Source organism: Gordionus sp. m RMFG-2023, chromosome 2 (assembly GCF_954871325.1).
Source record: "Gordionus sp. m RMFG-2023 chromosome 2, tfGorSpeb1-WG-v2, whole genome shotgun sequence".
Taxonomy (NCBI): domain Eukaryota; kingdom Metazoa; phylum Nematomorpha; class Gordioida; order Chordodea; family Parachordodidae; genus Gordionus; species Gordionus sp. m RMFG-2023.
Genome location: NC_088776.1, coordinates 63813498 through 63957676, shown reverse-complemented (window position 1 = coordinate 63957676; position 144179 = coordinate 63813498). Strand labels below are relative to the sequence as shown.

At 29.3% G+C, this 144179-nt stretch overlaps 5 protein-coding genes and 2 long non-coding RNA genes across 8 annotated transcripts; 4 read left to right on the top strand and 3 right to left on the bottom strand.

Moving 5' to 3' along the window:
* The first annotated feature begins 522 nt into the window (after positions 1–522).
* Positions 523–5330, top strand: LOC135925492 (uncharacterized). Its single transcript, XM_065460852.1, has 12 exons — positions 523–625; positions 672–833; positions 875–917; positions 968–1025; positions 1069–1146; positions 1213–1313; positions 1665–1724; positions 1920–1977; positions 2897–3229; positions 3780–3897; positions 4346–4523; positions 4804–5330. Exons 1-12 carry the CDS (start codon positions 622–624, stop codon positions 5009–5011), a joined length of 1401 nt encoding a protein of 466 aa, XP_065316924.1. The 5' UTR covers positions 523–621; the 3' UTR covers positions 5012–5330.
* LOC135925493 (uncharacterized) lies at positions 4301–15704 on the bottom strand. Of its 2 annotated transcripts, XR_010571655.1 has the most exons (4): positions 15614–15704; positions 15413–15503; positions 4687–5032; positions 4301–4578 (listed from the first exon to the last, which is right to left on the bottom strand). It is a non-coding gene; the product is annotated as an uncharacterized LOC135925493 (long non-coding RNA). The 2 variants fall into 2 exon arrangements; XR_010571654.1 differs by having other exon boundaries at positions 4301–5032.
* A 34821-nt stretch (positions 15705–50525) lies between these two features.
* LOC135924546 (uncharacterized) lies at positions 50526–64236 on the bottom strand. The gene is made up of 8 exons (XM_065459608.1): positions 64118–64236; positions 59711–59899; positions 58513–58577; positions 57211–57435; positions 55886–56005; positions 55028–55537; positions 53924–54027; positions 50526–50831 (listed from the first exon to the last, which is right to left on the bottom strand). The coding sequence occupies exons 1-8, from the start codon at positions 64234–64236 to the stop codon at positions 50526–50528; spliced, it is 1638 nt and encodes a 545-aa protein (XP_065315680.1).
* An 815-nt stretch (positions 64237–65051) lies between these two features.
* Positions 65052–86316, top strand: LOC135924545 (SUMO-activating enzyme subunit 2-like). The gene is made up of 22 exons (XM_065459607.1): positions 65052–65190; positions 65233–65316; positions 65362–65432; positions 65477–65541; positions 65606–65706; positions 65883–66007; positions 66860–66912; positions 68086–68246; positions 73406–73524; positions 73766–73890; positions 74037–74191; positions 74795–74888; positions 75749–75861; positions 76729–76836; positions 77016–77066; positions 78426–78453; positions 79884–80271; positions 80613–80793; positions 82652–82748; positions 83395–83521; positions 83909–83991; positions 85798–86316. The coding sequence occupies exons 1-22, from the start codon at positions 65074–65076 to the stop codon at positions 86220–86222; spliced, it is 2871 nt and encodes a 956-aa protein (XP_065315679.1). The 5' UTR covers positions 65052–65073; the 3' UTR covers positions 86223–86316.
* A 15622-nt stretch (positions 86317–101938) lies between these two features.
* LOC135925047 (uncharacterized) lies at positions 101939–104563 on the top strand. The gene is made up of 3 exons (XR_010571504.1): positions 101939–102022; positions 103667–103764; positions 104464–104563. It is a non-coding gene; the product is annotated as an uncharacterized LOC135925047 (long non-coding RNA).
* A 4102-nt stretch (positions 104564–108665) lies between these two features.
* LOC135923910 (uncharacterized) lies at positions 108666–129689 on the top strand. The gene is made up of 5 exons (XM_065458916.1): positions 108666–108951; positions 126351–126565; positions 127313–127448; positions 128335–128451; positions 129447–129689. Exons 1-5 carry the CDS (start codon positions 108810–108812, stop codon positions 129572–129574), a joined length of 738 nt encoding a protein of 245 aa, XP_065314988.1. The 5' UTR covers positions 108666–108809; the 3' UTR covers positions 129575–129689.
* A 3694-nt stretch (positions 129690–133383) lies between these two features.
* On the bottom strand, positions 133384–140722 carry LOC135923318 (ubiquitin carboxyl-terminal hydrolase 10-A-like). The gene is made up of 11 exons (XM_065458001.1): positions 140671–140722; positions 140505–140621; positions 140400–140460; positions 139780–140118; positions 138797–139150; positions 138355–138503; positions 138001–138216; positions 137370–137495; positions 136208–136300; positions 135564–135708; positions 133384–134249 (listed from the first exon to the last, which is right to left on the bottom strand). The coding sequence occupies exons 1-11, from the start codon at positions 140683–140685 to the stop codon at positions 133747–133749; spliced, it is 2118 nt and encodes a 705-aa protein (XP_065314073.1). The 5' UTR covers positions 140686–140722; the 3' UTR covers positions 133384–133746.
* Between the last annotated feature and the right edge of the window lie 3457 nt (positions 140723–144179).

The window sequence follows — 144179 nt, the reverse complement described above, 5'->3', positions numbered from 1 at the left end:
AATGACTATTGCTTATATCCTGGTAATAATCTTTTGCACATAGATTCTAACTTTTAAGTTCTTTTAGTTCCTGTAAAATGATAAATTTTAATAATAATTTATTCATTAATTCATTGATCTACAATTCAATTTATAAATCCTAGCATTTTGAAAGACTCTCTTGATTTATTCTCTACATTTATATTACCTTTAGTATATATATATGTAGAATTTATTTTAAAAAGCATGTGTAAACCAAATATAAAAGTGTTGTATACTCAAATAATGGATTTTGTCAGGCCTGTTTTTGTTTGAAATAAATATATTTGAAATTTATTTAATAATAAAATAATATTTTAATTCATCAAATATAATCAATTTTGTTAGTATAAAGTTATATTTTTTTTGAAATTATTTCTTCGATCTTATCAAGAAAATTGACGCGATAAATGCAATTTGTTAGTTTGGTTTACTAAACGAATTAATATTTAAGAATAATTTAGAATTTAGAAAAATTTAATATAAAATATTATAATTCCCGACATTCTATCTGTCAAAAATAAACATGTGTCATTATCGTGTGAAAAATCAATATGTCAGATCTGATAGGTATATTTGCTTAACAATGCTATATTTACATTAATGGGTATGGTTGATTTTTTTTTATTTATGGTCTTTAATATTTATGCTAGGTTCTTTGCCACGAGAGGAATATGGTTTAAAAAAATATTCAAGCGCGCATATGAATCCTAATATATTTGACAACCCCTTAGAAGATGATGTAAGCCCTAAGAAGTCTTATCTTAAAGATAAGTTTGATAAGTTCAAAGATATGGATTATGAACTTACTGAAGGTATAGACATTCATTATAATATATTAATATGTTAAATTTAGATCAAAATGAACAAATTAAGGCGACAATCACTACATTTACATGGTTTATACTTATATATTATTTCTAGAGTTCTATAATAATTTATCCCATAGCCTATTTTTAGACCAGTTACTATCGCAACCATTTATAACCATAAGTACCCAATGTCAAGTAATTTATATATTTATTAAAACTATACATTTTTTTTTAAAAGTTACATTTAGATTCTAAAAAATACCATATTAATCCAATAACTCTCATGACTCCAACAATAAATATAATAAAAACCCAAGTATATTTTTTATACACAACAGATATGGCAAATTATTTATAATGTATTATGATATGATTTTATCAGGGAATGTTCTGTTTATGGAAAGGGTTAACAACTACACTCATTGTAAATGGCTTATCAACAGTCACGGAGAATTTTTTGAGTGACATATTGCAATATCCAAAGTTTATTTAAAATCTATATTTGATTTGTTTTGTTTAATAATTTTTCTTTATTTTTTTTTCTCATACTAATTATTTTAAAATCTACAATATTTTATTGATAAAAGTTATAAATATAAGCACAAACACACTTTTCAGAAAATCATGACATACCTGAAATAATTATACTTTTGAAGTTAGTAAACTTAAAAATAAAAGGAAAAAGAAGTATAAAAAACAAACAAAGAGAATAAAAAAATTATTAAAATGAAGAGAATAATATAATTAAAGACTTTAAAATAAAGAATGAAAAACTTGAATCCAAATATTCCTTAATATTTAATATTTTTAATAATAATATTTTATTTTTTTTAGAGATGTGAATTTTACAAAATCTTCATCCAAAGAAATATGCCAACATTTTATTTTAAAATGGTAAAAAGATTTCAATGCTATATGTAATTCTTTTTATATAATTATTTGTTTTCATTTCTGAAGAGAAGGGTTTTATTTATTTATTTATTATAATTTCTTTCGCATCTTATTTAGTTTTATTTTTTAAAATGTTTTTATTTTATTTCATTTTTTTTTAAATTCAAGTAAAAAATAAATAAATTAAAAACAAAAAAGCTTGACCTACAGTCTGATGTGCCCATTCTACATTGCTAATTTGATTCAAATAGTGCAGGTTTATGATAAGATAAATAATATTAACAATTCCTTGCAATCCTATGAATGAACACCAACCTTATTGGTTGGAAGTGCTTAGAAAAGCATAAAATATAAAAAGCATAATTTAGAGTTTTTGATTTGAAATTATACTTCAATTTTTTTTTGAATATTAATTTTGTTTTAAAAAAGTTTAAAAATTAATTTAAAACCTTTACAATTTTTGATAGTCTTCAATAATTGATTAAGTTAGATAGAACCAGAAAAATATTGAAATAATCACATCAAAATACTTTAATTTGCTAGTGCCTAAAAGTGTATAGTATTTGGGGAATTTTTTTAACCGATAGATTTGAGCAGTGTTGTTAAACAGCTCGTTTAGAGCCGATTTTTAATAGCGGCTATATCGATATTTTAGCCATAAAAATATTGACTAAGCCTTCAGATTTTGATCATGTATGTATAGTAGACCTTTGTTCCTTCTATGAGCAAAATCTTCATGGATTGCGTAATATTCTTCTGGATGTAGTATCGAGGTTGCCGTTTTATAAAATTAACAACACTAGGTTTGAGTTTTATGAAAATATAATTTAACTTCTTTCTATATTAATGCTCAATCGATTTTCCTTGCCTAAAAAATAATTAAAATAATAAAAAAATAACATTTTCCATAAAATTTTATATTAAATATACATATAAAGAAAGAATTTATATTTATCTTTTTACAAATTATAAATGCCTTTTTTTTTTGCTATAACATTTACTACCTTACGCGGTATCGCCGCTAATTTAAAAGTTGGCGCATGGTGTAGCGGTGTACAGGTCTTACTATAATTTCGGGTTCTTACATATCAATGCTAATTGTGTTTTAATTTTTTATTTTCCATTATATTATATTTCATTTCATTTCATTTTTTTCCTCGTTTTTTTTTATGCAGAGTTCTATCATAACCCTTGACGAACCCTCTTCTTCCTCATCCTCCATCTATTCCATAATTCCCCGAAACGTTGTCGATTTATTTCGTGATGCGTTTCACATTACTAAATCCGCCATCCTCGGGACCACACTTTTTGGGCGTTCTGTCGCCGAACCTTTGGCAAAACGTTCATCCGGCGGTGCCATGAGTTGGATTTACGACGATAAATCGAACAGAGTTGGGGCGCTATTTCTTGCCCTAATTTCGGCTTTCATAATTCGGTACATAGCTGAACGGCTTTGCGAAGCCTTGGCTGGAAAGGTGGCCAATAGGATGGTTGTTAAAAATATTAAAGTTTGAATTACAAATTATTCGCATTTTATTATTTTTTTAAACTTATATTTATGCGATGCGGTAATTTCGTTGGCGACTTGAAATAAGGGGGGGGGGATAAATAGAACTGCATCAATATTTTTATGGATATTGAGTTACCTGAGATGCGAATATCTAGGATGGAAAAAGATTGACACCTATCAATCCATAACATTCAGGAATGTTAGTAAAACTATTATAAAAAAAATCCGTGCAGGGCCTGAAAATACAAAACCAGGGCCAGGCCTAACTTTTTAAAAATAAAATCAGTGCCGGGCCATGCAAATGGTACCCCTGCAAATCTCCGATAATTATAAAATAATGAAGTCTGGGTGACCAATTTTTCGCGCGCAATGAAATTGTTATTGACAAGATAAGGAAAGAGTGGAGGGACTAAATAATATAAAAAGTTAAGAATTTTGGTAGCGGCCATTGGATCAGCCTGACTGATATATAAATTATTCGATTGAGAATTTGTTAATCGGTTTGTTTTTTTGGAGGCTTATGAGTAAAAAAATGCAATTTTTATCAGAAAAGTTACAAGAAAAGAAAGAGATTTGATAATCGAAAATACAATCATACTTCCGATTTTGAAGATGAAGAGGAGTTGACAGGGGATGGCTTCATTAAAGTCCCATCCAAACATTCAGGTTCAACTTATTTCTTTCCCTTTCTTTCTTTCTTTCTTTCTTTCTTTCTTTCTTTCTTTCTTTCTTTCTTTCTTTCTTTCTTTCTTTCTTTCTTTCTTTCTTTCTTTCTTTCTTTCTTTCTTTCTTTCTTTCTTTCTTTCTTTCTTTCTTTCTTTCTTTCTTTCTTTCTTTCTTTCTTTCTTTCTTTCTTTCTTTCTTTCTTTCTTTCTTTCTTTTTTCTTTCTTTCTTTCTTTCTTTCTTTCTTTTTTTCTTTCTTTCTTTTTTTCTTTATTTATTTTTTTCTTTCTTTTTTTCTTTCTTTCTATCTTTATTTATTTCTTTCTTTTTTTCTTCTTTATTTATTTCTTTCTTTCTTTCGAAGGAATAATTAAATTTAAAAAGAAAATTAAGAAGGGGGGAAAATTAAAAAATTAGTTTTATACTTTCGTACACCTTATAATGATAAAGGCATCGATACTCGGCGTTGTTACGTCACAGCTTTAACTTGTAAGCTGTGGGGTAGAATGGGCGCATCTTTTGTCTGTTATCCTTTATATTGCGTTACTAATCTCGTCCTTCTGCGCATGCTCGGGAGAACTCTGCCTCGTAAAATATTGCTAATCGATGATATGGACTCGGGACTTAGGTTTATTTATTTATATTTCACTTATATTTGACGGCAAGAGTTAAAATGTCAGAACCTTGAATTTAAACAAAAATCGGCTATAGACTACGAATCGTTATTTTTCTTTATTTATAACAACGAACCATGATTCGATGATTTCATTAAATTGAAAATAAATATTTACCGATTTCCCAACCCACGGGTCGGTTCGGACCGAGTTTTTCGGACCGAATATTACGACTAACCCCTTTTCTAATTTTCAAATCGTCTCTTTTTTTTTTCTTCTATAAATAAAATTAAGGATAGTTCCTATTTCTCACCATTTTGCCCCGGTCTCAACTTATTCATCCGGGATTAATATTAACATGGGTATTCATCAACCGATCAAGATACTGGGAATGACCGAACTTTTTAAAGGTTTCGGATGCTTGGCATATCACGCCATCGTTCGGATAGGATTAATAAAGATTGCTGAAATCATCATCAAGTCACCGCTTATGAATAATTGAGTTGGTTATCCGATTTTCTTCCTGAATGTTAAAAAAAAATTAGAATTATTATTTGATTCGTTTTTAATTTTAAACGACATATCAATACGCTACGCGCCATTACAGGAATTCTAATGTAACATAATTATATTGCGATATTTTTTTTTTTTATTAGTTAATTTTTATCCTGGTTGACGAATTATTTTTGAATAATTATTGTATTTAATAAATTGTTTTTTTTTCTTCTATAATTTACTACATAATAAATGTATTATATTTTATTATATATATTTAGTTTGTTTATTTATTTATTATTATAATAAAATCTCCTTGAGTTGAACCGACGACTTATTATGATTATCTTTTATTATAATATATATTCGCTTTATTAAAAGATCATTCTAACCCTTCGGTTCGGTTCGGATATTAAAAAATTTAACTATCAAATTTTTTTAAACCCCCTTTTTAAAAAATATATATTCACCCTACCCCTTCTCTCCCCATATCCGGGCTGGTTAGCTACTGTATCTCTAACCATTTAGTAATCGCTCGTGCTGACTAGATTCGGGAAAAGAGTTCACAGCTGGAATTGAACAACCGACCCTACATTTAACTTGATGGTAATATTCTATTTAGAAGAGTTTTTTTTTTAAATTGGTTTAAAATCTAAAATGTCCCCCAATATATTTGAGGCGGTGCTATGTGCTGTTATTTTAGCTTTGTTACCGAAATTTAGTTAAAACCTTTTTTTTTACAAATATAGTAACTCTAACTACGTATAGTTCTAACATAACCCTACACTAACCACTAAGCCACGAGCTCGATATCAGGCCTGAAATTGGGCCTTATATTAGATAATAACTAATGATACTTATTGGCTAAGTTACTTTAGTTAATACTTGCGTTACATCTCAAACAGATACAAATTATATATAGTCATAGATATACATATTTTTTTTTTTATGAAAGTTCAGGAACTCATCCAAAATATAAAGGAAACTCTACTTTTACCGAAACCGATAAAGGAAAAAAAATGTTATTTTTTGAAAGGGCCACTTCATGGATAAGAATATCAATTAGACATGGGTTTGGGCAATCAAAATTCCGCACACTCGATGAGTCACTAAGAATCACGCCTTGAGCGTTAATGAATTTTGTTTTTGAACCGTGATTGGATGACACCATTTTCCAAAAAAAAATACCGGTCCCCCCTTTTGTCTACCCCTGACTAAATGTTCTATTCTATCACTTCTAACATTCTTTAAAGAACTCTTCCCTAATTCATTAGCAGACCCCCCCCCCCCCCACACCCCTGGTTGAAGAATTCTTTTCATATTTGCAGATAAAATATAATTGCAAAGTTCATTATAAAAAAATAATCCAAATATAAGGTACATTTGATATTGTTTCAAAAGAAAATGTAGGGAGATTGTGGAATTAAATTATTTGTATTCCAATTTATAAGCATTGATTTGGTTTTGGATTATCTGTTTTATCAATATAAACTCTTTCTCCTCAAGCTTAATGGTTGTCTTAGATTGTAATTGTGTATCACTTCACTAGTATATCATATTCATTTCCACTATTCTCTCCTCACTTTGTCTATATTATCAGGAGGTTCAAGTTAAAATGATACTTCTTGATAATCTCAATATTAACTACAATGACAAGTGATAAATTAAATATGTTATATTAAATAATTGTGATTTCTTATTTAGAAATTTAATAGTATTTTAAAATTTAAACTTTTTATAAAAATAAAATATTGTAAAAAAAAATAATTAATACGATTTTTATACATTACTTCTCACCTGGCCAGGGTTGAACGCTACTTTTAAAAGTAGCGCGCTATCGCTATCGTTTTCAAATGAGTAGCGCGCTATTAGCTACTTTTTACGCTATTTTGATTCTTTTTTAAAAATATTTTTTACCTAACTTTATTTCCACAAATAAAATATTGGTATAAAAACATGACTATAATTTGTTACATATATATATACAATTTATTTATTATTGCACTTTAATAATAATAACATTTCGGTACTGTCATCCCCTAGTCTGCGATGATCATAAAGTATAAGCTTTGTCATACTAAATAATCGTTCAGCACTAGCACTTGAGGGCCACGCAGTATTAAATTTAATAAATACACTTTTTATATGAAATAAATAATCAAAAATATTTAAATGAGTATCTTTAGATTTAAAAAAAGCATCTAGAGGTTCAATAATATTATTATTTATTTCAAAAAAATCGTCTATGGTAGGCCGCGGTTTCGATCTTGCTATAGTATTAGTATCGTGGTTAGGCATGGCATTGTTTAACGTTACCATCAGCCTATCAAGTTGCCCTTTAGATTCAGTCAAATTAATATATGGCCAATTTAACTTGAAACTAGGATGAACGATAGCAGCTATTACATTTTCATCATCATACAGGACTGGAAATATAATTTATATAAAGCGATTGTATATTATAAAAAAAAGAAGAAAAATTTAATTTTCAAAATTTAAATTTATCTGAGATTTAGATTCATTCATAAAATATTAAATTAGTATTAAAATATGGTAAATAAAGATTTTAAAAATATAATTATTATACACAAGGTTATTAATAATATATTAATTTCGAATTTTATATTAATACTATATATTAATATTATAGAAAGGATAATCTATAATTTTCTCATTTTCCAAAGAAATTTCGCCATCTTCAACAATCTCACACTTTTAATAACTAGATTTATAATGCTAACTAGATTTATAATGTATATTTTTAAATATAAATTTCAAAATTAAATTAAATAAAAGGATTATAATTTTAGATTTATTGAAAAATATTTATTTTTAATTTATTTTGTAAAATAGAAAGTAGCGAAGTAGCGTCTACTTTCTAGATTAGTAGTGAGATACCGCTATCACTATATTCTAAAAAAAATAGCCCGCTAAACCTACCGCTATTGAAAAAAGTAGCGCGCTATTTTAACAACACTGGCATGCATACATAACAGAGTTGTTAAAAGATACTTTTTAAATGAATCTAGATACAGAAACATCGTCTAAAAATTTATCTAGTTACATATACAGCTCCTAAAAAGTTATCTTGATACAGATACAATTTAAAATGTATCTATGTACAGATACATTTTTTATTATACTCTTAGATAAGGTTTGAATAAACCAAAATTAGGATTCTATTGTGAAAATTCATGAAATCATCTAAAAAATTTATTGACTCGATGCATATATCAAAATATAACTAAAATAATGATTTTTAGATATTAATATTAAATATGATTAATATAAATAATTATTATATATCATTAATAAAATCATATAATATATGATTATAAATAATTATTAGATTTCAGTAACAACCACTGTCTGTGGGCAAATTATATTTTTTTGTGGAGCTAATGTTTTGATCATATTTATAAATGATTTTCAACAATTGAAAATGGCTGAATGCTATCTATAATAAAATCATTTATTAAATCATCTAAAGGGGTTTGGGTTAAAGTCTGAGGTCTCTTGGGAAAAAATATTGGATGATGAGCCTAGTCCAATCTTTTCTTTAATAGATTTTTGCTCCTTCCCCTTTTTTATTTGGAGTAAGAGTGTTTGATGTTTTCTCTTAAAATTTAAAATTAAAATTGTAAACATTTATTTAGTATCTATACCCTTAAATGTTTTACAATTTTGCAAGTTGAGGTAATGCTAATTAAAATTTGCATATTTTTTGGTAGACATAGCAAACATTTTACAAACAGAGATTTGTTTTCTTTATTTTGAGATATTATTTTAAAATATAGTCCATAAATTGGCCATGGAATAATGTCTTCATTTTCGTCATCAATATTAATTCAATATTAATCTTAAAAATTAATATAAAATAATTAATATATTAGAATAAAATAAAATGCAAATTCCATTGCAATTAAAAATGGCTAATTCCTTGAGATGGATTATAATATCAGAATTTGCTTGTTATTGATAACTCGGACCAGTGGCGTAGCTACGGGGGTGGTTTTCGGGTTTGGACCCCTCCCAGAGCAAAAATTTATTTTTAGATTATACGTTCAAAAGACTTATAAGTGGTGACTTTATATCAAATAAATACCAATAATATTTATATTTTTCTGGTTTTGATGTTTGTGGAAGGATATCAAATTACTATTGAAATTATTCTGGATAGTATTATTATAAAGTCATTGAGAATAATCTACTAAATTATAAAACAAATTATTGATGCATTTAAAAAATAATTTATTATATATTATCGAAGATATGGTTATGATTTGTAAGATAAACCCGGCCGAAGGCCGGGCAAAAGGGCCAAAGGCCCGTTAAGGAGGTCTGGGGGCGAAGCCCCCGAGGCTTTTATATGTATGGACCCCATCTAAGGAAAATTCCTAGCTACGCCACTGACTCGGACATATTAATTAATATTTATATATTCTTTTTTATATATAAGCTTTAATATTTTACATATATATATATAATTTTTTAATATATATATTAATATTGTTTTTTGCTCACATGAAATAAAATAAATTTTACATTCAAGTATTTTTATTTATAATATTAAAAAGCGTTAAATAGAAGTATATCAAAATGTATCTTAAAAGTATCTAAAAAAAGAAGATACCTCTAAAATAATATATAGATACAGATACAGATACTTTAATCAAAAATCTATCTAGATACAGATACCACATTTTTATATCTAGATACTTGTATCCTAGATACTTTAACAACTCTGATACAAAATAATGATTTGATTAAATATATTAAAAAGCGCCATCATTAGGAGGAATATATATTGTATATTATATTTTTAATATAAATATTTCTAAAAATATTCATTTTAACATTAGCACAACACAATGCCAATATTATAAATAAAATAGTTGATTTATGTGAAGATATTATTTTGCCGCTATTAAATTTTCCTATCGATAGTAATTTATATATTTTAGATTTGATTTGTTTTAAATCTATTTATTTTTATAATAATAAAAGATATCCCATTCTATTCCTAGTGTCTTGAAAAATGTAAAATATGTATAAATAAAGCTATTCAAAATTTATTTAGAATTTTTATTAAAATATGTAAATTTATATAAATATATAATATTAAGGTAGGATAAACAAATAAATACATATATTTACTAGTACTGTAAATTAGTGATCTGCATCGGGCATAATTTTTCAAACCCGGCCCGGCCCGGATTTATTTAAATATAGAAATTAATTTTTGTGATTACTCAAAATAAAGGACATATGTTATATGGCATATAGTTTCTATGAATAAAATCAAATATTTTTTATTTAAAAAAAATTTGCTCAAAATTTATATCAATCATTTATCATATCATTTGATCAAGAACCAAGAATTATAAAATGCTTTCTATGTCTTATTCGAAATTAATTGAAGAACGTCCATAAATGTCAATTATATATCAACAGATGCAACAGATATTATTTTGGCAAAAATTATATTCGAAAAATAATTGTACCGCAATTTAAAGATAATAGATATTTTAAATATTTTAATTTAAAACCATATAAATAATCCAAATATTTATTCACTTTTTTACACATCGGTACACTGGACGTAAACCTATAAACATAAAAAAATTAAATTCATACAATTAATTTAGACGCCATTTTTAATCGGGTCTTTTTCCCTTCTTGGACCATGTTTCACCAGCCAATAAAATAATTTTATTAAAAATTGCTTGCGCCATAATAAAAAATATTGTTTAAATCACCTAACTGACCAATTCTAAAATGACTCTCTCTTGTAAAGTTTCTAAACTAAAGAATTGGTTTCAATATTTAAGTTTAGGTTCAACTTAGGTCTATTTTTTTAGGTTAAAAGCTTGGCTTGGAATTGGGCTAAAGTTATGCGACATAACAACACTAATAAAAAAACCTTAACTTATATAACATATCATACTCTTAAAATATTGGTTAATTTTCATGGTCCGTTAAAATATTTTGTATTAGACATCAAACTTAAATTTTTTTTCAGGAAATTAGCAAGTAAAAGGTTTGTCAGCCCCAGGCCAACTGGGATTTCCAGTGAACGCTTAATTATTTTTTTATAGCCGATCATCGCTTGCACAGAGAAAAGACGAGTATAACTAAATAATCAAAAAAATATTATATTCCATCTCTAATTTAAAAAAAAACTAATTTTAAAGTCAATTTTATGTAATTGCAAATATATGTTGATTATGATAAATTCGCCTAACTCTTCCAGAGTACATTAAAATTTCGTTATTCATCTTACATTTGGATTCTGGGATTAATGTCCTATTATATATATATTTTGCCCATAAACTGTTATTAGAATTTTGACCAGCTACTATTATATGAGTTTGCATTATTATTGTGAGTTTGAGTTCCAAACCATATCAAATCTTATATTGATAAAATATTCCTGACCCCACCAAGACCTAGACCAGCCCACTAAAATGAAAATTATTATTACAATCAAAATGCATTTGATAATCTTAATTCTTATTTATTACAATGAAAATTCTTCAGTGCTGTACTGAGGATAAATAAAATGGGTTATATTAAATAATTGTGAAATCAAATAATATTTTAAAATTTAAACTTTTTATTTAAAATGAGACAATATCGTGAAAATTTTTAAAGATAATTAATAAATCTCTAAACAATATTGGTTATCAAATATTTTTAACACCATTTTTATTTGTAATATATTTTTTATTCTATTTATTAATGTAAATCAATAAATTATTTATAAAAAATTACGATAAATTTATAAAGCGCCATCATTAGGAAAAATATTTATTGTAAATTTAGGATTTAAATGAATTTTTTTTTAAAAAATAATTATCCTAACATTATTATGTATATCAATATTGAATTTCTCTTAGATAAATATAGACTTACTTATTTTTAGGCGTTTCGTTTTAAGCCTATTTAGCAAGAAAAATATTGACTAATTCTGTAATTGATAATAGATATCTATACCTTTATATAATCTATGAGAAAAATTGCTCTCATAATATTCTACTTAATAAAATAGTGAATAATTAACGCCTGAAAAAAAGTAAGCGCTTTATAACATGGTTCAAAGTTAATCCCAGTATTAATTTTAATGTGTAATTTTTCTCAAGTGTTCAAAATTCTAAATCTTAATATCAAAAACTATTTTAGTTATCAATTTAAAATCAAAAAATATTAAAACACTAATATTCTCCAGTATTCATAAAAAACAACAGCCTGAAACAAGAACACTAAGCTCAAAACATCTTAAATATTTGATACATTTATAGTTTAAATATTTTTATTTAAATTATATATATTTATTAATGTACAAAAAATTTAATTTAACAATATATATAGATATAAAAATTATGTATAAAATTTATTATTCATGATATTGATATCCCATGAATTTAAACATAAACACTGTTTAAGTGTTTCGGAGGCCATGCGATTTCTTTTCTTTGTTACGGTGTCCACCCCTCTTGAGAAGACACGCTCGCTCTCAACGGATGTACTTTGCTGCGACAAAAAATCTTTAGCCATCATGCAAAAGTACGGAAAACGCTCAGAATTACAGTATGACTTAAAAAAACTCGACTTAACACTACATTTTTGAAAAATATGGCTCGCCTAAGTTACTAAATTATATTTAAAAAAATTCATATTTTATATTAAAAAAATGCATCCGGAATCGCAAATACTTATAAAAAAAATTTATTGTTTTATTAGTTTAAAAATTCCATATGGAAGTGAAGTGACTATTTAAATTCTAAAATTAAAAAAGATATTTTATTTTACTTGGCGTGGTGCCAGCTAGACGGCAAATTTGTTGAGATTTTTTCTTTTCTTCATTGTTAGGGATATGATTAATAATCATTTTTTTTAACTTTCCAAAAATTTTTTATTATTTTTGAGGGTAGCCAAATTAAATTTTAATTTTTTTTTTATTCATTTTTTGTTTTTAAAATTATAATTTAATTTTAAAGAGTAACATAAATTTTATTAATAAAAGTTGTCCAATTTTCAGGATTAGTCAATATTTTTCTTGCTAAATAGGGTTAAAACGAGAGATTTTAAATAATAAATGCATATACAAATTATTAAGATATATCTATAATTAATTCTAGCATCTTATTTTAAATTAATATTTAGAAATCTACACAATCTATTTTCCAATATAATTTAAAATGTCATCGATAGAGATTGATATAAAAGATATGGGTGCAGATAATATATACAAAGTTAATTCTCTGTACAATGATATGTAATTTCCTCATGAGATATCGCATAAAATTTATTCTCGAAAAAAAAAACAAGGTATAAATATCATTGTAAGATGTGCCAAGTAAATTTTATCCTAACTAGTAACTTCAAAGAGGAAATATTTTAATATCCTCAAACTTAAAAATATAATATGAATAAAACATAGGAGTTTATGTGATAGTTGATTTTCTAACCCAGTCTATGACAATAACATATTTAAGAATTTTATTATAAATTAAAATTACAAGAAATATATTACCATCTCATTTTATCACTTAAAAATTATTATGTACCTAACTACTCGTGTATATAATAACCATTTTTTGTCCCTTATTTATGATACATCCTCACTGATATTTTAATTTAATATGTTTAGGATATATATTTTAGCTATTTGCTTTAAAAAAATTGAAAAAAGTTCAAAAATAGCGATTATGACAATTGTCACCTATCTATGATACATCCTCACTGAATTTTAAATTTAACATGTTTAGAATATATATTTTTAGCTATTTCCTTTAAAAAAATTGAAAAAAGTTCAAAAATAAAGATTATGACAATTGTCACCTATCTATGATACATCCTCACTGAATTTTTAATTTAACATGTTTAGAATATATATTTTTAGCTATTTCCTTTAAAAAAATTAAAAAAGGTTCAAAAATAACGAATATGACAATTGTCACCTATCTATGATACATCCTCACTGAATTTTTAATTTAACATGTTTAGAATATTAATTTTTAGCTATTTCCTTTAAAAAAATTTGAAAAAGTTCAAAAATAGCGATTATGACAATTGTCACCTATCTATGATACATCCTCACTGAATTTTAAATTTAACATGTTTAGAATATATATTTTTAGCTATTTCCTTTAAAAAAATTGAAAAAAGTTCAAAAATAACGATTATGACAATTGTCACCTATCTATGATACATCCTCACTGAATTTTTAATTTAACATGTTCAGAATATATATTTTTAGCAATTTGCTTTAAAAAAACTCAAAAAAGTTCAAAAATGGCGATTATGACAATTGTCACTTATCTATGGTACATCTTCACTGAAATTTTGATTTAACATGTCTACAATATATATTTTTATCTATTTCATTTAAAAAAGTTCAAAAATAACCATTATAACAAATGGCTCTTTTCTATGGTACATCTTTACTTAAAAATTTTAAAAAATAACTATGATGGAATAGTTAATCCAGAGCGTTATAATTTAAAGAAGCTTTAAGAAACTTTCCCGCCTATTATATTAATATCTACTAAATGTTATTTGACTTTTGGTCGAAAAAAATGATCTAGATATTTGGTTAGGTGAAAAAAAGCAACCCTAACTTTAAGGCGTCTTTAAAAAAAACGATCCATATTTTGGGTCGGATTGAATAAAACGACCCGATGTTTGAGTCTGAGTCAGAAAAACGACCCAAACTTTGAGTTGGAGTTGAAAAATACGACCCAAACTTCAAGTTGGAGTCGAAAAATACGACCCTAACTTCAAGTTTGAGTCGAAAAATACGACCCAAACTTCAAGTTTGAGTCGAAAAATACGACCCAAACTTCAAGTTTGAGTCGAAAAATACGACCCAAATTTCAAGTTTGAGTCGAAAAATACAACCCAAATTTTGAGTCGGAGTCGTAAAAAACGACCCATATTTTGGGTCGAGGTCGTTTTTTTCGGCTTGGACTTGGGTCGAAGTCGAAAAAAACGACCCATATTTTGGGTCGAAGTCGTTTTTTTCGGCTTGAACTCGGGTCGAAGTCAAAAAAAACGACCCAAACATTGAGTCGGAGTCGAATAAAACGACCCGAGCTTTGGGTCGGGGTCGCGACTCGCGGCGAACAACACTAATTTTACCCTAAAAAAATCTAAATAAAACTTTAGCCATAATCTATAAAATATCATTACGAACTATAATTTGAAAGGAAAAATATTAAAAGTTAACGATTTTTAACAATTAAATACAAATAGCCAAAGCCTTAAATAATTGACTCCTAAACCTAATATATTTTAGTGAGGTTAAATATTTTCTAAGAATTATATTAAAATCTATTTTTTAAATTATGCCTGTAAATTATATTTAATATAATTTAAAATATATTTGAAAAATTATTAATTCTACCTTGGATCAACATTATATAACATCAATGTTTGTATGTATTATGTGGTTTCTATTTCCTTTTCCATGTAATAGTTAAAGTACATATCATCACCTAAAAAATTTCAAAATTAAATATAATGTATAATGTTATGGACTTATCCTGTTCCCAGGTTTAGTGAAAATTAAAGAAAGCAATATTTATAAAATAAACGAATTGAATACCTAGTCTCTTTGATACTATGCAAAATATTATGACCAGCTCAGATTTTTTATTTTGGCTCGGCATAAATTCATATCATTTTTTGAACCGGATCTGCTCTGCACTATTTAATTAAATGTAAATTTTTTTTAAAGTCAAATTCCTTCGAGGATTTGAGGTTTCAAATATAAAACGAAAGTTAAATAAATATATTTTTGAAATTCTTTTAAAAAAAATATTTTATAAATTTCAAAAAAAAATAATAACAACTGTTGACTATAAATTGAAAAAGGCCTAATCGATCGATATTTAAAAAAGCAGTCGCCAAGCAATTTCTATGTTGCATTGATCTGGTGCTTCGCTTAGCTTTGAACCTATTAAGTAAGGTCATATGTTGAATGCCAACTTCGTTTTAATCTAATTTTATATTTATACAAAGTTGAATTTAGGAAAAAAGTAACAAGCTTTCTATAATATCTTATTTCTAACAAATGAAATGTTTTTTTTAAAAAACAAGTGACACAAACTATGTTAATAAATTATATTTGCAAAAATATATTTTTTATATTTATATTGGAAAATATCCGAAAGCTAGCCAATTGAATTTTTTAATGTTTTTGACACATCCTTTATATTTTATAATTTAATAAATTAGATTTTAATTAAAGAAAGAAAGAAATAAAGAAAGAAAGAAAGAAAGAAAGAAAGAAAGAAAGAAAGAAAGAAAGAAAGAAAATATTGAGGTGACAAGTCCACTCAGATTTAAAAATTTAACCTAACTGAACGGGGTATTCAAATATATAGTTGATCGCCAAATTTAAGACTTTTAAGGAATCGCAAGATTTTGTAAAGGCGTTATCTAAGATTTTGTTAGTTCTATCCCCTAGTCGAAAGTCTTTAATTTTATAGAAGAAGTTTGCCGTCCTTTAGGCTACTCTTAGCTCTCTGAAACATTCTTCTGATATTGATTCAGTTATTTTATATGATTTATCAGAGGTAGCTTTTACCTTCTTTAGGACCAGGGATCATCGATGAAAAACTTTTACTTTTCTTTTTCTTGTCATTTAGAGTTTTTTTCATATTCGTTCTTGGTTTTCTAATCTGTAATAATAGTACTAGATATCAGACTCATGTTTCTAGGGCCATTCATCAGTGATATTGGTTTTGTTCCCTAAGAAGAGATTTTAAGGAGTTGGGCTTAGTACCGTCTTGACTAACTTTTTCGTGTCTTTCATCTCGAGCTAGCTGATTCAAAATTTCAGAAAAATTTAAACTTTTTACTTGCTAATTTTCTGAAAAAAAGAAGAAAGAAATTTAAGTTTGAGGTCTTAATACAAAATATTTTAACGGACCATGAAAATTAACCAATATTTTAAAAGCTAGATATGTTAGATAATTTAATGTTTTTTTATTAGTGTTGCTATGTGGCATAACTTTAGCCAAATTCCAATGCTTAGCCAAGCTTTTAACCTAAAAAATGACTGAAATCTCTAAGTTGAACCTAAACTTAAATATTGAAACCAATTCTTTAGTTTAAAAACGTAAAAAAAATTTTTTTTTGATATGGGTATCTTTTAATATCGTTTGACCATAAGTCTTCATTCTTGGTCTTGATGGGTATAACTATTTCTGGGGGGATAGAGGTGTGGTGGAAAAAAACTTTTCATTTCAATATGAATTTTTGAATACGCCAATTGTGGCCAATCAATACATGGCCAGACAATATTCACTTCTCTGTTTATTATTAAACGCCTTTATATGTCTATGAATAAAATTTATAAAGTCTAATTTTTTTGTGTGAATAATGCTAAATGTCTAAGGATAATATTTATATAAAATATCAGTAATCTTCAATTAGATGTGGGTTTGAGCATTCAAAATCACCGACACTCGATGAGTAACTTAGGGTCACGCCTTGTGGGTTAATGAATTTTGTTTTTGAACAGTGATTGAATGACACTATTTACAAAAAATTATCGTCCCCACTTTTGTCTCTACTGACTTAAATGTTCTATTCTATTTACATAACATTCTTTGAAGATCTCTACTCTAATTCATTAGACAGACCTCCCCTTCCTCCCGGTTGAAGAATTCTTTTCATATTCTAGATAAAATAAAATTGCAAAGTTCATATAAAAAAAATCCAAATATAAGATACATTCAAAATTGTTTCAAAATAAAATATAGGGATATCGTGGAATTAAATTATTTGTATTCCAATTGATAAGCATTGATTTGCTTTTGGATGATTATATCATCTGTTTTATCAATATAAACTCTTTCACCTCAAGCTTAATGGTTGTCTTAGATTAATTGTGAATCACTTCACTAGTAAATCATATTCATTTCCACTATTCTCCTCACTTTATCTACATTATCATGAGGTTAAAATTAAAATGATGCTTCTTATGATAATCTCAATAACTAACAATGACAAGCGATAAATTAAATAAGTTATATTAAATAATTGTGATTTCTTATTTATAAATTTAATAGTATTTTAAAATTTAAACTTTTTATAAAAATAAAATATAGTTAAAAAATTAAAATTTTTTCATCTAGTATGGATAACAAAAACAATTAAAATAATTATTTTAATTAAATTTTTAAAGGCGCCATCTATAGGAGGGATATATATTGTATATTATATTTTTAATATAAATATTTCTAAAAATATTCATTTTAACATTAGCACAACACAATGCCAATATTATAAATAAAATAGTTTATTCATGTGAAGATATTATTTTGCCACTATTAAATTTTTCCTATCGATAGTAATTATTTAAAATTTGATTTGTATTATTTTGTTAATCTATTTATTTTTATATAATAAAAGTAGTGTCTTGAAAAATGTAAAATATATATAAATAAAGCTATTCAAAATTTATTTAGAATTTTTATTAAAATATGTAAAATAATATAAATAAATAATATTAAGGTAGAAGGATAAACAAATAAATACATATATTTACTATTGCTGTAAATTAGTGATCTGTATCGGGCCTTATTTTTCAAACCCGGCCCAGCCCGAATTTATTTAAATATAGAAATTAATTTTTGTAATTTCTCAAAATAAAAGACATATGTTATATGGCATCTAGTTTCTGTGAATAAAATCAAATATTTTTATTTTAAAAAAATTTGCTCAAAATTTATATCAATCAATTATCCGATCATTTGATCAAGAACCAAGAATTATAAAATGCTTTTTATGTCTTATTCGAAATTAATTTGAAGAACGTCCATAAATGTCAATTATATATCAACAGATGCAACAGATATTATTTTGGCAAAAATTATATTCGAAAAATAATTGTACCGCAATTTAAATATAATAGACACTTTAAATAATTAAATTTTAAACCATATAAATGATTCAAATATTTATTCACTTTTTTATAGATCGGTACACTGGACTTAAACCAGTAAACATAAAAAAGGATCTCTAAGGACCTATACAATTCTTACAATTTCTTTAGACGCCATTTTTAATTGGGTATCTTGCCCTTTTTGGACCATCTTTCACCAGCCAGTAAAGTAAGTTTATTATAAATTGCATAGGCCATAATAAAAAATATTGTTGTTAAATCACCTAACTGACCAATTCCAAAATGACTCTATCTTGTAAAGTTTTTAACCTAAAGAATTGTTTTCATTATTTAAGTTTAGGTTCAACTTGGAGATTTCAGTCTATTTTTTAGGTTAAAAGCTTGGCTAAACATTACTGAAATTGGGCAAAAGTTATGCGACATAACAACACCAAAAAAACAATAAATTATCTAGTATATCTAGTTTTTAAAATATTTATTAATTTTCATGGTCCGATAAAATATTTTGTATTAAGGCATCAACTTAAATTTTTCTTTTTTTTCAGAATATTCTAGTAAAAATTTTATCAGCCCCAGGCCAGTTCGGTTTTCAGTGAATGATTAATTTTTTTATAGCCGATAATCGTTTGTCCAGAGAAAAGACGAATATAACTAAATAAAATAAGATTATTATAGTATTTTTCAATTTAAAATTAAAATTTTTATGGACGTGAACGAAATTTTGTCTTTATAGGTTGGGTTAAGAAAAATTGAGAATCGGACGTAAATATATATAATGCCAGCTTTGAATGAATAACAAATTATGGCTATTCATCTCTATTACCAATCTCTAATTAAAAAAAAATAATACTAATTTTAAGTTTAATTTTATGTTTGCCCAATTGAAATTTCATATATTTCGTTTAATAACTTAATCCGGGCTCTTTCATAATTCATTAAAATTTCGATTTTCCATCTTTGAAGTATGTATTCTTTGGATTCTAGGAATAAATAGTCCTATTATGTATATATTTAGTCCATAAAGTGTTAGCAGAATCTTGAAAGGCTACTAATCTATTAGCTTGCATTATTATTCTGGGAGTTTGAGTTCCAAACCATATCAAATCTTATGTTGAAAAAATATTCCTACCCCCCCTTCCCCACTCCTTGGACCTAGACTAGCCCACTAAAATGATAATTATTATTACCAAAATGCATTTTTAAAATTTTTTTCAAGATTTGATAATCTTAATTCTTTTATTAATAAAATGACAATTCTTCAATGCTGTTCTGTACTGGATCTATAAAATGGGTTATATTAAATAATTGTGAAATCGATTAATATTTTAAAATGTAAACTTTTTTATTTAAAATGAGACAATATAGTAAAATTTTTTAAAGATAATTAATAAATGTCTAAACAATATTAGCTATCAAATATTTTTAATGGATATTTTATTTGTGATATATTTTATAGTTAATAATATAAACCAATTAATTATTTATAAAAATTAAGATAAATCTGAATTTTTATTGTTTATTATAATTTTAATAGAATTTTTTAAAAAAAATAATTATTCTAACATCATTGTGTATGTCAATAAAATAAATCAAAACAAATTTAGTAATTTATTTGAACAAATTATTTTTTCTAAATTATTATTTATAAAAGTAAATATATTTCATTTATATAATATATATAATGATTCATATAAAAATTTAGTATATATAAATAATAAAAATGAATAATATGAAATTTAACACAATAACATAATTTGTGGTTTCCTTTATTCATAACTATTAGTTATAAAATAATAAATAAATTTTTAATTTTCGATCATAGATACTTTATTTGAATAGTATCTGACAGAACGCTCCTTTTTAAAAGTAACTCCAGCTCAGCTCCCGCTCCAAGTAATAGAGTGCCACTCCATAACCGCTTCTTTGATTTTCATTTTCATTTACACAAAACAAAATCATATCTGGCATTACAATATAATTAAAATAATTATTTTAGTTTGTGATATTTTTTTTATATCTTTTTATTAACATTATGTTAATTTTTTTAAAAAAAATGTAATACATTTTTAAAAAGGGTTTCGTTAAATCCATGGATTAGCACAGATAGTTATCCGTTACCGAGGATAGAGCAATTATTGGCAAAGCTAGAAGGAGCAACGATTTTTTCGAAGATTGATTTTTCTAACGCTTATCTACAGATTAAAGTGAACGAGAACACGAGTAAGATGTTGACAATTACGACGCATAGAGGATTATTTGCAGTTTATCGCTTACCATTCGGTTTGAAAGTTTCGGCTGCGATATTTCAGAGAACCATGACTTCTCTATTTCAAGGATTGAAAGGAATTATGTATTATTTAGATGATGTTTTAATATCAGGTAGAACCGAAGAAGAACACAATTCTAGATTAGATAAGGTGTTAGATATAATATTAGAGATTGGTTTAAAAGCTAATATGATGAAAAGCGTTATCGGAGTAAGTGAAATAAAGTACTTGGGACATTTTATAAAAGGAAACGTAATTACTTCAGATTGCCAAGAATTTAGACAAGATAGTAACCATGAGAGCACCAAATAATAAGTCTGAATTACAGTCGTTTTTTAGGAGCTACAAATTATTACAATCCTTTTATTCAAGATTTTGCTGAAATTGCTACACCATTATATAGTCTATTAAAGAAAAATAAAAGGTTTGAGTGGGGAGTAGCACAGGAAGAAAGTTTTGAAAAATTGAAAATAAAGTTGGTAGAGAAACCTATTTTGAATTGTTTTAATGAGGAATTAGATATTGTTTTAGCAGTGGACGCATCTAATGAAGGTATAGGAGGAGCTTTATTACAAGTAGTTGATGATGTAGAAAGGCCGATTTTATTCGTGTAAAGACAATTTAATAAGGCTGAAAGAATTTATTCAACTATAGAAAGGGAAGCCTTAGCAGTCAAGTTTGGTTTAACCAAATGTAGAGAGTATTTGTTAGGCCAAAGATTTTTGTTATATACTGATCACAAACCGCTGGTAGGGCTTTTTAAAAGAGATAATAAGGAGTTGATGATGTCACCAAGGTTACAGACAGAAATGGCTTATGTTGTTAGGGAATTTTGATTTCGAAATAAGATTCATAGCGGGTAAACAAAATTGTTTACCAGATATATTATCGAGTTTGTGTAATAAGGACTTGGAAGATAAGGATTTAGAGCCAATAATAAATAGTTTAGAATATAGTGTAGAAGAGGAACTAAATAGTAATGTGATAAGAGCTTTAAAGGTAGACACAAGAGAAAGGCAGATAACTTTAGAGCTAATAGACAAGATTTCCCAGCAGGATGAAGAATTAATGAGAATTAGAGCCTGTTTGAAGGGAGATAAAGAATGGGAAGGTAGAGACCAGGCCTTTAAAAACAGTAGAAGTGAATTGAATATAGAAGACAATTGTTTAATGAGAGGATATCGTTTAGTGATACCAAGTAGGTTAAGGAAAGATATGTTAGCAGCCGTACATACAGGACATCAGGGCATAGAAAGAATGAAGAATAAGGCAAGGGAATACATCTGGTGGCCCAGAATGAATAATGAAATTGAAGAATAAGCTAAGAGTTGTGAAACATGTAATAAGTGTGCGAATGTACCTGCAAAGGTTAGGGGAGACAAATGGCCAGAGACAGATGTACCATGTGAAAGAGTACACGTAGATTTTTTAGAATATGAAAGGAAGAAGTATTTTATAATGGTAGATGCGGGTTCAAAATGGATAGATTGTCAACGGGTATTTGGTCTGTCGATGAAAGTAGCATTGAATAAGGTAAAAGATTTCGTAAGTAAATATGGATTAACGAAGACCTTAGTATCAGATGGTGGTCCAGCATTTATAGGCAGAGCATTTGACAAATTTTGTGATAGATGGAAGATTGAGCATTTATTAGCACCACCACATTACCCAAGAAGTAATGGACAAGCGGAGAGAATGGTGAAGGAAAATGGTGGTTATTACTATTAGCGTACAACAATACCAAGAGAAGCAAAGGATAATCACCAGAAAAAATAATTTTAGGTAGAAAAACTAGAACTGAATTAGATTTTCTGAAAGAAACAATAGAACAGAAAGAAGTTATAATTAATGATAGATTTAAAATCGGAAGCCTAGTATGTATACTACTTTTTGATTGCCCAGTTAAATGGGGAAAAGGTATAGTGAAGAAGAATATAGGAAGAAAGAAGGTTGAGGTAGAAATTGAAGGAAGAGTAGGACTAGTTTCGAGGCATATTAAACAAAACCTAGGTGTATAGGTTAGGAATATAAGACGGTATGAATCGATTAAATTGCTTTGATTTGGGAATGCTGACATAATTTATTTGTTTTTTAACAAGTCTGCGAGAGTTATGAGAATCATGATGTGATGATAGACTTAACTGATTTGTTTTCGTAACAAGTCTGTGAGAGTTATGATAATCATAATGTTGACGTGTGATGTACACAATTGGTGGAATAAGTCGGCTGAAGGGATGAACAATTTGATATTACATCTCACATAAGGTAAGAGAGAATGAGAGAGGTATAAGTTAGTACGAGAATAATTATGAGTATTTAGAATTAGGAAGTAGGTGAATTACATGAGATAAATAAATGATGATATATAGTATATATTTAGTTTAATTCCGTTATAGATGGCTTCTTATGTTCGAGTGGGCAACTTTATTATTAAGTTAGAAATTAGGATGGTTGTTTGATCGGCAGAATCTAGAAGATGGGCTGAAGCAGCCAGAGAAGAGACGCAAATCAGGTATGGAATATGACGGTAGACAGACCCGCAAGCTGGTCCTACGATCGAAGAAGAGAACGGGATTGGGGAACAGGAAGAAGAATGTCGTGTTGGTATTGTGGGGGAGATCACATTTTACGGAGGTGTCCCACGATTAGCGTAGACAATAACATATTAGCAGTACAGGAGGAGGAACCGATGGGAGGACAAGGTGGCAGTTTATGAGTGGTAGAATCAAGTCGAAGTGAAAAGGTGTTAAAGTTATGAAGTTTTTTTGAATAGAAAAGAATTTTTTTTATTTTTATGATTTGAAATATTAAAATGTGAGACGAATATTAAAATTATTGTTAACGAATTTGATATGTATTGAGAATATTATTGTTAATTTTAATTTTGCATATAAAAATTTTTTTTGAATATTAAAAATTTTTTTTTGCGAATATTTAATCTGTTAACATATATAAAATCCCGAATTTGTGAATCGATAATAATTGATATAATTTTTTTCTTATTGAATAAATTTGGAACTACATAGTTTGGATTACTAAAATTGGATTACTAAAATTGGATTAGTAAAATTGGATTACTAAAGTATTAATTTATAATTAAGACATTAATATCTTTCTATTCATACCAAAAACTTCGAAATTTAACGCTATCAATAATATTGGGAATAGTATTTCTAATATTTTAATAAGGGCCCATTCTTGGGCATCGAAACTTAATTTATTCTCAAATAATTGGGCAAAATAACTTTATATTAGGTGATCACATGTTATTACGTATTCATAAGACAGATAGAACTAATATCTGTCCTAAAAATTTAGGGTGAACAAAATAAAATATGGGTAGAAACGTGTGCTGGAAGAATTTCAACAAAATTTATTGCCTCTAATCTTTTAAGTTCCCAACAAAGATATATCAATCATAGATAATTTAAGTTATTTTTATATTATAACCACATATACTCCACAAATTAATTGATGTATATAAAATATATTAATTTTTTTATTTAAACTGCTAAAAATATTTAGGCTTCCCTGTGACAAACTATGGGAAAACATCGTTATGCAATTGGAAAATGAGCTACAATATATGATTTATTTATAATTCGGATTTTTTTAAAAATATATATTCAGGTGAATATAAAATATCTCTAAAAAATGGAATTTTCTGGTGCCAGCAAGACGGCAAAAAAAGGAAGCTAAAATATAATTTAAAAGTTTTTTAAAAAAAAATCCCACATGATACCGTATCCCAATACGACATATATATAAACATATAAAAACATTACAATTTATATATTTCATTAACTCCATTAAAAAACAACTTGTTGTTTGAATTTCTATCCAGGAATCATTTATAGAATAGACTTACTTTAAAGATAGCATAGATCATACGTAGGACAAAAGAAGCATAGTTTTAATTAGGATTGGAATTGAAACCCTTTTGAAAAAATTTCCAGAACCTCCTTAACCATATTTTCTAACAAAATTTTACAACTAATTAATATGAATTTTAATCTTAAAAATGTAATGTTACTCTCCAAAGTTTATTATAAGAAATAATATCCTATACTACCCAATCCATTATCTAATAAATGTTATTCGAAACTGAACTGAACCGAATTACAAAGAGAATTTTAAAAAGAATAAACGTAAAGCTGAGTCGTGGCCATCCGCATATAATTTGCCTGTTGTAGATGACTGATTTTGGGGTCGAATATTTGTCTCCCTAACATGGTAGAAGATGTAAAAGAATGGCGGTACACCGAAAAGGGATCGTAGAATGGAATTGACGTAGCACCAATGGAAGCGTTTACCGGTATTCTGGGAGTTTCGTATCGCGTTTCTTACATTAACGAGAACGAAAGCATCTCAAAATGTTAATCATCATTAACCTATTATCAAATTCGTAATACAAAAAAAAAATCAGCCATTTATGTGTGACACAGGAAGTTACAGATCTGGACTGTGAAAAACCGATTTCTGAGGATTGTGGTAATGGTCGTCCAGGTTTTAAGGCTAAGATAGGTTTATAGGGTTTTCTAGGGTTAAAGTATCGTCAAATCTGTTTCAAGGGGTAATGTATTTTTTAAATAAAATCATTTAATATAACTTTTTATTACCTTTTTTCTTTCTTTATAGATTATTGTTTCCGTTTATCCATTTCCGGTAAAATTTATGCCCGGGGTATCCTTGACCGGGGCAATCATGTACCGAGATTTTTTGTCTATTTAAAATAGAATTTAAATAAAGTCGATTAAAGTGATTTTTTAACATGAAGAATTATCAAAATATCTGGCAAATTTGGTAATGAATAGGAATATTTGAAATTTGAAGATCCCTCCACAAGGTAAATATGAAAAATTTAAAAATGTAGGTTTTTTTTTTAAATTTTAAAATTTAATTTTTTCCTGTTCCAACTATAATTATATGCCGCAAAATCCAATCCAGCAACAATTTATTATCGAGATATATATATATAATTTATTTATTAAATTTTGAAATTTAAACTTTCCTATTTTTGAAAAAATATTTTGGGCGAACCCTTATATCATGTTTACCTAGAGGGTTATAACCTGCCCCTGCCTTAAATGTTTTCGAAAACATCACTATTTGTTTTAAACAAACAAGTTAATCATAAATTAGACACTTTTTTGAACTCAATTTTAAATATAATGTAAACAGAACTAAAATAGATAGTATATATATATATATATAATATATTATATAAAAATATGAAAAGGTTAAATTTAGATAACATCGTCTCCCTATATTTTTAAAATCGTTAATATTTTTGTAGTTGAAATTTTAAAATGTACCTTGCTTTATTCAAAGATTATTTCGCGTTCTTATTGCTTATTTTAAAAATTCCTCTTCAAAGTAATTAATATTTATATTTAATTTTTTGCTATTTATGATAATATGGTGAATTCCATGACAAATTTAACCAAAAATTTATAATTTTCCCACCCCTTGCCACTTCAGAATTTTTTAAAAAAATATGTAAAAAGGTTTGCATTTAGCCTCCAACTCCAAACCAAAGGCTGAGTTATTTAATAGAGAGTGTTGCGTAAATTTTTCTTAGATCTTTGGATATAATTAAAGCTAAAAGTCTAATGGAAGGCCTTTAAAGTTATAATAATATTAAATATTTTATATATATATAATTTTTCGAGTGTAAAAACCGGAAATAGAAAACAGGAAACGAAAATTTTAAAATTAAAATTGGCATATTTTTTTTTCTCTCAAATTTTTTTTAATACATATATATATATATGTATATAGGATTAGTTAATTAATAAGTGTGCACATTTTCAAGGTTGGGTCGAGCTCAGGTTTAAGGAGACATGACATTTTAATATTCTATCGCCAATATTCTTTTATTTTGACAATCATCGTAATATAAGCTAGTGATCTGTATCGGATCTAATTTTTCAAGCCAGGTCCGGCCAGAAACCGAAATTTTTTAAAAAATTTACCGGCCCGACTCGAATTTTTTTAAAAAATTTACCGGCCCGACTCGAATTTTTTTAAAAAAATATTAGGCCCGACCCAACCCGGCCCGACCCGACCCGGCCCGACCCGACCCGGCCTAAGTCAAAAGCTATCAAATATACTTTTTGTGTTAAATGTTTAAAAAGAAGAGTTATCTAGGATCTTGGGAAATTTTTGTTTGGGGGAGGTTAGATAGTCTTGGCTAATTTATTGAATGAATTGAAATTTCTTTCCACTTAAAAATAATAACTAAAATACCCAGGGATGGACGTATTTCTTCAAAAATATGTAATTAATTCCTAATTACAATTACTAATTCCTTTTTTCCAAAAATCTGTGATTAGTTATTGATTACAGGTAATTGTGTGTGACTTCCTAGAGTATATTACTCTAATCACAATTATTATTTTTTTTCTATACTAAAAATTAATAATTTAAATTGGGATTTGATTGAGAATTCGTGTAGTAGCATTACAATATAAATTATAATATATCTTTTTAGGGTCTTACTCGTTTTCAAATATAAAATATAATAATGTCATAATGAACATTTTGTATATAAATTATTATAAAAATTATATTAATGTTAAGAAAATACAATCAAATTATCAGATGTTATACAGGCATAAAATACTTGAAACTTTTTCTATTCGGAAATGGGTTTAGTCTTTTTGTAACAAGATAACTTTTCCATATTCACTTCATCCATTGGCGAATAAATTCCAGCGATATTTGCTTTACATAAATAATTAAATAAATTGTGGGGTGTTTAATTTGTGAATTGTGAAATAATAAAAACCATGATATACTTGTTTAAAAGATATAATATACTTAGAAAACTAAATGCATGATTTTAAAATGTTCAAATAATTTTTAAATAGGTATACTAAAAAATTGCGGTGTACCATATGGGCTGACACGGCATTTAACGAATTATAGGTATATTACATTTAATATATATATATTATATTTGTAATACAATAAATTTAATAAGTACATATCATAAAATAATTAAAATGTATATTTTATGACAAGAGTTACTTGAAGAGGGGCATAGTCCTTTTTTTTTAACTTATAACCCGGGTTTCGAACCGTTAAGTATAGTGATTCGGTTTTTCCGGTTATTTTTGAAGATCGGTTCAGTTCGGTTTAGAATTTGTCTAATCTCCGTTAAACTGAGTTTCCTAAAGTAACAAACAATGAAGATGCTGACCATTTAATAAAAAAGATATCACAAATTTCGCTATATTTAGCTTTGGATTTATTCATCATCGTTATTGAATCATTTGTATGCGCGCCATTTATAAGTATTTGCTTTACATCCGCAATATTTCGCATTAGCTTTTCAACAATGGCTACCCTCTTTGAACCCAAAATCTGTATAATTTAACAAATGATGGTGCATTTATGTTCATGGACCAATCATTAAACAGGTGCCCTCATTCAAATTTTCGTCTCACTCCCAGGACCCTAACCCTCTTCTCAGGCTATTCACAGGACCTCCTTCAAATCTGGCTTCAAATAGCTCCTTCTCAGACCTATTTCTCAATACCAAAAAAAAACCTATATCACATAAAAGAATTTACAAAGGCGCTAGGTTATAAGTCGCTAATTCTCTTTCTGATTTGCATTTCCTTGTTACTGCAAAACTTTAACAGTGAGACGGAATAGCTTAGATTCCTATTCGGTTATAACACTTTCAGGCTACCTGTCAAATCCCCAAGAATTTCTTTAACCCAACAAAGATGCCGCCTGCAGCGTTTCTACCCATCTCCAAGAGTTCAGGGGATCCCATAATTTTTTTAACAAAAAAAAACTTCTCCCATTTATCTTGCTTATTACAAAGGAAATCGACGGTTTAAATTTAAAGATAATCTCAAATTAGGCACTCATGATTCACTAGCTGACTACTCAGATGATATCTACTTAAAACTCTTTTCAAAACATTCCTCTTCCACTGCACCACCAGTCATTCAACAACCTTATTCTCATTATGTTCCTACACTTTAGAAGAGATTAAGATAATCCTTTCTTTCCACCTAGATTCTGCTCATGACCTTGATGGGATCAGACCATATTCCTCAGGATACAACTTCTTCATTGATCAGTTCACAAACATTCATCCTTATTAAAACCACAAACTTGTGCAACGGTCTCGCCTTCTTACCCCATTTTAATTACATTGGAATTTTTGCTAATTCTTACAACTAAGATCTCACACCTGCAAGCTCACTGCCGATCCTCGTGAAGGTTTCTTCCTCAGACAGAGGCTGCCATAGCTATCTTTAAAGCGAATCATCTAAACTTTAATGACAGTCTTTTCTCCACGAACGCTAGAACTACACTTCCTTCCTTATTCTTCTCATTTTTACATTAAATTTCAACTATTTATATATATTTTTTTTAAATATTTAAACATAAGGCATATAAATATATTATAAAATATATAATGGCTCAAAAACATGTATAATATAGAATAATAATAATAAAACTGATTTTAACTGACACGTCCCTTACACCCTAATAACCACCGTTATAATCCCCTACTAAGTTTCAAATTAGTAGTATATGTTAAATTTTGATTAGAAAATTATAAGCTTAAGATGCTAAAAATATAATATTTTGTTAAATTAAACATAACGCTCCAAAAAAAAAGCCGGACCGATGTAAACGTTCATTTGGAATACAACCATATTCGCAATTCCTACGAAGTGAAGGTACAGCTTTTGTCCACGAATTGGCACAAGAATGGGTCATCTTATTACGATCACATTGATTTTTTCGAAAACAAGAAGATTGTCGGCATTTTGAAGGAGATAAAGAATTTCACTGTTCAATTGGATGGAGAAGTATGAATTAACATTTTGAAAAATCAGAGGGAGTAGTTTAAAAATAATCATAAAATAATTAAAGATATCGATTTTAAACTTTTTTTTTAAAAAAAATAAATAAATAAATGCGCCAGATAGAAATTCGAATCATCGCTCGTATGTACAGGTGTCGTATCAAGATGATTGACATCGAAAACTGCGATTTTATATCCTTCACGTTGTCGGACTACGTAAGCGCGTTATTTAGTTTTTTAACGATTGTTTTTCTTTTCTTTTTTTTTGTCGCCATTAGTGTTGTTAAGAGGATCGGTTTTAGCCGACTCTTAAAAAACGCCTAACTCGATATCTAAAACCGGAGAAAATATAGCTTGAGCCTATAGATTTTCGCCTCTAATTGATGTCCAAGTCTTCGCGCCGCCTGTGAGCAAAAATCTTGAAGCTCGCCTAATATTTTTTCCCGATAAAATATCGAGTTAGCCGGTTTTTTGATAAATCGGTTAAAATCGAGTCGTTTGACAACACTAATCGCCAAATACTACTTTCTTTTTTTTTTTTTAAAAAAAGCCGTATAGCTTAGTTCAAACTAAGAATGGTCTAAAAATAAAGATCCAGGGGGTTGTATGGATGGACATGTATGGTTATCTCATGCTGGGGCTAAATTGTGCCGAACCAACATTCTTCAATTTTAACCAAATTAATCAAATTAGGGTGCACAAAACGATGGATTGTAATTCATAAAAAAAAACCCATTATTCTACAAATATTATTTATATATATAACACTTTATGTTTATTAATTTAATTACCAATAAAGTTTATTTTTTTTTTAGGATATAATATCATTGGTATATAATAATACTTTATATTAACATTATACATTGTTCCCGAAAGCAAACAAATCAAGATTTTGTATATATATATATTATTATATTATGAGCATGATTTTAAGCGCAGATTTAGTATCTAGCATGGAGAGAGTCTAAATTGAGCCATTTGCGTCCCTGTACGTTATCATAACTTTAACATCTGTTGAGTATCTATCCCTAACATTTTTTATACATGCGAACTTTAGCCTAAGATCTAATTGATTTTTTTTTTAAAAAAAACGCCATTTTCTATTTTATACTCATTTTCCATTTTTTGACTTCCGGTATATTGGCGCTCAATATATATTTTTTTCCCCTAAATTTTTTATACGATATACTAAAGAGTTATTATTAAAGCAGTATAGAACATCTTTCACCCCTGAGCGATGATAAAATTTTAAATTTTATATATTTTTATTACTTACCTTATTCATCCATAAGATTTGGAATCTTAAGGATCAGACCAAAAGTCTTGTTGATATGTTAGCGGCAATATGTTCTAAGCCGATTAGTAAATAGATTTAGTTTCCTTACAAAAATTTGTCAAAAATTTGTCAGAAATTTATAAGGTAGTAGATATTTCTACACGTGATATGGAATACATTTTTTTTTTTGGCAAGATAATATTCCAGATTAAATATTAAAATACGAATGTTATAACAATATTTATACTATCTATCCAAACCAAGTTACCATTTAAAGCCCAAGAGTGATGACTGTCATTTGCAGTTAAAATAAATGAATAAACTCCCTTCCATCCTTCTCCAAGACATGGACCAGCCAGCTTCGAGTAATAATTAAACATTTTTGGTTTAAAATTTACATTTTTTGATTATCCTCATTAACCCTATCTGGAGCATATGGAAAAGAATTTAAATATATCTTCTTTTTTTTAAAAAATTATTATTCTCTTAAATATAATATATTAATCGCACTACAAGAAAAGTCTTAGCCCTGTCGGCACTAATTCTGTTAAAAAAAAGCCAGATCTGAGTCGTCAAGATTTTAACCGAAAGAATATTCAGCGAAGCTTCGAATATTTGGCAAAAATAGAGGACCAAACCTCACTGGCATCTATAATCGAAATCTCCAGGACTTAGAGCCAATATACATGTTGGTTGCAATCTTAATCGGGGGTTTTAGCGCACTTCATTCCCTTGTCTTATACAGGAACCAGAAGGATTAGCTTGTTAAGCTACTAAAGTATATTTGCTATCCGTACTAACACATGTAATCCCTATCTTAAACTACGGGTATTAGACTCATGAGTTACTGATAAAACATATGAGAATATTGGAGGCATTTCTTTGTAATATACTCATCGTCCAATCTTAACATGTATATTGCTCAATGACATTGAAACCTGCGTTTCCAGTTAGGGAACTAACATTATGGATATACGATAAGAGAATGTCTCAATCAAACGATTGTAAACCTATATAGAATAGAATAATACACCACTTTCAGGCTATCTAGCTGGACTAGATTAGAGTTCAAAATAGAAATCAGATAAATATTTAGCAACGGTAATAATAATAATAATAATGATAGGGAACAAATGAAGGACAAAATAATTTATTTTTTTCCGAGTAAAAGATACATTGGAAGTAACTCTTCATACCATAATTGTAACTATGCAGATCTCTGTCATTTAAAATGTTACTTGAAATTTTTATTTTCTCGATATTTTTGTCTTTATTTTTTAATAGCGTTATAAATAATTTTTTTTTGTATATTATATATTACGAAAATTTTTTTTCTCACCTATAGTATGTGAAAAAATTGAATAATCTAATCGTAAAAAAAATGACAAAACATAATCATGTTTATCTCGAAATTATTTGGGGTTAAATTTTTAATTTCGAAAAAAAACATGTTTTTTTGAACTTTTTTTTTCTTTATAAATGATTATTTTTAAATATACACAAATACCAAAAAAAATTATTTGTTTTTTTAAAAAAACAACAGATTATAAAGAATATTATAAAAATAATATATATAAAAAACATTAAAAAGAACTTAAAAAATATATATATACACCACCCTAGAGATAGATTAGATTTAAAAATGATGTAGTACATTGTGCAAAAATTTATTGTTATATGTACTAGTTTTTGTTTTAATGTGTCTCTTTCTTTCTTTCTTTCTTTCTTTCTTTCTTTCTTTCTTTCTTTCTTTCTTTCTTTCTTTCTTTCTTTCTTTCTTTCTTTCTTTCTTTCTTTCTTTCTTTCTTTCTTTCTTTCTTTCTTTCTTTCTTGTCTAATATGTTAGCATGTTTTTTTCAACTTTGAATCAATTTTTGAGCGCGTTTTTTTTAAAAAAAAACAAATTTAAAAACAGATTTTACCGGAAATGTATGTATTCCATCATCTTTGGAATATACCTACTAGTGTTGTTAAAGTAACTAGTTACTTTAATGCTAAAAAAGAATTAACTGTAACGAATTATATTTTAAAAATTGTAACTTGTAACTGTAACTAGTTATATTTTTTATCAATATAACTGCCAAAAGTAACTAGTCACTTTTAAAAATATGTATGTTTTACCCCATAAGTTTCAGACAATTTTGCCATGAAAAAACCTTTGAACTTAAACAATAATTTATATTTAGATTTTCCATAAAAATTTTGTTTATATATAAATTATAAATAACTTTAAAAAAGGTTAATAATAGCAAAATTGTCTACAATTCGTAAGATAGGGTGATTCCAAAACTCTGATGGAATGTAATTTCCAGAAGAATCACATATATTGACACTTTAACATCTATAAAAGATAATAAATGTTACTATTAAAATTTGCATTAGGTTATGCAAAACTGAGTAATTTGCGATTGTAAAATGATAATTTATGGAAATTGTAAAATCAATTGATTACCTTTATAATATTGGGGAACAAATAAGTTTATATATGTATATTTTTATTTTTAAAAAAAACTGAGTGTATTTAAATATCAGAGTTACTTTATTAGATACATTCAGTGTTGTTAAAGAGTCCGATTTATGCTTGAATAGAAGTTCCAAGTATTTCTACCAGCTATGAAGCAACATCTTTAGACTCAGGATAATGTTATTTTTGGGTATAATCTTAATTTCGCCTTTCAAACAAAAAAGAATATAAAATATATATTTACAAAAGAATAATTGAGAAAGAACACGTCGTTCAAAAATAATAGAAAATATTCTGGGATGATTTCTAAAGGGGGAAAATAAAAATACACTTTCCTAAATTTAATCGGGGTTCGGTTTTAGCTAATAATAAACATCATTTCCTATTTGTTCATCCCAAGCTGGATAATGAAAAGATATCATGTTTCTAAAGGAAATAATGCGTGTTAAACCCTTAGGGAAGTGTTAAAAATTACAGAAACTAGATCTAACAACTGTTTTTTTTTTAAATTTCTATAGTGGAACGAACTGATATAGATTTGTTAATACAAACCAGAAACCTTTGATTTTGTCATTTAAGTAGGAAAGGGAAGAAGAATTTTTTAAAAACATGCCTATTTTTTTGGAAGCCTCAGAAATTTTCTTGTCAAATATAGGGATTGATGGGGTAAAATTTGACACATGTCGATTTTTTTTTGGAAGTTTCAGAAATTTTCTTGTCAAATATGGGGATTGATGGGGTAAAATTTGACATATGTCGATTTTTTTTTGGAAATCTCAGAAATTTCCTTGTCAAATATAGGGATTGATGGGGTAAAATTTGACATATGTCGATTTTTATTTTGAAAGTCTCAGAAATTTCCTTGTCAAATATAGGGATTGATGGTATAAAATTTGAATATTTATTCCAATTTTGTTTAAGCAAATTGGTCCCACTATTTTAGCTAGCTAATTGTTGTGGGATTGGGAATATAACCTTTTAATGGTTAGCCTAGAGATTAAGTTTTCTCTTCAAAATGTCTATAGTCATTGATTCATTTTCTGCGAAATCAATCTCTCCTTCCTTCCTTTCCTTTCCTTCCTTCCTTCCTTCCTTCCTTCCTTCCTTCCTTCCTTCCTTCCTTCCTTCCTTCCTTCCTTCCTTCCTTCCTTCCTTCCTTCCTTCCTTCCTTCCTTCCTTCCTTCCTTCCTTCCTTCCTTCCTTCCTTCCTTCCTTCCTTCCTTCCTTCCTTCCTTCCTTCCTTCCTTCCTTCCTTCCTTCCTTCCTTCCTTCCTTCCTTCCTTCCTTCCTTCCTTCCTTCCTTCCTTCCTTCCTTCCTTCCTTCCTTCCTTCCTTCTTTCCCTCTTTTACTTTTCCCACTAATTTCGGGATCCATAAATATTCCATTTTTTGCAAATAGGTTTAATTTCTACGCTTGAGTCAAATTCAAAAACGTTCGAGATTATTTTGGGAAATGACCTTATTAATATAATTAAATATAGATTTTCTTCATTTTGATGTTTTATAATATTATTTCTAATTGTAATTGTAATTGTAATTGTAATTATTTAGATAGTTCTTTAAACTTTTATACCATATTTTACATATTTTATTACTGTAAAAGTTGAGAGTGTTAGTATGTTATGTTATATATTTTTTTGAGCAGGTCTTTTTAAACTTCAGAAAATTCTAACCAGAAATATATTCCAGCATGTGTAAGAATATTTAGAATATGCTATTAATTTATTTTTTGAACTACTTTTAAAACCTATATTCATTTCTTTAAATATATTTTTGTTTTATACATTTTATAAATGTAAAAGGTTTATTTGGGGTGAATATATATTTGAAGCTAATCTTTTACAAAAAAATTATCATATAAAAGTTTTAATTTCTATTTAATTGGCTATTTTATATTTATTATTCTTAATAAAAGTTTTTTCCCGACTTGTGAATCGTAGGCATAGCCGGAAGTGGAAGCAATGCCTGCTTTGGTAAATATCATCATCAAGCTAATAACATCTCCACTCCCCCCCCCTACACACCTTCATGTGCCACTCCCCTCATCTATGTATATACAACATATCAAACAAAAGCTAATAACAATGTTTTGTTTAAAAAAATAATGAATGAATTTATAATTCGAAATTTTTTAATATGACATGGCCAAAGGCTTTCAATTATGTGATCCTTAAAGATGCACAATAAAAAATGTATGGGGAAAATAAAAATTTAATTTAGCGGTTGCTTTCCCCCCTCCGCTAACAAAATCCTGGTTATGACGCCTTATGCAGGCGCTTGTCGGAAAAAATCCCGTTTTTAATTTGTATTAAGTTTCTTTAAAATTCGAACTGTTAAACTTTTTAAGAAAGAAAAACCTCGAGGCCGACCCGGTTTCGCCGGTTTTTAGCCAGCTAAAATCCGGTTTCATCGGTTTTTTAGCCGGCTAAAAATCGGCTTAAACTGTTAAAAATTATTAATAATAATTGAGTAAAATATTATTTTAAAAAAAATACACAAAAATTTTATTTTTCCTTTATTTATACCTTTGGAGACTTACTTACGTATTTCACAATAATTTACATAAATTGATTTTGAAAAAAAAAGTAAGATCCTTCCCTGAAGGACTTTCAATTCCAATTTATTTTACTTCTTGCGATTTTGAAAAAAAATTAAGATTTTGACTATTTTTATCTCTTCTCTCTCGCATAACAACCTTTAAGGGAATTTTTATCAAAATATTGATCAAATTGTCTCCTAAATTGATAATTACGATATAAGGAATAATAATTTGATATCATGTTTCATGCCTTTAAAACAAACATTATCTCTCTTAAAATTCGAATATTTTGATTAAATTTTAAAGAGCAAATATTGTATTTAAAATTATTAAATTTATGATTAAAATTATGATTAATATCTAAATAGCATACAACTATTTTAGATAGGATAGTCATTTTTTTAGAAAAAAATATTTGACCCTGGAGGAACGTAAAAAAATTTACATTCCTATAGGGTGAGGATGAAGCTAATAAATTAAAATAATTTTATTCATTTATTTCTTATAAAATCTATTAAGTTTTATATTTTATTTCTTTCAGAAAGACAAACAATTGTGTCTGATTATTTTTAAGATATCGTGAGATATCATCATTTAAAAAAATTTTGTCATTTAATATTTTTTTATATATATGTTAATATTTTGCTATTTTTCAATTTTATAATTTTTAAAAAAAATATAAGAAAAATTCCATTCGAAAACGAAAATTGAGGAGAGAAAGAAAAAAAATTTTATTAGCATTGGGTAAGTATAAATTTTTTTGTAAATTTTTGTATCTATATATATATTTTTTGTTTGTTTTTGGTTTGATTTTAGGTATAGTGTTGTTAAACACGGCACTCATTATTTCTTCCTGAATTAAATACCAGGCAGGCCTGAAGATTTTGCTAATAGAAGGAACAAAGGTTCTAGACAAGACATATACTATCGGAATCTCGAGTCTTTAAGGCCGCATTCATAGTGGGTCCGATCCGACACGATTTAACAGCTGATCGATTTTTAAAATATGTTTATGAGATCACGTGATAATAACCTAAGAAATATCGGTTTTAATAAAAGAAATATTGATTCTCATAAACCGGTTTTAAAAACCGACCAGCTGTTAAATCGTGTCGGATCGGACCCACTAGAAATGCGGCCTCCGGCTAAAATATTGAGTTAGCCGTCAACACTAATTTTTGGGAAATATCATAAAATATTTTTATAAACTTAATTTAACTTTTCATGGAACTATCACCCACAAATTTATGACTTTTAAAATAAAATAAAATATGCGATTTAGATTTTAGGTTTGTTTTATATAATTTATTATAATTCCACAAAATCCGGGTACCGGCCCGGGTCGGATAGAACCGGGCCGGTGCGCTAAATATAGTTTACGATCAATTTAGAAACATGCGGTTTTACAAATGTCTTATTTTTTTTTTAAAAAGCTTATAATTAAGCTAAATTTCTTTTAGTGACAGATATTACGAGGCAGTGAGAAAAAAAAATTAACGGGTCCGGGCTTAAAAAACCTCTTCAAAAAATTCCCATGGAGCGGTTCGGACCGGGCCACCGCTGCATAGAATTACAAATGCATATATTTAGACCAGAGCCATACCAATTGTCAACGGTTGGATTCCAATTCTTAGCAATGGATCTTTGATCTAGTCCGATCTTTTCAATTCTGTGACAGTTATATAAAAAAAAATTTTTAAACTGCCCGAAATATTTCATAGTTTATATTCATTTAATAAGGGTTTTTTTTTTTTTTAAATGGCAATATCATTTTAGGCAGAAATGTATTGGGGATATATAAATTTTAGGGTGATATCTTTTTCGTTAGGGTTAGGTTGTTGTTGAGACGGAAAAAAAACAACTTTTCGTTATAATATATATATTTTTTAAAAAATGTATCGTGATACTTTTAAATCAGCTGAGCATTAACCAATGGCAAATAATAATTTTGGATTAAGTGAAAATGGTAGTGTTTTAGATTAACACTCTATTGCCCGGGACTATAACAAAATTTATCCATTTTATTTAATTATTATTCGATACATAGATTTCAAGTTTAAGAAGAGATACTAATTTTTTGAATGGTGAGATCTGAATATTTGGAAAGGGTCAACATTGCTCCTTTAATTCTGGTAATTTTAGCCGTCCTAACGTCTGGTTTCATTTTCCAGGTAAATTTTCTTTTCTTTCTATAGTAATAATTTATATTTTAATGGTCTTTTATCCAAAATTTTATATTATCAGTTTTTTATATTGTTTTGAGGCTAGAAAATTAACATAATGGAAAAAATCTATATATATTAACTTTTTTGTTTGTAATAATAATTCATTACAAGTGACTTTTACCGATATATAAATAACCATTATTTTATTATAGTTTAAAATAAATATCTAAAATTCTTGTCTAATTGATCCTTTAAAAAAAAACCTAACACTTACTTTCTTTCTATAGCAAAACTTTATATATATTATCTTGTTTTAAATATTGTTTTGAGGCTAGAAAATTAACATTATAAATGGGAAATTTTTTTAATATATGTATTATATTAAGCTTTTTTGTTTGAAAATAATATTAAAATGTTCATCATTATATATCAGAGTTGTTAAAAGATACTTTTTAAAATGGATCTGGATACAGATACATCGTCTAAAATAATATCTAGATACAGATATTTTAATCAAAAATCTATCTAGATACAGATACCAAATTTTTATATCTAGATACAGGATCTAGATCCTTTAACAACTCTACTATATATATACAATTAAACTTTTATCCGAAAATATACAGAATAATAATAAATATTGTATGATTTTGTTGTATAACACATTTCCATAAAGTGAGAAAAATATTTCTTTATATGGTTTTAAGTAAATTTCCGTACAATAAAAGTTTTGAAACTTTAATGTAGACCTAACATCAAAAAAAGTTATGAAAATTTTTTGTTAAAATATGGAAAAAGTTTTAATATATTTAATAAAATTAAACGTATTATTTCTAATACGATTTTTTATGGTATATAGCCGTTATTATTACCAAAAACAATTCGTTTATATTCGATTGAAGTACTGTGTTGTCTATTTTTTTTCTTCCGACCAATCACATAAAGGGCCATCGTAAATATTCAGGGGATAGCTTCCAATTTGCTAACGATAAAACTGAACCAACGGATAAATTATTTAGATCATGGGCATATCTTTGCATTGAGCTGATCATCAATTGGTCAGTTCAAGCCATATTTTAGCCAATTCCATTTTTTTTCTGCAAGAGAAATAGGAATCAAAGTTTGGTTGCCCGCGAATATTTCGAATATTGAAATCGGTTTGTAGTGTCTGTTTGGACATCTAAGGGAATTCGATGGGATAAAGTGTATAACGATGGTATCTTATTTTCTATCTCAGATAACCCCCCCCCCCCCACCGGTTGGGAATATTAAGTTTAATTTAGATGTATCTAAAATTATGTATAAAAAGTTAGTTAAATAAATCCAAATATATATTTAACAAACCTGAAAAAACTGGTGAGAGATTGAAAATACTTAAGTGATAGTAAAATTTGACATTTTTATATTTAAAAAAAATAAATTGAAAATATAAGTTTTTAATAAAAAAATTAAATTTCTTTACTATTAATTTTAAAAATTAAAATTGTCGCAAAATTTATTAAAGAATTATTAGAAGTTTTACTTTAAATTATAATATAAAAAAAAAATTATCCGACAGTTTTTTTAAAATAATAATGTTTCTTTCTCAACATTTCTTTCCGTCAAGTTTTTTTTTAAAAAGTTTTTTTTTAAAAAAGAGATTTTTCAACAAGTTTTTATTTTTAACGATAATTATGGAGTGTAAAAAATAATTAAATTGTAATGTTTTTTAACAAATAATATTATTACAGTACAGTAGATCCATTTAAGAATTAAAAAATATTTATTTATATAATAAAATAATGGTTGTTGTCACAATTTATTTTATTTTATTTTATTTTATTTTATCTTTCTTTCTTTCTTTCTTTCTTTCTTTCTTTCTTTCTTTCTTTCTTTCTTTCTTTCTTTCTTTCTTTCTTTCTTTCTTTCTTTCTTTCTTTCTTTCTTTCTTTCTTTCTTTCTTCCTTTCTTTCTTTCTTTCTTCCTTTCTTTCCTTCTTTTCTTTTATTTTCTTTTCTTTACATTTATTTTTCTTTTCATTTCTTTTTTTGTTAAAATTCTCAAAAAAATAATAAAAAGATATATGGAGAAAAAGTTTCTAATGGAATGCCAAGTATAAATACATTATTTTTACATAGTTATTATATTGCCAGATTTTACTAGTATAATTTGGGTTATCTAATTGAGCCATTTATGTTTAATATATATATTATCACTAAAAATGTCTTTTTTAACCTAAATCTCATAAAAATAGACTGAACATATATATTGAACAAAACAATAAATTATCTAAGTGAAAATAAATAAAATATATATATGGTTCAATAGTTGCCCACCTACCATTGGTTAATATTCTAAAAAATTTAGGAAATCTGATTGTGAGACAAAAATGACATCAAAATTTTGGGGATAGAGAGAATGGAATAATTAATAAAAAGAATGAAATGTAAAAAAAATTAAATAAATAGAAATGAATGAATTAATAAAAAGAAATGAAATATAAAAATTTTACGCCTAATAACATTTTTTTGGGAGGGTAAACTAAAAAAAAATAACTCGAACATATTTCAGAGACCGGTAGGCCCAGCCCTAAGCCCGACCTTACCCGGTTACACGGGCCGAGTCGGACCTGAGAATTTTTTCGAAAAAAAAATATTCGGGCCGAGCCGTACAAATGGTAACCTCTGCTGGTCTCTGACATATTATAAGAAGTTCTCGGAAAGATATTTTAACAAAATTGTACCTATATTTTTTTTTGTGTAATTTATATTAAATAGATGAAACGGCGACTTCGGCCAAGCCAACCAAAGTGACTTGGGTTAATTGGATCTTAGATACAAATTCAACAGTTAAGGATCTACTTATTACAAGTAAACTCATATCCGGATATGGCAATGTGGAAAAACTGTTCTCCCATTCCAATCTGCCACCTAAGATTCCCCCCCCCCCCCATCATATGATTTATAATTAAGGAAATATTGTTTTTGTTTATTTCTTTATTTCATTTTGTTTGTGACTCTTCAGAAAATTCGGACTTGATTATGGGACTGGGGTATTTTAAGAATATTCTCTATAAATATGTAGGTATACTTTCAAGAACAAGGAAAGCTCCACTCATAAAATTTAGCATTTGGAGGATTAGGACTGTTAATGGGGAATTGAGGGATATATAATATACCTAATTTTTAATTTTTAAAACTATAAATAATATTTGTAATAATAGATGGAACGACCACGGCATCAGCCAATCTTTCGCGGGTAACTTTGGCTAGTCTTGTCATAGATACCATCACACCTACCTCAGATAATCTACTTGCTAGTAATTGAAAAACAATAATTAGTTATATTTTCTGTTAATCTACCATTAATTCCTTAAATATTATGAAAGTTTGGAAAAATTACTCCAACTATTGGCACTTGAATATATAAATATTTTGAATTTTTCTATAATAATCGATAAAATTCTGATTTTTCTTATACTTTATACTAATTTAAACTTGTATTTTCATTTTTAAATTTAGCTAAATTGTACAATCATCACCATTGCAGTGAGTATCATTCATTTATTATGTTAACATTAGAATCAGCATTTATCGTATCATATCATATATTAACATTTTTTATATATCGTAGAACTTAGAAGTTTTTTTGTAGTGATCAATGATCATTCTAATAAGATAAGCACTTATTTTCGGATCCTTGGGCGTCATCTCCTAAATTCTAATTTTTTTAAGGGAGTCTAGTCAAAATTAGCCCCCCTTTCAAGTGAAGATATTTAGCTTCCCCTTAGCAATCTTTACCCTGCTGTTTCCTCCACTTCATTACTCACATACCCCCAGTAAATCTTATCATTATTTATAATTTTGAACAATATTTCGGTCCAACAATTCCTTCATTAGATTCTCAGCTGCTAGATTCAGTGGATTTTAGGACATCTAATTTGCGATGATTTTCCTCTTAAATTAAAATTCCTTGAATTTTCTTTTATTAATGATATCATGAAATAATATGTAATCCTATATTTACGATAATCCACTAGATTTAAGAAAAAAAATAATAATTGGCAGGATGAGAATGAGATTTTTATATCATCGCCAAAATTTCCAATATTTATTATTCCTTACATATAAACATAATTTATATTATAGACGTAACATTTATAAACGCCACTTATATGATCTGCGTAAACGGTAAGTTATTATAATATAAATTTGCGTTCGCTTATCCTTTGGGAGTTATAAAAGACAGGGTATTTCATGATGCCTTTCATATAAAGGGCCCAATAGTTTTTAAAAAATTGTAATTTAAATGTATTTTACCTATTTTGATCAGTAGTAGAAATTTTTGGGCATTTATTCTTAGCATTCCTGCTGCTTTATCGGAACCAACTTCCTCTGACAATTTTTTTGTGCTCCGAATAAAGTTAGCATATTGAGTTTAATAAACAATAGAAACAATAATGATTGTTAAAAATATAAAAATTTCATTAATAATTTTATTTTATTTTTTTTACTATAGTAAAGTATAAATACTCTACAGATACTAAGTTGACCTGATATCGAAGAATTTCGATACTTTTATATTTAAAATTTACTTTTGTTTAGGTTTCGGTTTCTGCATTCACAGTTGGCGCCAATTAGCGACGAAAGTGAATGTAATAAAAATATAATAAATTTACATTAAATTTTCCGCTAATCTCCGCTAACCGTGAATGCAGGTTAACCCTGCCGATCTCCTGCGTCAGTTCTTCTACCGACACCATTTTTTATTTATTTATATTCTATAACAACTTTTTATTTTTTAGGCGACCATTAAATATCGCCTGCCTTGATTAGTTACCTACCTCAAAATTCATTCATTCATTCACTTAAAATGCGAAATGTAATTTCCATTTCCTGTCTAAATAAATAATTAACATTAAAATTTTATTACAACTTTTTTTTATATAAAAAAATAGCGGGAATTCGAATTATTTATAAAAAAAAATTATTATATCAAAAATGGTGTCAACAGCTGATTCGCATTCCAAGACTCCCTAAAAAGGTGTTTTAAATGAATGAATTGAACAGTTTAGAATAAGTATTGTATAATGTCATTCGTCTCCTTTATATATTCAAAAGAGATAACCATTTAATCAGCTATCCAGTTAATAAAACCCCTTGGGAAGTTAACTATCACCCACCCCTATCATTATTATTTAATAACATTTATTAATTATCAATTTTTTTTTTGAAAATTAGATACGGATTCTGGTAATATAAAAATAATAATTTTTTTAATTTATATTATTTTAAAATCTCCGATCATTCAGTAATCGCTGTATTAGATATTAAATTCTAAGTACAAGTAATTTATTGCCAAATTCTTTCTCTATTGAACAATATGAACTGTATACTGAACTGATAATATACTAACTACTAATCATTTAGTTTTATAATATATGATAACACTGCAGTAAAAGTGAGTTTTTATTCAATAAACCTAAATATATATATATATCTTTATTTTAATATATATATAGGACATGGAACAGAGTTTGTATACAACTTAGACGCGATACTAGTAGAAAAATGTAAGAATTAATTTATATAAAGTATAACCAGAAAAATAATGTTGGTTTGAATCCATGAATACTAGGGAGGGGGGATTTATATTATGAATATTTTTAATAAAAATTTATATTTTTTCCCATTTTTAAATTATGTTTACTAGAATGAGATGAATTGAATAAAATACAAAGTTAATATGAATCAAAAGTGTTTTTTTTTTCCAAATCATGTTGAAGTTTTTCCGGAAATAATCAAGCTCAAGTTTGACAAATTGATAGATCTGATACAATTGGTCACTATCCTTTTTCCTTCGGGTAAAATAATAATTTAAAATATATGTATATATATTATATAACTATGTATTACACTTTTTAAATATAGGATTCAACAAACAAAACCCTTTGACATGTATGTTATATCTTTGCATTTTTTTTTTAGTTTAGAAATAGTAAATGTAACGCGATCGTGTTTATTTTTATGGCTTTTTAACCAAATTTAGTATAGTTGGGTTAAAATCGTAACTAATAGATTAGTCAAAAGAATATTTTCTAAGCTTAAAAGCATATGAGTTGATTTATCATCAATTTCTTCGGAATTGAGCTATATTTTTTTTTCAAGAACTAAACAAAAATAGGTTTAAACCTTTAGCCCCCCGCTATAAAATGAGTTAAAAATCGGGTAAGACCTAACTATAACTCACCAGGTTATTTAACAAAAATTTGGTTTAGGGGCTATAAATGAAACCTTAAAAAATTTGGACCTATTCATACTTTTTTAAAAAAAAAATTTTTAGATGAAGAATATATCGCCAAGATAATGACAACCAGTATTTATTTTTTTTTAAAAATATAAATTTGAATTTCTAATGATTTTACGAAAAAATTTTTTTAAAAATGAAATGATATGAATTTCAAATTGCTATATATATCATATTTTATAATTCTTTATATGAATTATTATTATTATTATTATTTCATTAATGTTTTTCACGTTTTAGTGCCAATCTGTTACAGAATCACGAGACCTCAGTACAATCAAATCACCTCATTTATCATTAAGGGTAAAATTCTTTCCTTCCACTTTATATATGTTTATAAGAATATTGGATTTAATTTTTTTTCCCTCAAAATAGTCCAATCATTTTCGATAGATACTTTCCAAGTTGTTAAATGACCGATTTGGGGTTGGAATTAAGAATTTTAGCCAGAATAAATATTCTGTAAACTCTAGGAGGTTTTGGAAGTGAGTAATCTATTACAGGTTTCTAAAATTCCTTTTTTCTTAGTTCAATTTTTTTTTTTAACTCAGTTATAAACTGAATCCTTAGAACTTTGAAATGGGATTTCCAAACCCCAGTTAAATCTCCTTTAAGAAAAATCCAGGCATGGGATCGGATCATTTTAAGCCAATCTTTTAAAAACGGCTAACTTGATTTTATTAGGAAAAATTCTTTCCTTCCTTCTTTCTTTCTTTCTTTCTTTCTTTCTTTCTTTCTTTCTTTCTTTCTTTCTTTCTTTCTTTCTTTCTTTCTTTCTTTCTTTCTTTCTTTCTTTCTTTCTTTCTTTCTTTCTTTCTTTCTTTCTTTCTTTCTTTCTTTCTTTCTTTCTTTCTTTCTATCTTTCTTTCTTTCTTTCTTTCTTTCTTTCTTTCTTTCTTTCTTTATAGTTAAATACCCAAATTAATTTGATGAATTAGGGTTAAATTGTGTGGTGGTTAAAATTAAAGGATGGCCCCCCCTTTTTAACATTTCAAATATTCGGTGCTTGGAGTTGTCTTAGAAGAAGGAAATTTCGACTTTTCTTATATTATCTTTAATTCTTTCTTTTACAAATCGCTGTATCTACTAAGGCCAACAATATCCCAAATAATTTATTTTCTAATTATAATATAAAATTATAAATTCTCCATTCTATTTTCATTCAAAAACTCAGAATTGCCAAGGATAATTGGTATCATAATGACTTATCCAGATCTCTGCACAAGTAGTTTTTTTTTCTCCATGTTTATAATATAAATATATATTTTTTTATATAGTTATTAATTCATTTTAAAAATATAAATTTGAGAAAGAAAGTAAGGCAAGAAACAAAAATATATAAAGAAAGAAAGAAAGAGAAGAAAGAAAGAAAGAAAGAAAGAAAGAAAGAAAGAAAGAAAGAAAAGAAAGAAAGAAATTTTTGAAAAAAAAATAAAAATGTGTTATATATAAACGTGTTGTGTAACGGTCTACTGATGGGATGATGGTGTTATAAATTGGATGTTGGTTTAATGAGAAATTCTATGAGAATTTTCTCAATTATATATTTAATAATATAAAATTATTTAAAATATATTATATTTACACCTTTAATAATCAATCGAATTGTGTACGAAGGTGGTAGTGGTGTAAATATTCTGGTGTAAAAGAGAAACTTTATAATTATTATTATTATGCTGATTATATAAATATTTTATATATTATTTTTATATCATCATTATTTTTATTCCTTAATCTATCTATATCCTTCTCTTCTCTTCTCTTCTCTCTCTCTTCTCTTCTCTTCTCTTCTCTTCTCTTCTCTTCTCTTCTCTTCTCTTCTCTTCTCTTCTCTTCTCTTCTCTTCTCTCTCTCTTCTCTTCTCTTCTTCTTCTCTTCTCTTCTCTTCTCTTCTAAAAAAAAAATTGATATTTATGAATGGTAATGGTATAGAAATCGATGTTCTAATAACTGAAAGGTAAAAAAAAAATATCTAAAAATTTCTCAATTTATAAATTAATTTCTTTTTATATATATATAGCCAGCCAGTCTGTGCATTTGACGTAGATCTTATGGTAGAAATCCAGTAATTGGAACTAAAAATTTCGCTATCATTTCATTTAAATATTTATCAATTTCGAAACTTGGATCAACCCAGTCAAGATCCATTTTCCTCAGGGCTTCGTTAAAGATGAAGTGTGTCCTTATTTACTCTAAAAATATTGGAATCATAAATAAACAAATCCTCGTCTTATTTAAATCAATTTGATTTCAAGGATCTTGGGATAAATGAGAGGTAAAATTTGCTATTTCTTATTATTACATATTTATTATTTTAATTAAATTTTGGCAATCTCAAAAAAATTTAAAAATTGTATTTTTGAAAACCTACCTACACTAAAATTATGATGTCCACTTGAAGAGTTCTTTGGTATAAGGAAAATCTGTTATTTTTCTTTAAAGTTTTTTTATACAGATAAAGTGGGTGGTTTCTAGGCCAAATTAAAATTTGCAGGGAGAATTCTAGAAAACTTATTTTATATTTTGTCGTAAAAATAATTTCTAATTTTCAAACACGAATTAGATGATTCATAGGCTGGTTAGAGCATTCTCACATCGTGTGATCAAACCTTAGGATCTGGGAAAAAGTGTCCCTAAAGCTTCCTAGAAAATATCAAAAAAGATCTTAGCTGAAAAACCCAAGGTTAAAATAGTGGCAACAACTACTCGGGGAGTAAATACTATATTCTGGAAAGAAAACTCTCAGTATCCCTAACTTAACATTATAAGATATTATGATATTCACTGGCACAAATTCAATGGAAAAAAAATGAGATGAATATTTATTGTATCTTATCATTTTTTTAAAAAAAAATTATATTAAATTATTATATTTATTTTAATGTAAATAAATATATTAATTATATTTTTATCTTCGTTTTAATATGTATTTTTACTTTGACGTATCGCATCAACAACCTATGAATATATATTTGATAAATTTTTTTTAAAAAAAACATTAGAAAGTTTAAAAATATTTAAAAATTTTACACTTTTTGTAAAAAAAAAAGTTGCTAGAAATACAAGAAACAAGCTTGAATATCTCTTTTTATGATGTTAATAGAATGCATTATAAGGATACAACTTAGGAATTTCTAGATCTTTTAGAAAGCGGAGAGCATTATTCTAGGTGCATACCGATTGGTTCAAGGGTTTTAAGCGATGTTCGACTTTGTTGAACAATTAAGGCGCATCAATAGGTGCTTATGATGTTAACTTGATGGCATCTATAAATGGTTTCACCAGTCCTATCCAGTCCTATCACCAGGACTTTATTCGATCCTTTTCGAGTTTGTGCTGATCCAAGGATCCTCGGATTTGCCTTCCCAGCATTTTTATATTGGGGGGGGGGGGGATACTATACTGTTTGGACAGTAGATTGATTGTTTTTAAAATAATATACAAAAGTTACATGAATCCCTTCATTTCTCCCGCCTAAAGGGGAACTTAACTCCAATTCCTTCATAAATACCTTTTCATAAAATTTTATAAATTTTGCGAGAGCATTTTTTTAAATTATTGGTTAAAATATTTGTATTTTTTTTTTATTTTAACCCACCAGATAAGAAAAAACAGATCCATCTTACTATTTCCCGTTAGAAGATAATAACTTACTCACCTAGGAAAAGAGGATTTGTTTTTAACTAAAAAAATGATTAAAAACTTGATGTCCCGCAATACAGAAACCCCCCTTTCTCTTATCCCTTATCAATATCAATTCTCGGGATTAGAACCCCTATTCTCTCCTACTCCCCCCGCGCCGCCATCTTAAAGACGATCTTGAGTTATAACCCCCCTACCCGCGATATAAATTTCCGCTACCATCGTCTTTATATATATATTTTTTTATGTGAATTAATAATCGTTGGTTTCTCAAAAAAATAAACAAACTTTCTTTAAAATAATAAATAAGGGAAACCATATGTTGTTGATTTTTTTTCCCCCGCTCTTAACCACTTAAAAAATTTTTGCTAATTTCTAATTAACCAATAACTGGGAGTAATATCACGTGACTAAAGAACTTACAGTTTTCCGCGGTCTCGTTCATCGACATAGAAAGGAAGAAAGAAAGAAAGAAAGAAAGAAAGAAAGAAAGAAAGAAAGAAAGAAAGAAAGAAAGAAAGAAAGAAAGAAAGAAAGAAAGAAAGAAAGAAAGAAAGAAAGAAAGAAAGAAAGAAAGGAAAGAAAGGTAAAGAGTGTCACGATTGCTTCAAAATTTAATTTAAAAAAACTATATCTAACCACATCAAACTGTCCCTTAAAATATTATTTACGTATTTCTCACTGAAGGTAAACTATGATTGTTTTTTTTTATGTGGGGTATCTTGGAGCTCTAATAAAAAAAAAAAATTTTTTAAGCTAGATTTTATAAAATCTTTGTCCAGAATTTACGAATTAAATATATTACACATTTTTTGTTTTTATCGGGTAATCTTCTCGAAGAATTTAGATTTGATTAAAGCTGCATTCAAAGTGGAGACGTATCCGTTTTTTTACATCCGTTCCGTCAAAAGTCGATCTCATTAAAAATGATATATCCGTTCATAACGCTTCCGTTCCGATACCTTCCGTCTTAAAAACCGACCCGGCAAATTTTTGAAGTCGATACATTTCGACTTTTTGATCCGATAAATTTTGTAGAGCTGTTATTAACGTAACTTATAATTTTATAAAAATTGAAAATCAATATATATATATATATATATATCATTTTTAATGAGATTGACTTTTGACGGAACGGATGTAATAAACGTATGTGTCTCCGCTTTGAATGCAGCCTAAAGCAAATCAATCTTAGAACTGTAAGATTCTCTGAAGTTAGTTCTCATCTTTCTGAGGGCATGGTTCTGACGAAGGCTCTTACATCTCGATTATCAAAGTTTAGAATTTAGATTCGTCCAAAGAAAAATGGCATAAATGGGAAACTAAGCTTTGATTTTATTTTGGAGTTAAATGTAAATAAAGTTTCAGACGAGTTATTTTACCTTATATACATATATATATATATATGTATATAAATAATTAATAATCAAGATAATGAGCTCACTACAATAAATAGGTGGACCTTTAGAAATACGTTTTAAACTATCGTTATTTTTAGTTTATTCAGCATCGGATATACATTTATAAAATCGATTTGAAGATGTATAAATAATTAATATTACAATTCAATTATGTTATTAAAAATTAGATAGGAAATAAAGAAATAAATGAAAAGAATATATTCGAAAACTGTTTTTCCCATTTCTGTAAACGTGGATAATAAACAAGATATCAAAATTTTTATTACATTTTTTTTTAACCTCACCCCCTATTAGTTGCCGCAAATATCTCCCGGAGCTGTTTTAAACAAATTATTACTCCTCTAATTTATATATTACTATTTTTTTCTACACGCAAAATATATTTTATAGAAAGGCATCTAATTGTCGGAATCATAGCTTATCCAAATTAAAGGTGGTGGAAATTTATATTTTCTAGCTATTCGATTTGTTAAAAATTAGGTCTTAGGGGAGTTGAATATTAACTGACCCAGTGAGGCCTTAGGTCCAAAATTAAACTAAACGAAATTAACATTTTATGATAAACCATAATAATTCGATAAACATTTCAAATAATTTTTTTTATTAAAAATAATAACCATTTATATTTATTTTTTTTTTAAAAAACAACTTTGAAAAAAAAAATAAATAATTCAAACGGAGGCTCTAAGCAATAATAGAGAGTTTTAATCACAAATGGCATCCCAGTATATCAAATCTAAGCACAGGGTTTTGGGCTTCGACGACATCCTTAGAGCTGGCCTGCATAGCCATCGCTCTACCCATCATCTTACTCAGGTACTTATTAGTTCCCCACACGTTGGTGTTTATCGAATGTAACTGTAAATCTCTCGGGAACCATTCTAAAACGTGGACCCGTATCGCTTCGGCGGTGAAGGGGTTGGGCGGATACTTTACTCTAGCCCTGGTAATATCCATGGCCTTGAGGTCTTCCACTGTTCTGTAACTCTCCCCCGTTTCTAAGGCGCTGAATATCTTTAAAAATTACAAATAGTCGATGTAAGCCATAGTATATGATTTAATATTGATTCATTTATTATCTAGTTTAACTGTGATAACATAATTTCGAGTCCTTAAATTCTACCAATTAGTTAGTATACAATGTAAACATTGTTACACATTTCTAAGATATTACAAATACGTAAACTTATATTGGAATAAAGTTTAAAATTATATTATTATTAAGATAATTAAGTGTAATTTCTATATACTATATATATATATTTGAAAAATTGAGTTTAATATTTAAAAAAAAACGAATTTAAAACAAAGTTCATATAAAAAACTGACAACTAAACGATTATAAAAAAAATATAGCGCACATTCTATTATAATAATTCTCAAAAAAAAAACGTCGATCAAATTTAGCCAATAGTGTTCTTTTAAAATATATTTGTCCAATGAAAATGATTTTAGCGTAATCGGTCCAATGGCAATCATAAAGAACACAGGTGGTAACCACCCCATTTTAATGAGCTATTATTCATTGTTAGAATTTGATGAATGGTCTTGAAAAAATGGAATATATGTGATTTATGGTATCTTAACCTTACCCTTATGATAGCAATTCTCGAATCTGCCATCTGAGGGTTTTTTCCAAAAAAAAAAATCCTTGAAGTAAAGAAGAAAATTCTGAATCCCCGTCATTCTTGACGGGTTATCATCTAGTATTTATTTAAAAGTTTACAAAAGTAATATAACTGAATTAAATAAAATGGTATGTAAATTTTGTTAAGGCTGTGACCTAAAATATCAAAAATATAATTAATAAACTTTAAAAAAAACGATAAATTTTAAAAAAAAAATAAAAAAAAATCACTTTTGAATAAATATAAAATTGTTCATCAAATAACTTACGCAAAAATATATAGAAAAATTCAAAAAAAAAAAAAATTACATTAAAAATTATATTCTTAATATATAAAAAAAATGAAAGTTGACCTATCAAATACAAACGATTTTGTAAATAATACCGTTAGTCTAAACAGAAGTAGTGGCGTGAATACCGGCTCGATTCAAACCGGTTTTAATAACGGCCAACTCGATGTTTTATATCCGACACGGTTTAACAGCTGATCCATTTTTAAAATCTGTTTATGAGATCAATTTTTTTTTTTTTATAATATTAATTTTGTCTTTAATTCTCTACACACGATAATAACTTAAGAAACGTTGGTTCTAATAAAGAAAAATTGATTCTCATAAACCGATTTTAAAAATCGATCAGCTGTTAAATGGTGTGGGATCGGATCCACTATGAATGCGGCCTTAAAGATTTGGTTCATAAGTTGACACAAAGGTATGGACATCTATTGGCAAAATGTCGGGGCTAAGACAAGATTTTTCCGGCTAAAATATTGAGTTAGCGGTTTTTAAAAGCCGGCTCAACTCGAGCCGGTTAACAACGCTAACCGAAGTGTTGTTTTTCTCATCTTTCGTTTACCAAATATTTAAGTTATTATCGCATTTTTTTTTACCTTAAATTTTAATCGATTCAAAAGATTTAAAACATAGATTTTTTTTTTTAGAATAAATATTCATCCCTTCAAAATATAACGGCTGTTTCAAAAATGGATTTATTCCTAACATATAGATTCGTTTGAACACGGGGGTGCTGAGCGTTGTTAAAATGTCCGTTTATGGTTCGGTTTTTAGATTTAAGATTTCAGGCCAAAACAAATATCGTATAAACATCTCGAGATGCAAAATAAGAAGTCCAAATCTTCTCCGCTCCGCCATGTCTATGGAGCGAAATCTCCGGGCTTACATTATAATCGGTCCGTTTTTAATAACCGCTACCCAAGTCGGGCCGTTTTAACGTACACGGAATGTATCTTGGAATGAATGAATGACTACCCATTCATTTCGGGTGTATGTTAACGTCAACGTGTTTTCAACTTTGAATCACTTTTTTGAGCGAGGTTTTTTTTTAAAAAATTTAAAAATCAGATTTTTCCGGAAATATTATTCCAGCATGTTCTAGAGTTTTACGGCAAAATTGTCTGAACATATGGTAGATTGAAAACATTTCCGGTTAAAATTTAAAAAAAATTTGAAATTCAAAAAAAGGCGCCCTAAAAAATGATATTAAAAAGTTGGAAAAATAACACATTGACGTTAACGTGTTTTCAACTTTGAATCACTTTTTTGAGCGAGGTTTTTTTTTAAAAAATTTAAAAATCAGATTTTTCCGGAAATATTATTCCAGCATGTTCTAGAGTTTTACGGCAAAATTGTCTGAACATATGGTGGATTGAAAACATTTCCGGTTAAAATTTAAAAAAAATTTGAAATTCAAAAAAAGGCGCCCTAAAAAATGATATTAAAAAGTTGGAAAAATAACACATTGACGTTAACGTGTTTTCAACTTTGAATCACTTTTTTGAGCGAGGTTTTTTTTTAAAAAATTTAAAAATCAGATTTTTCCGGAAATATTATTCCAGCATGTTCTAGAGTTTTACGGCAAAATTGTCTGAACATATGGTAGATTGAAAACATTTCCGGTTAAAATTTAAAAAAAATTTGAAATTCAAAAAAAGGCGCCCTAAAAAATGATATTAAAAAGTTGGAAAAATAACACATTGACGTTAACGTGTTTTCAACTTTGAATCACTTTTTTGAGCGAGGTTTTTTTTTAAAAAATTCAAAAATCAGATTTTTCCGGAAATATTATTCCAGCATGTTCTAGAGTTTTACGGCAAAATTGTCTGAACATATGGTAGATTGAAAACATTTCCGGTTAAAATTTAAAAAAAATTTGAAATTCAAAAAAAGGCGCGCTAAAAAATGATATTAAAGAAGTTGGAAAAATAACACATTGACGTTAACGTGTTTTCAACTTTGAATCACTTTTTTGAGCGAGGTTTTTTTTTAAAAAATTCAAAAATCAGATTTTTCCGGAAATATTATTCCAGCATGTTCTAGAGTTTTACGGCAAAATTGTCTGAACATATGGTAGATTGAAAACATTTCCGGTTAAAATTTAAAAAAAAATTTGAAATTCAAAAAAAGAATATAAAAAATAATGATAATGATTAAAAAAATCAATTATAAAATATTAATTTTACGATGTCGTTCTTGGCTTGATCTATAAATTTGAACCATCTTCTGGCACCGCTCCTGAAAGTTATCCTGTATTTGGTGACCAATCTTTTACACGTGTCACACGAGACTTATTATATGTGTAAAATCGTGATATTATTTAATTGTGTCCCCAAAAATAATTTAAGAGTAGCATTTTCTCCAGTATCATGTCGGAATATGGAATTCATAGAGATTCGCAATTTCTCAATTTTGATCCTTTAAAGAAGGAAATTCTTGCGTTCAAAAAAAAATCTAATTTGACCGAAAAATAACAGGCATAATAAAAGGCTCCGAAGAAATTGACACTATAATAATAAAGTGAGTGAGTGTTTCTATAACCCCCCGTGGCTTGCCTTAATTTATTCAGATTACTTCCCTACTGTTGGGAGGACTTAGAGAAGGAGTTGTTCTTATAATAAAGAGAATCCAGGGCCACAATTGATAACGTAATTTGAAGTTTTCCTGTGTAGAAAAGTTTGTTGGCATTCTTATTTCAAAAAAAATCGGCTTAATTTTGCGAAGATGGGCCTCTGCATAATTGATGTGAGTTCCCATATGGGATGAGGGGTTGTAGAGATCGTTGTTTAAGTTATGAAAGTAAAGTAAAAAGTAAAGTAAAGTAAAGTAAAGTAAAGTAAAGTAAAGTAAAGTAAAGTAAAGTAAAGTAAAGTAAAGTAAAGTAAAGTAAAGTAAAGTAAAGTAAAGTAAAGTAAAGTAAAGTAAAGTAAAGTAAAGTAAAGTAAAGTAAAGTAAAGTAAAGTAAAGTAAAGTAAAGTAAAGTAAAGTAAAGTAAAGTAAAGTAAAGTAAGAAGTAAGTAAAAGTAAAATAAAGTAAAGTAAAATAAAGTAAAATAAAATAAAGTAAAGTAAAGAAAGAAAGAAAGAAAGAAAGAAAGAAAGAAAGAAAGAAAGAAAGAAAGAAAGAAAGAAAGAAAGAAAGAAAGAAAGAAAGAAAGAAAGAAATGATTTCAAAATAAGAAATTCCTTAAATCTTATGAATTCCATGTCCCAAAATATTAATAAATTGGGATCAATTTAATAATGACTTTTCAACAAGTTAATATAAATTCAAAATACTATATAGCTACTTTTCTTTTTCTCGAGTCCACCCCTAGTGACGAATGCTCTGATAAGGGTCGGTTCTGGGAAGTTAATCTCTATCACGTGCTCGAAAGGCATTTTACCCTTGCTTCCTTCTTTTCTGACACCCTTTTTACCATCTTCCTCCGTTACTTTAATACCAGCCGTTTCCACAGTGTTGAAGTTCCAACCAAAGCTATTGTCGTATTTCACGAACTCGATGGGTCTGAGATGCGTTTCCTTCAAGGTAGGTTGGAGTGCATTATACACGTAAACGCGCTTGGCGTGGGTTCTAAGCCACATGTTTTCTATGTGGCCCAACTTTTTTCCGTTGCTCTGTAACTTCGATAGAGCCGCGAGTTGTTTATTCATAGCTCTAACACTGTAAGAATCGGCATGTTTTACCCTTCCCAAAGGAAAAAAGTCTAAGAGAACAAAGTTATCAGGGGTCAACCAATCTATTAGACTGGAGTTGTCGGCACTGTGACACTGAAAACCTTCGGCAGAGGGTGGGTATGCTTTAAATAATTGATAAATATATTCATTATCCTATAAAACAAAATTTTTTATTTTACTTTATTAAATCTTGTAGTCGATGGAATAAATTTAAAAAAAAATGTCCGCAATAGTTGTAATAGGGTTGAATGTTTATATATAGCATAATTTTATAATTTACTATATCACACATTCTTATATTATATCTTAACATAGAATGCCAATTGATTCATTGTTTTGTGAACCAATTTAAAGGGGTTATCAAAATTTTCGGGTTATTTATTGTTGTCATAGAAGAAGATATCTTTTGCTGATAAATATATTCAAAAAAAATTCTAGATATCGTGATTAAAAATATTGATAGGTGTCACTTCTTTCGCAATCTATCCCAAAAGTGTAAGGTTGGCATGTACACGTATACCTCTTTGGCGGCATAAAATTTTCGCAGTACGCGTTATTCTGACAGACCGATAAAGTACACTCGTTAATGTCTTTTACGATAAAAAAATATAAACTTATCAATTTTTTATGTATATATATGTGTAAGCGGAAATGTGTTTTTTTTTCCGGCAATGTGTTACCTATTTTGAGCGCGTTTTTTTAAATTTAAAATTTTGAATTTTACCTGAAGTGTACTCCACCATGTTTCCCTATCTTATGAATTGGAAAATAATTTTTACCGATGAAATTTGAATCATTTATAATCTATATAAAAAAATAAATATGAAAAAAAATTTAATATAAATTATATGAAGTTTTTCAAGTTCGCGGAAAAATTGTTTGAAATTCATAGGGTAAATATTCCGAACATGACGGCATACATTTCCGGTGAAAATCAGATTTTTAAATTTAAAAAAAAACGCGCGAAAAAATAAGACATTGCCGAAAAAAACACATTAAACGCGAAATTGTAAATATTTGGAAGAGTTCCCTCTTTTTCTGATATCACCTAGAAATCATCTGTGAGGGGAGTTTGAGCCGCTAATGTTGAATCCTAGGCTAAATTTGGCCCATAAAATTCTAAAGGGTGGGGGGTGACCAAGTATATGAAATATGAAATTTACACGCGAATGCAAAAAGAATGTCAAATGGTAATATAGATGGAGCAAATAAACTTATATTTTCAGACAAACCAACTTTCTCCTATATTAACTAAGAAACATCGCTACTATTGAAACAACTTTACCCCGCTTTTAAATAACCTCTTCCCACAGTTCTATATCAAGGTTTTATAAACTTTACTATAATGACATGTAAAAACTCATCAAATTCTCCAGAGCCCGCTAATCGCCTTAACCTCAGAGGATTAATTGCTAAAATTATAATAGAACTTATCAAAGATGATGCCATCAACATTATATAACCTCTGATCAACTATGTTTCGGACAAGCAAGTTTGCGAAATTGAGGCTCACACTTTAAGAATTTATATTAGAAACCCCTCAGCTGACTTAATTTTCAAAACCCCTTAAATAGCCTACATAGTATCTTTAACTTTTCCCTGCTACTCTAACTATATTGCATCCCGATTAAATCAAATTTGGGTTATTTTTTGTAATTGATTCTAATATCACCATTTTATTCCTAAAAAAAAAAATAGGCAATTCCAAATGATTGTTTAACAATAGACATCTTATTGTTGATCCTTCAAAACAACCGATTATATGATACTTTATACATTTAAATAAAACTGAAACCTTTGTCGCAGAATCTTCCTTGCCAACCTTTGTAACATTCGCATTTAAAGTAATCTTCTAGGCCACTGCCTACCGGAGTGACAACTGTAGATGAAGCATTGGCAGTAGAAGGAGACACACTTGAAACCGGCTGAGAAGGGTTACCTGAAGATAGATCCACGCAATCTCCATTCGAGCCACAAAAGTCCACCCCTATATAATACGGATTGCATTCGTCCCGCGTACCTTTAGATATAAAATTTACACAAACTGACATTTCAGCCTGAAAAATGAACGAAAAACAACCAATCTATTAGAGTATCTTTCTTTCTTTTATCCCTATAAATTAATAAAAAGTCTTTGCAATCAAAATGCCAGACGATGGAAAGGTATATGGCGCAGGTTTGATCTGGACTAGACTGAAGGTCTTACAACCCGCTAAGCCCTCAACAGCTTATGCCGGTCCGTTTCAGATCTTTTGGCGCGAGCACTGCAAATCCGTGAGAAAATTCTGGTCGGGCTAGCTTTTTTTAGGATCGGGGATTTTTTAAAAGTTTCTCTTACACATATCAAAATACAATATTAATCAGATATTCGCTCTATACGAGTTAAATATCGATTATTGATTATTTCATTTAAACCTCAAATAGGTATAATTTAAAGTCGGGAGGAGGTGGGTTAAAAATAGACATTTAAAATTAAATTTTCAGTAGAGATCCTGAGAGGCCAACCCGCCGGAACCCGACCCGAACGGGTTTCGGCGAACGGGTTTCGGGCCGGGCTTTATATTTTTTAAAAAAAATCGGGCCGGGTTAAAAAATAAATTGTGCCAGAGCTTGAAGAATAAGAGCCCTACCTAGACTGCCGATACATTCATTAAAAGTGTATACAATATAAAAAAAACAGCTGGGGACGCCATTTTGGTTTACCCATATCATTATTTAAAAAAAAATTAAAAGAGATGTCAATTTATTACTGTGTTTGACGCAAAATTTGATAATAATTACCATATGGGTTACCAAAATGGCGGATCCAGCTGATTTGCATTCAACGACGCTTTCAAAGGCATTATCATGATGCATCGTCAGTCTAGGAATTATTATATGTCATTGGCCCTACGCAAATCGCTAATTTGCAGTACTCAATTGTGCAACTTCGGTTAGTTTTATACGAGACGACTATGAGGTTTATCATAAAAATACAATAGCCGCCATTTTCAAATAGGATACGATATACTCAACCGTGTTTCTCGTTCTTAAACTCCCCTCGTCTACAATTTTTTATAATATATATTATTTTTTTAAATCGAAGAATATTACTTACTCTCGCTAGGAGCGAGCGGTGGTAACTTCTTGTAAATCTTTATCCTTGTTTCTAACGAATTTCTCCTATTTAAAAATTTTATCGAATAAAAAAAATTTAAAAAAAAAACTTAAATATTGCGGCTCTCGAAGCGTTTAAGTTATTTCCAGGAGAGGCAGAACGTTTTTTTCATAGCGTTTTTTAAAAAGGCACGTTTTCCGCCAAATTATTTTATTATATGTCCAATGAAAGGTAGATAATTTGTGAAAATTATAACTTATTTCGTAAATTTAATAATCATTTTTTGACTTTATTCGTGTAATAACTTCTCATTCGAATCAGATAAACTTATTTAAATATATGGAAAATAGACAAAAAAAAATTATTTTGTCGAATTGATTTATTTTGTGTAATAAGTTATATATTTTTTAAGGAAAATGGGTGTTCATCACAATCTCTACCAGATACCATTTAATCGTAAATATTAAAGGATAAACGAAAGGGCTTGATTTTAAATGTATATTATTATAAGGGGGAAAATTTTTTTGATACGTGATAGACGTGATTTATAGTGCTTATGGCTCTCTATCTCTGAAGGTTCAACAGAGCTACGCTAGGTGTTCCTCATTTTCCATCTAACTGGACTAAATTCAGTTGGATGAAAAAAATTAAAAATTCTGAGGAGCCCTCAGCTGCGTTTGTGGGCAAGCCGCGCATACTCGGAAGCAACAAGAGTCCGAGAACTGTTATTTAAAAACCTCCAATAGGTTGGAGGGAAATAAAAAGAATATACCCCCCCCCCCCCGAGAACTTCAGTATTAATTTAATTACCTTACGGGTGGGGAGGTGGCCTGATTTTTAAATTATATTCCTTTTAGTGTAAGTCTTAAAATGATTACTAATCGATATTGAGAGATGAGATTTAATGTTCGTATCAATTTAATTTTCGATTTTATCCTAAAAAGAACAAAAAAATTTAATATAACATTATTTAACTTCCGGTGAAATAAGGAATGTTTCAATTTTTGATATTCTAGTTAAGATTAAAATGGCTGAAAAAAGTAGTTTTAGATTATAACCTTTTAATCCTTACATTCTATTTTTTGTATAATCGAATTTAATGATTGATAACTCTTCTCACTAATGATTGATAAATGTCAAGAAGTAATAATTCGTCATAAATTAATGATTTTAACATATAATAATTCTTTAGAAAAACCCCGTAAAATAGTTTCGGAAGGCTTGCCTCATCATATTTTTACCCTTCCTATCAGCGCTCGCCCATTCCTTCATGTGCCATTCATCGGTATTGAACACGAGCGGAGAATCTGGGTCCCAATCGTCACGCTTTGTGCTGACCCTTTGTCTAGATCTGGGAAGGTTTAAAACGCCTTCCTCGTTTCCGCAACTTTGTAAAATGAATATTTTTTGGGGGATATTTATTTGAGTTAAGTTTGTAACGTATAGATTATTGCTTTTTCTCCAATTTAAAATTAAAAAATTCTAAAAAAAGGATATGCACAATTTAAAGCTTGGATCGGATATTTACATTGCAAGATACAATTTCAAATTTGTATCGTTTTGTAACTTATTTCACAAAAAATTCTAGTAATACCTAGTAGTTTAAAATAATATTTTCATCTTTACTACATGGATCTTTTCTTAGATACGATTTGGTAATTGCTAAAAAATCGGTTAATTACACGTAGCCTACAGGTGCTTATTGTAGAAAACGCCGCTAAGTAGCATTCAAACGAAATAAATGGATTTATTTAATGCCGAGTTAGTATTTAAAAAAAAAAAATCACAAGTGGAGGGGGGGGGTGGGTGTTATTTTAGCTTTAAAAAAACAGATTTAAACCGTTTTTGAGTTAGCTAAAAAATCACCCAAAACGTCCATAAAATAGATCTACCAAAGGGTGGGAAGATATACGCTAATATCAGTAATTAGAAAGCGGGTATATCATTAAATCTTTCTTACTTTATTTCTTTTTTTCTGTCACCCCCAGCCCAGCCCCACCTCCCCCTCCCCCTCACCCCTTTTATCCACTGGCATCTTTTCCATCTAAAAATAAAAACTACTCAACTGTATAATCTTCAAATAAAAATATACCTCGTTATACGAATTTCACTCAATAACAAAATCCATAAATAAAACAAATTAGGATAATGGAGTAAACAGTGGAATTTTCATTTCCATTTTAAAAAAATTCAAATTATGTTAATAAAAGATTTAAGAAGAAAGCTTGATATATAAAATATATAATTTTTCTAAAATCAATTTTAAGCATAAAAACACAAATTAAGTTGCAAATATTGATTGATTATTTACTTAAAAATAATAAATTATCGATTGTTGCCTGATCAAAAAAAATATCAATTGATATTCTAATTCTTTTCAGAATTATCTTTTAATGTGAAAATTGTGAAATTTATTTTCCTATGGGAATAAAAATCAAAGTATAACGTTAACTTTAGCGTGGTAATTGATAGATTATCTCAAGGAATTACAATTCGCAAAGTTAGGCATCCAAATAGTCTAGTAAAATAACATTCCAATCTTGGCCATTATTTTGCAGCATATATTTATATCAATGATGTGTGTGCGTACATAGATTAGCGATTCGTTCATAAAATTGTATTTAAGTGTCCAGACATAGAAATCAGCTGTAGCGCCATTTTATGTTTTGCACGACGATTAAAATGAGATTAATGTGCATTTATAATGATAAATATGCTCAATTAGTTGTAATGGTAACCTAAAAATAACGCTACAGCTGACACTCCTATGTACGTAGACTTTTAATTGATGAATTGACAATCTATTAGTAATTTATATATATATATATCACAATACTACATTAATACATTCTGATATATACACACTCCGTTCTTAAAGCAATACCATGCGAATTTGTATCTAACAAATAAAAATTTTTGTTGTTTTGCTCTAGCTAGATTTAAAAACCGGAAATGGAAATTAATTTTTCAAAACGCGCTATGTTAGTTTCCTTAGAAGGCCCCGTGAATTCTTGGATCTCCTCCCTGAAGATCAACTCTGAAAAAATAATACAATGTATTTAAGGTAAACCGTCAGCTACCTCCCAGCCTAAACAGCCTATGGAATCACTATTGTAACTCATACGTTAATAATCAATCAGAGAAACATACAATTAGGTTATAAACCGCTATAAGAAATATACCTAATTAAATTCATAGCAGAAATTCAAACAATGCTATAAATGACACATTGAATTCTAGTATTCAATTAGCCATATAAGATATATGGCAAATAATTATATTTTTTTTAAAAAAATTACCTTATATACTAAATTGAAACAAGGTCAGTATATTAAACTATTTCTTAAGAAGATTTTTTAATATTATCCCATATTTGAAGATCACTACAAATCGACTCCTAGCAGTTGTATATATAATAAAGACGTTCTGGGGGATGAAGTAGGTACAAAAGTATTGCAAAGTTGCTATTTTCAATTTTCATTTTTATAAAACTCTTTCACATTTCTTAACTTTTATTCTCACCTAAAAGCATAAATTATTGGACATGATTTCTCATGAGTTTGGGTTATTGTTTAGCAAGTTGTTAAACTATGACAAAAATTTTTTAAACCTTTTTTTAAAAAAACCGACTGTCTACCCATTTTCACTATAACTATAACCAAACCCTTAACTTGGTTAAGAGATTGGTTTCATATTTAAAAAAAAATTAATTCCACCGGAAATCACCTGATATCCTTCATATTCATATTTATAAACGAAATCCTTTGAGCCCCCAAATTACAAATAATTTTCTATAAAAATAGGGACTTTTCTATTTTAAACCTCTCAATCAAACTATGAATATCATTAATCTTATTTGACTATGCCCGTCTTCGCGATCTTATTATAATTTAAAAAAATTTATCGAACGACAAGTATAAAACAATATATATAAAGATGTAAGAGTAAAAATCAAATATATTTAGTATCTTTAATATGATTTGTTGATATTCTACATTATTATTGGTTTAAATTCTTTTGATAAATGGCTTTTTATTATTATTAATCTTTTTTTTTTGAATTGGCTAAAATTTTGTTTTTAACAATTTAAACACTTTAGCATGTTAAATATATATCGTGAATATGGCGTACGCTAGATTAAATTGTATTATTTTTTTTGTTTAAATTTAATTTAAACATCTTTTTACTTCAATTTTCCTTTTTCACTTTGGGTTAACTTATGCGTTTTAAATATTTAGATAAAATTAACTTTATTTCAATAACATTATATATGTTAGCGGCATTGGTGGTTTTTCCGGAAGTGTGTTATTTTTTCAACTATGAATAGCAATATTTTCTGTCCTTAATAACGTGGGGCCTTTTTATTCCGATGTGGATGCCTATTCTCCATTCAATAAGTCTTAAGGTTTAAAAAATAAGATTTATCATCAAAGCACTGGGTTTAAAAGTTAAAATCAAAGCATATTGTCCCCCAAAAAAACTTCCAAAAGTAAAATTTTATCACAGTAGTAATTATAAGTGTTACTCCATTTATATACCACCAACCTCTAAAAAACTTCTAAAAAAATAAGCCTAAAACAAGAAAAATTAACTCCTTTAAAACCATATTGTACTTTTTATCACATATTTAAATTTGTTCAATTAAGATAATTGAAGTCCCTTAAACCCATACCTTACTGTCTAATCTTTGAATTTGTTTAATATCTAACTATTTATTGTAAAATAACTTTTATAAAATCACTTTATTGAATTTCACCCCTCTTGTTTCTTTTTAAATGTAAATAAATTTTCTTTATATGTTTCACAATTCAAAATTAACTTTAATTTTATAAATTTATTTATTTAGAATTTAATTAAGTAAATAATTAGTATATATAAACAATTACTCATTTCTATATTCAAAATTTTAACATAAACATCAAAACACCTTACCCGTCACTTTTTAACTTTCAATCATTGAAAATTCTAGTTATACGTCATCAACAGAGATGAGATGACACATCATGGATCACCGATAGGGGGTGAAAAGGCCATCGAAACTTACTAATCCCTTAATAATTTGTCTAAATAAAGCATATTATTTAATTATCTCCCCGCCTGTCAATCCTTTCTTAATCAAATACTATTTTAATATACCCAAAATCATCAACTCCCTGAGATCCTCGTCGAACTACAGCAGTCATGGGCCTCCTTAAAAATCTCTTAAACTTAAAATTTCCCAATTAATCCTAGCTTCAAGTCGCCCTCCCAAGAAGTTTGTTGGTATTGGTATCCGATCCCCGCTAGAACTTTCCCTTTTAGCCTATATCACATCTCGCCTGGCTGCTCACTTTATTATCAATAATGTATCCACTCTTATAGATCCTGACCTTTCCCACCTAACTTTTCGGGACAGCAATTACCAATCTACCCTATGCCGTCCTGCTTCCAGCATTCAAAAAAATGGAATGCTCCTTTGATCGCCCGTTCCTTTGAATATCTAGAGGTCCTTTGACAAAAATCCCAATAACATAATATTATATGTAAACTCAGGCTATGAATAGTTTGTAGCCATCTCAACTTCCAATCTTGATCTCCTCATGACTGGCGAACAGCTACATATAACCATAGCCCATCGTCGGCTCTAATGTTGTAGTTCCCTTTATTTATATCGATTGTTGCCAGCCAATTAAATCGAAAGCTCACCATCCCTTGCACTGCAAGTTCTCCCGACAACCTCGTCATTAATCTATAACAGTCCTTAAAAAGTTATCAATTAGCTTTACAAATGAAAACGTCATACGCCAATGATATATCACTCATATCCTAGACTAATGGTCTCCCGCTTACTTGGGACTCTACTTGTGTCAATGTTGCAGCAAAGTCCAACTTCTCATTTTCTGCCAACTGGCCTCACTAACGCTGTGTTTATACCAATTGTAACCAATACCCTAGGCATATTCGGAAATGAGGCCCTCAATATCATTAAAATATTAGATAAAAAATGAGACAGATCTCGGAGGGCCCCAATAAAAGATTTTACCTTCGTCAGCAGATTTCTCTTGTAATCTACCAGTCCAATTTTTTAAGCATTCACTCTACTCTAGGGTGATATGAACCCTTTTTTAATATATTTTTTCTTATATATTTTGTATGTTTTTCTTCATAGGTTATATACATATATTTTTTTATATATAATTTTTATCATATCCTTATTTATTTTTTAAAAGATACTTTTAATTCAATAGTGATAAATATTAATATTTTACCCAATGATATAATAAATATCATTGGTTTTAGCTTTTGTAAATAAGTTTTTATGATAAAGGTAGAGTTCATAATTGTAAATAAAAATAAATATAATAATATACTTTTTAATACATTTTATATAAATTGATTGTCCATGTTTAAAATTCAAATAATTATTAGTTTTTCAATTTATAACGATAAAAAATGAATAAAAATAAACATATGATGTTTCTGGCGCGCTTGGTAATATATGCAAATCATGAAAAAACAGTGCACGCTTATCGTGCATTATCATTAGCCTAACTATTATCTATCATTTTTTTAAAATTCTAGATGTACATCGATTTTGATCAAGTTAGTACTTCGAATGTATTTATTGTCGGAGCAGGAGGAATTGGATGTGAATTACTTAAAGATTTAGTTCTTACCGGATTTTCTAATATACATCTAGTAAGTCATCTTTGATTGAAATAAAATAATAATTTTGATTAGATTGATTTAGATACCATTGAAGTAAGCAATTTGAATCGACAATTCTTATTTCAGAAATGCCACATTGGAAAATCTAAAGCAATTGTAAAAATTTAACAAATGAACATTTAGTTTTTATTTATTAAAAAGGTGGCTAGAGAAAGTGTTCTAAAATATAGACCACATTTAAATATCATAGCTTATCATGATTCCATAACTAAGTATTTTATTATAAAGTAATTCATATATAAATTTGTTTTTTCAGCCCTAAATATGATGTCAAATTTTTCAAACAATTTAACTTAGTCTTAAGTGCATTGGATAACATTAGTAAATATTATATATATCCATTTTTACCATGTTTTAGACATGTGATAATATGTGTTTATTTTAGGTGTGAGATATCACCTGAATAGAATGTGCTTGGCTGCCAATGTTGCATTGATTGAGAGTGGAACTACTGGTCTCTTAGGTCAAATAAAGCCAATTTTTAAGGTAATATTAAACCTTCATTGTCCATTTATATTTTAAATGAAAATTATATGCTTTCATTATAATTTTTTTTTTTAAATCTTGGAGAAAGGAATTAGGAATTTATATGCTTAAATTACCCATTTCTTTGAATCTTATACAACCTATAGATTCTCTTTCACTTTTTCATTTTTATATAGTCTGAAACTGAATGCTACGATTGCCTTCCCAGGATTTTAGGCAAGGTCAACTATGCTAGTTGTACTATTAGGAATACCCCAAGTGAGCCAGTTCATTGTCTTGTTTGGGCTAAGCATCTATTCAAGTAACTTTGATTCATTTTTCTTCCGCTTATTATGATTTCAATGATTTTTTTTTTAAAACACCTTTTTATTTAAAGTATTTTGCATATAATTACTATTTATTTGATTATATTGAAATATATCATTTTAAAAATAACTAGTTATATGTATCCAATTTTTTCATTGGGTCATATACCAATATCACATCTTATAATAAATATCTATCAACCCTTATGCAAACAATGTAAATTTAATAAAAAAAACTATTTATATTAGAAAATCTTTAGAAATAGAACAAATATAAATTATTTGACATAATTTGACGTTTTATCAAGAGATAATAATTTTATGATTTACCACATTATATTTTAAACAAAATATATAGATAAATAATTTTTTGTTTTATAAATCTTCAGTTTTTTAAAATTAAATATATGTCATTGAATGCAAATCAGCTGGGCCCACCATTTTAGTATCCCATATAATAATTATTCTCATGTATAAAAACTACTATTAAATTGATAACTTGCTTCCTTATTATCGATGATCAGGCATCTTTATTAAAGTTGGCGTTCTGACACAGGAATGCCTTCTTGTTTAAAACTTTTAATAAAGATATGGGTAACCAAAATGGCGTCCCCAGCTGTTTTTCATTGATGTTAACACTTTTAATGAATGAATGCATCGTCAGGTCTATGTATTATTATATGTCAACTTTTTATTTACGACCATACATGAATCACATCTCTTAAATTTCTAAAGAAAACAATCGTATAAAAATAACCCCTTCCCTTTATGGGGTTGGGTCTCTTCCAAATTAGTTTCCACGCTTTTCAAGCAAATTTATTTTATTTTTAACTTTTTTTTATATATAGTGTGCTATTTGGGAACGAGAGTGATGAAGACATTATATCCCCGGAAATACAGAGTAAAATGATTTGATAATTATTAATAATCGATTAAAAATATTTATAATACCCCTTATAGTTAGCTTCTTCTATACCAATATACGGCTCCTTCGATCAAAAAATTTGATATTCATGCTTATGTTTAGTTTTTTATCTAAATGTAGCATTTTTATTTTGGAAGTAAAATAAAACTATTAATGAGAAGATAATATTGAATTATGAGAAAACAAAATACATTTTATAACCCCTTATATAAATCCTAAAACCATTATAAATTTAGCTCGTATTTGAACAGTTTTATTTTTGTTTAAGTTTTGTGTTTTGTTCTGCTTTGAGCACTATTTATAAGTCAGACATATTTTTTTAATATCAGGGATTGTTACTAAATCTTGAAATCATTCATGCTTGAGTTTTTAGCAGAATTTGCGACATTATGGATTGGTAGCTACTAGCATCTTATCTCCATTAGAGGTCACGAGCCCATTTCTAACAATGCTGTCTTATTTATAATGTTTATGTCAGTATATTAATTTTCTCAACTCTTTAAAATTATCAGATTATAAAAATATTGAGACAAAGGGAAAAAAATGAAGATGTTTTTTTTCTATTATGGGAGATCCTTAACCATTTTACAAGTTTTTTGAAATGATTTTATATAGCATATGTTATGTACCTATATAAATATCAGAGATCCACAGAGGTACCATTTGAATGGCCCGGCATGGTTTTTTTTTCAGAGATTTTTTTCGCCCTGGGTTTTATATTTTCAGGACCATCAAGACCCGGATTTCAGCCTGGATATTTATAAAATAAAAATTCAGGCCCGGCCTGGGTGTATTTATAAAAAGTAAAATACGGTCCGACCCATGTACCCGGGCTTAGAGGTGGGCCTGCAGGTTTCTGATAAATATTTTAAGGTAGGAAGGTCAGCTAAAAATCTACCGCAAATATAACCAGAATATTCGATAATTATAAATAAGCATTTCCTCCTATTAAATATTATTCTTATTCCTATATAAGAATATACATATAAAGTATAAGGGGCCAGTGCAGCTCTCAGAAAGATTCTAGGCATGAAGTTTTACAGAAAACAAATTTAACAAAAATTTCCACTCATCAATATAGGTTTACGTCATCCCAATTTCTTATATAATATAAATAGACATTGGGTTTTTTTAAAAAAAAATGTACAGTTCCATCTACACAAGATAATCAGGAGAATCATAATGGCACAAATGAGCTGCCAAAGAAAGGAGAATCATCCGATTCCAGCCAGATTCAGGGGAAGACTAGTTATTCTACGCAAGAATGGGCCAAAATGTACGATTACGATGCCAAAGCTCTTGCTATGAAAGTATACATTTAAATGTAGTTAAGTGGAATAAAACAATGGGAGGGGGGGGGGAGGATAGGGGTGGGCTGTTTGTATAATAATTTAACTATGATATCCTATAAATAAATACCTAGCTCACAGCAAGCCTTTATTACCATACACGTTTTCTGGGTTGGGTGGGGATATACTAGAAAAATCTTTATAGAATTCTTGTACCCTTGTTTATATAAAAATACAAATATGTTGTGTATTATTTCATTTAAAATACTTTTATATGAGGATTGTATTATTTATCAATAAATAATTGCAATTTATCGATGCTTTCTGACCTTATTTTTGACCTTTTTATTTTATATATTATACTTGGATTCTTAGAGTTATATACTCAAACTTTTTGTAACACTATTTTCTTTTTCGTATAAACTAGAGTTGTTAAAGGATCTAGATACAAGTATCTAGATCCTGTATCAAGATATAAAAATGTGGTATCTGTATCTAGATAGATCTTTGATTAAAATATCGGTATCTAGATATTATTATAGACGATGTATCCTGTATCTAGATCCATTTAAAAAGTATCTTTTAACAACTCTGCTAAAAATATATAATGATATAATTTCCGCAATTTTTACAAAACAATATTATATAATAATTAAATCTCTATTTTTCTACAATACAAACACAAATAAACAAGGTTGTGCATTTGACCGGTCAAATTCAAATATATGTTTTTTTAAGTTAAAATTAACTTTATTTTGAATATAATGGAAAAATGAATCTGTATTATTAATTTTTTTAATTCATTGTCATTAAATAACTAACGTTTAGCTACCCGTAGCAGATTCTTGTTCTGATTCATATTCAATATTATTATTTTCTTTAATATTTTTTAATCAATTTTCCTGATGTCTAAGATCTTCAATCGATATCTATTTTCATAAGAATATTTACCCAAATCGGCCTATTTCTTTCTAAAGAAGAAGTAGAACTAGGAATTATTAACCTCTTGATGGGCAAAGTTTAATCTATTAACTTGAGGTCGGAATTGTTTGTTTTTGGAAATTACTACTTTCCTAATTCGCTATATTAAACATGCTGTTTTTCCTTCTGAAATTAATAATATCACTTAAAATAATTTGGTCATCAGTCATCACTATCTTGTAAAATAGCTAATTCTTGAATTATATAACATACTCATTGAATTCACTACTAGTAAGATTCTCCTCTTGATATTGTGGACCCAAAAAATAAGCAAACATTGTGATCACATGTATTTATATCGTTTTCCCCTTTTTTAAACATATTTTTAATTATTTTCCTTTAAATTTCTTTTAGAGTATTTGACCGTATTTGTCCCAAATAGTCCTCCAGTCAATTGAACGAAGTTGACTGGTCAATTGACCGACTTGCCAACCCTGCAAATAAACACATATTTTTAATAATAATAAAAAAAATAATAATACCCCCTTTTCAAGATAGAACATGGGGTACATGTAAAAATTAGCGATATAAAACCAACTACATATATATTTTTTTTAAAGTTAATCAGAACATCTTCCATATTATCCTGAAATTCCCTCAGTTCCTGTCACAATTTCATTCGGAATCCTCAAATCTGAATTAATAGGTTCCCTGAATTCATTCATCAATCCCTGCCTTGATTGAATCATATTGTTCGAATATCTTGACATCCCATTTAATGAAATCATTCCATTTGTGTTCTTCTAGGTTGTCCGTCATGTGCCCACCTATTTATTCCATTGCTAAGAGACATCTCCCGAATCCTACCACTTGGACATTCCCTAGTTTTATGTCCCTTTCCACTACAATCGAAACTTGTCAACTTTATCTGCAACTCCACATTTCGCCTCGCCGGCATATTGGATATATTAGACCATTCACCATTCCCAGACCCCATTCAATTTGACGATGAAGGACGATTAGAGAAGGCTACTCCTACTCCTATTTGTTGCCTAATCCAATTTGTCGTGCCATACATTTGATAGCGGATTGGAAATGTCCAATGAATTCATTCGCAACATGGTACGTAGTGTTGTTAAACGGCTCGTTTTGAGCCGATTTTAAAAAAACGGCCAACTCAATACTTCATTCAGAATAGTATTACGCAAGCCTGAAGATTGTAGAAGGAATTGAGGTCCAGACATCTATTACCGAAATCTCGAAGCTTAGGGTATTATTGTCTGGCTAAAATATTGAGTCAGCTGTTTTTTAAAAATCAGCTCAATGCATTTTATATAGAAAGTATCCTCTTTTTTTTTTAAATTAATTTTCACAGTTTTATTACAAAACAAACTACTTTGTAAAGATACTTCTTCTTTATAAAAAAAAACAACTTTACAACACATTTTCTCATAACAAACTTTATAAAAAAAATTTTTTAACCAAACAACATCATTTATTATCTTCATTTTATTGTTTCTTTCTTCTCTTACCCTTATATTTCCGATTATTTCTCTATTTCACTACCAGTTGCCTTTTCGCAATTTACAACCTCTTCAAATTCAATCCACACTCAAAATAAATTTTTTTCCTTCCCATTCAAAGAAATCTAAATGGACCCTCTCCCAAGAACCTCTACATTTTCTCCCCTACTATAACCCTTTTTTCAGGGGCATATTAGACCAGGCATTACAAATTTCACAACTTTTACCAAAATTATTAATTTCTTCATTCATCCCAGGCCACCATACATATTCTCTTCCCCATTGTTTCATTTTCGCTATTCCTTGATGACCGGCATGTAGCATATTTAAAACTTTTTCTCTCAATTTTCTGGGTACAACTACTCTATTTCCTCTCATTAAACAATCATCATCAATTCCGTTGGAAAGGGACATAAAGCTAGGGAATGTCCAAGTGGTAAGAGCCAACAGATTTCTTTTATCAATGGAATGAATAGATGGACGCATGATGGACAACCTAGAAGAATACAAACGGCCAGAGAAATGGGAGTAGTCATTTCATCAAATGCGATGTCAAGGTATATGAATACGCAATCGAGAAATGGATTGATAAATGAATTCCCGGAAGTAGAAGTTCCTATTAATTCAAATACATTGAGAAATACCGAATTAAATTGTGGTAGGAACTGAGGGAATTTGATGTGATAGGGAAAATGTTCTCATTAACGCACCGTTAATGCTTGTTTTGATTAATTTTTTTAATAGTTCTAACACTATTTAAAAAAAAGAAGTATATGTAGTTAGTTTTATATCTATCTTGAAAAGGAGGGGGGGGGGGGTACGTGTTCAGTAATTGTTTATTTATTATTATTATTTATTAAAAATATATGTTTATTTTGTGTTTGTATTTGTAGAAAAAATAGAGATTTTATTATTATATAATATTGTTTTGTAAAAAATTGCGGAAAATATAGCATTATATGTTTTTATTAGTACATACTAAAAAAATAAAAAATAAAAATAGTGTTAAGATTTTGAGTATAACTCTAAGAATCCAAGTATAATATATAAAAAAGGTCAAAAATTTATCTGGATTTTATTTTGTGAAAGTATTTTTTTTAAAAAACAAGACTAACACTGGTAACAGGTTATAAAAAGTATTATCTTAGACATATGCTCAACCCTGTAGGTTTTGCAGGGCATTTAAATGGATTCTGCTAGTCCTCTAAACAGATAAGTAGAATTAAGAATGATATGTAGGGAGGTTGAATAAGAAATTTTAAGCCAAATAAATTAAATAACATTTATTTAGAATCTATTACATATTTTTAAAAATATTAGATAAGGAGAAATAGTCGATATACAAATTTTTTATAACGATATTCCATTCATTAACTGTAATATAACATGTAGGGATAGCTTGGGTTGATTTGATCAGTATTAAATATGTTTGGTAGAGATTTTAACTCGGGTATAGATATTAAGCCCTGGTAGTAATAATTTAATCTTTATTTTAAAGTTTTAAAAGTCAAAATCGAAATGTTTGTAAATATCAAGGTAAATTATATGTAAAATTAAAATTAAGCGTCTCATGTTAAATAAAAATTAAATCATCCAATTAACAAAATAAATAAAAAATATTATTAGTAAAAAAAATAAAATATACAATTTAAAATGTGATAATTATAATATTGCGAATCATATTATAACATAATATAAATAAATAAAAACAATATTAATATACAATATTAAATCATAATTTAAACGAAAATACTTAAAAAGAGAAATAATCTATTATTGAATATATCTGAAAAATTAAAAATTTTATATGAAGGAGATTTCCAGTAATGTGCAGCAGCTATACAGTTAATAAAACTAACGTAATTTACGCCAAATAGGGTGGAAACTGATTGTCGATACTAAAATGTGACCAGATGAATCCACAAGAATATTTGGCGATTTTTATAAATTTTGGGACATGTTTATTTGTGTCCTTGTTGATGTTAGATTGGGAAAGTCCTGGTCTATGCACGAGCTAGACTTGTCGCGTTTCTACCGATTTATGCTCAATGCATCGAAAGAACGTTGAAAAAATTTTTTACCTCCGAAATTTGCTTACATCATGTTATTCCATCACAAATTCCTTCCAGCAATCATGCCTGCTTCTTCTTCTTCTCTATTTAATGCCGATTTCTAGGTTGGCCAGTTTCCCCCCTAATTTAATCATTAGGAAATTTTGTATCAATGTTTTTTACAATCGGATGCCCTTCCTAACATCAATGGGAATTATTTTACAAACTTCGTGATTAATTAACCTACTAAAAAAAAAGAGGCAAGTTAAATATAAAAATTTAAAGCCAAAGATGCTTGACAATAAAATAAACGGCTTAGACATTACATAAACATATCCTTATTTTTTAAATATGGATCGTAATGATACCTTCTATTTCAAACAAGCCATTACGATGGCTATTCATCTAAAGGAATTGCATCGCTATTCATGGTTCCATATAGCAATGCAAGATCTCTTAAATGTTTTATTTAATAAAAAAATTTACACGTGTTTGCTAATTATTTTTTATAAACGCCCCCCCCCCTCAACTAACTTTAATTCTACAGAAAAGCTCCTAGGATCTTTCCTTCTTTTTATTGAGTTCATTGAATATACATAAATGTAAAGTTTATACTTTTGGCAAGGGTAGTGAATTGGTTATACTTATTATACCTTCTATAGATTACGTATGTATTTTGTGCTAGCTCTTCAAACTCGACATAGAATATCTGTTGGGAATGGGCGATCTCTGGAAGAACAGGAAACCTCCCAAGCCTTTGCAGCCTCGAGAGCTCGATTTTTTATGCGCGCCAAAAGGTGACACGTACACTTTTCCCTTTTAAATGCTATATTTATCCAATATTCAAAATAAAAGCGCGAAATAATATAATTGACCAATAGGAAAGAAAGAAATAAAAATATCTGGTCAGGGCTCTTGCTGCCAAACCTAACTAACGTTTTAACTTCATTTTTTTGATAAAAATCGTGATAGCGATTCAGTGAAGATTTGCTATAGATTCAGGTAGAACCACTACTGTCATATAACAATTTTTACGATACGATAGGCTATTGGAGCTTGTAACCAAATTCAACCCCCTTCTAATATTCGAACTGGACCTAGCATCCTTTTTTGATTCAAGTTTTAAACTCTTGTCGCTCAAGATCTTGTCTCAGTGTGACCCAACGGATGGTGGAAAAAATCTTTCTTTCTTTCAATGCCTGTTAATACCTCTAACACCCTAGAGATAAAATTGAGTTTAACTACCAAATTTGTAAAAAAAAATGTTTTTCACAATCTAACACAACAAAAAAAAATTTTGATAAAAAAAAATAAAGATTGCGCCACCCTTAAAAATTCCGCCGAAACCGACGTTGAAAGTGAGCATAGGACCGTGTGGGACTTGGAGAAATGCCTCAAAAATTTCGAGGAAAGTCTGTCTAAGCTAACCGCGACGCTGAAAAAACGAAGCGACGGGCTCGTTTGGGAAAAGGTCACCCTTTCTTTTTTTTTTAAATGAACTTAATATTATTATCCAAGTAGTTGTTAAAGGATCTAGATACAAAGTATCTAGATTCCGTATCTAGATATAAAAATGTGGATATCTGTATCTAGATATTACTTTAGACGATGTATCTGTATCTAGATCCATTTAAAAAGTATCTTTTAACAACTCTGATTATTATTATGTAGATTATATATATATATATATGGTGTATTATAAATGGGGGGGGGGAGAATATTTCTTAATTCATAAGATTCTTTCTAATTCCGAAATCGATCAAAAAATCAAAATGGGATTAGATAACTATTAAGCTTATCGAGCGACAAATAGGTAAATTACGCGCGAATAATTATTTGCCTAAGTTTAACTATGACTTTCTCCCCACCCCACAACCCATCCCAATTATGATAACAAAATGAAGAACAAAAATGACCGTTTTTAAGGTTTCGAAACGTTCCGAACCTGACCTTGGGAAGATTCCAGAATAAATGTTTCTTTCTATTTATCATTTTCCTTCGAACACTTTCCTGGTTCCTGCAACTGCAATTAAAAGAGAATCTAATATTATCATATGTTTTTTAAATTATTTAGGATGATCCTACCTGCATGAATTTCGTAGCTGCGGCCTCCAATGTTAGGTGCCATGTTTTCGGGATCAATCTACTCAGCTACTTTGACTGCAAATGTAAACCTCGTTATATATATATATAATATCAATGACATAATAATATATAGACTGACGATACATATTTAAAAGTGTACATCATCGAAAACAGCCGGAGACACCATTTTGATTACCCGTATCATTATTGAGAGGCCATTTTTTTTCCTATGTCTGACTTATTAAAGAATTGTCTGATCATCGAGATAATAAAGAATCGAGTTATCATTTTAATAGTAGTTTTTACCATGAGAATAGTCACTATATGGGTTACCAAAATGGCGGTTCCAGCTGATTCACATTCGATGACGTTTCCGAATGCATTATTAATATAATAAATTGAATTAAAAAGTGGTCGAAAAGTGCATGACAAAATTATTTTCTTAAATTTATAAATGATAATGAGATAATCTACCAAAATACTCTGAAACACGTGACAAAACAGTGTTTTTTTTTCTTTAAAGTTTAAGAACGCGCTCCTAAAAAATGATTTATTAAGACTTGAGGGATTTTTTAAATATTTGAACAATTGTTCGTGTACTCTGATTACCGATTTTACCAAATTTTTCGAGAGGATCTTAAAGTTCATACCGGATGTTCTAAATGAGTTTGGTCCAGGAGACTATTCGGGGATAAAATTATGTTTCCCGAAAGAAATCGAGCATCAGCTGCTTAAGTGCTAGTGACATTCTATCTTAAATTTAAAAAAAAAAATTTTGATAAGGGCAACTAGGTCACTTAATTCCTATTTGAGGGTAAATGCCTATAAATTGCATTTTTCATTTACTTTTTTTTATCACTTATCTCTCCTATTAACGCTCTTATCATATTTATATTATATTATTGTTATATAAAAAAATTACAATACATCGCCCTCAATTTAGCCATAGCTGGGAATATAATTCCGGCCATTTCCACTACAAACGCCATAATCGCGGGTCTCGTAGTCACCCAAGCCTGCTATGTATTATCAGGGCGCAAGGATATGTGCCAAACAGTTAGTACTTTATGAAAATATTAATAATTTTATATCGTATTTCTAGGTATATTTAAATTTTATTGGTCTAAAAATTGTTTCATAATGTTTAAAAAGTTTCAAAAAAATCAATTTTGAATCTTTAAAAAAAAATGAACAAAAGTAATTGGAATATACTTACTGGCACAATTACCTTTCCATAATAGCAACCTTATCTCTGTTAAAAATAGTTTGTACAATATATTAAAAGAAATAAAAAATATAATTGCAAATTAAACTATTGCGATCTTGATATTTACTTAAATGGTATTATTTGAATGAAGTTTTATGCCATCACTTTATCAAAAAAACGGTTCTTTATAATTGAACAAGTCATTTAGTAATGCAGCTAGGGTTTAAGAATTGAAACCTTCTAACCAGAAACTTCTAAAAAAAAATTTTTTTTAGGGAGCTCAACAGATTTAGCAAATTCGACAACTTGTTACTAACAGAATTTGAAACTGAAATCATCACAACTTTAAGTCAAGTATAAGAGTCACCTGAGCTTCGTTTTTAAAAAAAAATATATTAATAACTATTATAAAAACCCAATATTTCATATGATCTTAATTTAAATTATATTTATTTATTTATATAACCTCAATAATTCATCCAAATCTTTTATACTTATGAATTTCATAATATAATAAATAAAAAATGTTTTTAAAATCAACCATCTTTTTTCTTCTGGAAAATATAATTGAAAAACGTTCCATAAATGTCAATTACAAATCGACAGATACAACAAACTCTGTACCTTTTTTTTTATTTCTCCAGAGGTTCACAAAGTTTAAATACACAATCAAGTGGATATTTTACAGCGATTTATCGTTTATATTATAAATAAAGCTTTTTCTCAAAACGCCTAACGTTTCACAATTCCGCAATAGGCTAATAGGGACGGAAGCGCTCAGGCATCCAAACCCTCGGTGCTTTTCGTGTTCCGCCAATCCTGAAGTTTATTATAAATATAAATTTTATTAGAAAATTAAGAAGGAAAGATGGAAATAGGGAGTTGTTGGAATGATCAAAAGTTTATGAAATTCAAAGATTAGGAACAGGAGAAAGAACGATAAAACTAAGAATATTATTATATTATATTTATTAACCAAAATTTGATTTTATTACTCCACTAGGTATACCTCAAGATTGACCCCTCAACATTTTTGGTCAAAAGATTGATACAAGTTTGATATAAAAAAAAGTTTTTGATTTAATTGGAGGATGGAGGGAACGGGGGGGGGTGATAATATAATTTAATCCAATATAGTCTTCCCTTATTAAACAGTTTTTTGTATGTGTTGGTCAGAAAGAAAGGGAAGATATCGAAAGATGAGATTATTTTTTTCTGCAAAACATTTTAAAGTATACAATTATAATATGAGTCTGGAACCAGGTCTAAAGATATTTTTTTAGCTATTTCATATTATATCTTAAATCGCACTTAATACAGGGTCTTTATTGCTAAATTAAAATAATATAATAACATAGCAATTTATGCCTTCTAAAAGCAGCAAAGTTTAAGAACCGCAACTCTCCTAGCCGGAAGAAGGAAATTTAGAAACTGGATTTTTTTCTCTCTGTTGATGTATATAATTAGGCATTTTAGGCAGCATCATTATCACGTCTATACTTGAAGAACTTATGGATTGAGTCAGAGGCTTTAAATTTATACCTTCAAGATTTTTTTATTTAAAAAAAGCTCCCTACATGTAGCAGTACATAATAATCAAACTACAAACTCATAAGATTTAACATCTAATAACGAAACAAAAATATGAAGTTTCTTTTAGTGAAATAAAATATTTCTGTCTGAGTCTAGTAATACAAATAACATTTGAGCTGGAGGTTTTGAATTATTCGTAAGATCTTAGAAATACGTTATAGAAACTTAATTAGTATCCTTTCCATTAAAGAATTTTATTTTTTTAAATATAATACTACCGCAATAACTTCATCAAGCTCCATTTTGAATATTTGGTCTTGGGCATAATCTTATATTACTCCAAAAACTGCAAAGGCGAATGATAAATTATTTGAAAAATCGATTTAATTAATACGGCACTGTTCCGTGGCATCTATCCAAGTTTTATTCGAATCTCAATGGCGGCCCTTATTGAACCTATTTTTTTTGGTATGGTTTTTATCGTAATGACGTCAATACCGCGAAACTTTTTTTTCGCGAAAAGATATTATAGCGAATGGTAAATTATGTCTCAACCTATGAAGAAAAAAAAATGACTTGCCTGCCTAGCCTATTTTTGTTATGAATGGGCTAAAATTAAGAACAAAATGGCTAATTATATGATCTCCCTTATTTATTAAAAATCACATTCTTAATTATAGAATTGGCTCAGTTAATATTTATATATATATTAGTGCCCGTTTTTAAAAAATCTGATTTTGCCCGAGAATGTAATCCATTCATGTTTGGGAATACCTACCTTATGAATTTCAGTCAATTTTCCCGCTAAACCTTTAAACCCAATATAATTGGTATAAGTTTTTCTATAGATTTTTTATACAAATCATAAATGACTCAAAAGGTTAACGAGCAAAATTGTCTAGCTATTCGTAAGATAGCTCTTTCGAAACTAGTGTTGTTAAACGGGTCGATTTGAGGCCGGTTATTAAAAACGGTTAACGTAAGATAATAGCCAGGCAAATATTGGCTAAGCGTCGAGAGTTGGGCCAATAGATGTTCAATCTTATAAGCCATCTCCGAGCAAAACCTTTAGACTTGCATAATATTAGCCTGGATAAAATGTTGAGTTGACCGTTTTTATAAATCGGTTCGAATCGACCCGTTTAACAACACTATTCGTAACATGATTGAACATTTTTCCGGTGAAATCCGATTTTAGTTAACGCATTGCCGCTAATATGTATTATAATTGATGATATTTTAAATTTAATCGATTTTGTCAATTTTTTTTGATTACGCATTATCGATTTTTTTTTTAATCTTAAATATATAATATTATTATTACTATTCTTAATTACGTATTATTGATTTTTATTTAAAAAAATATATAATATTTAAAAATTAATATTATTATTATTAAGATTTTTTTTAAAAAAAGTTGTTGAAAAAAGAAAATTTTTGTTTTTAATTCATATATATTTTTTTGATTAAATTTTTGAAAAATAAAATTAATAAAGGATAAAAAAAAAGGGTTGTAAAAAAAAATAATAATTATTATTGAAAAGATAAAGAGTTGTAGAAAATTTAAAAAAAAGGGGGGTTGAACTAAGTTTTTTTTTTAATAAGAAAATTATTACCAAACACAACGTGTGGAAATAAATTAAAAGAAAAAGAGTTGAAATAAAATATTTTAAAATAAGAAAAGTGCGTTGAAAGAGTTGATTGTTTTTTTTTAAAAAAATTAAGAAATATTAAGTGTTGATTTAGGTCTAAGCCGTGGCCGAAGCCCAAGTGTTGTAAATTATCGAATAAATTTTAAAGAGTTGAATTTGAACAAAATATACAAGTGTTGTAAATTATTGAATAAATTTTATAGAGTTGAAATTGAACAGAATATACAAGTGTGTTGAGAAATTATATTGTAATTGTATTAAAGGTTGTTATATTGTAATAACAGATAATAAATTGGCATAAAACAGAGTTGTTTTATGAGGAAATTGTTGATAAATTGATACTAAATAAAATTAGAGAAGAGATTCGAAGCGATTTTGCGTAGAAAAAATTTTAAGTTGAATATATGTATAAGTGTATATGATGTGTTTTAAATGTCGGAGGGAAGGGCATGTGGCTAGAGATTGTTTAAATTGTTGACTATATGATAGTGAGGGAATGGGGCAAGAGGAATCCAAGGATATCATTGGAAGAAGGAGAAAAAAGGGGTTGAGAAATAAAGAATATAATAGAAATATTGAGGAAATAAAATGTATAAATATGTTACAAGAGGGAAGGGCGTATGATATTTGTCCCAGAGTGTTGTTAAATTTTAATGGGAATTTTGTATCAATGTTATTTGATACAGGAGCAGCGATCACGGTGATGGGATGTGATACATGTCAAAGTGTTTGGCCAGATGGAAGAATAAAAAGAGAAGAAATAAAGGTTAGACAATTCGATGGATCAGAGATGACAATAATGGGAAGAATCGAGATTGAGGTGATGATAGAGAACAGAATGGAAGTGTTGGATTTATGGATCATTGATAAAAGAGTTGAAACGGTTTTGGGATGGGAATGGATTATACGCATTGGTTCTTGGTATAGTTTTTGGGGTGTATTTGCATGGTGTGGTATATGTTTGCCCATTGTAGGTGATGATGAAAATGAAAATATGATATATTCGGGCAATCAAAGGTTGCCAGGGGTTGAGACTATATTTAATAGAGAAGAGATGGGAGAAGGGGAGGGAAGGTTCGAAACAAGGGAGACTTTTAGGGGGGAAATAGGTGAGAATTTTAGGGGGGAAATAAGGAAGAATTTTAAAGGGGGAACTTGGGGAGAGATATCGCGAAATGTCATGCAATGGGTTGCAGAAAGGAGAAATTTAGTTACGGGGAGAAGAGTTGGAGACGGAAAAATTGAGAAGTGAAAAAGATATTGAGTTAGGAATGGCTCGAGTGCGGGAAGGAGTTGATAAATTAGTTAACAAATATCAGGAGATTTTTGACGAGAGGGTTGGGATGCTTAAGGGATTACGAAGTAGATATTAAATTAAAGGAAAATTGTGAACCAAAATTTTGTGCGTTGCGAAGAATACCGTTTGAATGGCGAAAGGAGGTGGAAATAGAGTTGAATCAATGGGTGAGAAGGGGCATCGTATGTCCAGTGGAATATAGTGAGTGGGCAACGCCCTTAGTGCCTGTGAAGAAATCAAATGGGAAGCTTCGATTGTGCGCAGATTTCCGGGTAACCTTAAACCCGTGGGTTGTAGAAGTAAAATATCCGTTTCCACGGATTGAGGAGATATTGGCCAATTTAAAGGGGGGCAGATATTTTTTCAAAAGTGGATTTTTCGAACGCGTATTTGCAATTACGGGTGAAAAGGGGAGGCAGAGGTTATTGGCTATAACAATGCCGAAGGGCCTATTTGCTTTTAGAAGGTTGCCGTTCGGGTTGAGCGTTTCAGCGCCCATATTTCAGCGGACTATGGCTGTAGTTTTTCAGGGATTGGAGGGAGTGTTTTATTATACCATGATGTTTTAATAACAGGGGTTACTCTATAGCAGAACAATCGAAGGTTGGAAGTAAATGAGTATTTGTAGCGTGTTACTGGAGTGGTGGAGTCTTTTCGGCGTGTATGCAAAAGTGGGAGTCCGAAATTTTTTTTTTTAGTAATGAAATAAATTAAAAGGATTTTAGGTTGTAGTTACTCTTAGAAGAAGACGATGGAGGAATAGTAATTATGGAAATATGTTCGAATATTCGATGGATCAGAGATGAGTGGTTTGGTGAGGCCATAAGGCTTTCTCTTTAACAATTCGGATGTGGGCATTTCAGTGGCAAAGGCCAGTGAAGCAAAAGTGTCCATTGTAAGATTTACCCATAACATCTGAACGGCTTTTAAGGGGGAGTCCGAAAGGGCGCAAGCCCCTACAACCATTTTTTTTACAACGACCTTGTTCACGACTCTTTTTACTCCACAAATTGATTAATTAATTATCAAAATTAATTTCCCCAAAAAAAATTTATTAAATAAATTAGACAACCCGTAATAAGATATAAATACTGTTATTGACCACAGCGATATATCTTAATCAACTCCCTTTATATCTAATCCAAATGATATATTTAAATCAAGTCCTGTAATCAGACAACTCGTAATAAGAAAACCCTACGCATTAAGATATATATGTCTATATCGAATACGATTATCCAACTCTGTGTCCTTGGACATTAAAAATTTCACAAAGAGATAACTCTTGTTTTACCTCCCCCATTTTTTTTTATATTACAGACTTTTAGTTAGGCTTGCATCTCTTTGTCCTTATATATTACAAATTCACAAAGATATAACTCTTGGTTTCACCCCTTTTCTTTTATATATTACAACTCTTTATTCCCGATATTTCACTTCTCTCTCAACACTTCACCTCCCGATCTCAACCGCCCCGGTTCAACTACCCCCGTATTTGATCGGAATGTCTTATACCATCTCTTCCATCCCCAAACCTGACTTTATATAATCTGCTCCCAATTTTCTCCATTATTATTCCCAACTCCCATTTCCTTAAACCTCCATAATTTCTGATCCACACATTTTGACCTATCACAAATTCGCGGGTCTTATTCACCACTTGCTCATCATTAACCTTTGTCATTTGCAACCCATCCGGCGTGGGCTTCAATAAATCCAATAGCATACGAGTCCGACGCCCCAAGAATTTCTCCGCTGGAGATCTTTCCTCCCCTTTTTTGCTATTATTGTAATAATATGTATTAAAATTTTCATATTAATTAATCTCTTTATCTAATTTTGGTATATACTTGTATGTTATATGTTACGTTATTCTTTCATAAATAAATTAATATAAACTGTAAATATTTTAAATTGATAAGTAATAGATCATCATTTTATAAAAAGGTATGAAAATTTAGCAAAAAAAAAAGATACTAGTATCTGTATCTAAGATCCTTTTTATTTACAAATATTCTATTTTTTTGAGGGATCCGCGGAACTCTGACTACGTGTCAATGAATTACGTTTAATTTTTTGGCGGTAAAATAAAATTCACGATTTTTATTTTGTTATCTATATAAATTCGATATTTTTTTCCGCATTCCTCGAATTTAGGTGCTCAAAAATGATCTCTACATGGTTCAACCCGACATCACCATCGATGACGGGAAAGGCACAGTGCTCGTTTCCTCGGAGGATGACGACACTTTAGGTTTTCTATAATTGTCACCTGTTTATTTTTTAGGAGACGAAAAATTTGCTAAGAAGTCTCATAAAAAAATGGATGCACGCCGAGGCCTGTCTACAGTCCAATTTTTTTAAAAAAAATCTAAGACACCATCTTGAAAAGTATTTTTTGGGGAATTCCAAGTATTTTAAAATTTAACAAAAAGGGAACCAAAGCAAATTTGATTAATTTTCTTCATCATTTTGCTGTAGATTTTTTATGAAATTTATGAGGTTTCCCCCTCCCCTTAGGCATTTTGACCTTATATAAATAAATTTTTAAGTAGAACATATAGAGATTGTAATAACCAGAGTTTTTAAACTATATAGATATAAAAATGTGGGGTCTGTATCTAAATAGATTTTAAATCTTTTAACAACACTGGTAAAAACTATCATATTCTAGATGATGTCCTTATGAAGCATTTCATGGCATATTTGTTTAAAATTTATTTAGGCACTCCTTTTATCGAGAGTAATTTATATCCCAATTTTCACTTTATATAACTGGATATAAAAATAAGACTTACGTAGGCCTAATCTGATTTTTTTTTTTAAAAAAAAAACATTTTAACCACCGTTATAACCCCTTTATCCGGTCTTGTAACAATTTTTTTTTTTAAAAAAAAAAGAAAACGAAAGTAAAACCTTATCCTATTTCGGTCTCGGTGATGGCAAAAGACTCGTGTGCGATGATTACTCCCAGAATTACACCGTGAATGTCAATATCGTATCACGTGATTCTCGAGATGTTGATGGGTATACAAAACTAAAGATTTTTTTTTTTTAAAAATTTCTAAGTGTTTAAATTTCTTCATTTGGCGGGGGCGGGAATATAAATAATTACAAAGTTTTAATTTATATTCCCTGTTAGGGATCATAAATTTTTTTTAATAAACATTTCTCAATTAGGCACCCCTGAATATTTTTTTAAACTTTCTAACCTATTTTTTTTTTGTTTTAGCTTATTGACATATGTCTGTCACGAAGGGTTAGGGAGAAAGGATTATGTTTTTTTTTTGTAGCTTAATTTTTGAGATTAGTTTTATCTAATACATACAGCATATCCTACCAAATTATTGATTTTTATACAATATATATATATATATATATAGGTTTTTTTTAAAAAAAAAAAATATACTATAGCGAAGAGTACACTAAGGATTTTCAAATTCTAGGCGATATTGCCTCGATCGTGAGTCAGCCCTCTACCTCGAAGACTCTGCTAGGTATATATCTATATAATATTAGTGAAGATTTGGTTGACAAGGTAGTTCGAGCCAGGATTTGTTGGCATTCGCTTATTAGTCAGAACTTTTAAGAGATTTCAATTTCGATTCTAGCAAGCAATTTTAAGATAGTACGAAAAAGGAGAATCGCGATTTTATTTGCGATACAAATTTTTTTAATGGATGAGTTAATTTTTGGTTAAGCCCTAACTTAACAGTTATTTATACATATTCCGTTATAATTACTATACGAATAAAGAGTGACGTTCTGCCTATATGATTGACTTGGTAGTTTGCGACCCCCGAATATTTCTATAATCTCGATCATATGATTTTCCGTTATTGGACTTCTCTTCGTGATTTATTTATTAGCTTTCTAATTTATCCTTACTGTTGTCTAGACTTGACAACCTCTCTTGAGCACATTGGACCGAGCTGGACAATTTGTTTTGCATGAACAGACGATATTCGGCCTAATGTGTATTTTACATGACGACATGATGTCACCCATCATGTCAGATGGCAATATGATATGTTATAAAGGGAAATTGTCACTTTTTATTATTAATTTATTAAAGATTATACTCTAAATAAAAGTTTAATTTAGGTTCACAAAATTGTTGGCATCCACCCCCCCTTCCCCCCCCCCCCCCCCACCGCAACTGATCTTGAAATTGAAATTTAATAAACTTTGTTATTGTTTGTAACACAATCGATTCATTTTTGTTTAAAAAATTTTTTTTAAAAAAATGTTTCCTCGTGGCATCATATGCCTTCCCAGAGCTTTGTTCCTAGCAGGTTGTTAACTAAAGACCCTTCTTTATTGTAAACAGGTCACCCATTATCGATACATGTTTTATAGTGCTGTTATACGGCTCGATTGGGTCCCATTTTTAAAAACGGCTAAATCAATATTTTAGCCAGATCTTTAGTAGACGTCCGAACCATCGTGTCATCTATAAGCAAAGTCGTCAGAGATTATTATTCTGAATAAAATGCTCAAATTGAGTCGTCTAACAACACTCCATTGTTTACATAATGCTTTGTTTATTTTATTTTTTTGAAATGAGCATTAATTTGACACGACGGGAAATCCAAGATGGACACGTTTCGTTTCTTTTTTCGTAATATATTATTTTTATTATCAAAATGGTGGTTATTGAAAGGTGCTAACTTATTTAAAGCGGTCTACAGCCATTTACGGAAATTGACAATTTTTTTAGTATCGCTTCCCTTTAGATTTAACCAATAAAATCAAATCACTTTTGATGAGAATTTTTGGGGAGAGATTTACCCCGAAATTTTACCAGCTAGCGAGAAATCGCGGCGGAGAATACAAATATATAGAGCGTATTTCGTATAATTCGTCGCGAATTCGCGCTAACCATGAATGAGGGGTTAGGTCTTTTGGAAGACGGATAACGAATTAGATGGTGCATTCGTTTACTAGGCAGTTGACGTGTACCCATTAACAACATAACTTTTTAGATTGATAGGTTATCAATAAATGAAAAATGACAAACGATTAAATTATATCTAAAAAAAAATATTAATTATAATTATTACTGGTAATTAGAGTAACATTCGATCAAATTATTCGTATATGTCGAATAACCGAATGATTCAAATAATTCGAATATTTGTATATTTAACGAATCGAATAATTCTTTATATGTATGATATTTGAACAAGTTTTCTTACTATTTGATTTGAGTTATTCAAAACGAATTGGGTAGGCCTAGATAGCACCTTTTAAATATTTCATATTATTTTTTTTTCCCCCTCACATAATCCAAAAACATAAAGAAGACGATACGCAAAGATATCCCAGTAAAACTACTATCAAGAGAAAGCAACCGATTGAAAATTCGAATGATATCCATGATACAGTTAATAATAATAATAAGTATACGCCTACTCAAGAGGAAGGTACGGGGGACGATATGCCCGGCCCATCTAAGCGGTTCAAAAATGTCGAAGCGAATAAACGATCATCAACCACAGCTGATAGAAACAATTTTACCCCGTACGGCGATCGAAAGATGCTCCGCGCTTCTCTAGGAGAACAAAGAGAAGACATTATAGAGATCGCGTGCATATCGCTGAACCATCATTCCAAAAGTGTTAACTCCACCCTCAAAACTGCCCTCGAGATCAAAAACGGGCAGATGTCGCATCAAAATGGTGACACCCGTTTCGGTGAAACGGACGAGATTACTATCATAGATTAAATTAATGAATATATTTTTTTTTACGTTTTTTTCTTGTACATAATTTTATATGTGTGTGTTATCTTTTACGTTAATTTTATTTTTATAAGATGTACGGAAATATATTCGATTAACTTATTGTAACGCGTTTCGGATAGAGTTATTATCAGAACTGTTTTATAAACACTCTAATTGATCCTTTTATTTTCTATAAGAAAAAAAACGTATAATATAATATTCCTAAAATTTCAGTGAATCCTACCCTATTAGAGGTTACTGGTAGAAAATTTCTATCCGACTTCGTAATCATTTTTACCAGAGATCTTTACCCGGAAAATATATTTTCTTACAAGTTGTCCGACCTGCCCCGGCCCCGAACTTTTTTCCAATCCGAAAATCTTTTTTCGCCGGACTGCCCCAATCTCTATACTCTAGGTAAAACACTTCTAAGGAAAGAAAGAAGAAAAATCGTAATTGATAATCGTTTAATCGAAAAAACTCTAAATTTTAATAATTAGAAGTAAGAAAGTTATACAGAAATTTAATCAGAGGCGGGAGAAACACCTCTAGAAGGATATAGTTCTTTGCCTGATTATTTAAGATCAATTTCAATTGTATCGCCTAAAATTTTGAATCGATTTCAATCAGAGATTGAAGAATACTTCAAAAATTTTTTGAAGATTTTTTTTGAGCAAAAATTTTTGGAGATCATAGAATTGAAATTTGTGTTTAAATATCAAATCCTTTAAAAAAAAAATTTGTTGAAGATTTTTTGGTTCGAAAAACCTTTCAAACTAATTTAAATCAATTAATTTAAAATATTTATTAAATTTTAACCCCAAATTTTGAGTTAAGTTTCATAGGATATCACTATATAGGTGCTGGAATATGTATTTCCGGAAAAAAATAAAATCCAAAAATTATATACATTGTATGATTTAAATACTGAAAATTACAATAGAATACAACTTACGATTAATATATATATGTTAGAGGCATTAGCTCCGATTTCATAGGGGCAACAGGGACTCGCGTCGCTTTATTCTACTAAATAGATGATAATTGACCCATTAATATCAGATTTTCTTTAAAAAAATATGAATCCTTATAGTCTCTCCTGATTAGAATTCTGCAATGATTTAACTAAGAAAAAAAAACTCTTGATTTACCTTAAATAAAAAATTTCTATTAATATCATTTACGCAGCCCTCTCCCCACATCTCATTAACATGTTATGCTTTACTAAACAAGGACTCGGCATTGCATTATACTCAAAAGGTAGTAAGTAACAAAAATATTAACCTCATAAATCAAAAAAAATTTTAAAAGTGAATTATAAGCATTTTGCGATAAATTTTCCCCATAAAAAAAATCCCATTCTCATCTATATTATCATTGGAATTTGAATCTTGATGTAGTTCAATCAAGTTGCTGTTTTTTTTTCAAATGAAGGCTTGTCTTTTAACACCATATTCTATATACCAGATTAGTGTAAGGATGGTTGAGCTGGAATCTTGGGTCATTGGTGCGATAATATTGCTCTCCTAAAGTGAAAGAAATATTTTATCAATATCTCTAAGGAGACGCTCAACGAGGGGCTGTCATGCCGTAAACAATCTAACATAACAGGGGTTCTTTGGTCCATCGCTCATGCTATGGGCTCCATAACCAATGCATGTTCTTTAATAAATAAACATTTCTCTTGCTTGAGAATCGTAAATCCAATTGCATCCCAGATCTCCTCCATTTCTAAATACTTTTCAGTGAGAATATTATTCTTAGGCCATAATTTGCTGGACTGGTAATAAGAATTCCAACAACTCTCATTAGTAATCATAAGATACCTTTCCAATTTCTCTAAATGAATATCCGCGATTTTAGGCTATATATTCCGGTTAGTTAATCGATTATCCTCTTGTAATTGTTATCATTTGCCGCTTTCCTACATCAGTGCCCCTAAAGTAAAGTTTAGTTTTGTCGAGAACACCGTTAGTTTAGCCCTTTGTTAGCTTAATCATGACAAAGTTATTAAGGAATATCAGCAAATAAAATATTAAGGAGATCCAGGAACAGTTGCCTTGGTAAAGATTCAAAGGAAAAATGAGCAGGAAATTAACATAAATTCTGGTGGATGCTAATTGAAAAGGATCTCATTCATTAATAAAACGATCAAGATACATTAATTTATAAAAAAGGTATCTGCGTTACAAAAAATTTGGCACAATTTGTATCGAATCCATGATCGTCGGATCCTTTAAAAAATATGTGTTGATTATATAAGAGATGGTACCCACCTGACATGGAAGTTTGGAAATGTGTTTGTGCAATCTTTTCTTCACTTTAGGGTAAAAAAAAATTTAAAATTTTGATTTGGTGGGGGGGGGGGGGGTGAGTGGATTCGAGAATATGCCCGGGGAAATGACACTATGTATTCATTAAAAGTGTATACATCAATGAAAAACAGCTGGGGACGCCATCTTGGTTACACATACCATTATTCAAAAAATTTTTAAACGAGAGGCCAATTTATTTCTATGTTCTGACACAAACTTTATTAAAGAAATTGCCTGATCATCGAGATAATAAGAGTTATCAAATAGTAATTTGTGACATGAGAATAATTGCTAGTTACCAAAATGGCGGGTCCAGCTGATTTGCATTTAACGACGCTTTCGAATGCATTATTACGAATGCATAGTCAGTCAGATACTATTATATGTCATTGGCCTGGGGTTAAGTAGTCAATTTTTTTTAATATAAATATATGAGACTGGGATGGGAAAGAAGTTTTTTCTTTCTTTCTTTCATATAAAATATTCTTATGGGGGGAAAAAAATGTTTCCAAAAATATTTTATACTCATGGAATATCACTAAAACCCGAAAAAACTTGCCTAAATAATGCAATCGAGGAAGGTATATGATTGGCAAGTTAAGTTGTTTTAAAGGCTATTATGCAACTATAGAATTGTTTTATTTATTTTTTTTGTCGGTTTATGGGAGCGGATAGGATAGGAGCCCAAGAAAAATCTGAGGAAAATATAGATATTTAGCTATTTCGGAGAGGGAATGTTCTGGACCATAGTGTCCCTGACCAAAAAATACCGGATAAAAATACCCACGGATTACCCCAATTTTTTTAAAAAAAGTAATCTAAAACAAAACGGTTAAAAAATAATAATTTTTTTTTTTAAAAAAAAATCACCCCTTTTTTATAGATAAATAAATCAAAATTTCAAAAATTGTGATATTTGATTTTTCTGGATTACTTTTACTCGGGTCATTTATGCCCGTGATTCATAACTCCTTATCTAATAAAAGTTGGAAAATTTTGCGCATCCTATCGCAAAATCGTTCGATACTTTGTAGGCAAGTTTGCCCTCTTCCCATTCCCAATCATCGGTAGATTCCCGCGATTTTTGCTATCAAGGCTGACCCAGACCATTCCATCCGTAAATCTCCCGCCAAAATTCTCCCATAATTAGAAAGATTTGACGAAACCCCGTTTATAAATGACCCAAAGATATTGTTCTCGGCGCCTAAATTAGGCAAGTTTTAGTTTTTTTTAAAAAATAAAATTTGACAATTCGAATCAGATTGATTTATGATCGGATTGGATTCTTCAAAAAACGTGTTTTACATTTATTTTATTTATTTTTTTTTTTCAAATTTGCCGCCAAAAATAAAAATTTGATATTTTTTTTTAAAAAAAATAAATAAAATTTAAAAAAAAAATAAATACGTGATTTCTTTTTATAAAAAAAAAAATAAATTCTATAATTCCCTCCTTTTCTAAACAAAGTCAATATTGGGGGGTCAGTGTCAGTCTGTTTCCGGTCAATGTTCATCAACAAGAAATTCTAAGGATTTCATTCTTCTTTTTGTAGAACAAAGGTAAATTATATATATATTTTTTTTTAATATTAGAGGAAAATCAAAATTTTAAGAATTTTTTTGTTTGCGATTCTGACGCTTAAGTTCCTTTCATATTATAAATTAGAATTTTGTAACCGGAAACGGCGTTGATCTAAGAATAAGAGGTCTGACTCTAACCCTCACCTTCCTTACCCCTTCTTAAAATTTAGAGAAAACAACCAATTACTTTATAAAAAGCATAACTAATTTGGATATGTATATATAATGTGGAATCCATTTTTTTTCCCTTTCTACTCTCATTGCCCTTTAACGCAGCTTAAGATCTGATCCTGAACCTTAGAACCCGTGGCAAATCTCAGAATCTAGAAAACTTGAGAACCAGAACCACCATTTTTTAAGACACTCGGTACAGGAAACCATAATTTTTTTTGCTTCCATCTTTTTTTCGGACATTTTTTAAAAAAAAGAAATTAGTGCGGGTTTTTTTAGTTTAAGCCCCTGACTCGATATTTTAAGCAAACCCGATTCCGAGTCTCATCCGGTCCGCCTCGCCTTTTTCGGTTTTTATGCTACTTCGGATATGGCGGGCTGAACTCATAAGATTCGTAACTTATTTGTCGGTTTGGGTTTCTAAACAATGGCGTCTATTTACATAGATATATGGTGGGTGGGGGGGGGTAGGTGCAATATTTAAAATAAAATAATAGTATATAATATTAAGTCTAAAGTCAAAATTACTTCTTTTTAGTCAGTTCAATATTATTTTGGGGCTCTCAATAGGACTAAGAGTTGCTTTATAAGGTGAAGAATAGAGGAATACCGATTAAGCAGCTAATTAGCGCTGACTGTAAATGAGATGTTAGGTGGTGGAGTGTCACTTCTTTTGAATAACATTTAATATTGATGTTTCAGACAAAACTATTTTAATTAAGGTAATTTATATTTAAGCTAAAACTTAAAATAATAAATTAAATTAAAATAAAATAAATTAAATTATTTTATATTCCTAAATAATTGTAATTAAAATTAAATTATCAATTTCAAATAAAAAAAAAAAGCAGACGATTGCGAAATACCAAAAATAAGGATAACAACTTTGTATCATGTCTTTGATGATAAAGCTGGGTATTCTGAATCCTCATCGATTCACATTTCAACGAATAGGATATTTGGACGAAGAAATAAGTGACAACAATGATTTTTATCAAAGAAATATTATTTCGTGCAGGTAAAATGATATGAAAAATGTCTAAATTATCTTCTCAAATCATAATAAATAATCAATTTTAATATAAATTTTATTATTTTTTTTACAAATATCTTAGAAATTTTATCAAGTTTTTTCCGGACACATTGGTATCACCCATTCCTGGCGATAACGAAAAATTTATGATCATAATGCCGGTATATTAACGGAATTCATTATGACATATTAATACCTAGACTGACAACGCGTTCAATAAAAGTGTACATCAATAAATAAAAAACAGCTGGGGACGCCATTTTGGTTACCTATTCTTATTAAAATAATCAAATAACATCAATCTGGATCATAGAGTTAAGATAATATTATATCTGTTTTAATTTAGAAAAAAATTTTTGGAAAATATATAGTAGTTTTTAACAATGAGAATAATTACTATATGGGTTGCCAAGATGGCGGGTCCAGCTGATTTGCATCGTCAGTCTGGGATATATATGTATTGCAGAATATATCGTATACATATAATATTTATTTTTTTGCAGAAAAATTTGCCCAAGTCTCCTACTTTTGCCGACTATATTTACGAAAATAAAATGAACGTAAAAGATTTGATTAATTTATATTCCATTTTGTTTAAATGTGACCCTCAGAACCTGAATTTAGGATTACATGAGCGATAAGGGAGGGGTGGGGTAGCACCTATGAAAGCAACCCAAATTCTGGTTTCGTTTCTTTCCCAATTTTCCCGGAAGTCTAACAATCTGACATTTTTAATTTTTTATAAAATGTAGCTTTTAGGCCAAAGTCATATGAGTCCTTGTCACGTGGAAAGCTGTCTCGAATTCACATTAGAAACTAGACTAGCTCCTTCGTGGAACAGAGTGGATAAATATTTTATTCGAAGTAATTATTTGAATATACTCGAAAATTTCAATTCGAAATAAAATTATGTTATTTAATTGGTTTTATCTGCTTTGCTATTGGTTTGAATCAATTACTTCTCGTATTGGTTGATATTAGACGATTCTATTTATTTTAACTGTTACCATTGGCTGATTTTTTTTAAAATTATTTAAACCATTTGCTATGAATTTTTATTTTTTTTACTTATTTTCCTGAGCAACGATCATATATAGTACTTAATAAGATTGGCGATTCATCCATCGAAATGTGTTTTTATGAGGTCGAATACATAGTCAGCTGGTGGCGCCATTTTGATTTTCCCATATAAGAAATTTTATTAGATTAAAAAATAAAATAAGAAATTAACTAAAAATTAAATTCATTGGATTTCAAAAATGGCGTATTAGACATTTTTACATCATTTGTGAACAGGGTTATCAAAATGTAATAGAATTCATCGATATAATTTTTGAAAGGTGAGGATGAAATGTGAGTTACCATTGAAAATTATACACCTTTCTCTTTTCATAAATCTTTATTTTAGCTTACCCAATTGTCCCATTGTATTGATTTTGTGTTTTTTTAGTTAAATTCATTATATGTATTTTTATTACGCGCAATAATCCAGTTTGTTAACTTTAGCGCATTAGTTTGTTTTGGGATCGTAAAAGACTCAAATGACACGATGCGTTCATAATGATGCATTTGGAAAGCGTCGTTGAATGCAAATCAGCTGGATTCGCCATTTTGGTAACCCATTTAGTAATTCTTCTCACGTCGTAAACTACTATTAAGTTGATAACTTCCTTCCTTATTATCTCGATAATCAGGCACGTCAGACATAGGAATAAATTGACCCTCTCGTTTAAAATTCTTTAATAATTATACGGGTAATCAAAATGGCGTCCCCAGCTGTTTTTCATTGATGAACACTTTTAAAATGAACGCGTCATCAGTCTAGGCATTATTAGATGTCATTGAGCTTACCACTCAATGAGGGGAGGAAAATTATTCTGGAAACATCCATACAAAATACAACAATAATACTAAAAACCTTTATACATAAAATTTTTAAACAAGTTACAAATTAATGATAGGAAAGAAAAAAATTATATTTATCAGAATTTATTTTTTATATTTTAGGTCAAGATATATTGGAAAAACGTTTTAGACTAGAAGGCGTAGGTAATGTATATTTTGCTTAAAATAAATTTTAATATTAAATGTCGATGATTTTTCCTCGTGGAATCAATATCGGACTCTCATTAAAAATAAACGAAACTTGGCATGATAGTAAATCTAAATAAAAAGAATCTATTAGAATGATAGCTACCAAAATGGATCGTAAAACGATACGCCTTTAAAATCGCGAATCATGATGGTAGAGTCAAAAATTTCCCTTGAAATTTTACTTAAGGCAATATATTGAGTGCTTACACTTTACACCCACCAGGAAAACGTTAATTACCCTTTAATTTATAGATAATAGATTTCTGGGCTTTCATATTTATTTTAAAATTAATTTTTATAGATAATATAGATGGCGCTATCTTTAGAAATTTTTTTTTTGTCGTGCTGATTTTTATGGTGGCACATATTGTTACAGCTAACTCTGTACCTGACTACTTTCTTTTTTTGTTTAGATCCCAGTTTAATCTCGAGAACATTTTAAAATATATTTATCCAACCCTTTTTCGACATTTTCCTTGAAGGATTAGATCCGCGAGTCAGACCGGAAACAGAATTAAAGAATATATATAAAAAAGAGTAATGACGTATTTATTAGCGGTTGACCCGACCGGCCTCTTAAAATATTTGTCCGGTCCGGCCTGAAAAAGAAAACACAATTTTGTGCAAGTTATCTGGCCATGGCCCGTAATTTTTGTGAATGAAAAAAAGGGCATTGATTTGCACTTCCGGCTTAGGGTTCTGACTCCAGAAAGATAAAAATAATTTGAAATAATGAAGGAAGATTTTATTAAAGTGGGTAATTAGATTAAACCAGAAAATAATTGTCCGAGCTAGTTGATCTCTTACATAATTGATACAACCGACAAAATAACGAAATATGTTTAAAAAAAAACATTTTTTTTTTATTTGAAGAACTCAAACCGTATTTGAAACGCAATCTTGTCATGTTTGAAATGTCTTTGTTAACAGTCAATCAGGATTTTCTCAGGGTGAGTGTGAACCTTATATTTAAAAAAATAATATTTTAATTTTAATTTCGCATTTATCCACAAATTGAGAATATCTAGTACTCGATAACTGGGCTTTGCGATAAGATTATATTGGGTGGAAATGCTATATTATTGAGTATGAGTGACATCTGTTCAAATTAACAGCAGAATCTAGACATCTACTAATCGTTTCCACACTCGTCACGGGGTATGGGATCTGCATCCTTTTCATCTATGGCGACCCTTTTTTTGTTTGGGCCTAATATATATATATATTTGTTGATACAACTTCTTCAGCATAATTTGCTCGGGAATTTTGTTCATAGATAAAAATTCATTCTTCATCGTCAACTGCAATGATTCTTGGGATGTCATGGGCAGACTCGGGGGCCTCTAACTAGAGAACTGCAAAGTAATTTTTTCGCAACCCGAGCCCGACCCGAGCCCGAATTTAAAAATTTTTTTTGTCCGAGCCCGACCCGAGCCCGAGCACACATTTTTTTAATCCAACTCCGACCCGAGCCCGACCCGAATAAAATTTTGCAATTTAAGTTTTAATATTATAATAACCAAAAAAAAAATTATGTGTATTTATTCAGTTCAGCCACCTTAAATAAAAGTTTATTTGACGGCCATAATCTATTCAAGATATATATTTAGTTGCATTTTTAAAATTTGTAAAAAATATTATAAAACGATTAATATACAAGCGAATTTAAAAATTATAACGATTATATAATAAGCATCATTTATGCGAATATAGATATGATGTAAAAGTTAATAAATATATAAAAAATATAATGAACATATTATATTATATATTGACCTCATCAATATCATTATCAAAATTATCACAAAGTGAATAATTATGATATATAAATAAAGAGGCGTCCAGTTTATCTGGCTTTAAACGAGTCCTTCTCTCCTCAAAGGCCCTACCAGCAGCTGAAAACGCCCTTTCACTGCTAGCCGACGAAGCAGGGATAGCCAGGAATTTAAGAGCTAAAATACTTAAATTTGGAAACTCATAATGGTTTGTTTTCCACCATTTTAAAATATTATCGTCATCAACACATAATTTCGGATCTAGATATTTTTTTAGCTCGTCAACTTCGGCGCTAGCATCAGAATACGCATTGTCAGCCTCCCATAGAGAGAAGTCCAAAAACGTATCTACCAGCTGTATTCTTAAGAAAAAAATATTCAATAATAATATTAAGATATATATTTACATTATTATTTTTTAATAATTTTACATATTTGATGATTAATATTTTTTTTGATATATGATATTTTTTTATAAAATTTATGTAATTATCATTATTCAACATTGATTTAATAAAATTTTAATTTTTTGAATTTTATTTAGTGATAATAAAATAATTAAAGGAAGTACTGAAAAAAGAAAATTTTATTTCAGTAATTTTAGAAAAATTTGTCTAACTTTTTTTGGAAGTAAATATTAATCTAAGATTTTGTATTTATTATCTCCAATATTTTTTAAATATATACTCAAAATTTTAGATCTCAATTTTTAATATGTTTTGAGATATATCTAATCAAAATTTGGGGTAAAATAGACCCCACCTTTGTAGTTAAGGGAGTTTTTTCTACCTTTGTAGTGAAGGGTTAAAACAAATGTTAAAAAAGACAATGTATAGGCTAGTTAAATAATAAATAAAACTTACATAAAATATGTCTTATCTTGTAATTTACGAGAAACACAATTTAGTAATAAAATAGTTTGGTATCCGGTTGTTAGGTTTATAAAATAATAATTAATAATGACATGACATGTTAATATGATTGACATTTTAATCCTAAAATGTGATAAATATTAAATAATAAGATTTTATAATTAATATTATAAATTATAATTAATATTATAAATTATAATTAATATTATAAATTATAATTAATATTATAAATTATACTAACTATTTAAGATATTAATATTATTATATATATTTTCGGGTCGGGTCGGGCTACGGACAACCCGTGCAGTTCTCTACCTCTAACACCTGGCAGCCTATATATCATGCACTATAACCCAGAGAAATCCAGTCCTCTTCATGCACGCCCAGATAGACCATTCGTTCCAGCAATATAGGCCAACGGAGAGTAACCACTCTAAGAAACACAAAGACAAATCGACCGCCTCAAGAGGATAAGAGATCCTAAATAACGCCCCTACCTCGTATTTTATTCGGCATACCTCGTGTTCTAGATCTTGAGTTATAACTGATGAAAGGGACGAGAGACATGTAAACTCAATATACTGCAGCAGGGGTATAACGGCACGAACACAAGGTTTCGGAAGAAGCATCACCTTGAAATCTCAAGGTCAGTCTTCGGCTAGCTATCATTAAAAACATCGTGTCACCCAATGAATTGTGAGATGCAGTGCAGTTGGGTGTAGAGAGAAATACATTCATCATAGTTATTATTTACCCATGTAAGATATCGATCGTATTTCGGCCAAAACGGAAGCTACGACATCCATGGGAAGCGTCACTGAGAAATTTATATAGGCTAATGAAAGTTATAGGCACAAATATCACCAGCACAACCACTGTTAATCCCAAATTGTGATGTATCTATCTCTATACAGCGAATCCTGAGAAATCTCAATTTACGTGACGAATTGCCAATAAAGGTTTCTGTCTAATATTTGGAGATAAGTATAGGATTTTGAAGGGGTTTACATCCAGTAAATATCCTGTCATGTAGACACAGATTACACTTTTGCTCCATATTTATTTCACTGTAAAGACCACCGTCTTCTGAAATCCCAGGTTTCCAATTGGAAGAAGAAATGTGTTTCAGAAATAAAGTTCCAGATAGCATAGTATTCAATTGCCCTGGAAACCATACCCCACTACAAAGCTATCTTCCTTTCGGAACTTACTTATCGCCGTTGCAGATGTTATAATCTTGCAACTGCAAAGTCAGATGGATGCCCCAGCCCAGATATATATGCGAGGATTCGTTACATTTTGGGAATCATTGTATTTATTTTTAAAGAGTCAGTTTCAATATCTTTAAAATTGCCCAATAAAAAACATTTAGTTGTTTTTGTTTATTTTAGTCTGATGTAAGGAGATAAAAGATTTGCTTATAAGAAGGGTTTTTAAATGGGAACACACTAATATACATTTTTTTTTACCTTAAACTTAAATTTACTAATTTTAGCTCGGAGATTTTAACATAGAACCGGAAGCTCTCAAAAATTTTGCCATAGATTTTGATTACGCCATCAGAGAAGAGAGCATCGGAAATTCGTGGTGTTTTATATTGCCAAGGTTAAAATAAATCAATGAATAAAGATCAAATATAAGATGACGAGGAATTAGAAAAAGAAAAGAAATTATTTATATAGCGCACGCGCAGTAATTGTTTTGGCAGATGTTTTATATATATACAGTATATATATTTATATCTTTCAAGCATGAAACAAGGACGAGCCATAGGTATACGTCATAGACCTCCGATAAATAGCGGAAATAACATGTTTATACCTGGTAAGAGTGTTCATGGTAAATACCCATTGAGGAATTATCAGGATTTTAAACCTTATTGGCGTGATATGGTAAAAATTACAATTTATTTAACTTATTTATTCTTACATCCCCTATTTTCTTAATAATTATTTAAGGTTTGTATAATGTTGAGTAAATTATAATTCACTCATTTCTTATGCTGCTATATACATGAAGGAAAAGTAAATGAAGATATTTTTTAAAATAAACTTTAGTTTGGAATAATAATTTAAAAATGAAAGGGATATGATCATATTCTGCAAATTTTTATGTCTTAATTATTTCATTAATGTAACTGTAAACTGATAAAGCTTTTGATCCCATAGTAATCCTAATAAAGTCTAAGCTCCTTCCCCCATGATTCTTTCTATTTTAGGGTGAGAACCGAACTTCGAGTCGACTGGCAAAACCATTCCTCTTCCTTAAGAGAGGATCTGGAAAAAATAGATCCCGAGAAGAATTGAATCCAATCCCGTTAATTTTATAAATAAATTATTTATCAAAAAAAATTTTTTTTTTACAAGTGGGGTTACGAATTACCGAATGACGAAGGCTCCGTATTTTACGTCGAAATATATTTCCGCGCCTTATGGCCCAATTTTTTTACGTAAATTTTATGATAATAACATACGTAATAAGTACACAACAGTTTATCACACCTCCTAATCTAGGCTTAACCCTGAATGATCCAGCCACTCCTAACTTTATCCTTTCCACCTTTTTGCTATCATATCCCTCTAGTGGTGTTGTTAAAACGCCTGTTTTGGGGTCAAATTAGATTTTAGCTAAAATAGTATTATTTAAGCATCGAGATTTGGCTAATAAATGTTCCAAGCATTTCTGCTAGCTATGAGCAAATTCTTCAGGCTTACATAATGTTGTTTTGGTTACAATCTTAATAGGGCCGGGCCGTTCGACCCGAATCGGACTTTTTAAGAACACTATCCCCTAGGAACATACAAATTCCTCTTGGTTAATCATCTGTTTTTTTTGTAAGTTTTAGGGATAAATTTCTGTTTTTATGCTAACCTATAATGGACCAATCATGATCGTAGGTAGGGAAATATAAGGAAAGAAATAATCTAATTAAATTTTATTGAAAAAAAAAAGTTATCCAAGTATTTGCGTGAGAACCAGGCCGAATAAAGTTATCAGAAAATTCAGGAATTCCCGAGAAGGACAGGTTCTCAATAATTTTGCAAATCTTGGGGACGAGAATAGACAGAATTTTGCCAATTACGTCGCAGCCAATCACGCGATCATAAAGAGTCACATGACCGATGTAGAAGAGGCTTTTAAAGGTTTGGCCTTAGAAAAATTTCACGCCGAAATCATCATAAAAATGCCACCATCAACGGGAGAAGTATTAAATATGGCCGAACACTTTGAAGTAAATAGAAAAAAAAACCATTGTCGAAATGAAAAAGTATAAATTCGCATTCTTCCCTCACCCACAAAAAAAAAGTTTATAGATTTTGGCAGATTATCCTCTTTTACCACTCCCACAACTCCGCCACTTACGCCATGTCAAAGACGGGCTCAGAGTTACGATGATAGACATTCGACGAGATTAACAGCTTTTCAGGATATCGAAGAGAATGTAAACGGTTTCGCGAGCAGTAGTAGTAGCATTGGCAACACTATTCCCGATTACGATAGAATGGAGAGCGTGAGAGCGCTACTCTCGGATAGCCGGGAATCGGATCATTATACCCAAATTTCTCAGATTTTATCCCGATACAATTTAAACGGCGAACTGAGGAGTGAAGAGGAAATAGGGGCAAGACGGCTCGGATTTTCTGATAGCGGTACCACCACGATCACCGATATGAACCAAAACACCCGCAGAAACCTGAGACTCGATGCCGCGGCGATTATTGGTGCGGATAAGCGTGTAGCGAACCAATTGCGAAATGAACGAACGAGGAATGATAGTACGCCAGGAAATAGTAACGCGACCAAAATTGTTCCAAGTTTTAACACCGCGGCCAAATCATGTTCCTCCGTTAACCTTAATAGGAGGAATATCGACGACATCTCTTCCGAAATTTCGAAGGAAGTGATCAAAAAATTAAAACCCTCATTTCTTCAGATTACCAAAAGAATGGACGCCGTATTCGGTGGTGACAAGATGATTGATTCCAAAACCTCGCCGGAAGTTCCGAATAAAAGGAAAAGTATTTCCAATCATTTTTATGATAAAAATGGTGATCGCGGTGGTATTGAATCTGGCGTAAGCGATTCTGGGATCGACGCCTGCCACGACATGAAGACTTCCAGGTTATTAGAGACTTTATTTATTTCATATAATATATATATAGTAATGGTTTATAATTAAAAGATAAGGAGAAAGGCGATTCAAAAACGCTTCCATGAATGGGAATGGGAAAAAGGAATTATAATTATGTATGAATTAACTTTAGGACCAAAGATCCTAATCGCAACGAATATATAAGATTCAGTTCATGCTTTAAAAACTCTAAAAAAAACTGGGTTAAACTCTTATAGGTTCGGTAAAATAAATAATAACCATCATAATAGGTTTAACAGTTTTAGCTCGGTTTGGTTCCTTACAACGGGCATTTAATTTAGTATTTTTAGATGTATAATATAGTAGATTATCAGACACGTGCAGGCAGGACCCCTAGGAGCGGATCGTAAATTTCTACCATTAAAAAAAAGAAAGGGAGAGCCGGACCCTAAAAATGTGACTGTTAGAGGTTTGTCTCTGAATTATTAAGAAAGATTACGTTTCGAAAAATTGGAAGAAAATGTTTTTCAGATTTTTATCAGATATTTATTTATCATTTCATCGAGGTTTATTATTGACAAAAAAAAAATATGTTTGTATAAATTATAATTTCCTCTATTTCACATATAGGTATTAAAATTAGGTTTATTTTAAATGACGTGCTAAACTGATATAATAATAATTAAATTAACGAAATATTGATTGAGTAAAGATTATGTGATGTAATAAAAACAAAAAAGGGAACATTATAAAAAAAAAGTAGGGAAGAAAATGAGATAGAAAGGAAAGAAAAAAATGAGAAAGGAAGAAAGAAATGAGGAAAGAGAGAAATAATTTTTTTGAAACTAATTTAAGAACCTTCTTTTTTTTTTGATTTTTTGGGGAAAAATTAATATTGAAATAGTAATATTTTCTCGAAACAAAAAAAAATTACCTAATGTACAAATCGGACTTTCTAGATTTTTTTAGACCAATAGGTTTGTATTTTTTGGTCTGTTTCTTTGAGCCCCGTGTATATTTTTTTTATGCCCGGGGCAGTTTGTCCTACTCTTATTTTATCTTATTTTTTTTTTTATTAAAGACCGATTAAAAAAGAAATGTCTTTGTAAATAAAAATTAAAACAACGAATGCTTAGAAACCAACCCTCTTTCACCAAGTCTTCGAATTCTCATCATAATCGCCATCATCATGCAATCGATAACGGCAAAGATGCTCAACTCGGAAAACAGGAGATCATGAAACGACTCAAGGCTATTAGCCAGGATCACATGACTACCAAGAAGGTTATAGTTTCATTTCCGCTTCCCAGGCCTAACCCTAATATCCTACTTACCAGTGCCGACGTTAAGCGGGATCCCACGAACGTCGTCACGAACGGAAATTATAATAATAGCAAATTGCTACCAACTTTTAAAAGCAGCAACAACAAAAACAAGCCTCCCGTTAATGGAAAAATTGGAGATAAGAAGCTTAAATCTGGTTCGAATAAGATTCCAAAAAGTCGGAAAAAGGAAGATTCGAATAAGATTCAACTCACCGGAAATATCAGCTTATCTCTGGAATGCAACGGTGCTAGTATCGCTAAGATAATCAAGGCTCTAACCCCGAAAACCGATGCACTTAATGGTGTAAAGGACAAAATCTCTAGAAAAGATGGTGGAACTACATCTGACGGTGAAAGTTTAGTAGATACTAATGAAAATCATTTACCATCTTGTAGCTATGATCGGAGGGACGAAGTCTTTAAATCGCATGGTGTTAGTAATAACGTCGTTACGAAGAATGAAGGTTACGTATATGAAGTGGCTAGCCAAAGCGGAAAAAATAGCTATGACGCGTATGATAAGATGGCTGAGGAAATATTCAAAGGTATAATATGACAAAAAAAAATTAAAGAAAGAAAAGAAAGAAAGGAAAAAAGAAACAAATAAATTTAGAATGAAATGAAATTTAATAAAGAGAATTTATTTAATAACCAATATTAGTTTCTTTTGTCTTTTTTAGTCATCATTCCATTTTGCTTTATGAATTTTTTTTTAAACAGAACTTCTCTCAAAGTATTTTATAACTTTGATCTATCATAACTAAGTGCTTCTTGGTTTGTCATTTAAAAAAAAAAATTTTCGACCTGTCACAACGGGATCTGTTATCCGGATGTTAAGTACAGAATAAGTCTCCGATCTTAAAATCATCCTTTCATTAAACTCCCAGGCCCCTGAGGAGTTTTGAACCCCCTATGACAAATAATCAACCGACAAATGTATTAAGAAAATACCAAAACGTTTCTATATCAAGTTTGCATTTTTTTCTTCTCTACAGATCGGGAACCTTTAGGTTAGTTTTAAATTTATTATTTTTTTTATCGCTGTATCGTGCGTTTAGTTTTGCTTTGTAAATGTTGTCACGCGGGTATGTATTTGGATTAAAACGCTACGTATAGAGCAGTGTTGTTTAAATGTTTCCAAAATGGCGTACTAGCGTTACTTTTCAACAAAGAAAAAAGTGGCACTCTCTCACCATTTCCAAAAAAAAGATGATACTTTATTATATAAATAATAATTAAAAAAAAGGAAATTTAATTACTATTTTATTTTTATATAGTCGTTGGTTGAGGATCGTAATGTTCCATATCCATTTTTATTCCCCCAACATTATACAGTTACTCTGAGGAGTCGTGGTGGAAAAAAAACGACCCAAACTACTTTGAGTTGGATTCGGGTCAGTTCTGAGCCGACTCGGCTAAGCCGATTAACGACACTAATACAGAGAGAAACATTTTTCTCTTAAAAAAACAATTATTTCCCACCATTATTTTTAATAGGGAGAGGTACTAGTGCTATTTAACGGCGCCATTTGTGTCGATTTTTTTTACAAAAAAAAAGAGACGGCTAACTCAATATTTTAGCGCGAAAAATATTGACTAAGCCCCGAGATTTCGCTTAGATTGTCTAAGACTCTGTTCCTTCTGCAAACAAAATCTTCAGGCTTCCGTAATACTATTCTGGATGAAATATCGAGTTAGCCGTTTTTAAAAATCGGCTCAGAGTCGTTCAACAACACTAGGGAGAGAGGTATGCAAAAATTTCCTCCCCAACGTGGAGATAAAACAATTGTATACTAAAATACCACAAAAATGAGAATAAGATTATTTCTGTATGTATCCCGATAATAACACGTGAACAAACAAAAATGGTTAAATGAACGATTTAAAAAAAAAAATGACATCTTCGTAAAACCCGATTTGATCATTTTTTCTTTATTAAACGGATTCAGAATAAAATTATCGCTAAGAAATCTTCATCCGAATGCTGTATTTCCGGTTTATTATCAACGAGTCTCTCGTCCATCTTTTGTTTAAAGCATTTTAAATTTCCGGTAAACCATATGTATCGGAGCGCAGCCATTTCTTTTGGAAAAATTTATGGGATTTTAATCTCTTTTTATTTGTGATTTCGCTCCAGATATTCTAAATATTTAAAAATCCTTCCTAAATTCTATTTATTTTAAATGAAGTTAACCTTTTATCCCGGGCCAAGAAAGACAGGGGAAAAGATTCGAAAAATTTGAATTTATCGTTGGACAAGCTGGTCGAACTGAAGGATTATCGATTGGTAAAATAACAAAAACACGTATTTATAATATTATTAATTGGTCGCGGAGATCTGCGAAGGTCAAATCGTAAACCCGGTCCGGGTAAATTATTTTCAAACCCGGCCCGGAAATTCTAACCGGAACCCACAACTCACTTTTCGATTTATTTTAGGAACCGGAAGGAGAACTTTATTGAAACAAATAAATTTAAAGTAACATTTTTTTTTTTAAAAAAATTTTTTTAAATAACCGAGCGGGCTTTCGGGCTGACTGACAGGTGTTCGTTATAGACAAATTCCAGCGTGGATACCTACACCCTGTAATGCAAATTTAATAAACATCTCCGTACCTTTGAAAACTAATCACAATTTTTATAAATTTTTGATTAGTGATGAAAACGAATCCTTTGAAAGGAAATGGGGGGGGGGGCAAAGTAACAACTCCTTTATGGAAAATATAACCTACCAATATTTAGTTGCAAATTATCAACATAATCATTTTATAATGGCACAATTTTGTTAAATTATCTTATTTTTATTTGTCCTTTTTATTAGTATAAAGTATTATAATTTTTGTTTTTTTTTTCCGTTTTTTTACATCCCTATAGTTTTTTTTAGTGTTTGTAAAAGTTCCTTTTGACCCCATACTAGATACACACAACAGATATTTTACTTTATAACTATTATACTACTGACCTTTTAAATATATTTTAATAATAGATAAGTCAATTTAGTACGAAAGACTTGAAGGATTGGTTGAAGAGACACGACGTCAAAGGGTATTCCAAATTGAAAAAAGATGAACTGATAAAACTCCTGCAAAATAGCTAGAAAAAAATATTACTATTCACCTGTATACATAAAAAAAAAATTAAATTAATTGTTATGTAAAATAATAATTTTTTTTTAAAAAAAAATAAATAAATATAAATTTTAAATGAGAATAGGAAATATCATGTTCATATAAAATATTATATCAAGTTTATTTTTTTAAAAAAAATATAATATTTTCAATGATTATTTATAACGAATAATTATAAAAATAGAAATTTTTTTTTATACTTATTTTAATTCAAATAAATAGAATTTGTTTGTTGTACCTTGGGAATTCCCGTAATTGGTGGGAGAAATAAAAAAGGTGATCAGAAGAATGGAATATCTATTAGAGATCCAATCGACCCCGGCGCGTAATATCCCGGTCCGCTAAAAGATTATAATTACCCTGGGCCCTTCTAACCAACATATCTTCATAATCCTTTTTATATAAAATATATTAAATAAATTAAGAGAAGAGAAGAGATAAATATCAAATCCGCGATTTGGTGTTGTTTAAACATAAATACTGTACAATAGGAATCAAAAAAATCACGTGATTATAACAGCTTTTTCTATATTCTGGAGCCCCCACACCCCCTGTTTACTTTCAACTAACTTTTGTATTTTTGTTTTTGTAGATTTTTGGACTAAAATTTAATATTTTTATATTTATTTTATTCATCTATATATTTTTGAAATATGAAATGATGAAACAAAAGCGCGCTATGAAGTGAATGGCATTAACAAATGTTTTCAGATTTTTGGAAGAAATTTGAAAAATTGAGTGTTAATAAAATGGAAAAATTTAAGATTATTTTTTAGGTTTTTTTTTTGAAGAAAAATAACAAGAGATCAGATGAGATTTTAAAAAAAAAGAAGATTATAGTGAATTCCAAGAGACAAAAATAAATTATCAAAAAAATAAATAAAATATTTCAAATAAATTTTCAAAATTTAAATCGCTAATTTGAAGTGTTACAAAATTTCGTTAAATTTTTTTTTTGTTATTTCCCCCGTTTTTAATAATTACTTTAAATAAAAACAATATTTTTTGTTTTGTATGTGTTTTTTTCGTTTTTTATGAGTATTAGTTTAATAAAATTATATTACATTTCTGCCTGCCTGGTAAAGAGGGACGAAGGAGGGGTAGGGTCAAAATTATCTATTCGTATTATCAATAATATTCTAATTTTTGTTTAATATTTGTATACATTCATTAGAACGTTTTAAATTTGATCTCTCCAATTTTTAACCAAAATGGAGAAGGGATAGGGTAAATAGTATCTAAGAGAATATTATGGATAACCAAAATGGAGTCCACAGCTGTTTTTCAATGATGTACACTTTTAATAAATGCATCGTCATTCAGATATTGTAATGTCATTGGCTTCATCAACTCCCCTCAGTTACAAACATAGACAAAAAAATAAATTCCCAAAAAAGGAAAAGAAGGAAAAAATAAATGAATGGAAAGAAGAAAGAAAGAAAAAATAATATTAATTAAAGGAAAATATTTTCGCGGTAACTTTAAAAAGGAAAAGAAGAAAAAATAATGATTGAAAAGAAGAAAGAAAAAATATTAATCGCAATAACTTTAAAAAGGATAAGAAGAAAGAAAGAAAGAAAAAAAAATATCACATTAACTATAGGAATATATTTTTTTTAAATTTAAGTGCCAATAATTTTATTGTTTAGTGGATATATAATATTTATTGATTTTTTTATATTATTTTAAAAAAAATTAAGAATTTATTAAAAAATATTATTTTTTTTTCTTCGATAAAATATAATTAGATTTGGGTTATTTAAATAATTTTATTTTTTTTAAAAAAAACAAAATAATTGTGCAATGCCTGGTATTGGAATATGGAAAAAAAAGGAAGATCTTTATTCGATAAAATAAAATCATTAGCACAAATTGAAGCGTTTAAAACGCTGCGTTTTTAACGCAAATAATTATTGTTAAACGGCTAACTCAATATTTTATAAGGAAAATAATGATGCCAAACATTAAGATTTTGCTCATAGGGTGGCACAAAGATTTGAACATCTATTAACGAAATTTGGAGGCTTGGAACAATTTTTTTTCGGATATCGAATTAGCCGTTTTTAAAAACCGGCTTAAATCGAACCGGTTAACAACACTACAAATAATACATTTCAAATGGCATCGAGCGTATTTGGTAAAATTAGCGTTTGGCGTTAGCGACCATTTCGAAAAACGCAAAAGGGTTTGCACTTTTTTCAATACTTTTTTTTTTATTTTCTTAATTTTTGTCAATATCGTATAAAAATGTAATATTAATGAAAAAAAAAAAGAATAACTTATTATATATCTTAAAATGAAATAAAAAGGCAAATTATTAAAATTAATTTTCATAAGTTGTTAAAAGATACTTTTTTTAAAATGGATATTGAAACAGATACATCATCTTAGAATCGATCCTGGATACATAAATATCGTCCAAAAATCATATAGATACAATACATTTATATTTACAGATACAATTTTTATTGGTATATAGGGTTTGCCTTTGTTTTCCAACAGGAACTCTTATTACGAGAGCACTTTTTAGAAGACATAATTTTAAAAAAAAATATCAATAACATCTATTTTAATCGTTTTCTTTCGATGCGAATTCTCATTCAAAGGGAGCGTTTAGTAAAAAAAAAATTTTTTTTCTATAAAATCGTAATTTCAAAAAAAAAATTCTAAATAAATTTATTCGTTTAAAATATGTTCCTTACCAACCATATACGGCGGCATTAGCATAAAGTCACCAGTCACCTATTTTCTGTTAGTGCGTTCATATCATTTCGCCTATCTTGCGAGACTGATGAGAGAGACCTTCCATAGATCAATTGCTTGCAGAAGCAAGGGGCCAGGATATTTTGTAAACCTGGATCATTTGGGTATCCTTTTTAATCAATTTGTCATTGGCTAAGCAAAGGATTTAATAACATTGCCTTTACAAGAGAAAAATTTCCTCTAACCATCTTGAACTGATATATCTATAGATTTAAAAGAAAAATAATCAATCTACAGAGGTTCCATTTGCACGACTAGGCCCGGAAAATTTTTACCGACTCGACCTGGATTTTTTAACAAAATATATTATATTTATTTCGGATTTTTTTATAGCTAATAATGGCGATTTCAAATATTCGGTTTTAAAATGCCGGCCGGCCGGGCCGTTGTGTTGTTGAACGGCTCGATTCGAGCCGGTTTTTAAAAAACGGATAACTCAGCATTATAGCCCGGAAAATGTTGCCCTAAGAGTCGACTTTTCTCCGATAGAAGCACAATCCTTTGTGCCATATTATGAGCAAAATCTTCAGGGTGGCATAATATATTTTTTTCCTGTACAAAATATTGAGTTAGCCGTATTTTAAAAATCAGCTCAAACCGGGCCGTAATATCCGGGCCGTAATATCCGGGCTGGTCCTGAATTTTTTTTTTTATAAATAATTACGAGTTAAACATAAATACTAAATTATCTATCTTTATATACAAAAAAAAGGAGTTTAGAAATAACCTCATCATAACATAATTATATTATTTTGCCCTGGGCCAACCTAAACCATATTTTTTGAACTAAATCAGGTTCGCGTGTCAGTCAGACTTCTTTTTTTTGTGTGTGAATGGAATTAAGTATTATAACGAAGAGAAGCGCTCTTTCTTTCATTTTTTTTCGGATCACCTGTTTCCTGAATTAAAACTTTTCCATTCCTCCTCCACAACCCTCCCCCCCCCCCTCCTTCTTTCCAAAAAAAAGACAGAAAGAAGAAAAGCTTAGATCAAACAATAAAAGTATGATTCATCGATAACTCATTTAAAAAATAAAAATTAACTATAGATTTTAAAAAAATCAATCAATAAATTAATAATAATTATTATTTTTATTTATTTTTTTTGTTAACTATTTATTAAATTTATTTTTTTTTTAAAAAAAAATATATATATAAATAAATATTTTAAATTTTGTATTTTTTTTTTAAAAAAATAAAATATAAAAAATAATAATTAAAAAAAAAATATTTGCAAAACATTAAAAAATTATTATTATTTTATTATTGTATCTTATTATTAAGTAATATAAATTTTTTTTTCGTAATAAGTTTAATCAAATATTTGTGCAAGGGTTTGCCAGTGCCAGCAAAAAAAAAATATAAAATATTCTGGTGTTCCATTTTTGTTTTTTCAGATCAAAAATCAAAATCAAAACTAATCATTAAAAAAAAATAAAATTATGTATTGGGAAAAATTGATAGATTATAGATTGAAAGTATTCCGATCATCCACCAAATATTGGAAATCCATGAATATTCTTATCCTGTTCACAGTGATTCTAGCCTTTTCGGGTCTCGCCACATCCTCGAAACAGGAAAAATGTAAGTATTTCTATCAAACATATGTTTACTTAATTCGATGACATTTATGCCAGGCTTAGACCAAAATACGTTAAAAAGTGTACGCACATCAATTCATAGGCATTTATAATTTCTCTAGAAATATCATTGCCGTTGACTACAGCTGACAGTTGACGGGTCCCACCCATGGCTTTAAAATGTTTTCTAAATGAACCCCCCCCCCCCACCCACCCCTAAACAAAATTTGGTCTCCGAATAAACTGTGCTAACTGACACATTCCCTGGGTGACTTCGATGCATATTTACTTTCAATAAAATGAATAATCCATGTTAGTAAGCATTAAATGTCAATGAGCTAACATGGGCTTTCTTTAACAATCCTTTTATATGGGGAAGCATGAATTTGGCTATTTTACACCAACATTTTTATTTAAAGCTTTTTGGCGAAGGCCAGAATCGCAGGAACTGGAATGGAACATAACTCTGATTCCCACTTCCTTGCAGATTCATAGATCTCAATTATTTTTTCACCCATTTCCCACTATTTATGAACTATATGTTTCCCCTTTTTTTTTGCCCCCAAAAATTTCCTCTTTTTCACATTATCGAGTAGGCGTTAATATTTCAAATTTCTTGTTTTTTTGGGAATCAAACTAACCGTTTTAACTCATAACCTTACGTCAAGATGCTATTATATTATACAAATCGTTATAGCTTGACTTCTAGTTATCCTAGAAACTTCAGACGCAAAGGTGGGCAAAGAGAAATCCCCCCCTTTCAGTACAAACAAATAAATTATATTTTTGTAAAGGTTCGGGTTAGGGTTGAGATCTACACAATAAGGTGGACCTAAAGATATCCAATAGCCCCCCCCCCCTCTCAATAACTTTTGTTTTTGTAACTGACCTTAAACTGAAGATTATTTTATATCGTTTACGTGTAGAAAAATTAAAGAAGAAAGTTTTTTTTTAATTGACAAAATATATCAATCAAACCCGGTGCCGAAAGATTATGAAATGTAAGGTATTTGTGGTTGAAAGGGTTGAAAGTTGACCGTGGATCAAAACGCCACCGCAGCGTAATCATGCTAATTATCTTCGAAATATTATTTGAATTTGAATGAAGGCGAATAGGAAAAGGTACAGTCGATCTCCTTCATTTTCTAAACTCCTTCTCCATCCCACTTTACTTAGAAACTCGTAAATGATAAAAGTTTGTAATATTTGGACGTAAGTGTAAATCAACGAGAGAACGAATTTATCGTAATCACTGAAATTTCCCGTCAGGTTTTAAATAGTCTTGTTAAATTTCCTATCTTTGACCATCTCTACTGCGTCTTGGTCAAGCTTTTAGACTATAAAAATTGAAATGAGCTTCTAAGTTGAGCCTCATCTTGAAGATTGATTAGGAATATCTGTGGATAAAAATATGGATAAGTTGGCTTAACAGATAGTTTACTAAAGATAGGTAGTTTAGCAACATTAGGTTCAGATAAGGGATTTATTCCGCGGGGGAAGGGGTTATAAAGCAAGACGATCATTCTTAGAGTCGGGTAGGGTGGCTCTGATAACCTTCACGTGATTCGGATAAAATCGTAGCGGAGCGGAGGCGGGAGGGGGGACTTGATTTGAATTTCCGTTTTTTTTTTAAAAAAAACTAATTTTGATTTGGTGAGAGAAGTGGTAGGAGGTGAAACTTTAGAGGGGGGGATAAGATGGTAGATTTTTTGAAGGAGGTTTTTATTTTGTGACTTTAAATGACTTGAAAGGTTATCGAGCAAAATTGTCTCCACGATTCATAAGATAGGTACTCCGAACATGGTAGAAATATATTTCCTGTAAAAAATCCTACTCAAAAAAACGTTGACGCTAACGCGTATAAAAAAACAAACCCAACCCTTCGAGCGTTAATTTGTCTTTAAAAAAAAATAAATATATATATATATTAAAAATTAAAAATTAAGGTTAAAACTCAAATGTTTAATTAAAAATAATAATAATAATAATAAAAAAAACTTTAAATTTCACATGTTTATGATTATATATAAAGTGTACAAAAAATTTGTCATCATCATTTACAAATAAATTCAATATCAAATTACATTACTTGGGGAGTAATATGAAAATTTTAAAAATGTGATGGGGATGTTGTGATCGACCTCTAAAAAAATATAAATATAATAATGATAATAAACCCTGATTATGTAATATAAAACAAATTATTTTAATTTTAATGGTAATACGATTAAGAGAACCCGGGTAAAACTGAGTTTGACGTTCCGCCGATTACGAGTTTATCTTGCCCCGGTCCCACTTAGGTCGTCATTAATTTTATGAAATGTGGAGGTGTTTACCATGTTCATAAACCTGTATAGTCTAAAGAATTTTAGAGTGAGTAGGTTCTTCCCCCATTTATATAATTGACGTCTCTTGGAGACAGGATGGATGCTACAGCAATTAGAATACTAAGGTAACTAGGAAGAATATTTAACCTTTATTTCTTTTAACCCTTCATTTCTCCGGTTGGCCCTTTAGGGACCTCAGGCGTGCTAGAATTGAATTGTGATCTAGAATCTTCAGTAGATTTCTATAACTTATTTCTTGGAATATTATATATATTCCAAATTTTATTTATTTAGTTGAGTAGATCTAGAGATGATATAAGCATTTTCAGGACTGATTGGGGTCTTTGAAAACCTGCAGAAGTAAATTCCTATGTTTTCTAAAAAAACCGTTAGTTAATATAATTCATTTTAGATGAATATATTATAATTGCGAAATGCTTTGGTTTTTAAAATCCAATAATTATTTTTGTACTTAATATTTTCCAAAATGCAAAATGATGAAAAATGATGAAAATTATTTATTTTTTTTCTTTTTTTCTTTCTTTCTTTCTTTCCTTCTTTCCTTCCTTCCTTCTTCAGAGCTAACACCCATCTAATCTATTTTCTATGGTAATACTTCTTAGTAATTTTTTTAAAACGGCTCAATTTTGGGTATATCGGTTTTATTAGTATGTATACATGATGATTAAAACATATTTTAACTGTTTTAAGTTTGAAAATGATTTGAAATTGGCGTCCATTATACCCCACTCTAGAACAATTACGCCATTTTTTCCCACCGGGGGTATCCAAGGGTAATCACTAGTGGTAAAGTTTGATGGCCGTCGGCTTTTTTTGTTTTTGTTTTTGGTGCAATGTTGCCATTTAATACAAATCAGAATTCATAGCGTAGTGATAATAATTTCATAATTAACTGCATTAAATCGGTTATAACCGTCTTAATTCGCATATTAAAATAATAATAAGATAAATTAATTAAATTTGGTATTATAAATTTGTTTGAATATAAATGCAAATATTATATAGTTTAAATAATACACCTTTCGATGTCAATAAATGATGACGACACTCTATATTAAAAAATTAATAAATAGTGGTTATAAATTGAACGTTAATTAGAGACCCAGGGACAATACCCAAACCCGGCCCGAACCAAATTTTAAAATAAACCCGGTCCGGGCCAAAATATCCGAACCGGTTTTTTTGATATCATTTTGGACAATTTTAAACATTTAATTATATTTTTCTATAATATATAAAAAAAAATGATACTAATCTTATATGAAAGCTTCTTTGCTTTGCCTGTGCGCTGTGCCTCATCATGATTGATAATTTAAATTAAAAAAATACATAATATTATTGAATTTTATTAATTAGTTTTCCTTTGTAAAAAAAACAAAAAAAATAAAAAATATCATTAAAAAAAAATATTAGGAAAAAATTATGGCATATTTTTTTTTTGAATGGGGTTAAAATAATAAGGCAAATTCTAATTTCGAATGAGATTGAAAAAATAATCGAAGCGAAAATTGAAAAGGATTGGCTAAGGGACGTGCCGGAAGTTGGCTAAAGTTAGATGGATTTATTGCTTGCGCCATTTCGCTTTCCCAAATCCGCCTATCAAAGAATGCCGAATCTATGCCCAGAAAAGATTTTTTTTTTTGCGTATTCTCTAAGTTGTGATCGTTGAGAGAAAATGGAGTTGTATCCTTTATAGCCCAAGTTAATCCATTAATATTCTTCTCTTCTCTTCTTTACCTTTTTTTATTACGGTCTCAATAAAAGGGAATCTTGAATAAGGAATTGACACAATCTGCAGAATTGGCAGGGAAAGGTAATTTGGGAATGCTTAGATATTGATCGCTTCTCCCATGAAATAAATATCGTTGAGTATTTGGCTTAACACTTTCTGCATCCCGAGAAATTACCACCGAAATTTCGAAATTCATCTTCCAAAACTTAAACCTCATAACTAGAGGTCTGACAAATCGGCCAGAGGAAATGTCTGAAAAGAATTTCCGATACGGTTCCCTATATTTTTTTAATGAAGAGAAATGAAATAGAATTCGCCTAAATATCAGATTTAAAATTTTTTTTTTTAAATTTCGCGGGCTTAGAATGGCGCGCTGAACTATTTAAATAGTAAAGGAACTAGGTTCTTAAACCAGGAATCTTCACGGAAGGATGTAAATCAGGCATTTTCTAAATATTTACCATTCTAAAAGTGTAAATTTATTTTTCTTCTATTCAAAGAAACTAAGCTCTTAAGCCTCGTCCCAACAAGCCACCTAAATTATGTCCCATTCTGAATTCCTATTCAGATAAGCAGCCTGGGCACCCATTATTCGGTATCCGGTTTCTTATTATTCGGTATCCGGTTTTTTTAAAAAAAAATTAAAAAATAAAATTTTGATGTAAAATTAATGAAAGGTGGTGTGTACATTATTACATTCTTTATATCCTTAATATCTAAAAAATAAAAATTTCCTCTATAGCCTTGAAGACTATAATAAATATTATTTTTATTTTACGATATTTTTGAATGATGAAAAGAACATAGCCTCAAGACCAAATATCATATTATTATATATAGCATTACGATGATAGAAAAATCTAAAATTATACAGGTAAATTAATTTTGTTTGTATAAGATGACTAATTTATTTATTTATTTATTTAGTAAGTCGTAAAAAAAAATGACATTCGAATTTCGTCCGGGGAGTGGGAATTGCTTTGAAGGAGTACGGGCGAATGCCTCTCTCCTCGTAAAACGGGGTTCAATGGTCAGATCGCTGCTATGATATCGGGGTTCAGTGGTCCATTATATAATAGGCAAGCTTTGAACAAGGACACTGCCGGTTTTTTAAAACGGCAAACCCAAAATTTTAGCCAGAAAGAGTGTTGCCTAAGCCTCTAGATTTCGATAATATAATGTCTGTCTAGAGAACCTTCGTTCTTTCTATGAACAAAATCTTAAGACTTGCGTAATATTTGTTCTGTATTCAAAATTATTATAAAATTTAAATAATTTATAATGTAAATTACATGAATGAATTAGGTAATTTAAATTGAATATCTAATTTTTTTTTTTTTTAAATTACTAATTTGCTTATAAATGTACAGCAGGCACGGCCAGCTGGGTACCGAAGCAAAATGCAATTTAAAAAAAATGGCGCTAGCCAGCTGAGATAGTGGTAACCCCCTTCCACTACAGATTCACTTAATTTAGCGATATCTGATTTCCTGTTTCTCTGCCTTGTATAAGAAATTGCTTAACTTATAATTCAACCTTTTAATTTATTTCTTACTAATAACATCTGATCAAGGCAAAATTTTTAGAGAGTGTATACGAAATGTTCAGATATCCAAAGATAAAATATTTTGCTGAAATAGAATTATCTCTGAGACTTCTTGTTGCTATGAGAAGAAAGAAACCTGCAAAAGGGGGGGGGGTGGGTGTACCTAATCAGATTAGAGTCTTACGACATCAAGCGGTTGTTACCTCAATTTTTGGATCTAAGAAGAAAAAGCCTATTTTGAGTGCTCTTGGAGAAGTATCGGAATGATCCGATTCAAATTATTTTTATCTGAAGCAGATACTTTATTCGATTCAATAAAGATAAACCAATTTTCTTTTCTTTTTTTTTTGCATTTGTAATGTATAAATAAGTTATTTTAATTGCGCAACATTTTTTGTAAAATATTTTTTCAAAAGGAATTTCTTTCTTTCTTTCTTTCTTTCAATTCATTCTTTCTTTCTTCTTCTTTTCCTAATCTTGATCAAAATTTTTGTGATTTGTTGAGAAGAGCCAAATCATATGATTTTGAGAATCCCCTCGGCTGGCACCGAGGCAAACGAATCGATCCACTATAACTCTGGAATCAATTGAGGACTAATTATAAAAAAATGACAATTTTTTTTATTCCACAATTTGATACATTCTTCACTCAAATTCCCTGAAAGATTTTAAGTGGGATCACCAAAATGGCGCTATCCAATTCTACATGTTATTTAAATCTAGATTCTCGAAAATATTGAAATACCTCTGTGGACAGAATTTTTATTCTCGGGATTATAAATTTATCTTGAAGAGACCAATCCGATATCTGAATTTAAATCTTTGATACTAAGCAATTCTACCGGAATTATATTCCCCGAGAAACGGTGATGGAGGCATTGCAACAAGTTCGCAAATATATTTTGGCAACATTATACCTAGTGTTGTTAAACGGCAAGTCAACATAGCAGCCAGGAAAATGTTTCCTAAGCTTCGAGATTTCGCCGATAGATGTTCAATCCTATGTGCGTGCCAATTATGAGCAACATCTTTAGAGGAAGGAAGGAAGGAAGGAAGGAAGGAAGGAAGGAAGGAAGGAAGGAAGGAAGGAAGGAAGGAAGGAAGGAAGGAAGGATAGAAGGAGCCGTTTAACAACACTATTAATACCAATATTAAGGAGAATAAAAACCTATCTTAGGAGTACCCACAGGTTTAGTCATTACCTTATATTCATGGAGATTTAATCCTCAAGCAACAAGCTCAAAGACGATTAATTTTTTTTTTACTCGTGGATCATATTTTTATCCAAATATTTATTGTTTTTTTTTTAAAAATAAAACACTCTTTTGTTTTTTTCAAAATTGTTTTTTTGTCTTAAATATTGTTATTCTTTTTAAAAAAAATAGGGATTTGGTTATTAATAGATTTCTAGAAATTATCCCCACCCCCCTTTCCGGAAAAGAATTCCTGTCTACGCATGCGCCCGATATACAGTGTTGGGCTGATTTTTATTGAAATACATTTTTCCACATTTTTATTTTTTTAATAAAAATTTAATAAATTATCGCGAGTTTAAAATAATGTTATTTCGCAAAATAAATCTAAACATTGTGGAAATGTCCAATCATTCAAAGCGAGCATCCTGTATTTTTGTAAAGGAAGAGCATTCAACGTGGAAGGGATCTTGATCCCGAATTCCTCCTCCCAATTCCCAAATTCCTCATTCCCATATTTTTCGATTTATCTAAGAAAATTAACATATTATAAAAGTCAAAACTTTAATCAAAGAGTAAAATCAATTTGTCAAAAGCTTAATTATAACCCTTTAACTTAATATATAGTTAACCTTCACCATTAATTTAAGGTCTTAATGACCTTAACCTAAACCCCTAGCTAGAGCTACTCTTATTATAATTTATTTTAAAATATTTCCCCACTTTTAATATAAATTTAAAATCTAGTTATTAATTATTCTTAATTACTAGACTTGTTATTTCTTTCAAATCTATCTATCTATCTATCTTTATATATAAATATATATATTTTTTTAAATTAATCAATCAATAAAAAGAAACAAAATATTTTGAATTTTTGAAGGCCTTTTTTTTCAAAATTTTTCGTTTAAAAATATATATTAAAAATTTAAAATATTCGTTTATTCATACAATAATATCGTAATTTACATATGGTTTATAAGATTGTTTGTTTATTTTTTTCAATGAAATTTCGTAATTATTAATTGTTACTATATTATCATTATTATTACGAATTTATTTAATTAAGTGTCCTGTAGGGGGAAGAGGGGGTAGGTCATAACCCCGGAAATTCAATTTTTTGTCGACCCTTAGCCCTTTAAAAATTAGCGGCCCGTCTTGTTAGCTCAGGGCTGGGAGTTTTCGGAGCTCTAGGTTGGGCCATAGCGTAGTAAATAAATATCTCCCATCTTTCCCCAATCCTTTTCTCACACTTAAATATCGCTATTAAATCGGGAGATGTAGCTGAATTGAGGCAGGGGCATAACCACGGGTGGGGGGAGGGTGCAAGCACCTCTTTTCCCTCACCCCCAAATTTTTTTTGCCCCTCCCCCCAAACCTAGCCCCTCGAAAAGTTTTGTGGCCCTAAAAATATTATTTATTTATTGTATACAAATTAAAAAACAAGTTACGTAAACCCTGAGCACAATATTATTCGTTATATATATTTTTTATGAAGAAATTCCAAGAAAATTTAGTAGGGAATCATTTAATTTACTACAACGTCTTTCTGCAGAAAGACGCGACTTAATGAATTGAAGCACAGGCATATGTCATGGTGCCAACGTCATGTCTGGCCTAAATGGAGGGCTACAAACTCCGCTAAAATTGTTATAATATTGTTCGTTTATTTTACAGCTGATAATGGCGATTTCGAATATTTGGTCTTAAAATATCCGGCCCGGCCCGGATATTTTTTTTGAAAAAATTAAACCCGGACCGGGTTTAGGGCTGGGGCCTCTGCAGATATTTATTACTATACAAATGTCATAATAAGTTGATCATTTTTTTTTAAAAAATAAAATTTCTTATAGCGCGCACAAAATTGAACGTTTCAAACTCAGTTTTTTAAAAACGCAAAAGCATCGTTTATGTTTCCATACGTTTTTTTTTATTAGCGTTTTTGAAACGCTGAGTTTTTAAACGTTAAATTTGTGCGCATTTATTAATCATTTTATGAGAAGTAAATAATTCTTTTGATTTGAATAAGAATTAAGGCTGAGAAAACTTGGATCAAAATTCCACCTCATCCCAGTAAAATCCCTTACTAATTCTGATCCCTGAGAAGGACTTCAATTGGAAGTTCTGTAAAGTTAAAAAGAATTATTATCAAATTAATTGATTACTGTTTTTGTAGATCGTTTTTTGTTTTGTTTTAAAGAACAGATTTACACAAGGATAATTAATAATCTTCTATATCATTATTTTAATACATTGTCACCCTTTTGACCCTTATTATTGAAATTAAAAATTTAGCTAAAGGATCTTTTAAGCCTGCATAAGTTTTTCAAAGAAACACAAATTTTTCTGAAAACTATCGTAAAATATAATGTATATTAAAAAAATATATATATCATCTTGACATTTAAAGGAATTTGTATTAATACTACTTCAGCAGAAGTAGTGTTGTTAGGCACTCAATATTTTAGCCAGAAAAATATTAGGCCCAGACTGAAGATTTTGGTCATAGATAGCAGCACAAAAGTTTATACATCTATTTAGCGGAGACTCGAGTCTTAGGCATATTGTGTTAGCAATTTAACAACGCTAACTCAGAAGCCAGCATCATCATGTATCAAACGCCTCTATTGTGAGACCTCATTTCTCTACACTAACAGAGAGTCCTATCCAGCACTTAGAGAATTTATCGATGAGAGATCGACCTGAACAAAAATTTAGTATTTAATGGCTTATTTATGGAAGAAGAAATAATGTAGAATTTAGCTTTAAATCGTCGTTTACCAAATTTCTATGACTACCTAAACTGTTTTGTTTTATTTTCAAAAATATAGTTCACCCTTCTCCCACCCCCCAAGTAAACAGTTGCACCCCAACCCCCCACTCAGCTGGAAATTTCTGGCCACGGCTCTGAAATTGAGCTAGCATGAGCCAAATTTTTGAACCACTAACCGACCTTACATTAGATGAAGGTAAAAATCGTATCTATATCCTGACTGACATATTAAAATTGGGAATTGATTTAAATCAAAACACGGTAAGTGTTTTCTGGCCCCTTTTCAATACTAATTAGGCTCGGTCATTTTGATATTGCTAAGGTTTGCTAAAAGACATCACGTGACTCTAAACAGAAAATTAATTATTTACTAAAATGTTTTAATGATAAAATGGTTGTTTATAAAAAAATAAATAAATAATACGATATCATAATTGTGTTCCCAAAAGGGAACCCTAATTATTATATCTTAAAATTTCTATTTGAATTTTTATTTGATGAATATATAAAAATTTATTGTGCTTCATTTGTAAAAAATGCCGAATTTTATTAGAAAAATCATAATTACTTTGATATATTATATATTATCTAATTCCATATATTTCCTTTCCTTTCCTTTCCTTTCCTTTCCTTTCCTTTCCTTTCCTTTCCTTTCCTTTCCTTTCCTTTCCTTTCCTTTCCTTTCCTTTCCTTTCCTTTCCTTTCCTTTCCTTTCCTTTCCTTTCCTTTCCTTTCCTTTCCTTTCCTTTCCTTTCCTTTCCTTTCCTTTCCTTTCCTTTCCTTTCCTTTCCTTTCCTTTCCTTTCCTTTCCTTTCCTTTCCTTTCCTTTCCTTTCCTTTCCTTTCCTTTCCTTTCCTTTCCTTTCCTTTCCTTTCCTTTCCTTTCCTTTCCTTTCCTTTCCTTTCCTTTCCTTTCCTTTCCTTTCTTTCTTTCTTTCTTTCTTTCTTTCTTTCTTTCTTTCTTTCTTTCTTTCTTTCTTTCTTTCTTTCTTTCTTTCTTTCTTTCTTTCTTTCTTTCTTTCTTTCTTTCTTTCTTTCTTTCTTTCTTTCTTTCTTTCTTTCTTTCATTCTTTCTTTCTCATTTTCTTATGAACCTTTGATATTTTTTTTTACTATCGTTACACGGGAAATCCCCAGGCTTAATAGTTTTCTATTCCCACCAGGCATTGATTATAATAGGTGTGAAAAAAAAACAAACTGGAAAAAACCGTTATCACAGTCATATCTCGCTCATTATTTAATTAATATTTTTTCCCCGTTTTTTATTTATATTTTTATAAAAAAACAGTTTTTTTTAAAAACAAATGTTTTTTTTTCGTTTTTTTTGACATCCCTAATTAATTTGCAAACGTTTCTCTTTAGTATCCTATTTATAAACATTATATAAGAAGGGGAAATGGAATGAAAAGCTCCTATGGAAAGAGTAGAAATCCCCCCCCCCCTCCCACACACATTCACCTCTGGCTTACACTCCTATCAAAAAAACAAATCATTAAAAATAATAATAATTTTTATTTTGTGTAAACGCAGTTGGTAATGGGAAAGAGATGTGTGGTTCTGTTTGTTAAAAAATAATAATTTAATATCCATATTTTAAAAGTGTAAAAAAAAATGTAATTTGACCACTTCAAATTCTTATTCCTCCTTTCTTCCTTCTCTTTTATTATTTTCTATTTATTTTTATTTATTTTTTTTAAAGCACTTTTCTAAAATAATATATGTAATAAAGCTAAGGGGTTATCTTTTTTTCTTATTTCGGATTTAAATTTTATTATTTTATTATATATATATTTTATTATTTTTAAAAAATCGATATTTCACTATATATATATATATATATATAAAATTAAAATAAAAAAAATTTAATTTTTAAGAAGCGATGAATATTGGGAAAATTGGATGTTGTAATTGTATTAAATTATTAAAACTTAACTTAATCTTTGAAATATAAAATAATATAACAATTCAAAAGTTACATTTCCTGTTTTAAAAATTTTTCGATGTGAAAAAGTATCGTTAAAAGGGTTAATAATTTTTTTTAAAAATAAAGGACTTATGGGGGGAAAAAAATAAGCATTTTAATATTATAAAGCGAAAGGCCTACAATAAGTTAGACCTAAAGATCTCCAATAAAAATTTAAAGGGAAAAACCATCACCTCGCAGTGCTTTCCCCTCCTTAGTCTCCTTAGCTATCCTGGAGATACTCTTAGGGACTCGGAGAACAATTAATAAGAAACATAAGAATACCCTAATCCAAAAAAAAATGAAAACAAATGTCGCATTTTTTAAAGATATAGAATAATTAATCAATGGAAGGCCTGTCACCTAAGATATTACGTCAGAACCCTTCAAGCCGTCTCTTCCACATATACCCCCCCCCTACCTCTAAAGTTTTATTTCCTCCTTACCAAAATAATACGAAACATTTGTTTTTTTAGATAAAATACTGGTACGTTATAACCCAACGACTAGGCGGACGATGCATTCATAATAGTGCAGTTGAGAACGTCGTTGAAAGCGAATCAGCTGGACGCGCCATTTTGGTAACCCCTACAGTCATTATTCTCTTAAAATTTTTAACTAATGATACGGGTAACCAAAATGGCGTCCCCAGCTGATTTCATTGATGAATGAATGCATCATCAAGTCCTAGGTATTATTATATGTACATTATTTTTGTTCGATTGGCTTATTGGGAAGAAAAAGGATCCAGGGAGAAGCAAAGAGATAGTGATTATCAGAGTCATGAATAATTAGACATTATTTACTGGGAAAATGAGATCGAGTAAGGGAGAGGGGGGGGGGAGGAGAGAAAATGCGCATATAAAACCCATAAAAGATTGGTTATTCAAAATAAGGTTTTAATTGTATTCTCTTTTTGTAAGTGTCCATCACTGTCACAATTCTTATCGGGAGCGGATTTTCTGGAAAATTCGGATTTATTTCGCAAAAAATATTGATGGAAATCTTGAAAATATATATTTTTTTAAAAAATTGGCGAGTAAGCATGTATGTTAGAAATTCAATGTGTTCTTTTTACAACTTTAGATCTGATTTTACTGGAAAATATTTTCTATCATGTTCGGAGTACCTATCTTATAAATTGTAGAACTATTTTGTTTGTTAAACCTTTATGGGAATATCACAAAAAATTGTCCGAAATTCCGTAGAGTTTAGGTATATTCCAAACATGCTGGAAATCCATTTCTGGTGAATTCCCGGGATAAAAAAAAACACATTGGCAGCTTATATACTGTTTATATCTGGTTATATCTTAATTTTTTACTATATTTACTCTATAATTTTAAATAACAATAAATAAAGATTATTTTCTATTCCCTTAACCCCCCCCCCCCCACAACTTTTTTCAGGCTTTAATTGGATATTATATTTTTATTATTAATTATATTATATTATTATTATATAATGTATGTCAAGGATATTTTATATATTATTTTATATATAAAATAAAGAAATTTTTTTTATTTTTAAAGCAAATTCTTATCCTGTTGGTAAGATGAGTGTGTATGTAGCAATGTAAATTGGGAGGTAGGGGGGGGGGGAATTTAGTATATAAATTGCATGCAAATATATATAAAATTGTAAAAAAAAATAATTTAAAAAGATTTTGATTGGATGATTGGGATCTTGTAAAGGTAGAAGTCCCGGCTTTTGATTGCTCAATAATCTTAAAAGAGTTTATATTTAAATGTGTTGGCTGCATTCAGTTAAGATTTATTAAGATAAATGGAATCTAGCCATAAATCGAATTTTTCTAACCGGCGCTATAACTGCCCCTAAAAAGGAAAGAACGATTTTTTTAAAAAAAATCTGTGCTCGATATTCAAAAATTTATCCACCAGGAACTTAAATTTCGGATCCAAAAATAAAAATGTCCACTTGGATAGAAAACCCCCTAGCGAATATCGATTTTCTTTTAGGTAAACCTCGGCTAATCGGTTGCGGCTTATTTTGAGACCTATTTCTAGGTTTCTCAACTCGACCCTAATTTTAATTATAAGACCCCTAGCTATCATCGTGAAAATTTCTATCTTAAAAATGATAAAAGTAAACGCATAATTTGTTAAAAGACAACGAACCACCATCGCGTATAACCACGAAGGTTCTAAAAGAATGAGATGATTCGTACCAACACATGTCACTACTCAGCTCTTCTATATGTGGGGAGTGGAGGGGGGGAGGGGTGGTTAAAAAGCCCGATAAAATTTTTTTTTTAGCCAAAATAAGCATTTATTTTAATCTTGGAGCTTTTGCTCGTAAGAACGTCAACAAGGGTTTAGAACCTCTATTGGCCAAAATACAGATCCGCCACTTTCAGAGCCTTAAGCTCTCAGATCTACTCTTCCACACAATTTATCGTCCATTTGGCATTTGCTGGCTTCACGCAAAATGATTTAATGTTTTGGGGGAAAAATTTCCATTATTTCAAAATGGAGAATTATTGTATATTGGTTTTAAAATTAATGAATGAATGCCTCAATCTAGGTTAGCCCTTCAACAATGGTTGGCAATTTTTAGACCGATGACTAAATCCTTGTTTTTTGTAAAAAGACATTCTATTTATTTTTTTTAATTTGGATGAAGCCTCCAGGAAGGGGAATCCAATTATTAGCCAGGATTTAAATCTATATTTTAACCCTGCTAACCCCTAAACGTTAGTTCAAGATTTTTGCTAAGTGTTTTGGGGAGAAGCTATATTCAGTGCGTTTTTTTTAAAAAAAAATTTCTAATGATAATTCTATATTTAAACCGGTTAGAGGGTACCTAACGATTATATTTGTTCTATGTTAATGTTGTTTATCTCTAGTCAACTACTATTAGACAACTTATCCATATTTTTTATCCACAGATATTCTAATCAATCTTCAATTTTAGGCTAAAAGCTTGACCAATACACAATAGAGATGGTCAAAGATAGCAACACTAATATGTTCTTGGATCATGCAGAAAACGCGCTTTGAAAATTTGATTGTAACATGGCGCATCTGAATTAATTTTAAAATTCTAAGTTTCAACATCATGATTTATCTGTATTTTTTTTAACCCAGGCGAATTTCCTTGATTAAATTTATATTTATTCACACGATTTATCTGTATTTTCCATGCAGCACCATAAAGAGTAGTTCAAGATTTTGCTAAAAATTACTAAACATTTTTAACCTGTTTTTCTTTCTAAATGCCGATTTATACATACTATAGCGACATATTTTTTTTGGCGGGTAAAAAGGGGGGGGGGATGTGGGAGAATGGGATGTTTGATTAACTTATATCGATATTTATGGAAACAAGTAGAATTTTAAAAAGGGGGGGGGTGGTCTTAGCCCTTCGCTTAAAGCCTACGCTTTAAAATATTAACGAATTTATAACTGAAAATTTTTTTTGTTTTTGTTTTAATTTTCATAAATGTATAATTATAATTTGTCGAAACTTTTACTCGCAAATTAGTCCTAAAAAAGCCTAAGTCCCCCCCCCCCATGATGATTCTTTTTAAAAATTTCTTAGAGGCCAGAACCGTGCTTCTAGTCGACTGGTAAAATCCTTCCACGAGGAAAAGGATCCCGAAAAAGTTGGAATTTAAGGAGAATTGATAAACGCTAAAAAAAATGAATATATGAATTTTTTGTTGGAGAACATTATCGATATTAGTAATTCTGTAGCGACTAACTTACAACCATTTTCTTATCAATACGCTCATCGCTAGTGTTGATAAACGGCCAACTTAATATTTCATCCAGAATAATATCAGGCAACCCTGAAGATTTTTGCTTGTAGAAGGAACTAAGGTTTGGGCATCTACCAGCTAAATTTCGTGGCTTTAGGCAATATTCTTCTGGCTAAAATACTGAGTCAGCTGTTTTTTAAAAACTTTCTTTCATTTCTTTCTTTTCTTTCATTTCTTTCTTTCTTTCTTTCTTTCTTTCTTTCTTTCTTTCTTTCTTTCTTTCTTTCTTTCTTTCTTTCTTTCTTTCTTTCTTTCTTTCTTTCTTTCTTTCTTTCTTTCTTTCTTTCTTTCTTTCTTTCTTTCTTTCTTTCTTTCTTTCTTTCTTTCTTTCTTTCTTTCTTTCTTTCTTTCTTTCTTTCTTTCTTTCTTTCTTTCTTTCTTTCTTTCTTTCTTTCTTTCTTTCTTTCTTTCTTTCTTTCTTTCTTTCTTTCTTTCTTTCTTTCTTTCTTTCTTTCTTTCTTTCTTTCTTTCTTTCTTTCTTTCTTTCTTTCTTTCTTTCTTTCTTTCTTTCTTTCTTTCTTTCTTTCTTTCTTTCTTTCTTTCTTTCTTTCTTTCTTTCTTTCTTTCTTTCTTTCTTTCTTTCTTTCTTTCTTTCTTCCTTTCCTTTCTTTCTTTCTTTCTTTCTTTCTTTCTTTCTTTCTTTCTTTCTTTCTTTCTTTCTTTCTTTCTTTCTTTCTTTCTTTCTTTCTTTCTTTCTTTCTTTCTTTCTTTCTTTCTTTCTTTCTTTCTTTCTTTCTTTCTTTCTTTCTTTCTTTCTTTCTTTCTTTCTTTCTTTTTATACAATATCTCGAAAATGTCTTAAGACTTGTATTACACTAGTGCGGGCTGGGCCTACTTTCGCGGATCTCTATATTACACTACGCATATAAAAAAAAAGTTTATTAATTATTTGACATGACGAATTATAAATAATTCGATTTAGGACAACAAAATAGGCAAATAAAAATTTTTATTTTTTATTTCCTTTAAGTCGAGGGCCCACATAAATTTTAGGGTTTAACGAAATGATGGTATAGCGTCGAAGGTTAGAGTGGCAGGTTTGGCTCGGACTCTGGAGGCCCGTGATCAAGGAATCGCCATTAGCTTTTCCAGCTGGGGGGTTCGATGCTGGGTTCTCCTGCCGGTTAACAAATGGCTATTGATTGATCGACATTATCCCAAATTTTAAAGATAACCTTGATCGACCTGACCCATTCATAAACGAATCGAATATTTGATTAATCGAATAGTAAACGAATAGTTCAAATAATACGAATATTCGAAAAAATAATTCGATTAATATGAATTAATATCGAATACACGGATAGTTGCACTCATTTGATTGGTATATCCGTTTTTATATGGGCCTAATCTATGATAATGAACAAAAAATGCAGGATGGACGATAACGTAATTTTGAAACGCCTAGACAGTAGCATCACTAGGGAGGGGGCGGGGAGCGAACAGGGTTCAAGAACCCCCCCCCCTCCCCCCTGATGATTCTGAAGGGTTAGTGACGTCACTGCACCAAGATGGTAAATAATAATAAAAATAAAGCTCTTCTTTAAATAGACTATTTATACGAGCTCCCACTGCTCTTCCATAGATATAACCTTGGTAGGTTTATACAGGAAAAGCAAGGACCCTCCCTCAACATTGTAAGTGGCAAATCAGCTGCTTCATCTTAGAAGGTGGTAGCCTCTTAGTCCAATAAACGTAATCGGGTATTTACTGGATGAGCTCAGCTCCTGGTGTTTTATCTGGGGGAGGGGGGGGGGGTTCTAACGAGTTTTGCTGTTAAAATTAGTACATTCTCGTGTTTAAAAGTTCTGTTCGTTCTCTAAACGGTAGAAACAAAAGAGAGATTTTTTTGCTATCAGACTCTTCTATATCGTCGGTCTAGCAAGATTGATTAGAAAATCTAATTTATGGGATGCAGGTAGTAGGTATTAGGGCAAAATATTGTAAGCCATTTTTTTATTTCAATCCTTCATCTGATTCGATGTACAGAACTCTAAACCCCGCTCTATATTTAATAGAGCTAATGCTTATATATATATATATATCATTATTTACTCTATGAAAACAGTTGATATGAGTTCGGACGACGCTTGCAAGGATAAGTACCACGAAATAGACGGCGCTGAGATCTTTTACGCTCCCAGTAGCAAGAGGAAGGCTTGCAGAATGAAATTCAAAACGGACAATTACGATCAATCGTTCCTGGTTAAATTCCTCAATTACGATATTCAAGATTGCGGTACTAGGCTTAGGATATTCAACGAAGACGATCCATCTAAGGCCGTAATAGAATCTAATTTTTATTATTTTTTCATTTTACATTCCTAAAAATGATTGGAGGGGGGGGGGAATGTTTAGACCGGGAGGTCCTAATAGAACAACGTGATTCGTTAGTTTATTAGGTGTTGTCTAATCTCGGGCCGATCTTGTCATTTTGTTCTTCGCGTCAATCAAAATATTCCTTGACTTTCACCCAATTAAAATTAGAGAACCGATTTAGTAAAAATTGATTAAGTTGATATAAAAAAAATTTTTTCATCTACTTTGAATTGATTGATTTTATAAGCCCCTCTTCTTCTTGGAGGGGGGGGGGTGGATAGACGCTTTAATTTAAAAAATAGTGCGTAATAATTCATAATCCAAATGAAAGAGGTCTTACGAACACGATAAAACCGCCCGTAAAATTTACCCGCCCGCCCGTCGCCCCTTTCCCGGTATCAGTTAGAACTGACGCGAATGCGAGTATTCGTATCACTCACGCCTTATCCTTAATGGCATAAAATATTAGAGTACGTTGTAAAGATACGAAGTAGTTACAGGTCGCGAATCTTTAGCGTTGGTCAATTCTCTCCTGGTCAACCCGGTCCGCACCCGGTTTTTTATAATATATGTCCGGCTCAGGTTTACATAAATTCTAAAAATCATACCTCTAAAGCGGATATCGTGGTTTTCATTTGTAAATTTTTCCCCAAATCAATGAATAAATGAGTTCTATTATTGCTAATAAACATCTGTATTATTTCTAATCAGATCGATTTGACTTGCAATTCTCCAATACCGCAACCTACCTTATTCAAACCCAATAAATTGGTGGCGGAGTTAACCGGGATGGCAAGCGGTCCCGGCAAGGGGTTCAATGCTGTGCTAACTTCAGCATCTAAAAGAGGTATTAAAACTTTTTTTTTCTTTTATTCTTATAAAGATCTGAGGTTGGGATTGATTATTGTTTGGAACTTTATATTTCAAGTTTATATCTTCTAAGATATTCGTCTATTTTTTATATCTATTCTCTCAACATTTTCTTCCTTCCTTTCTTTCTTTCTTTCTTTCTTTCTTTCTTTCTTTCTTTCTTTCTTTCTTTCTTTCTTTCTTTCTTTCTTTCTTTCTTTCTTTCTTTCTTTCTTTCTTTCTTTCTTTCTTTCTTTCTTTCTCTTCTTCTCTCTCTCTCTCTCTCTCTCTCTTTCTCTCTTTCTTATATATGAGATAAATATATATATGATTGATGAAGACATAACCCCTCAATTAATCAATATAAAAAAAATAATTATTCTTTAATTAATAAATATATTCCTTATAAGTGGCTCTAAAATATTTCCCGAATTTTCGGCTCGGAAAATATTCCCGCGATTTATTTAATCTCGGAATCTTCATCATTTTAGAGACCTGGCGTTACACCTATTCCTTTTATTATACACCCTTTATATATGTATATCTCTAAATTTATGTTTCATCACTTAACGATAATTTTGAAATGCATGGAGGCTTCTTATTCATTTTTAGATATAAATGAAAAAAAAAATTAATTTCTAACACTCATAGGAGAATTTAGCATCCGACAGGTATCACTCATATTTTCTACCATATGTTAAACCTAAATAATTTCTTAAGGTTACTTGATGTGTTCATCAAAAATTTATATTCTAAAAACATTGGAGGTAATACAATTTTGGAGTCTTTAAATTTTTTTTTTTTTATAAAAAGAAACTTGCTCAATATTTAAAGGTCAAAAATGTTTCCCAGCTGTTCTAACCTAAAAAAATATTATTTCAAAGCTATCTGCACCGGATTCAGATGCAAAAGTGACCAAAATTGTATAGATGGCGATTTACGTTGCGATGGAGTGGCGCATTGCGTTGACGCTTCCGACGAAAGAGATTGCTCGGCCCATTGTATTATTTACTTTATTTATTTTTTACTTTTAGAAGAATTTATTTTTCTTCCGCGCTTCCGTTAACGAATGAATGAATGAATGAATAAATTTAATACAGGAAATAAGATTTGCAAGGTTTGTAACAAATGCTTATCACCAAAAACAAAATATCGAAGTAGCGAAAAAAAAGTAGAAATTAAGTAAGAGATGTCAGAAAGGTTAGGGCAATGGCATATAATAATACCTAGACTGACGACGCATTCGTTAAAAGTGTATTACATCAATGAAAAACAGCTGGGGACGCCATCTTGGTTACCCGTTTTAAAATTTTTAAACGAGAGGGGGCCAATTTATTCCTACGTCTGAAACGCAAACTTTATTGAAGAATTCTCCTGATCATCGAGATAATTAAGGGAACTAACAAGTTAGCAATCTAAATAGTAAGTTCTCAAACATGAGAATAATTACTGTCTGGGTTACCAAAAAAATGGCGTCTCCAGCTGATTTGTATTCAACAACGCTTTCTAATGCATTTATTATAAATGCATCGTCAGTCTAGGTATATTATTATTACGTCATCGATCTAAGGGATAGATGAAATAAAATATTTCTGCGCATAAAATATTTCTGCGCATATTAAAATATTTAAAATTTGTAAAACTTTATATTTTCTGACTTTCGAAATTATGAAATTACACATATTATTATTCAATTAATTTGATTTGTTATGTGTGTGTTCTTATTATTAGTCTAACCGAAATAAATATCGGTTCGGGTTCGGGTTCGGATAAAAATAACGGTTAAAACCGGTTTATCGGTTCTTATTTAGTTTTAAATAAACCCCTTGTTTTTTGGGTTGTCGCTTTTTTCTCTCTAATACAACACAACACTAGTAAGATAGGAATATTAATAACGTGCTCTTCCCGAAAATAATCTTGATCAAATATATTATCTCAAGAATTGATTATAATAAATATTAAAAACCGTTTTAATTCTTTTTTAATTTTTACCCAGCAACCAAAAAAGCCCTGAAGATAGGCGCCGGTATAATAGCGGCTATCGTCATCGGAATTCTGCTCTGTTGCGCTCTCACAATAGGGGGGTGCATTTGGTTCATGAGACGCCGGAAACAAAATATATAAATAATAAAAATAATTATTCTAATTTTTTTTTAATTTAAAAAAAAAATACTAATTATTTGTAATATTTTTCACTCAACCTCGACTTCACGAATATTTTAATTTTTTATAAATCTAACACTCCTATAGTCATTTTTAATTAATTGCATTGGCACTGGGAATGATTGGAAGAAGAAGAAGGAGATTTAGCAAAAAATATCAAATTTTTTTAAAAATAATTCTTATAATTTCTATATTCAAAATTCTATTATAAGCAATGGTATTTTTTATTATTTTGTTAAAAATGTTTCTTTACAAAATCGATTAAAGTCAAAAAAAAAACCTTTTATTTTTTTTAGAAAATAAATAACTTTCTTAGAAATTTGGATAACTATATATGCTTTTATTTTATATATTTTTACCTTAAATATTCTATAATTCTATGCATAATATCATATTTTTCTTGAAAAAGGAGTTAAATAATAATCTTTATTTAATCTGTAAATTATATTTTGTTCACATTATAAACCGCCAAATTAATTTATTATTATTATTATTATTACTCTTATATAACTTAGTGTTGTAAAACGGCTCGTTTTGAGCTGATTTTTTTTAAAAAAACGGCTAAAGATAAATATTACGCAAGTCTGAAGATTTTGTTTGCAGAAGGAACAAAGGTTTCGACATCTTTTAGCAAAATCTAGAGGCTTTTTAGGGAATATTTTTCTGGCTAATTGAGTTTAGCCTTTTTTTAAAAATCGGCTCAAAACGAGACGTCTAACAACACCGGTTATAACACTATAATATCAAATATATTTACGGCTTATTTAGCGGAAAAAAATTTGCTAAAAAAATGTCTTTAAGAAATGCAATTTGTCTTAAATTTACGACATATTATATATATATATAAATATAAAAGCGTATAATAAATGTAAAATTTAGATAATAATTATATTACCAATTTCAATTTAATATCAGTCAAAATTTCATATATATATAGAAAATAAAAAGGTGAAACAGTTATAACTTAACTCTAAAAAAATATTCAATTTTTCTTATTTTTATATTTCTTTTTCATTTCAACAAAATTTTTTTTTATTTACCATGTGGATTGATTTTTTGATTCGCAAATTTGGCTATTTATATTTTTTTTAAAAAAAATTATATAAAATAAATTATATATATAATAATTAATTATAATATTTAAAATATTAAATAAATTTTACTAAATGTGTCCTATTTGTTACAATTTTTTTTAAAAAAACTCCTGAAACTTATGTCATCAGGCCTCGTAACTCCGTAACTGTTGAGTTAGGAGGGTCACACCTGCCCCAACATAAATTTCTATAAAAATGCGTATTTATGTTAAGCGACAATGTTTGTTTATTTTTTCAACTTTTAAAAATCATTTTTTTTTGGTAGCGCGTTTTTTAAAAATTTGGAAATCATATTCTATGAGAAAAAGTATGCAAAATTATATTAAGTTCAAAAGTTCATAGCTAAATTATCTAAAATTCTTAGAGTTCATAGCTAAATTGTCTGAAATTTTTAGAGTTCATAGCTAAATTGTCTGAAATTCTTAGAGCATCCAAACATGGCTCAGAAATTTGCGGAGTAAAACCACTCATTCATACCAATTTGCCTAGAAGCTGTGTCGACTATAAACTTTTATTAATTGAATTAACAAAGCAATAACTATATTATTTTATCCCGCGCATTCTCAATCTGCTAAATAGTTTAACCAACCTATCAAGCATCAGTTAATTAAAAAGACGGAAAGACCCTAGAAGCTTTCTAAAGTACATTTCCGGTAATAACAATTTATTTATGTAATTTTGGCATAACAATTTTAATATACCAAAATATACAAAAAAATCAATTGCTCCTTCCTCACAGAATACTAATTTTAATTTTTTGTAAAGATAATTCTAAGAAACACGGAAGATTCAAAATGCAAATCCATGATAAGAGAAACACTTTTATAAAAAAAAAATACAATGTGTTCCCAAAATGGAACCATAATTTATACCTAAAAATTACAAATAAGCTCCTTGTTTACTTACTATATTACTCACCTATTTTATTCAATAATTGTATATACATTCTGATGAGTAAGTGTTAATAATGGCTTTTTTAATAAGATTTTAGCTAAAAATAATATTACGTAAGCATCGTGAATTTGGGCAAATAGATGTTCCAAGCATTTCTGCCAGCTAGGTGCAGGATCACATGTTCATTTTGGTTATAATCTTAATAGGGCCATCCAAAATCTCACTTTTTAAAAACACTACTGATATGAGCATATAATTCATAATTAAAAAAAAGAATAAATTTAAATGTTAAAAAAGTAGTGTTGTATTGTGTCATGCATTTAGACTAAAAAAAAATTAAATTAAGCTTCTGAGTTTAGCCTCAATTTCTTTCATTCATTTTCATAAAATTAGAAAAAAAATAACCATTTGTAAAAACAAAAATTTATATATTTAATTTAATGATTTTTTTTATAGGAGTTTATTTTTATCAAATAATTTTAGGATTTTAACGCACTTAAAAGTCTGTGTAAGTCTAAGTATTATTTAAAATGAGTTGTAACAAAAATGATATTTGTATAAAACCCGAAAAAATTATTAAAAATATCCGATAAAAAAAAAATAATGATTAATTCAAAATACGTGTTGATTTAAATCACGAATCGGGTTACGATTTAAATCGATTAGATTAAAAATAATGATTAATTCAAAATACGTGTTGATTTAAATCACGAATCGGGTTACGATTTAAATCGATTAGATTAAAAATAAAAAATAATGATTAATTCAAAATACGTGTTGATTTAAATCACGAATCGGGTTACGATTTAAATCGATTAGATTAAAAATAATGATTAATTAAAAATACGTGTTGATTTAAATCGCGAATCGGGTTACGATTTAAATCGATTAGATTAAAAATAATGATTAATTCAAAATACGGGTTGATTTAAATCGATTAGATCTAAGATTAATGCCAACGCTATCCAAAATTATATTTAAACTATCCTAAAATTTAATTAATAAATGTCCGTTAGTTGGCCTTAGAATTAAATTAATATAATATTAATTAATGAATTTTTTATGGTTATTGCTGCTTTTGGGGTGTATATTATTTATTAAAATTTATAATGGAAGCGTCTGGTTGTTTCTATGATTAGTTTATTTCTTTTGTGTGAATGAATAGAGGGAATATAATTTATAAATATATGATTTCAATTAAAATTTGCAAAAAATGTTTTGACATTCTCATATAAATCTAATTATCGCTTACGATTATAATGAAAGTAATAAGACATGAGTTTCTTTCAACCAGGACCTCCTCAGATTTTTCTAAATCATTTTACTAGATTGCATATATTACGACTAAGAAAGAAAAAAATTATAGCCCCACACCCCCAAGCGGCAGCCTCTAAAAATTGGAAGATGGGACATTTTTGGTCAAGATGCACTCCCCTTTAATTTTGGAATATATTTCGATATAATTTAGTTGGAAGTACTAAATGGGGTTTAAAGCTACGAGAACCAGGCATAGACTATAGATTCTCTGGATTCAGAACCTCTCGAGTGTGGTTAAGAGCTTGGCCTATTCACGTTGAATTCCCTTCGAGCGAAAAGTTTATTTACTAACCGTACGTACATACACACTATTCTACAATAAGTTAGTTCCTATATTATTTTTTTAAACTCTTAACGATTCATTTAAGACTTTTGACCAAATAAATAAATTAATAATAATAATCAAATTTTAATTTTATATGTTGGTCAATGATAAATATATTGCGAAAACGTTTATACAAAAAAATATAAAAATAACATAATTTTAAAGTTCGACAAAAAAATAATAATTCGCGTTTGTCGAATAATTTAATACGGAAGTTATTCCCACTGTTGAAAATTAAAAGATTATAAAAATTTGGTTTTAAATGATTTGTCTTCAGGACGAATTTTTATTATCCAGCGAGTGTATATGGAAAGGTTAAGTAATTTGTTGAATAATAAAAATATATTCGGGTACTATTGAAAACATGTGAGAAATCGTATTTTAAAACAGTTAGAAATATAGCATGATTTGAAATGATTCCACAAAAAAAAATACTAATAATACTATGGGGAAGGTATATATAAAAAAAAAGTATCACAAAATATGTATACGCGATTAATTTTTCAATATTTCGAATATAAAAGAAGATAAGGTGTACAAGGGCCCTCATTGTTCCCATTTTTGGTTGACGAATTGCCGTAATTACTGGAGATTTGTTGATGCTTGTTATTATAAAAATTTCCCCCAGAAGAATTAAATCTTTTGAGAATGGATTCTATGTCACATCTTTTGAGATTGGAGTCGTCGGCCAACCACCAAACTTCGCGCTCATTCGTCGAATTCGTATGGGAATTGGGCATAGGTACCGATTTATCTGAGCCCTTTGAAGAACCGTCAAATAAATTTTTCTGGTTTTTATTTGAGGAGTGGTTGTTGGCGTCATTGCTGCTTGTTCGAGTTTTGTGGTCGGTTTCCGGCTTCTGACTATTCCGATATTTTGACGGAGAATCAGGGACATTGATTCGGAAATAAGTTACGTAATGGCCGCCGGCGATAGATGTGCCCACGTGACACACTATAGAGCGCAAACGATAGGTGAGCGGATGAGTTTGAGCGGATAAAATATCTTTATATATATATATATAATAGAACACATAAGAACGAACAACCATCTCATTCAGTGAATTTTGTTCCAATCTAACCCCACTTTTAAGCGATAAAATTATACTCTACCAAATAAACAACAACTTCCCCAATTTTGATATATGCGGGTTTAAATATAAAAAAAAGGCTCATACCTTCCCCATAAAATTCTTCGTATCCCGATTACAAATATATTTGTACCTTCCTCATAATAAACATCTTATTTCTGTAATTTAGTATAGTTGGGGTAATGGCAGGCCTTTGCCGGAGAAAATTCCGTTAACATTAAGGCGCTTTAATTTATATTAGTTTCTCCCAAATTTGAGCTGCTATCTTTCGAAGACAAAAACTACTAGGTTTACAACTAAAAAATTTGCATAAAAGCGGGGGTGTGAACCCCCGAATCCAGGTTCAGGAAATTTAAAATTGTTTGGGGAACAAACAAAGACCGATTTTAGGACAACTCATTAAACACGGGGTAAAATGGATCTGGGGCAGGTTCGGACCCCTTTTAGGAAACGGGTTTTGATTAAGTCTTCGTTATCAAAATTTCCATTAAATAAAATTTAAAATTCTTAATCCCGGCTTCGGGTTCACATCCTTGCTTAAAAGGCTAAAAAATATAGTAATTTCAAAGTTCATAAGTCATTCCTTCCCCCCCCCCCCGCTTTTTCGAATCCATAATTTTTGATTTTGCACTTCCCTAAAAAAGATGGCCTCATTGTATACATATCTTATAAATTGCTAATTTATATCTATAAAAGGTTTTTTTTTTAAAATATCATATTATTATAATATTAGGAGTTAAAAGATTCCCTTGATATATAAAGCTAGTACCCGCCTTTTAGGATAAACGAAATTTGTATATTATTATTTCCATTCAAGTTGAGGTAGATTTTTTTCAGGATTAAATCCCTTAACACTGACGATGAGGTGGACAAATGTGATAGGGACAGATATGAGAAGCGCGAATCTTACAAATATCGATGCTCAGGACGTGTTGTTAAACGGCTATCTCATCAATTATTTAGCCAGAAAAGTATTGCCAGTAAGCCCCGAGATTTCGTTTAATAGATGTCCAAACCTTTGTTCCTTCTACAGACAAAATCTTCAGGTTTGCGCAATATTATTCTGGATAAAATATTGAGTTAGCCGTTTTTCTAAAATCGGCTCAAAACGAGCAGTTCAACAACATTACTCAGGACGGTCAGAAATGGGAAAGAAAAATCAGTGGGAAAACTGTCCTACCCGTATAAACCTGGAAATAGCCATAAAAAGGATAAAAAAATCCCCTTACCTTTATCGAGATGTAATGTGAGAGGAAATTGGATATTTTTGAGCAATTTTTTGGAGGCGTTGTCTTCGTACACGAAACATTTGAACTGGAAAATAAGGACGTCGCGAGGACATTCGTGAATTTGGAGTAGCTTGTAAGCGTCCATCTTTAAGGTGAATTTCAAGTTTTAAAAATGGTGTATTTATTTTTTTTTAAATAACTTAATTAAATACCTTTAAGGGGGAGGGGGGGAATAATAAGTGAAACTTGGAAAAAGTCATTTTTTGATATTCAAAAACGTATTTTTTCGAAAAATTTTACTTTCGAATATAAACCCACCGCATTTTATAATGGTTTCAAAAAAAAAATCCGTTTAAAAAAAAAAGAAACGTAAAAAGTGAGAGCCGCGAACGCAAAATAGGGTTAAAATAAATTTAAAATTGTTTGTTTGGCAAATTTGTGAACACATACCAAACAAGGAATTTACAGGAAACCTGTAGAATCCTAGTATTATCGGGGGATGTTCGGACCTTTCTTTAAGAAAAATCAGTTCTGATTAAGCTTATACTCTTGAAATTTTCGCTGAATAGAGTTCTAGGCCCCAATTTGGGTTCATATGCCTTGCATCCTAAATGGTAGAACAATTTCATTTTTTTTTAAAAAACTTGTTTTTTAGATTTGAAGCAGTGATATTCGGGGATGTATTCTTTGGCGAACGTGTAATGCAGGGCATCTTGAATTGTTTTAATCTTGGAGTCCTGAAAGTATTTTTTTTTTAAATAGATACATTTTGAGAGTGACTTATATAACTGTCATTTCTGGCATTCAGGGGAGTGGTTAGCAAGCCTAATTCCATTTTTTAAGGAGTGTCAATCCGGAACAAATGTAAGAACTACAGGGAACTGCGTAGCAAATATCAGTTCAACGGGTTCAGGTTCGGTTGGTAGAACATAATATTCGGTTCTAACATTTAACATATGAATTTATTAGAATTACATAAGAGAAACATTTTTTTTTAAAAAAAAATTTCTTCCATTAAAATACATAAAAAACAACTGATCGTTTATTCTAATTATATTAAATGGACACCATTTATTAAGGATAATATTATTCATCCTAAAAAAAATTACTATTTTTCGAAATTCGGGTCTGTCAATTCTATCTACAAAGAGATGGAATATTATTCTATGCTTAAGAACACTTCTATCAGCCTACTTGGGTAGCCGACACCATCAAATAGCAACATACAAAAATAAATGATTTCCGATAACTTATCTATCCATCTCAAGATTCTAGAACCTTTATAAGACCGAGTTCAAATTAGCCCCGGTGCCACTAAAATGGAAATAAAAAGTGGTCTTTCAATTTCGACGCTTTGCTATTTTAATTAAGTGGGGGTTAAATGGACGGGCTCATATCGCACCTGGAGATTCCAAAAAATGGCCGGCTGCTTGGTCCCTTTACCTTAATAAATCTTATCTGAATGCAGCCAACGCATTTAAATATAAACTTCTTTAAGATTGTGGAGCAATCTGAACCAGGGTCTATACCTTATAAACATAATCCCAATCGTCCAATCAAAATTAAGATAATACTTAAATTTGTTTTATTTAGGGCTTAAGTTGTTATACTATCTTTTAATAGAGTATAATCCATATTATCCAATCAAAATTAAGATAACACTTTTTGTCGTATTGATGTTTATAGGTTGTTATATTATCTTTTGATAGGGTATAATCCATATTATCCAATCAAAATCAAGATAACACTTAAATTTGTTTTAGATTGTTATATATTTTCTTTTGATAGGGTAAAAAGAAAACAAACTTGAATATCGAGCGGTAATACGAAAAATGGCTGATAATTGTTGGAATTTTTACAGCAAGAATGTTGGAGTGTTGAACAGAGGCTCCCACCAAATATGTCGAAAATCGGGCTGGGGGCCATTTTGTACTTTTGAAGAAAAAAAACAAGTTTTAATTTATTATAGCGCACATTCGAGACCTGCGATATAAGGAAAGGGGTAACCTGGCCACCCCATCAATAATAGGTGAGAGGATAGCTCAAAATCTTGTAGAGGCAGGATGGACAGGTCGGGCTTTATATTTATCGAAACTGATTTATATACAATAGGTGGGGTTATTTGATACCATCTTTTTTTAAATCAACAATAGCGCGCACGAATTTAGCGTTTTCAAAACGCGAATAATATATTTTAAATGCGTTCGTTTAAATTTGGACGGCATATTTTTTTTTGTTTTAAATTTTTGACGAAAAAAATTATAACGGTTCAAATATAAACATCACAGATACGTTTACGTTTTTATTCGCGTGCTATAAGGGGGTTTAAAAACCCGTGGGTAACAGTTCCGAAATTTTATCGTAACAATCGCCGGGTTAGGGTTAAAACCCGTCCACTGGGGACCTTCAGCGTATATATATAAATATTTTAAAAAACCTCCCGAATGAGCGCGCTTTTGTTTTTACGTTTACCGATTCGCGTTTCCCAATCGGACGAATCAGGTGACGCCGTACAAGAAAAGGCGGCATCGTCGGGCTGAAAAAGAGCGTCGGAAATTTTTCCGTTACCGTCGAAAGTTAGCACTCGGTTCATTTCTTCGTGCAACGAGTTTAGGACACAAGATAAGAATTCTTCGGCGTCTTCTTGCCTTCCCTTTTGATAGGGTAACGTTTAAAGAAATAAAAATAATCAAAAATAATAATTATACTTTTAAAATTTAACAAATGGCATTAAAATTTATTTATGAGAGTAGTTTTTAAAAAAAAATTAAATTATGTAAAAAAAAAATACCGAAAATTCTGATTGGAAGAGAGGCAGAATATCGTAGATTTGTCGGGGTTCAAAACTGGGATTGGTGGAGCTTGGATCATTATTCTTTTTCGGGAGTTTTTTGCACAAATCTGAGCCGCCATCTTTATACATGTTATCGCCGTTCATGTCTTTAAAAAAAAGGGATTAAACATTTTGTAGTCTACACCAAAATTCAAAAAATATTAATAGGACATGAAATATCAAACAAAACACTCGAATAACAATCGTAATGTTCAAATTGAAATTCGAAAAGCGATCAATTGAAATCAGCTGTTCGTCATTTTAATAAAGTTTGTCCATCATTTAATTTTATTTTAAACAAGTTCGGGCAGGTATGAGTGTGGTTTTAATAACAGGACCATAGTCCGGATCTAATCCTAGCTTGTATGCCACTAGAAGGAAAAAAAATATTTTTTTGTACCACTGTGCCCCGTTTCCCCGGTTTTTTCGCGTACGGCTTCGAAATTTTGGTAGACAAACCGGGAGAAGGCCTTGATAACGGGTATGGAGGTGCCGGCGGTATTACTGTGTAAACCATCGGGGTCGTCGTCACCCACTTTTGTATCGCCGATCATTAGCTTGTTGTGAATGACGGATTTTGGGTCGAATATTTGTTCCCCCATACGGTAAAAGAGGGTAAAGAATGGCGGCACGCTGAGAAGGCATTGGAGAATGGAATTGACGTAGCACCAATTGGAAGCGTTTACCAGTGGTCTGGGAGTTTCGTATCGCGTTTCGGCGATGGTCAGGGGAAGAGGTAAGTTGGAAAGAAAAGCTTGAGTTTATAATATGGGAAGGTAAGTAAAAAAAAAATTTGATTTAAATTCCTACATAAATTATCGATCGTTACAATGTCAGCACTAATCATTTTTTCAAAAGGCCACTTATGATAGTGGGTCATGTGAAAGGAAGTTCTTCCCCCCAAGGATCAAATTGTACCAAAAATCATTAATTAACTATAAAAAGTAAGTTTTGGCTTTACAGTGATAAATAAATCATTATGTTTTAATTAAAAAAATTTTTAAGAACAAAAATTTGAATAGAGTTGTATCAGGTCCAATATTGAATATAACAACATGACAAGAGAAATTGAAAACGTTTATTTTTCTTTCTATTATTCAATTCCTATTTTCATTGGACAAGTTAAATTATATACTCAATTAGTATTATAGGGTGGGCTTATATTTTAAAAATACTATTTAGCTGAAATTTGCTGGAATATTTGTGAGCTTAACTCTCATCATAAGTAAGAAAGAGGTAACTGAATTATACATCATAAGTCATAACAAGGGAATAAATATCTTATATTTAGGTATGCCCTATTCAGAGCCAACCCAGTATTGTTAAATCTTTTTTCTTTCACTCCATCATAATTACTTAATTACCTAAATAATATATCAATACCTTTAAGAGATTGTATCAAATTATCTTTCTCGATTGGTATAATTTTCTCTGTCATTTTTGAATTTGGAACCTTAAGGTTCTGAATAGGGGAGATGCCATTGGTTTTGACACTATTTAAAATGGGGTAGTCTGAGTCAATCAATGTCATTGGTTTTGCATCTATTGGTTTTTCAGTAGTCTTGTCTGATTTTTTAAATAATCCTGACCAATAAGTGGGCTTAACATTTGATGGATTTAAATCTATTTGAGGACTTTCATTAACTGACTGTTGATTTGAATGTGAAAAGGAATGGCATTCATCTTCTGTAACAAATGTAAAGCCAAATGAGTGTGGACTATCTGTAATCATATGTTATAATATATATAAATTCTATAGTTTATTCATTGATAAACTTAAGCAAAATATAAGAGTGAAAAATTAATTAATTAGACATAAGAAAATTGTGTTAAATATTGAAAATGATTGTATAAATTCAACCAACAGATACTAATGATAAATATTAAGTGTATTAAATTAATTTTATATGTAAATTAATTTTATATAGTAAATTAATAATCAATTTTTAATTGAAGCATTTTGCATTATAAATTAAATTAATGTTAACCATAAAAGTATAAACCTGCATCTTTTGAAGTATCAAATATTAAATTTTCGTCCTTATTTTGTTCATTTGGTAAGAACTGCATGTTAATTTATTGTATGTATGACATTTAAATATATAAACTTCAAATTCTTGTTCAATTTCTAATGATTGATGATATAAGATAGTGTTAACATGATTAATTTCGTTTTCATTTAGACCAGAATAATCAAAAAAGGTAAAAGAATTATTTAAAGTATTCTAAATAGAAATGAAATAACATAATTAAATTATTATAATCATCACCAACCTTATTCCAATCCATTACATTTCATAACCGTGTACAAAAGAGTGTATTAACTAACGATTAATATATGGTAAACCTGGTTAATATCTAAAACTCAACTCAATCATCCTAAAAAAAAAGGCAAATTAGAAATAAATTTTAAAAGAATTTGATTTTTTTATCTAGTATATGACTAAATATTTAAAATCTTCTGTTTAATTTTAGGATCTGCTATAATTATCATCAAGTTAAGAATTCTAGATTGAAGAAAATAAATAATTGTTAATAATTATTGATATTTCAGAAATATGGTTCAAAAAATATTATAATTTATTTATGTAATTATAAAAATTAATATTTTTTCTACAATTTACAAGAAATACATTATGTAATATTTTGATAAGATTTAAAAACTTAATTTTAATAATCAATCTTAAGAGTTTAAAATTAGGAATATTAATATTCTTAAGAGTTAAAATTTAGTAATATTAATAATTATTTAAAACTGAAGAATATTAATAATTATTGAGATTTCAGGAGTATGTATCAGCATGCTTTCTACAATTCATAAAATTAGAAAACGCAATATTTTTATATAATATAATTATGATTTAAAAACTTAATAATATTAATAATCATTATTATGATTTTAAATTCACTTTATTTATGTTGTATGATACAGCTTACATTATGTATTTTAAGTGGTGTTTTCAATTACATTTACGTTTAATATTACTTTTTGACAAATGTTTCACAAAAAAAGATATATTTAGATTGTAATAATATATTAAAGGTTGTTAATTGCATAACGTGATTGGAATGATTTACGAGATATATAAAGAATGATTATTTTTGATATATACAGGGAAAAATTTATTCATTTTATTTCTTTCTTGATAAATACGTTAAATAAAGACGATATTTTCTCTTATATTTAAATTATTCAAATTGAACGTTTCCCCTTGTTCAATATGGTGGAGGTACGGGGTACCAGTTTATTGGAAGCTGGTGCGGAGACTGAACTTAACCTATGTGCGCCTGGTATGGGTTTGAAGTTGAAGAGACGTGTTAAAGAGACTGGTTACATCCTTCGCGTGTTAGGTATAGGTCTGAAAATGAAGAGACGGTTGTTAAAAGAATGATTTAATTTAATCGATATAAAAAAAAAATTTACATTCTTATAATTGCAAAAGATTTTATAAGCACCTTTTTGTTTTACAATCAAAACTTCCTTAATTATTTTTTTTCAACATGTAAATTTAATTTTATTGTTTAATAACAAGGATTAGTATTTAAAGTAATACCATTTCTAGAATGTGGTAATATAATAATTAAATTAAAACCAGTATTGGTTATTATTATTATATTATTCCAATTTATATAGTGTAAGTTATACCTTTCTTATAGAACTAAGTCAAGGGTATAACTACGAAAAAAAACTATATGCTATATCTAGGTTGGCCATCCCTATTAACCATATACAGTTTAATTTATATAAATATTTTTAAAAAAAACTATTATGGATAACTACTAGCACAATTATAGTGTAAATTATACTCTTCTTATATATATCTAAGTCAAGGGTATAATTACGAAAAAAATACTATATTGTTTTGCGAGTTTGACCCCTCCCCACTCCCCTCCCAATTTATTTGATTTGTTTATATACTAATCATTGTTATTTAACTATTTCTTCCAAATATCTTATTCTAAATTTTTGATTATATATGTATCATACTTACCTCGTTATACAAATTTTTAATTCTTGTTATTATATTATTGTCAATACATATTATATATATATATATATTTTTTTGTAAGTGGTGCATGTTGTATGATACAACTTACATTATGTATTTTAAGTGGTGTTTTCAATTACATTTACGTTTAATATTACTTTTTGACAAATGTTTCACTCAACGTCTACATGACAGTATATTTACTGGATGCAAACCCCCCTCAAAAATATATATCCACCCCCCTAAAAATACCAAAATGTTATCCATAGATAATTTAAAAATGTAATGGAAAATTTTCTAGATTATTATAGCCTAACCCCCAAAATGCCTACCCCCTACCACCTACCCCTTTATAGATATTAGGATGCAAACTGTTCCTACCCCCCCCCCCCCCCGCTTATGTAGACACTGGTTTCACTTAAGGCGAAAAAAAAGATATATTTAGATTGTAATAATATATTAAATGTTGTTAATTGTATAACGTGATTGGAAACAATTGATTTATGAGATATATAAAGAATGATTATTTTTGATATTTACAGGGAAAAATTTATTCATTTTATTTCATTCTTGATAAATATGTTAAATAAAGACGATATTTTCCCTTATATTTAAATTATTCAAATTGAACGTTTCCCCTTTAATTATAACTTGATTTCACTAAACTTTGTGGTTCAGGTTCTACAAAGATGAGTAGTGTTTATATTATATGGGGAGAAATACACATTTTATTAGAAATCAAACTTATTACATTAGGTAAAATCTACCGAAGTAGTCAATAAGTTTATTTTAGATTTTACAAAACGAAAACAACGCTGTTCAGGTTCTACAAAGATATCCGTGTTTATATTTGATGAGGAGAAATACTCATTTTATCTAACATCAAACCTACTAAATGTGCTAAAATTTAAAAGATACTTAGAGCTACTGAGCAATGTGAATTAACCAACAATTATCTGTTAGCTTTTTTTAATAAACTACGCGGTTCAGGTATTAAAAGATAAGGGTTACCGTTCATAATCTATAAGGAGAAATACTCATTTTATTAGACACAAAACCAGGATTTCGAACCGTTAGATATAGAGGTTCAGTTCGTTTTGGATTATAGTTTAAAATTTAAAAAGGTTTTGTTCCATTTCGGTTTTTTTTGAAAAAATTCTTATCGGTTCGGTTCGGTTCGGTTTATAAGTTATGACGGTTTTTTTCGGTTTATCCCGGTTTTTATAAATTAGATTTTAAAAAAAAATTAATCATAAACCAAATATATTAATCTTAGAGAAAAATCTTTAATTTATATTTTTATAATTTCTTATTTAATAAAACTATTATAATCTAATAGATATTTTTTTTTTAAATTTAGTAAAATTAGACAAATTAGTTTTTTTTATTTCACAAATAAATATAAATAATGCATAAATTTTAATGAAATTTATACTGTTAATGTTTAAAAAGGGAATTAGAAAGGACAACTAAAATGGTTTCTAATATTTCAGGATTTAATCTGCTCAGAGAGTATAAATTTAAGGCTAGAAAATGCTCTTTCTACGGATACCTGCATAGCTGGAACTGCTAGCACAGTTATAGCTAACGTATAAAGTTCTGGCATACTATTCTTTACATTCTCCCAATAATTCAAAAGATTAGTATCTTTTTCTGTTCTCTCTATATTTTCAAATGACCGAATTATATATTCTACTTCTATACATTTATTATAATTTTATATGCCCTGAGAATCGTACTTATTAATGCTTTCATGCGACTCTAATAAATCTTCAAAACCATCATCTAAATTAT

Bases quoted from the DNA above. Each gene is read 5' to 3' on its own strand.
- LOC135925492 (XM_065460852.1), top strand. The intron at 3,898-4,345 runs GTTCAACTTATT...ATAATGATAAAG, and splicing joins AGTCCCATCCAAACATTCAG to GCATCGATACTCGGCGTTGT. The intron at 4,524-4,803 runs GTTTATTTATTT...AATAAAATTAAG, and splicing joins GATATGGACTCGGGACTTAG to GATAGTTCCTATTTCTCACC.
- LOC135924546 (XM_065459608.1), bottom strand. From the start codon at position 64,236: ATGACGAGGTTGTCGGGAGAACTTGCAGTGCAAGGGATGGTGAGCTTT. The intron at 58,578-59,710 runs GTTTTTCTAAAG...ATTTTTAAATAG, and splicing joins TTCCGAAACTATTTTACGGG to GAGAAATTCGTTAGAAACAA. The intron at 55,538-55,885 runs GTGACACCTATC...AATTATTTAAAG, and splicing joins TGGGATAGATTGCGAAAGAA to CATACCCACCCTCTGCCGAA.
- LOC135924545 (XM_065459607.1), top strand. From the start codon at position 65,074: ATGTACATCGATTTTGATCAAGTTAGTACTTCGAATGTATTTATTGTC. The intron at 65,191-65,232 runs GTAAGTCATCTT...AATTTTGATTAG, and splicing joins GATTTTCTAATATACATCTA to ATTGATTTAGATACCATTGA. The intron at 74,192-74,794 runs GTCACCCTTTCT...TAAATTATTTAG, and splicing joins ACGGGCTCGTTTGGGAAAAG to GATGATCCTACCTGCATGAA.
- LOC135923910 (XM_065458916.1), top strand. From the start codon at position 108,810: ATGTATTGGGAAAAATTGATAGATTATAGATTGAAAGTATTCCGATCA. The intron at 108,952-126,350 runs GTAAGTATTTCT...CTATGAAAACAG, and splicing joins ATCCTCGAAACAGGAAAAAT to TTGATATGAGTTCGGACGAC. The intron at 128,452-129,446 runs GTATTATTTACT...ATTTTTACCCAG, and splicing joins AAGAGATTGCTCGGCCCATT to CAACCAAAAAAGCCCTGAAG.
- LOC135923318 (XM_065458001.1), bottom strand. The intron at 139,151-139,779 runs GTATTGATATAT...TATAAACTCAAG, and splicing joins TTTGATACAATCTCTTAAAG to CTTTTCTTTCCAACTTACCT. The intron at 138,217-138,354 runs GTATTTTTTTTT...CCCTATCAAAAG, and splicing joins TCTTCCAATCAGAATTTTCG to GGAAGGCAAGAAGACGCCGA.